At 48.7% G+C, this 140,442-nt stretch overlaps 5 protein-coding genes across 17 annotated transcripts in view; all 5 read right to left on the bottom strand.

Annotated features, from left to right (window-relative positions):
• Positions 1-40,253, bottom strand: part of PLEKHM2 (pleckstrin homology and RUN domain containing M2) — a 48,359-nt gene extending 8,106 nt beyond the window's left edge. The window contains exons 1-13 of one of the 8 annotated variants that reach the window (XM_014597942.3): positions 40,106-40,253; positions 17,129-17,235; positions 16,514-16,623; positions 14,986-15,085; positions 13,653-13,740; positions 11,336-11,522; positions 8,782-8,919; positions 8,327-8,386; positions 3,987-4,221; positions 2,093-2,866; positions 1,446-1,515; positions 794-884; positions 337-431 (exon numbers count right to left, since the gene is read on the bottom strand). In XM_014597942.3, the coding sequence (XP_014453428.1) occupies positions 337-431; positions 794-884; positions 1,446-1,515; positions 2,093-2,866; positions 3,987-4,221; positions 8,327-8,386; positions 8,782-8,919; positions 11,336-11,522; positions 13,653-13,740; positions 14,986-15,085; positions 16,514-16,623; positions 17,129-17,235; positions 40,106-40,165 (2,115 nt within the window). In that variant the 5' untranslated portion in view covers positions 40,166-40,253. The remainder of the gene's footprint in view (positions 1-336; positions 432-793; positions 885-1,445; positions 1,516-2,092; positions 2,867-3,986; positions 4,222-8,326; positions 8,387-8,781; positions 8,920-11,335; positions 11,523-13,652; positions 13,741-14,985; positions 15,086-16,513; positions 16,624-17,128; positions 17,236-40,105) is intronic. The other 7 variants (XM_019500017.2, XM_019500018.2, XM_059716869.1 and 4 more) reach the window with 7 other exon arrangements.
• A 6,397-nt stretch (positions 40,254-46,650) lies between these two features.
• Positions 46,651-82,375, bottom strand: DDI2 (DNA damage inducible 1 homolog 2). 3 transcript variants are annotated; one of them, XM_014597963.3, is made up of 9 exons: positions 82,178-82,375; positions 73,215-73,344; positions 71,725-71,955; positions 67,080-67,206; positions 65,156-65,283; positions 64,363-64,491; positions 62,741-62,844; positions 61,979-62,168; positions 46,651-55,052 (listed from the first exon to the last, which is right to left on the bottom strand). In XM_014597963.3, the coding sequence occupies exons 1-9, from the start codon at positions 82,313-82,315 to the stop codon at positions 53,116-53,118; spliced, it is 3,114 nt and encodes a 1,037-aa protein (XP_014453449.2). In that variant the 5' UTR covers positions 82,316-82,375; the 3' UTR covers positions 46,651-53,115. The 3 variants fall into 3 exon arrangements, with proteins under 3 accessions (XP_014453449.2, XP_019355549.1, XP_006261749.1); XM_019500004.2 differs by lacking the exon at positions 46,651-55,052 and adding an exon at positions 57,106-57,167 and having other exon boundaries at positions 82,178-82,368; XM_006261687.3 differs by lacking the exon at positions 46,651-55,052 and adding an exon at positions 59,167-59,375 and having other exon boundaries at positions 82,178-82,369.
• A 3,015-nt stretch (positions 82,376-85,390) lies between these two features.
• DDOST (dolichyl-diphosphooligosaccharide--protein glycosyltransferase non-catalytic subunit) lies at positions 85,391-94,144 on the bottom strand. The gene is made up of 11 exons (XM_006261700.4): positions 93,964-94,144; positions 93,735-93,845; positions 92,586-92,672; positions 92,003-92,106; positions 90,882-90,976; positions 90,248-90,341; positions 88,555-88,703; positions 87,705-87,852; positions 86,672-86,792; positions 86,137-86,243; positions 85,391-85,924 (listed from the first exon to the last, which is right to left on the bottom strand). The coding sequence occupies exons 1-11, from the start codon at positions 94,127-94,129 to the stop codon at positions 85,775-85,777; spliced, it is 1,332 nt and encodes a 443-aa protein (XP_006261762.2). The 5' UTR covers positions 94,130-94,144; the 3' UTR covers positions 85,391-85,774.
• A 672-nt stretch (positions 94,145-94,816) lies between these two features.
• Positions 94,817-119,486, bottom strand: KIF17 (kinesin family member 17). Of its 3 annotated transcripts, none has more exons than XM_014597946.3 (14): positions 119,262-119,484; positions 118,103-118,249; positions 116,105-116,206; positions 109,882-110,071; positions 106,284-106,736; positions 105,728-105,834; positions 103,337-103,484; positions 102,352-102,440; positions 101,797-101,921; positions 99,932-100,163; positions 98,939-99,197; positions 97,866-97,933; positions 96,275-96,395; positions 94,817-95,882 (listed from the first exon to the last, which is right to left on the bottom strand). In XM_014597946.3, exons 2-14 carry the CDS (start codon positions 118,178-118,180, stop codon positions 95,686-95,688), a joined length of 2,169 nt encoding a protein of 722 aa, XP_014453432.2. In that variant the 5' UTR covers positions 118,181-118,249; positions 119,262-119,484; the 3' UTR covers positions 94,817-95,685. The 3 variants fall into 3 exon arrangements, with proteins under 3 accessions (XP_014453432.2, XP_014453431.2, XP_059572197.1); XM_014597945.3 differs by having other exon boundaries at positions 97,866-97,936; positions 119,262-119,483; XM_059716214.1 differs by lacking the exon at positions 96,275-96,395 and having other exon boundaries at positions 95,750-95,882; positions 97,866-97,936; positions 119,262-119,486.
• Positions 119,487-120,428: 942 nt separating this feature from the next.
• SH2D5 (SH2 domain containing 5) lies at positions 120,429-140,000 on the bottom strand. Of its 2 annotated transcripts, XM_059716288.1 has the most exons (11): positions 139,316-139,532; positions 133,272-133,565; positions 133,076-133,194; positions 131,077-131,157; positions 130,545-130,619; positions 129,568-129,714; positions 128,297-128,545; positions 127,120-127,294; positions 125,963-126,068; positions 124,864-125,023; positions 120,429-124,210 (listed from the first exon to the last, which is right to left on the bottom strand). In XM_059716288.1, the coding sequence occupies exons 3-11, from the start codon at positions 133,157-133,159 to the stop codon at positions 123,989-123,991; spliced, it is 1,299 nt and encodes a 432-aa protein (XP_059572271.1). In that variant the 5' UTR covers positions 133,160-133,194; positions 133,272-133,565; positions 139,316-139,532; the 3' UTR covers positions 120,429-123,988. The 2 variants fall into 2 exon arrangements, with proteins under 2 accessions (XP_059572271.1, XP_019355510.1); XM_019499965.2 differs by lacking the exon at positions 139,316-139,532 and adding an exon at positions 139,692-140,000 and having other exon boundaries at positions 133,076-133,565.
• Positions 140,001-140,442: the final 442 nt, after the last annotated feature.

Here is a 140,442-nt window from a genome sequence, read left to right as displayed (position 1 = left end):
CCTGATGCGACACCAGCTAAAAGCCAAAGGGGAAATAAAGTTATGGGGGAGAGGGCGCGACCTCTGCACCCCCAGTCGAGATCCCCCACCCCGAGACCACAAACCTTGCAGTCATGCAGGACTGGCTCCATGACTCCACTCCCAGGGATCGCTGCCCCCAAGCAGCGCTCCTGATACTTGTGCGATGCTCCCAAATCCCTGAAGCCAGAAGGGGGCTGCAAAATGAATCTAACCCAGCCAGGCAAAAACTACAGGCCTCTTCCTGGTCGTTCCCTGTGCTGGGTCCTGGGCCCAGGGATGTCTGCGTCAGCTGCTGTGGACTTAGCCTAAACTCACCGAGACGTAGTCAAGCTCATTGTAGGAAACGGCCTCTTCCACCAGGTAAGGCTTTTCCGCTGCTCCTGGCACAGGACACAGGGGAGTGTGAGGAACTGGGAGAAGGGAGATTTCCAAAACTCAGCACACAGACTTGCCCTGGTCTGCCCCGCGGCTTTTGGCCTGTAGGCCAAGCCTTCTCTCTTGCAGTACTAGCCATCCTGGGATTCTTGTGAGCAGGAGAGCTGAACTTCTAGTACCACAGAAAGGAAGACCTGTACTTTTCTTGCTCCCTCAACAGCTGTGAAATGACCCTGGCATGAGCCCCTGCACAGGGCCGTGCGCCTTGGAGGCCCCCCTAGCTCCCTCACTGCACATCCAGGCTTCTCAAGGGGAAACCCCTGCGGGACCAAAAGGCCTCACTGGTGTCTGTGGTGCTTCATGGGGAGGTAGCAGAGAGGCCGCTGGGCCGGGATACCTTTCCGGATCAGGTAAATGTAACAGTCCGTCAGCAGGACATAGACGAGCTGGAGATTCCCCTCCATGTGCCCCGTGCTCATTCGGATCATCTGTGCAAGGAGAGAGGAGAGATGCCTCACCAAACCGTGCTTCTGGTTTGCTGTTAACTCGGGCACCGGGTCTCTGGGATGCAGAGATGCAATCCTGCCTGCAGCAGCAGGGCCAGCAGGCAGCCTGGCTCGCGAGTGTAACCCAGGTTATAACCGCGTTCCTAGCAGGGCTGCGGCCTTGGAAATGACCAGCTCTGCGAGGTGGCTCTGGACAAGTTTAGGCTCCATCTCTGTGACAAGAAAGACGCGTACTTATCGCCTGGCTGATACCACCGCTGCCACACTTGCATAGTCGCTGGCGTTCATGGGATGGACTGAGGCATCCCTGCTACTGTCCAGTGCAGGGTAAACGAGCCTGTGTCTGGGACGGGTTACAGGGGTGGCCCTGCCCTGATCAGGAGGCTGCACTAAGTGGCCTTACCAGCCTCTCTCTCTCTGGTTTTATGGTTGGTTCACCACACCGCTGCCCTGTCTGCAGCTTTCCAGACAATGGTCCCATGGCCTGGGTCACTGCTGCAGGGGAAGAGACCGAATCGCTTGACTGGACAAAGCCAATCTTACCCTGAACAGCTGCTCCTCGTTTTCCCGAAAGACATGGATCATCAGCAGCAACAGATGGTTGTTATCCACCCTGCCGTGGGAAGGAGGCAGGGGTTAAACACGCACCAAGACCTCTTCTCCGTCCGAGAGTGGAAGGGCCAAGGAGCATGAGGGCCTCAGGTGCCACCTAGAGATGTAGCATATAGCTGGCATCGGGCCCCAGCACGCAAGGCTCATCTCTGTCTACACCTACTCCGTGGGGATCAGAACAGAGCGGGGAGGGCTGGGATCTGAGCACCACCTCCAAACCTGCAGGGCTACTGCTTAGCTGGCCATGTTCAAGGCCACGGCGGGAGCAAGGACCACAGGCACCATCTGTGTTACCCACTAGCAGCAGGAGCTCACTCGTGGGGGGGTGGAGAAGTGTTTGCAGCTATTCCCACCCTGCAGGGCTCCTCAGCACCATGCTCTGCCCCCCCGCCCACTAGCCAGGGCTCCCCACGGTGCCTGAAAGCTCCTTCAGGCCAGGCAGGGGAAGGAACTGCCTTACAGAGCTGCTCTCCTTGCCTGGATGGGGGGACTCTCCGCAGAGTGTCAGCGCCCCGCAGAGCATTCATCTGCGCTGCTGCAACATGCCGCAGCCCCCAGGCCCAGTGATGCCGTCCTACCTGAACTCCGACGGATGGGCCGTGTCTGAGGGGCTGCCCTGGCCCTCCTCCACCCCAGAGTCCTCAGCACTGCTCAGGGAGGGACTGGGCTGGTCTCTCTTGGGCTTGCTGGGTGCCTCGGCGCTGGCAGTTTCAGCCTCCCTGGCTTGGGGTTTAGCCACCCCCTCTTGGGAGTCCTCTACGGCCCCAGCCGCTTCTCCCTCTCCTCCTTTTTCCTCTTGTCCAGCAGCTTCAGGGCTACCAGGAACATGCGATGGTTGGCCATCCCCTGCAAGGTCATGGTTGCCACCACCTGGTGCAGGAGCGTTTGGACTCTCGACGGTAAAGCGGTAGAAGTCCATGGGGGTTGAAATCCCCTCGCTAAAGTCGCCAGAGGACGGCCCATCCGGGGTCTCCCCTGGCGTGCCGGTCCGAAAGGACTGATCGGGGGGCTCAACGCTGGCGGTCCAGCCGCTGGGGTCCAGCTGCCCGTGCAGTTTGTCGATCACCTTGCTCAGCGGCTGCCCCACGCTCTCCATGGAGGTGTCTTTCATCTCCGGGATCCGCAGGCCCAGCTGGCTGAGGGCCGAGTGCTCGCCGCTTTCTTCCGGCCTCTCCTGGCCCTTGACGGCCTCTGGACAGGGAGGGTTGCTGGCTTTCTGCAGCTCGGCAGCGTCACTCAGTCCGTTCACGCCGCTGTCCCCGCTGGACTCGGCAGAAGCAGAGGGGGAAGGATTCACCACTTCCTCCGATTTCACTTTCTTTTTCTTGCCCGTCTTCTTCTTTTTAGCTAATCTGCAAAGTAAGAAACCAGCATGGACGTTACCAGAATCTGGCCTTGCACACGGCGCCTGTGGGAGGGGGACCTACACTTGTGATAAAGCATCAGGCTCCGTTGTCTGTACGCTTACCCTTTTCTGCAGGGACAGCTCACTACTACTAAAATGATTATCCTGGGACAGAAACAGCTTACAGCAGTGAAACAGGTACAGGTTTCTTCATTGAATCAGACCGAAGAGCTGATCCCCAAGCACACCCACACACACATACAGAGCCTTTCAGCTAAAAACCACGTTGCCCTCCCTTGGCGTTCAGAAAAGCTGCACAATTTTGATAGCCTGCTGCATGTACAGATGGGCAAACCAAGGCACAGAAACTAAGTGCCCTGACTAGCGGCGCCCATTGGGAGTCAGCGGCAGAAGCAGAAAGGATCCAAGTATCACAGCTCGCTTCCCTGCTCTATTGGTTTGACAATCCCAGCTGACACCAGCTGGGTTTCAGTTTCTGGAGAGGCTGGATGCGGAGATGCAGTGATGCTTGCTGCCGTTAGAGAGAGCTGCAAGCTCCAGGATGCAGCTACATTGAGGCTCTAGTTAGGAGCATCCCATGGGCTCCTTCGCAGACTAGTTCTGCCACTAACATGGAGAGTGACGTTCCTGCCTACAATGCAGCAGTCCTCAACCTTTTCAGACTCAAGACCTCCCTTATCTCGTGACTCGTGCCTGCACACCGAGCAGGGCTAACAGTGCATCACGCCCCACGGCAGCCTTGACAAAAGCTTGGGTTGTTTCTCTCTCTCTCCGTGTTTCTAATCATTGGTTATACTGCGGCCATCTGTTCTAGGCTCGCTTGGTGGGTCACTGCAGGCGCCTCGTGCTGGTAGAGGACAGCCGGACCCCTAGCTAGGTGCATATCTGGGTCCACCTCTCTATTCTGTTATTCTACCGATCACAGGAGTTGTTGCATTCAGTGCTAAGTTACTTTAACCCTGTGCTACGTCACAGGTCCTTCAGAATACTTGTTTCATCCTGGTCCTCATGCTGCACCGTCAGTTTTGGATCAGTCAAAGCCTAGGTGTTCAAGTGACCCTTGCCCACAGTTCCCCAGAGGCGGATATGGGCAGCTCGGTACCCACCTGATGACTTCCAGCTCTGTGCAGCTCTCCGACTGGTCCGTGCCTTCTGTGGCTGCGTCCACCCTCTCCTGGGAGGCGGCATGCACTGGGGTGGTCTCGCTGGAGGACACCACTTCGGCCTTCTCCTCGTTGAAGGGGTTGTAGCGCTGCGTCGGGCTCTTCACGGAAACCTTGCTGCCGTTCGTGTCAGAGGCCACGGAGCGCGGGCAGCTGAGAGTATCCGTGAGGTCTCCGTCTGGCAGAGGGGAAAAGCAGAGTCCTAGTCAGAAGCTGCCACCAGAGCAGGAATCCTACACCGAGCATTTGGGCGTCAGTCAAGCAAGGCTGTGTGCACGTGCTGGGCTCTGAAAGGTCATGGCCAGCAGCACCACTCCAGCAGAAACTATCTAGGCTTGATGCTAAAACTGCTCGTTAGGCTGGTACCATCAGGAGCCTCCTACGGGCACTTGGTAAACGGGCAACCACGAGGCCCGACCTGCAGAGCCCAGTGCCACAGGGTGGGAACTAGCCTCAATTTGCCTTTCACACCAAATGGGAAAAAAGCCTGTGTGTTCCCACGGGAACTCACTAGCAACTGGCAGCCTTCAGACAGTTTCCAGAGAAGACAGCAACCGCCGGTGCAGTAGGGACGGACAGCACCGGTGCATCACGGGCTAAGGGGGGGATATCTACCAGATGCGTGGCCCATCGTGCTCCTCTGCCAGGCAGCAGATGCCAGCGGGAGGCTTCAAATGCCCACTAGCAGCTACAGCACATACGCTGGGATCGGAGGGCATTGGGGCCTGAGCAAGCTGCTCTGTGTGCTCTAGCCTTCATGGTGAACTCTTGCTCGGAGGACAGGTGGGGCAATTTGGGGAAGCTGCAGGAGAAAATCTGGGGCACAAGTTTAATGTGTAGGTGTGGGGAGGGGGAGCTGGAATCGGCAGCCCTTCAGGCCAAATGGCGGCTTAGACATCATCCTATCAGACAGATCTGACAGCGTGGGGACACCAAACTGACTCCTTTGGACCCAATTCCAAGCTCTTCCCGGGCAAAAGACCTGGGGACGGGCTGAATAGGAGTCAGAAGCACTGTGAAGGCACCACCTCCAGACCTCGCGGATGGAAGATCTGGCATTGCCACCCCTGTTCAAGGCACAACACCGATGGGGGTCCCAAGGCAGACGTGACAAAGCTTACTTGGTCAGAGAAATTACCCTGTAGTCATGTGATTTAAAGAGCCCTACAAAGCAGCTCTCAGTTAGCCTTTCCAATTTTCTGATGAGGAATCAGAAAAAGGAGATCAGGAAAGTATCTGAGCACAGATTCTCAGCTCTCCATGGAGGGACAGCTGAATATTAGCTTCTTTCTGACGCTGACTTCTCCCTAGGTGCTTGGCTTGCGTTAACTCTATCACTCCTGCCGCCATGAGCTCTCTGGCTTACAACGGGACGGGAGATAGGAGACTGCAGGGCACAAAATAATAAATGGGAAGCTACTTTGCTCCTGATGTTTGATATGCAATGCTGGCCAGAGTTGTGGGAGGAGAAACACATCACTTACCAGGCAGCCAGTGTCAAGGAACAGCACAGAGAGCAGAAAAGCCTTAGCACAACTGGCCGGGCTAGGGTTAGTGGGAACGGACAAAAAGAGGATTTGTGGGCTCATGCAGTTCTTGCTCAGGGTTATCTGGCAACAAAGTCAGTTCAAGGAAGATCACCATGCCGTTCAGACAGACTCTCTCAAACGCTGTTGACTGAAAAGGCCAAGTACGAAGCTCTCAGCTAATTTGCTTAGCACAATTAAGGGTTTCCCCAGTATAGGTTTGGCTTGGAGGTCTTGAACAGGAAAATGAAACTGTTTGCTAAAACCCAGCATTTATAAAGATGGGTTTTTTTGGAAATTTTCTTTTCAAACCAGTGTTTTGATTCAGGATTTGGAAATTTTATTTTCAAACCAGTGTTTTGATTCAGTGATTTGACTCCTGGCCCTACAACTGGCAGAGTAAGAGGTCTTCAGAGGGAACCCAACACTGACTAGAGACAAAAGCAAAGCTGACTGGCGGGGTCTTGATCTGCACTGGCCAGATGGAGTAAAATGGAAAAACTCAACGGGCTTTTAAAAGCAATTTTAGTTCCAGCCATGTAATTTATTACCTTCATTATTAATACGGATATTTGAACCTGTCCAACAGAAAGGATTGCATCCTGATGGGTCCATTTCAATGAGGAAAGGAAGAAGGATTCTTAACTGCTCGATTCTGGGGTACGTGGCAAAGAAACCCGTTCAGCAAGCTCAGGCAGGGGAGAGGGGATTTTTCGATGCAAGACTTGCCTTGGTAGAGGTCGGATCAGCTCTATACAATACTGATTAAGTGGATAGCAGCCCCGATCCTGCAATCTGCCCCTGGGGGGAAGTCCCCGGTGAGGATCTGGCGCAGGGTTACAAATGGAAACTACAAACACCAGTCTCAGACTGCTACAGCATGTTTCGTGTCCCCCCCCAGCCCACAAGGCAGCAAGCACGTACTCTTAAATAGTCCGCTGTTGCTTTCTTTCAAAGGCAATCCATATTTTCTGCACTTGAGTATATATGCAAGTTTAAGAAGCATATCATAATGGAACAATCCTCCAGAACTGAATGCAACCTCCAATTTAATACGGCAGCCACTCAATCGGGCTTGCCTTATGGCACCCTGCATGTCGACTGTTCCAGGGGGCAGTAATGATTGGTCATATATACAGCAGTACATCCACTAATTAACCCACCAGAGCAAGCCAACACCAAGGCCGGCCACCACCCATGCTGTTCAACATCAGAGCTACACCAAACTTAACCGCTTCCCTCCAGGACAGCTAGACAACCCAACCCAAAATTACAGACTGAGGAGCATAGGCATCTTGTCTTAGCAGAAGCTAAGCAGTGTATAGCAGTGAAAGAGGACTGGCCTTTGGGGAGAAGCCCCCCTCCATCCCTTAGTAGCAAGCACTGCAGGGAACAGTGGCTGGAAGCTATAGGCAGGTTATGTCTTTCCTGTTTTTCCCCAGAATAGTGCAGGCTGTTAGGCCCCCGGCTGCAGAGAGCTCCGACACCCCAGAATGAGGCCAGATCCCATGTTAATCACTTGGTTTTCATTCATGGCTACTCAGCCCATGCTCTGAAAACCAGAGAGTTTCTCTCTTGTGCTTCAGGAAATAGAGAAAAACATTTCAGAGGGGAGAGAAAGTTAGCAACTGAAAGGCATCCTAATGGAATTCCAGCAGGTCTTTCCCCAGACGCTGCCTGAACGTGTCGGTCTGATAACCCTGTGCAATGGAGGGAAGCTGTCCAGCTGTAAGCTACAAATGAGAGGAGCACACAGTACATCCATGCTTCCTCCAGGGCTAATGCAGGGAGATTTCCTAATCCAGCTGCATGGGAAGACTACATGCAGACATCTGCTGGTGTATTTATGTGAATGGCAATGATGCATCGCATTTGGAAAAGGACAGCGCGCTGCTGAAACGCAGACATGCCCTTCACACGGAGGCACAGCATAGCTGACAGCCACACTTAACAAGGTTAAATAAGTGGTGCTGTCGCAAAACAGAATGAGGTCTTCAGCTGAATGTGCTGGCTTCAAGAAATACTTTCAGGCTAGAAGCAGGCATGGGTCAAAGCCCAACGGGGGGGATTAAAACATTCTCCCTAGAAGTAAAGAAAGCTCCTTATTAAGAGCAGAATTAAATCAGCAACTGGTTCCCAGTTTGCTGGTAATGTCTGGATGCAGACTGATCCCTGCCAACTGACACATGCTCTTTACTTCACGGAGGCACCCTACGGCCTCTGCTGCACTGAAAAGCCCTTACGTACTGAAATTAGTGATCAGCCACCCCAGGTGGTTACAGAGTGCCAGTGTCACCAAGCGATTTAACACGTGCTTTTCTAGGCCTGGCATAAAGGTATACAGACCTTACAATATCCTGAGGGGCCTCCCTACTGAACAAATCAAATTTCCCTCGAGAGAGACTTCAGCTACACACATCCTTTGCTCAGTGTCTTTTAAGCCGCCGGCCCAACACAGATGCAAAGATGTAACGTGCGGAGTCAGGAGAAGGAGCCGAAACAGTACGTAATAAGGTTACGTGAAAACCTCTGCGGGGGCTCGGGGACCCTCATATACTCCTGTGCAGCGCACGTGGCACACACCTCCACCTCCAACGCCAGGGGAAGGGCCGGCCACAGAGCCCGTTTCTCCTGCCACAGAATTCCATCAAGATTAGAGCATTGGTTCGTGTTAAGAAATCAATCACAGAGCATGCAGCAAGCTTGGGATGGAAACAATGCAGAAAAGAAACGGTTTAAGAGATGATTCTGTCCCACCTTCCCAGACTTTGCTGGGCATGGACGGCACTGCTGGAAAGACATCTCCAAAATCATAATCTATAAAATGAGGGACAAAACTGAGGATTAGAAATACAAGTAGTAGGGGTGGAGGGAGAACATGGGGCGCATGTGAAGGGTGAGGGGTGGGACACAAAACAACCTTAGATTAGACATCTGAAAAGGATGAGAAACTGGTTAGGGAACGTGGTTGTCGCAGGAAATCTGCCTCACTGCTTGTTGTTATTGGTATCGTGCTAGGTCCCAGGGGCCTGGTCTGAGCTTGGGGGCCATTACGGGAGGCACTGTCAAAGTGAAGTGGGCAGGGATGGATACGGCCTAGCCGGTCGTGCCTCAGGCCGAGAGCCAGGAAGTCCTAAGTTCTCATGACTTGGCAGGGCTCATTGCACAAATCCCTTCACCTCTCTGTGCCTCAGTTTCCCACAGATACTCACCTCCCCGAGGTATTGTGATGTTTGATTCATTAGTGTTTGCAAAGCCAAGGGTCTGATTAAGGGGGGCAACTTGTCCTCTGCTCAAGCTCCACCTAAAATCCCAAACTCCACCTACATGCCCAGAGTAGTTGGAAGTTCCTGTCAAAATGATCAGCAGTAAAACAGTTAATCATGTTAACATCTACTTGTCATCATTCTGCTTCAAAGCAAACGGCCCACTGGCTAAACGGAGGATGCTCACACTTCTCTCCAAACCAAATGCTGGACACCTGCTAAAAATGGCCACGGGTTCTGGCATATTTCATCTACGGACTTCACAAACTTCAGTTTACTGAGCCCCTTGGGTGTGTTAAGCCATGTTAGTCTGAAGCCAGGCTGAAGGTACGGCCGGTGGCACCGCAGAGCCTACCTGGTTCAGAGAGGCTGAACTGTCCTCCCACAGCATCCGATGACACAGATTGTTGCCTACGAAAGCTCCTGCTTCTCTCAACCAGTCGGTCTCTAAGGTGCCACCTGCCCTACCTCCTGCCTGAGCCCATCTGGGGGCGGGGGGTGAGAGGAGGAACACAACATTTCTGAGTCAGTGTTGGCTCCTTTCACAGATGGGGAAACTGAGACACAGATGAGGAGCTGGCAGCCAGAATCACACGGGGAGCTGGTGACGGAGCTGTAACCACCTCACGGAGGGACCCCTGTTCCTGGCTATAAACCACGCTCCCAGCTTCCTATGAGTTTCAACTCGCATCTGCGTCTCCTGGGCTCCGGTCCTCACCAGCATTTGATTAACACATTAACTACTGTAACTGCACTGTAGCAATATCCACACTCCAGACTTTGCACAGAAGATGAGTGCTGGAGCCCGGGCACCTTCTGCTGCTGGCCAGAGCAGGGTTACGTCTGATGTGACATGGTGCAAGCCAATAGTTTGGGCCAAATCTCCTATATAATGCCCGAGAAAAGAGCTGGGGTTCAATGCAAAATGGACTGATAGTGCTAGGGCACCCCCCGACTATTACTGAGGGAGCTTGCTGCGCTGCCTCCCTTTGCTATGTGACGATGCTCAGAGGCTGGCACCTCTGGGAAGTGAGAAGGGCTGCTAGGAAGCTGAGGAAAGAGCTAGATAAAACTGCTGTAAACTTTGCCACTGGGTTCAACAAAGAATGACCCAAATGGGCCATTCCTTCTCTCTTAAACTCTCCATGTTTCTATCTTGCAAAAAAGACAACAGGGATGGCAGACAATCTTGGTAAATCCTGCTGAGAAGACCACCCCCATTCGAGTCTGACAGATCCTGGACACCACGTATAGATCTTGCCTATACAAGGAATTATTTTTGAAAAGCTCTGTGCACTGACGCTCTTATTCTGGAAAAACAGTGCCTTGTTTCTGCTTAGCTTAATCCATTTTAACCAGGAACAAAGCGTTCTTAACCTGAACCGAGAGTATCCACACATGGAGTTACCAGACGCAACTAATCCGGAGCAACTCCACGTGCACGCACACCCTTATTCCAACAGGGTTTGTGACACAATTACTAAGTTTACAGCTCAGTCAGGTCAAAAGGATCCTGGCTGGTCACATGGCTGCTTGGGGGTGCTGGCTCTAAGGGAAGGGCATGGCCTTTTCCCTCCCAGCTGGCTGCAGTAGGAATTACTTCCCAGCGCATCTCAGCTGATTAGCTTTTGGTAGTGGGGCCATCAAAGAAACACTGAGGAAAGGGCCAGTGTTCAGTGTGATAGTCCCTTCTCTGTCCTCAAGCTCACAAAACCCCTTTAACTCACTATGTAATAGTTCATAATGACACACCTGAGCCTCTCTAGATCTACAGGCCTACACGCTACATTGAACTAGGGTGGGGGAGGGCAATGCTCAGATGTGGACCCAGCTTTTGCTCCACAGCTACCTGCAAAGATAGCTGCAGTTATCCAACATCCATTACTCAAGGGCAATTAATATTGAGGAGACACATGTCCATCCCCTGGTTTGGACCGGAGCCTCGACTCCAGCTGTCCCACTGAATACACTCAGTTTGAGGTCCTGGAAGAATGCAGCGTCCCTTCCTGTAGCACAGGGGGAATTTTACAGCCCGAGGATGGGAAGATGCCCTGACGCAAAGAGACCGCCAGCGACGCGTGGCGCAGAAAGCTCTTTTCTTCCAGCCGCAGCTCGCTCTCCTGGGAGAGTCTGGCAGCTTGGATCAAGATGCTGCACTGAACCACTGGGATATGTGGTCTCCACTGACCACACCTCTGGAAGCAAGGCCGACATGGCTCAGAGTGCAACCTGTGAGGCACTCCTTGGACAAGGGTAGGCCCTATAATCTGCCCCGGCACCCAGCTCCCACACTTCTCTCTCATCCAGTTAGTGGGCTCTTAGCAAATGGGAAAGTGCATTGTTCAAACGTGCAAGCTGCTTCCAACACTTTACTGGGGGGAAAAGAGACTGTCCTCGAACCCGAGCTGCTCCTCACTATTCTGCAGCACTCAGGCTCTTAGGCAGAGATGCTGCGCATCCACTCCCAGCCCCTCTTCCTCTGCTCTCCAAGGCCACTTACCCTCACTCGATGGAGCAATGGCACTGTCATCCCATTCCAGATTGGTCGAGGTGACCGAATTGAAGGAGTTGAGGGAGAGGCTGTCTGAGCCGTGGACGGAGCTGGGCAGGCGATCCTCAAAGTCCAGCAAGTACTGAGGCTTGTAGTAATCTGGCATATAGGGTGCTAGGTCCAAGTAAGGAGCATCCTGGGAGTAAGAATATAACACAGTACATCAGGGTCTGATTAGGAACAGGCCTTTACTCCGACAAACCAGGTAGTGAGGGCAGTATAAAGCACACAGTGCAGAAAGACACTGGCAGTGCAGAAATGACAGGTTACAAATGTCTGGTAAAGGCAGGGGCAATCAGAGATGACGAGTGTTTCAATAGCCTGTCACTGGCTTATTCCTCTTTGAAAGAGGAGCTCATTGGTAGCCAGCAGCAGACAATGTCAGCGTGCTTCCACTGCACAGGTGCAGTGAAACTGCATTTCACTCTTGACCTATGGTATCCTTTGCTCCTCTGCTCAGCTCTTCTGGGACCCCCCAGTCCTGACCTGAGGGCCCCCATTCTTCCCTGGTTGTTCCCACAGCTCTACCAGTGCTTCTCAGATGCCTGAGCAAGACCCACCCTGGAACCGGTCGTGTCGCGCAGCTCAGGGCTGGGAACAGCCTTTCACTGGCATCTAAATTGGTGCCACTGCTTGGAAAAGTTCTCTCTTAACTGAGCAGGAAGCTGCTGAGGTTAATGTACCTTTGTATGCATTATTCATCCTGTAGGTTGTTATCAAATATTTTGTTTTTATAACTACAGAAACACAGAGGCAGCCCTGGGAAACGTGAGCTAACAGAATTGGACCCCATCGCATTTGTTTCTCTTTACCAACACACACAAATGCAGAAATGCATATGCAGGCATCTCAGTTCACTGGCACTGGGGAACCCAATCTCTTTTCTCGTGGCGGGCAGATGCTGAGAGAACAGGAACCAACTTGCTGATAAAGCAGTAGTCAGTTTGCTCTGACCAGATGATCGGAGGACACCATCACAGGAGACTGAACCTGCAGCAAGAAGTCAGCCTGCGCCACAGAGCGGCTGATGGAAACAGGCTCGCTGGAGAAAGCGAGCAGAGTCCATGACTCAAAGAGCATTGCAACTGGAGTCTGCTGAAGCTTCAGTGCAGCTCCAGGTCTGAGTATTGTAACAGGTGCCTGAATAACTCTGGTGTTCAAAGCGCTTAAGCAATCCCATCAGCAGACAGTCCTGCATTGCAGCCAGCTCTTCTTTCTCACATCACGCTGCCCCCCTTCTCAGTGCTAGCGTCTTCCACATCCCCAGCTCCCTTACGGATGCAAAGGCAGCGCGGTGACTACCTTATAGCCTGATGTTGCTTAGGGAACCAAAAAGGAAGCCCCCGTCATTTCTCCTGCTCGCTCCGGCAGTGCTGCTCATGACAGGCCCAGTCTTCTCTAGCTCCATCATCTCCCTCCACTACTGCAATAGGAGACCGTGCTTATTTGAGAACCTGCTTGCTGGGGTCCCAGAGTCCCTCAGCCTCACTTCCTTCACCAGTCTCTTGTTGCCAGAAAGTGCCTACAGCAACTCACGCCCACTTACATCTCTCCTCTCAGTTCCTCACCCAAATACTCGTGCTCCCTCCCACTCCTCTCACCCTCTTTCTTTTCCTATTAGCTGTTTTTTGCCTCTGACCTTGTGATCTCCACACACCTACAGCAGCAGCTCTATCAGTAACCAAACATCCCTTTTCAAAGCCCTTCTTCCAGGAATCATTCCCACTTCTTTGACCTCGCCAGCGAACCATACTTCCCTTTCCTGGGCAATGGACTGCATCTCATCTCTGTCTAGGTGTGAGCTCTTTAGGGCACAGAGGATGACCTATCCTGTCGTTTTAAAGCTCAGGGTATATTGGTGAGCTTAGGGAAGTGATTTGCAGATTACCAGAGGTTAGAAAGTCACATTTTCTGTTGATTTGGAGAAACGCTAACTTGTGAAACTAGAAGATGGCTCTGACCAAGAATTCCTCCTAAGCTGTAAGGATGTAGCCAAGAAGAGGAATTGATTAAATACTCAACTGGCCCTAAATATGCTTCCAGGAACAAAGGTACTTTGTTCCCAAAAACCTTATGCATCATCTCTTCCAATTACAGTCAGTCTAATAAAAAGATGTCACAAAAAGAAGCCCCTCGTTTCTCATACGTTTCCTAGACCATCACAGCTACATTGCAACACCCATCGATATGTGGTATATGGGGCTTTCCTGCTCTATACGCATTCTGTCCATCAGCAAAGCCAGGGAGACAAGACCCGAATCCTCACCAGATCCAAGTCAAAGCGGATGAATTCCAGCCCAGATACCAGCGTAAGGAACAAGGTCAGGTGATCATGACTGCAGACCAAGGCATTCCTGCGACACAGATAAAACACAAGAACGGTCAGCTTTGGCACCGAGAAGAAAGCCCCGAGTGCCCTTGCTGAGCACATGACCTTACCAGTCCAAATACATTCTCCACCCATCTGTTCTTCCAATCCCCACAATAACAATAAGGCCCTGAGCTACAGTACAAACAAGCCCCAGACAGCCCAAGTGGGATCCCGTTGTCTTTAGCGTATCGACCTTTCTCCTCCACCAGCAGCCTCAGGGCTCAAGGCTCCTCGGGGCTGTGCATCTGCGACAGCTGCACATTTCTCTTTGTAGTCTCAAGGGCCAGGAGAACTAGTCGGCTGCACGTTAGCTAAGGTCAGATTTCTGGGCATGCCCCAGGTATCTGCCCTCTGGATGAGACACGTGTCGCCAGCTTTTTGGATAACACAAAGACTTAAAAAAAAATAAAAATCTACCAAGTCTGGGAGCTCTCTTCTTTAAATGCATAGCTTATACATCTACCAGATTCCTTTCTTTCAAAGCATCGGACAAGTGAGCGGCCCAGTAGAGCCCCATCCCCACACATGATCACAGCAAAATAAAAATAATAAAAATGAGAGCCTCCAATGAATGCAGAGTTGGCATCACACAAGACAGAGAAGCAGAGTACAGGTAACGCACAAAACACTGCAACAGTCAGGTAGCGCCTGTACATTTATAAAGGTTTATGGGGTCATGAACACTGGAGTTGTTAAAGGTAAAATATCCAAGGGGCCTGGGAGCCTCAGTCTCATGGTCAGTCACTGGGGTTTAAGGTCCCCAGCCCCTTACACGCTCTTAAATATTTTACCCAAAGTCAGTAAAGGAGGTTTGAGGATGAGCCTTCATTACTTCCCGTATACTCCATGTTCTCTGTGGTTTCCAGAAGAAACTGGAACAAGCCACGTGTCTATACGACACCTTCCCTGCAAAAGGCTTAAACATCCATGCATAAGGGACTGCCAGCACGCAGGAGAAACTTTGCAAGCTAGTCCCAGCTGTTGGCTCCAGGCGGGGCTTGGACACGGTTCGACACAGCAGTCCCTCTGGCTGCACAACTGAGCTTTATGGCTGAGATGCTCCCAGGAAATCACTCTGCACTTCCCCTGACCCTGGGGGCAGGCGTGGACCCTAACTCACTGCAGGTCTGGCTAAGCAAATATGGAAACTTGTCTTCTACGAGGGCAAATGTAAACAGTGGCAGAGCTCAAGGGACACGTGCAGGGCTGAGAGGACAGTGACACTCACTTGACATAGTATTTGTGGAGCAAGCTCAGATTCTCCTGAAACAGCCTCAAGTAGCTCTCCAAGGAGTTCTCGTTGAGGGCCAGGTACAGCCAGGCTCGACCTGAAATGAATTCCAGAGGTTATCCTGCACATCTGGAAGAAACGGGCTGAGGAATATTATTTACACCTCAGAAACATTTGCATTCACATTCCACACACTGCAGTGGACCAGCTCATTAGCAGGAAGGTTCGTGGAAGCACAGAAGTCTGAAAACTTATTAGCAGGAGATTCATTTTTGATTCAGATTGCAAGTGTTTGCAGTGGAAAAGAGAGGAAGAGTTGCACGCAACCAGTCAACGCGCAGAAACAACAGCCTGTGATCTATGTGCACTCAAAAGCTAGCCAGCTGACATTTCAACCAGCGAGTGTTTGTAAGGAATAACTCTGGCAGGATTGAGAGACTGTGAATCACTCCCTAAATCATTTCAAACAATCAGTAAGATACTAGAAAATCAGGAGGTGCTCACAAGGTGTGAGCAGAGAGATGTGTGAATGATGAGGTATGTGCTCAGCTCCCCTCTCACCAGGCTAAGAGGACGCAGGGTGGAAGAGGTTAGGGATAAGCAGGCAGGCAACGTGGCAGAACGTGGCTTTGACAGTCCCGCTCACTTTTAACAGGGAAAGAACATCTGCTACACACGGTTCACAGCAAATTAAAAAGAGTGTCAGCATTGCTGGCAGTTATATGACAACTGTGTGGGACAGCGCAGAAAAGGACCGCGCAGGTACTCCCCTCCAGGTCCATCCTGGCAAAACTACCTCCTACTGCACTGCCTGCTTTTTCATTTTCACGGATGCACAAGTAGCACAGCCAAAATTTTGATTCCAAAGATCCTGGCTTTGACACCTGTGCGGAAACCCCAACTCGGTGCGATCAGGAGACGTAGATAAAACATGTTATTGCCGTGCCCAGCCCAGTTTCTCAGGGTTGTTGCTGTCAAACTCCCGCACTCGAGTTGATTCTGCTCTTTGAGCCCAGGGCCTTATGGATTTCAATCTGCAGGTCTGACATCTGAAGACGGCACGCAGGACCATTGGGGATGATCCTGCTTGGAGCAGGGGGTTGGACTAGATGACCACCTGAGGTCCCTTCCCATCCTCGTTTTCTATGATGCTATAATTCTAGGACTCCTGCTAACATCTGAGCGCTAGGCTTGCAGATTTATGATCAGGATTGTCTCCTTTCAGGTCACCTATTCACACCTCTGGAACCAAACAGCCTGTGGGATCTGGGTCATCACGTAAGGACTCTTGCTTCCTCCTCTGCACAAGGCAAGCTACGGCAGGGGCAGTACTTCAGAATCCAAATCAGAACTAGCACGTGTAGCTGCTGCTTCCCAGACTTCCTCCTGCGCGCACCACGTCTAAACCTAGCGCAGGACCTCATACACCGAGCACAGAGCTGACTTCCATCTCGCACCAGCTTCCCCAGAACAGGGGCTCACCTCCCACAGAGCTGCCCCAAAAGATGCAGAGTTAAATACTCACTGCGCCCTAGGTTGGTGGCCACATGCTGAAGTACCTCTATCTGCTTGATGGCTTCCCTACGGGTGAAGTGAACAACCAGCACCCAGTAGCCTGAAGAGAGATCTTGCAGCCTGAGGAAACAAACCCAGAGGATAGTTAAGGAAGACCTCACTGATTTCAGACTCTGAAGCAAATTAGTCATTGCCTGGACTGGGCGGTGGAAGAGTTTCTACGTGGCTCTTACTGGAAACCACCCATCCCTCAGTGTCATTACAAAAGCACTACCCAGATCGTCTCTGCAGAAGCTGAGATAATACAGGTTTAGGGGGCCTTCCCAGTTTTTAAAGGCTTTTTGAAAACACAAGCACTTGATTCAGAATAGAAAGCAGGGGAGAGAAGGAAAGAAAAGCAGAGAAGTGCAAAAGGAAGAAAAAACAAGGAAGAGGTTGAACGGGAGGAAATCAATAGTTAAGGATCTAATATCAGTGCCCTGACATGGTTTTGCCAGGTAGGATTATGTGGGACACGGGGTTTGGAAACAGGTGATCAAACCATGCTTTCTGGGATCCTGGCCCAGCCCATCACCCCCAGCTCTGCAACTGTAAGTCCCAGGCAGCTGGCATGTGCTGTGCTCACCCATAAAGCAGAGCATGGTCCAGGTGCTCGCAGAGCCGTTGCAGGACTTTGTCGTGGTTCCTAATTGCTGGGGTCTCATCCTCGCAGGCTGCAAAGTAACTCTGCAGCTGAAAGTACAAAGCACAGAAACAATCCAGTTAGTAGAGGAAGCAACCCCTCAAGTTTGATCCAACAGTAGTCCAGCGTGCAGGTCCATCTTGCACCTTCCTGCAGTGACTCGCCCTGACCTAAGGAAACAGGGTCCTCAATTCAGTGCCACGTGAAGAACTGGGGTAAAACTACACTTCCAGGGGCGCTGCAGGCCCTTGCACTCTATCATCCCACGAGTCCTTCCTTACAGGTCTACCAGGTTGGGCTTTTGGGTTTCAGCACTGTCCCTTGACTTTTGCCGTCAGCTTGCTGCACACGCTGGATAAACAGGCCTGTACCCACACGTGCTTGGCTGCTGGTTACCCACGACACACTGATGACATCCTTGGGTCAGAGCTGCGCTATTACAGGGAAGGAGTTTTGACAGCTGTTATATTTTCTTTCTTACTGTTGCACATTTCCAGGGATTAAATCAAATGGCCAATTATGTCCTAATACTTATGCCTATGCTTTGGACACTAACCCTTCATTTCATAGCTATCAGCAGCTTCTGGAAATGCAAGGCAATTTTGATCCTTGTTTGACTCAAAGTGCTGAACAGCCAGCATTTGTAATGGCTCTGTGTTAGAAACAGCAGCGATTCATCCTGGATACAAGGCTGCTGAGCTGACACATCCCAGATGGGTGCTTGAGTGTATGTGGGCATTGTGTCTCTTTTGGTCTTTGCTGAAATTTTCCCCTGTTTTTTCCAACTAGGCACTGTTTCGGTGAGCAAGGAAACCAGGTTGCCATGGATGTGGGGAGAGCTGTGCGTGGCACAATCCATTTGCACTGTGGCGGTAATAGTTCCCATTGCTGTGCATGTGCAACAAAAGGCATTAAACCCCCGTTCCAATGCAACACAAGACACGCAATACGACTTCTGCCCAAATACGTCTCAAAACACGGCGCAGAGTCCAAATCTTCTTTTCTGTACGCAACTGCCTGGGCTTTGATGTTAGGAAATGCTGGGGATCTGGAGAACAGAGTCCAATTCCTGGCTCTAACACAACTTACCAGAAGATCCCTGGGAAATTACTGCCCCTGTGCCCCATCTAGTCTCTTTCTATGACCAGGTTACGAAACGCCTGGACACAGGAGGAGGGGTGGATGTCGTATACTTAGACTTCAGGAAGGCCTTCGATACGGTATCCCACCTCATACTGGTGAACAAGCTAAGAGGCTGTGACGTGGATGACTACACCGTCCGGTGGGTGGCGAATTGGCTGGAGGGTCGCACCCAGAGAGTCGTGGTGGATGGGTCGGTCTCAACCTGGAAGGGTGTGGGCAGTGGGGTCCCGCAGGGCTCGGTCCTTGGACCGATACTCTTTAATGTCTTCATCAGTGACTTGGACGAGGGAGTGAAATGTACTCTGTCCAAGTTTGCAGATGACACAAAGCTGTGGGGAGATGTGGACACACAGGAGGGCAGGGAACAGCTGCAGGCAGACCTGGACAGGTTGGACAAGTGGGCAGAAAACAACAGAATGCAGTTCAACAAGGAGAAATGCAAAGTGCTGCACCTAGGGAGGAAAAATGTCCAGCACACCTACAGCCTAGGGAATGACCTGCTGGGTGGCACAGAGGTGGAAAGGGATCTCGGAGTCCTAGTGGACTCCAAGATGAACGTGAGCCGGCAGTGTGACGAAGCCATCAGAAAAGCCAATGGCACTTTATCGTGCATCAGCAGATGCATGACGAATAGGTCCAGGGAGGTGATACTTCCCCTCTATCGGGCGCTGGTCAGACCGCAGTTGGAGTACTGCGTGCAATTCTGGGCGCCGCACTTCAAGAGGGATGCGGATAACCTGGAGAGGGTCCAGAGAAGGGCCACTCGTATGGTCAAGGGCTTGCGGGCCAAGCCCTATGAGGAGAGACTAGAGAAACTGGACCTTTTCAGCCTCTGCAAGAGAAGGTTGAGAGGCGACCTTGTGGCTGCCTATAAGTTCATCACGGGGGCACAGAAGGGAATTGGTGAGGATTTATTCACCAAGGCGACCCCGGGGGTTACAAGAAATAATGGCCACAAGCTAGCAGAGAGCAGATTTAGACTGGACATTAGGAAGAACTTCTTCACAGTTCGAGTGGCCAAGGTCTGGAACGGGCTCCCAAGGGAGGTGGTGCTCTCCCCTACCCTGGGGGTCTTCAAGAGGAGGTTAGACGAGTATCTAGCTGGGGTCATCTAGACCCAGCACTCTTTCCTGCCTATGCAGGGGGTCGGACTCGATGATCTACTGAGGTCCCTTCCAACCCTAACATCTATGAATCTATGAATCTGTAAAATGGGGATACTTAGGTAATGCACAATGGGACTGAAGTCTATAGCATCCCAGTCCTATGACAGCACGCAGCATTAGCATTATTACCTAGCTGTGATGGGCATGTATTGAGGTAACAAAGGTAACTGGTCCTAATCAGAGGCACCAAACAGTCTTGTGTCTTTTGTGGGACCAAAGAGATGGAGTTTGTTCCCAGCTCTGCTGTGCAACCTTGCTTAAGTCACTTGCCTGCGTTCCCAGGCTGTAAAGCTTGTGATGCTATCAGCACTCCTAAACCTTTATTAGTCTAAGTTAGCTCTGCGCCGAGGAGCTTCAAAAGGCAGGCAGCTTCTCCAGGCAGCTGCCACCTTCCTCTGCCTTTCTCGCACAAAGCCCCCGTTCTGGAGGAGCTGCCGTGGAAGGAGATCAGTTCTGATGCCAGATGTGATGGCCTTGTGTCAACATCTGGACCCACTTCGGTCTGCACATGCGAATCCTCCACTGGATCGTCTATGCACTTTTAATGGAGCAGAGCTGGTTCTTGCAGCTGTAAGCACCTTGCAAGAGAATACCTTTGAGCTTCAGCCTCTCGTGTCAAGAGGCATCTCCATAACACACCTCCTCAGCTCCCCATGCACAGCAGCGCGCACATGGAAGGTCGCCCGGGGGGGGGTCTCCAAGTGTAGCACTGGGCTCAGCACAAGCCCTTCCAAATGTCTAGCTCAGGCGGGTTGCTTTAGGCCCATCTCTACCACCGTTTTTGCAAGCACCGTGTACCAGCATCTCTAATGCTCGTGAAGGCAGCAGGGGACACACTTTGGCTTTCAGCAAGCATCAGAGAAAAGCATTCATAAATCAGGGCTTAATGAGTCACACCTAGGCATGAGCTCACATTGCTGCAGCAACCTGCTTTCGGGAGCACCCCGAAGGCAGCAGCCTGGCGGGGAGGGAATCCTCCACAGAAGCATGCACTCATTTCAGAGACGCGCTGGCAATTCAGACCCTGCTGCGGAAACAGCCTGGCACCTCCTTCGAGACGTTTGCTGCTGGGCACCCTTGCCCCAGTGGTCGACGATATGTTGGGTTCCCATTAGAGACAGGCTTGCGGGGAAGAGGGTATAAACTGCAACATGCTGACATGGTTCGCAGCTCACTAAACCAGTTCTAAATTATGAAAACCACAGCTCAGCATGCCATTCCTGCCTCTGCCACTGACTCACTGCATGGCCTTGGGCAACTCACCTCCCCACCCTGTTTCAATTTCCCAATCTATAAAATGGAAACGAGCCCACCCGCAGCACAGGCTCCATTTGCATTTATAAGACGATGCTCAGAGACTGAAAGGAACTAGCTGAAGATGAAGTGGCATCACTACTGGCCATAAATCAAATCCAATTTAGCTATGCTTGCATAACTACTAGCTAAATGACTAGTGGATCCAATAGGGCAATGTTAACATCTAGAGCCTAAACCACTAGAGTTAAGATCATGACTAGTTTTTAGTTCCTCTTAACAAGCCTAGATGGTGCAACACACATTATATCCATTGCGCTCAGAAGCGCTGGCGTTATGAGGCCCTCAAAGAAAGGTAAGACCAGGGAGAAGCAGCTCTTCTTTTCTGCTGTGGGCAGATGTTAGACATTTTGATATCTGCTCTCGCAGGTACAAGCTCAGGCACGTCTCACCCCATGGGGACTCGCCGATTAGATCTCAGACAGCGCTATATGGAATTGGGTTCGTAAAGAAACCACCATTTCCATCAAATCAGACAGAACAGCCTGAAAACGCATCATTAGTGTTTCTCACCCCGCTCGTGTCCAGCCCGAAGCAGTAAGAAAGGCAGGGTCGGGCAGCACTTCGCTGGGACGGGAGCACAGACGGGCAGATGCTACGGGAAGCAGTGCTCTGCCCCAGCCACAGCAGCCCAGCAGTAGCTCCCCGACCTCGCTCCTCAGAGGGGACCTGAGAGGCCTTCTCATTCACTTCTCACAATTCAATTATTTTCCTACCTTTGCCAAAATACTGAGCAGAAACACTAGAAACCCCCTCTGATAGAAATCCTAATGCCTTTGCACACTGACTTGTCAGTTTGGCACAAGCTCTTACACAAGTTCTCCACTCATTCTCCACCAAGCCTTGCTGTAATCCTAGTCGGAGGCTCCACAATGCCTATGCTGGGTAGCAAGGGAACATACGATTTACACAACAATGGCCCGGTAATTAAATGACGCAGTAGGTCTTTGCGAGCCTCCATTAGCAATAATGCACCTGTAAAACCGCCCCGCAAGGAACGCCAAGCTTAGTGGCACCCCGGCCATCTCTCACTCATTTCACCAGCCTTGGTCTGAAGTGCTGCCAGAGAAGAAGACGACTTAAAGTTCAAAGTCCGACCAGATCACCTTGACTCGAAAACCTCAGCAAACACCCTGGCTAGGAAACTGGTTATTGGGATTAAGAGGCGTAACACTAGCCAGACTTGGGACCTGGGAAATTCCAGTGCAATCGCCTGCAAATGCTGTTTCTCCTACCGGAGCAGCCCTCTCGGAGACCCGGGTCCAGTGTCCTCAGGCTGCCCCGATGCCTGGCTCGGACTAATCGAAAGGGATCTCTTCTGCAAGGAGCTGCCTGCCGGACAAGCAGAAACCACTGGTTTTTCCCTGCAGATCACTGCTCCGACTTCAGACCCGCACTTGGAAAAGGTTCCCAGGTCAGAAAGCATCCGTACCGATCCACTCCAGTGTTCGAAACACTCACAGCTTTTGAGCTAACGATGGACATGGAAATGCCCATTATTCCGATGACCGCCTTCCTTCCACGTGGACGCAGATTTGGGGACAGATTTTGGGAGAGGCCTCAGTGCAGCCTGCTTGGTTCTCTACAAGCATCGACGCCCGCCTTTCAGACACGTAAGCAGCCTAGCTCAAACCGAGCGAAAAACGGAGGAGCTGATTTTGAAATGCCGGCCCTGACACCCTGAATCCGCAATGCAGGAATACCCTGAATTCAGAGCTTTCCAATGGCAAAAAGCATTCGTTGCTAGGCCCGATACTGCACAAGATAGCAGGCTACAAATCCATATTGCATCCTACCATCCAATTTTTTTTAGCTCTAGCCCAGGACTGAGTCTAGTGACACGCAGCTTCCCACGCAGGGCCGGATTCTGCTTCCAGTCCCACGGCTGTAAATGAGGGCTGCTCCGATCAAGCCAATGCATCTCCCGTAGACTCACAGAGCAGGACCTGGTTTTGGTGCTTTAAGGATGCTTGCGTTTGCGTGCAAGCCAGAGGCAGGAACAAACGCCAGGCTCTCCAGGCCTGATCCAGGACTCAGCTTGTAACCAAGACAAAGCCAAGGAAGAGAGAGTCCTGCCCAGGCAGGGAGTAGCTGCTCTGTTGCAAGCACATCCCACCCAGGGAGCCCAGCCCCTACACAGCAGAGAGGGACCGGTCCAGTCTAGGAGAGGGAGTGAGTCCCTGCCTGTGTCTGCACCACTGCCCCATCTAGATGGCCAGCTCCCAGGGGAAGCACACACGCCTTGCCTTCTCTGTGCCCTACACTGAGCTCTCAGAAATAAATGCAAATGCCCTTTCCCAGTCCCACCTGCATGTTTCCCAGGTGATTTGCAGGCTTTGTGATACACCCAGGTGGATCAGATGCTTTCTAATGCAGCTGTTCTCCTTTCATCTGCAACGAGCTCTCCGCGGGACCGGCTCCACAGGCACTACGGCTATTACTTATGTATAAGCCTTCTCCACTAAAACATGGATCAAAGCTTTCTGATTACATTAAAAAACAGTAAATCAGAAAGTTCTGGCTTCCTTGGAAATGTAGATGGTAAATAAGATCGATCGGGGAAGCTGTGGTTTGGAAACGAAGCCATTGGACCCCCTGGAACTAATACCCTTTATTCTTCCATCTCCTTCTCCCTTTCACACGCAGATCATACATACCCAGACTTTTGATGGAAGAAAGAGTCCTGGAAGATGATGCTATTAATAGCCTGGAGGAATGGGAAGGATCGCATAATTGTAATAATTCTCAAATAACTAAACACCTTTATCTACAGCCAGCGTTTGAAACACATTCCCACAGTGAGGAAGCTGATGAGCCAAGAATAAAATCATATGTAAAGTAATGTGGCATCTGGAAGATGCCTGATAAGTCCTACTAGTTAATACATGACAGCTCCTGGCTTTGAGGGCAGTGGAGGGAGCAGAGTATTACAGTCGGTGTCCATAGATTTAGGGCGGTAATTCTCACCAGGGTGCCAGGAGATCCTTTTAAGGGTGCCACAGGTATGCAAACACCTACATGGGATGCACAATGTAAAAAAATGTTCATATCAAAACCATTCTGCCCTGCTGCGGTCTCTGAGCTCTTTGCAGCAGAAGACTTGCTTTAGTATTTTTCCAGACTCACAAAAAAGTGAAACTTAAGAGTTGGCATTTTCTAAGGGAGGGCGCGAGTCTAAGGAGGCCGAGAGCCACTGGTTTAGAAATTAGATGCTGGCCTCCTGAACAAGTCCCACGTGTCATGGACCCAGGCCAGTCAGCTTTTAAGCTATCTGCAATCTCATCGTTATATTCTGGCTATCCCAAATACATCACAACTCCGCTGTCTTTTTTGTCTTAATGATGCTGTCCTGGGGGATCTGCCTGCCCGTGGCAGCCTTTGGAGTCAGCACAAGTTGTTTTTGTCTCACTGTTTATAAACCGGAAACACAAAATTGAAATTTGTTCCTGCAACCAAATGAGCTTCGTTTCGCTGTGCAGGTTATAATATAACGGCAGTGACACGTAAAGCTTACAGCGCACGTGACCCTCTCCACGGGCTGTTTGGATTTCAAGAATACTCCACCTCCTCCCCAGATTTAACCCCCATTTAGATACGGGTGAATTAGGACAAAGAGGATTATAATGCACATGTCTGGGGCTCATCCACATACCATGCATGGGGAGCTGGAGCCGAAGCAAAGGACTCTTGCTAGGCCCCTTCCAGGTGTTTCTAAAAGGGAGAGCATTAACACGTAGCCCTCCAGGACTGACTTGGGTTTTCTTTTTGGCCCTGCCACTGACTCAAGGAAGAGGAAGGCCCAGATGTTGAGCATCGCTGGAAAGAACTGGCTGCCTTTCACATAGCTGGCTGAAAGATCCTGCGGCAGAGTCATAACATCAGCGGGCTGGTTATCTGGAGAGGATTATGTTCATCTCGGCCTGTCTGTCCTCACCCACCCCTTACCTCCCCCGCCCTGCTTCAGCTCTCTGCAGGCAGACACCCGCCCGGCTGGCTCCCAGCTCCTGCCCGTCTCCCTCCCTGTCAGTCTGTGGGATTCCCAGTCTCAACCAGTAGACAGCTGAACTATTTCAGTATTTCCTCTTTTCTTCCCCTCCTTCCCCAAACTGTTCCTGTTTTTGTCCCTGTTCTTGCTTTCCGCAGCTGAAATCAGATCACTCTGGTCAGCAGCCTCCACCACCGCTCCGGCTGCTGCCTCGGATGTGCTGGCTCTTTACGCAGCACCATCGCTGCATCGGTGCAGCTGCTTTCGAGCCGTGATGGCCAACTATGGATTTCTCAAAGGAGCTTCTGTACCATTAGCCGCTAAGGGAATCGGCTCCAGCCCGTGCACCACAAGTTTTACTCCATTCTTTTTAACACTGGTTTACAAAGCCTCATGCCAAGTGCATCCCGCAGAGCTGTAAGGAGCCCACGGTGCTGGGATGTCGAGCATTTCAATAGGGAGCAAGGTGCCAGGGCACACTCCATCGCCTTTTAAAAAGTGCTGGTGCTTTATCTAGAAACAGGAAAAACAGTAAAACTGCACATTAATTCTTAGGAAAGTCAGTTAGATATCCCTAAAGTGTACCAACTTGCTCTGTCTACCTAGGGGAACTTTTATAATCTTTTCCCCTATGCCTGAAGAAGGGGGCTTGCGTCCAAAAGCTTGCAACTGAAGACTTTTTTTTGCAGAAATCTAGCCGGTCTAATAAAAGCTATCACCTCTGATTCCTCCCAGCTTCCTCCGGTGCACAGCCTCGCTCTGCTACCTCCCAGGCACACCTGCACCCAAGCTGCATGCATGCATGCATGCAACGAGTCTCTGCATTGTCACGTCAGGAGCTGGGTGACACACTCGTCTGACTTGCTTTTGCTGGAGGGCTCTCGGTCCCGTGACAGCACCCAGCCCTGTGAACACGCGTGCATACGCAGCGGTTCTTCGGGAGGCTGACTCAGGGACTCTGAATCATGCCAGCCTAATTACAACCTGCTGGGCTCTTGGCAATAGGGATGCAACTCAACCTCCAGGCACAAAGGTCCAGTGCAGACATGTCCAGCAGGAGAGCACTTGTGGTGAGCCTCGTGAGACAAGGAACGCAGCGGTCACTACAGCCACGCATCCAGAGAACTAGGCCCACGAATGTCAGGAGGACCGATGCATCAAGGATTGGGTGGCATTGCCAGGGTGCTCGGAAGAACGTGTTGACCCAGCGCTAACAATCAGTGAATCCTGGATCTTGTATGATGCCCCCTCTTTCACACATCCTGAGGACAAGCCCTGCATTTCCAGATCCATTTTCAACTACCAGCTCAGGGCAGAGTTCAATTCAGGATTCAGAGCCTTTGTTGCAGACATGGTCACCGGATTATTACTTATCTGGAGCTGTAGTTGCACAAGGCATTTCAGAGAGGTGGTTAAATTATTTGCTGCAAACAATTTACCATCTAAGCTAAGAAAGGCAGGGAGTGACAACACAGGGTGGGGCTCAGGAAGGATAAGACAACGATAAGCAGTCACTGATGTGGATAATAATCCACCCGCCTGCTGGAGGGATACTGCTACCCTAGAGGGATGATTGCGAAGCAGACCCAAGCACCAAGAAACAGACCCCAGCGCTGGCCGTATCACCAAATAAGTGCTGCTGCCATGCACCCAGGTGGTGACCGCACACGTTATAACACCCCTCGTCCTCGGGGGCGTCCACACGAGATGCTGGCTGCGCAGAAACCCAACAACGCTGTGCAGTAGCGAGATGGTCAACAACTGTGCTAATAACTTACTGACTTTTTAAAGTTAAAATAGGTGAAGAGAGGATTGCAAATGAAGAAATAGAGTTCAATTCCTTGAAATCATTTTAAAAGGCAGGGCTAAAGACGACCATCCTGGAATCCAGATCAGTGGCAGGAAAAGGCTTAAGGCAGAACGGCATGAGCCAGTTGTTGCAAGCCAACGCACAATATACCTCTGTGCCCGCAGTGTTTAGTCTCCAGGAGCACGAAGACACAATCAGGATGGGTCAGGCTCGTGTATCTGCATGAGCTACCATCCTTCTGGATGGTCCTGCACGTACTGGCAGAACAAGGGCAACTCCAAGCTAAAAAGCCCCAATCCTGTGAATGACCAAGTACTCTCGCCTTGTGCTAATGCCAGTGAGAGCTAAGCTGCACCGACATGCACGTGCATACACATGGTGAGGGCTACATGTTCCTGCTAGTACTAAATGGTAAATCGTTTAATATGCATTCCTTAATCCTGGGGAAGACTTGTTCCAATGGTCTAATGCAGATCAGTGAAGGTGAAATAAGGATCCCAGGCTGCCCTCTTGTCCATGCCACGATTCAACTGCAAAGCCTATCACAACTGGCTTCCAGGGGTAAAATGTGCATGTTCAACCCAACCAGGGATTGACATGAACTACTAAGGAATAGCCAGGATGAGCCTGGAGCAGAAGATTACCATTATGACCAGCCCTCTTGGCTCTGTAATGACACCAGCCCAGCCATCATCAGTGGGTCTCGGGCAGGGGCCCTCCTACGTGCACCCGAGTGTACGAAAAAAAAAGGACAAATCCAGCATATCTGGACCATCTGCACGCTGCAACATTACACCCACGCACATGCCAACACTAACAGTGCCACACCTATAGCCTGTGCACCTATTCCTATCGAATGTTAACAGCATGCCTGGTGCTGTACAGGATACTCAGTGCTGCCGCACTGCCCTCAGCATCTTTGTGCATTTTGTGTGTACCGCAGATTTACCTCCTTTGCACTTTATAAGCCTATTTAGAGGGAGAGTTTGACTAGAAAGTCTCTTTCCGCTCAGTTGTCGCTTGGTTAGAAGAACTTCTTTGGGGTGTGGTGATGACACACAGTACTAACAGCTGCAAAGTAATTCGTGTGCCCCTGGCTGTGGGCTGAACCACTCACTTCAAACACAGACCCGACCAGCTAGACAAGCTGTGAGCGTATAACGCTTTGAGAGAGTATTTTCTTTAAAGCATTATTCTGCATCCCTTTCTAGTTAGGCAGCTCTTTCCTCCCCACACACTCTTGCCAGTCCAGTTCAGCATCCTCCGGGTCCCAGCACACGGCAGACGCTCGAACGCGCTGGGTTTTCATGACATGACCCGACCTAGAAGCCAGTGCATGGCGTTGCTCCATTTGGAATGAGGTCTCAAGTCGTCTTTCAGCCAAAGCTATTTATAGACCTTCCAATGGACAAAATAAATGGTGTCCACATCTAAAAGGCATCCGTGGGATTACCAAACTGGTATTTCTCGAGTTTGTAACAAACTGCATACCGAGTTTGCAAACCAACCCTGACGCTCAGTCAGTGCAACACTGCACAACAAAAACAAGAGTGAACCCTAACTCCGACCCCGAGAAAACCCCTCAAAATCCCAGAGAATTCATGGATGCAAATTGAAACAATCGCGAACAAAGTGCAGAAGAGCCTTGTGTCTGCAAAGGGGCTTGCTTGAATGACCAAGCATTCAGAATAGATGGGAAATTTGCACTTTTATCACCTGTGCATTAGGGACAAAATCCACCATCACGCTGGAGGCAGTGGAAATCACTATGACTAACGTTGTTTGTGGACAGCTTACAGCTTAGTTGCCGTGCATTTACTTGTGCATTTCTTTTGTAATAATCCATGCAGACCCAACACCCATGCCTGGAACAGCACAGAAAGTGACCTTCCTTATGCAACCTTATATAGGCTTCGGGGATGTATAGGTGAAAATTTCATCAGCTCTAGAAAGAGCCACATCCCTGAGCTCAGGCCTTGATGGGTGCAAAGCTTTTTAGCCCACTTTACAGCTCTACTACTGCAAAGCAAAGGTTGAGTACAATTGGAAAGGCCCCTTCCCCTCTCTTCCCACTCCTCTGAGATAACCCTGAGATTCCTTGGAGATAAAGCAAGGAGCTTCTGCTCACCCCATGCTGAGAACTGGTCTTGATCCTGATGTCTTGAGAGAGATTACTCCTTGAGTACTATGGGGGCTTTTCAAAAGTCGGTGGCAAAACCAAATACCTCTGGCCAATTGTGCATCAAGGGATGAAAAACCCCTGTCCCGTAAGCGCTGTACATGTGCAGCCGAAGTGCTGAAGCATGACATGTGATTGCTGTCGTTGTCTTAATGCAGACCTGCACGTCTTAGGAATGTATTGGAATAATACAAACACACCTAGAAAGGAAAGGATGAACAAGAGGATTCATAGGGTCCGAGTCTGAGGTTGGAAGGGAGCATTGCGACCATCTAGCCCAGCGGTTCCCAACCTTTTTAAGCTGAGGACCGACAAAGCGTGGACTGGAAGTGGCTGCAAACTGGCAGTGACCGGCATACTGCGGGCAGGCGGCCGACTCTTTTTTTATACTCAGTATAAAAAAGGGTTGGCTGTCGGTCCACAGCATGGACCGGTCTGCAGTTTGCCGGTCCACGGTCACGTCCGGCCCGGCAGCCAACCTTTCCCGGCCCAGGGGTTGGGAACCCCTGATCTACCCTTCCCCCAAACCTGGAAATGTTTCCCAAACAGAAACCTGTTTCGGAAACAGAACCGGTCCTGTTTTAAAGACTGCAGGCAAGGTGAGCCGGTTCCCAAAATCAGTTTTTATTTCAAAGTTGAATCTAACTGCAAATTAGATCTTGTTGTGCCTTTTCCAGCAAGACTGAAAAGTCCTCCAGTGGCTTCTCTCTACGTGGGTACCTGAAACACAGCAACCAGTCACCTTTCCACTGTTTCTGGGATACGTTCAGTATGTCGTGTGCCTGGATTACTTCGGTGGACCTCCCGGGACCTTTCTCTATGTCCACCCCCTTCTTCCACCACCCAAGACCACAACACAGTAGTCTAGCAGTGGCCTTGCCCGTGCCGAGAACGCTGCCATGCTGCTCCCTGATGTGCCCCTGGCAAGACAAGCACTTGGATTAAGAAAGCAAACAGATATAGGGCAACTCCATGTCAACGCCCAGATCAGCTCTTGTACCTAATCACGATGTTCCTGCAGGGATTTGATTAGAAGTAAGGAAACACACGTATAAAGCCCGCTCCTGTGCCTGCAGTCCTTTGTTGAGCAATGTTTCTGTTCCACTTTACAGGATTGCAAAACAGCAGCTCCATAGCCGTGCAGCAAATGGAAGTGCAAGCTGGTACGTAACTTGAATTGCACCAGGCTTTTCTCAGTCTCCATTTTCACCCTGGCAACCCCGTGCAGAGCTGCTCCTAACCCAGCATTTGCAATACAGCGTGAAGGGCAGCAAACGAGTATTCTCCTTTGAAGTCACACCCATCGTCTCCCAACCCCTCCGAACTTCACTCCCACACATTTGCATTTTCACAGGCCTGCATTTTGCATATTGGTTTCTAGCCTACCCAGGAGAGCACACAAACACCACCAGACTCTCCCTGAGCCTGAAGAAGGGCGTTTGAGCCCAAAAGCTTGCAAAGAACAATTTTTCCAACTATTTAGTTGGTCTAATAAAAAAAATATCACATCGACCCAAAGAACCTTGCGTGCCTTTGAAGTCAATGCATTAACGCTTAGCTGGATTTGTTACTGGGGAACTAGGTTGGTGGCATATGTGAGGCATTTAGAGGATGAAAAATATTCCCCACCCTCCACCCCCCGCCCGCTCTTTCGCCCAGCAGCGTGCGGCTGGTGCGCCGAGTCTGCGCAGAGCTGACGCTCAGAGACCGCTGCGTGCTGCCCGGTGGGCTGCACTAGTGTGAAGCATTTGCAGCACGAGCTAAACCGTATATTTTAAAGCTTGTGGCTCTCAGTGAACAGCTTGCAAAGCTTCATTTACTAGCGTGAGCAAAATGACAATTAAAGAGCTGGCTCCGAAGCTTGGGGCATAACGCACAGCAAGTGATGCTGGAGCTGCACAGGGAGATGAAGCGTAAGGCTCGGGGCTCTTCTCTAGCTCTAGGAGAAGAGCTGCTATCCAAGCACTGTGCCCAGCTCCGAGGAAGGAACAGGGAACAGCAGATGAGAGCGATGGGTGCAAGCCGGGCCTGCTTGTCTTAGTCCTCCTGGGGAAAGTCCAGGCGCAGCATGCCCTGAATGAAACCTGCAGGTCAAAGAGGAGCCCCGCATCGTGCTGCTCTGAGACATCTCAGCCTATCCACCTCCTCAAAGGAGGCCTCCATTTTAGCAGAATAAAAGGTATCATCTCCGAACCAAGAGTTCCAGATTTTTGCAATTCCATTTTAACATGAATTTTCAAGGGTGTGAATGTGAGTTTTCAAGGGCAGCAACGTCGCTCTGTTCATCTCAGAGCAGAGACCAGAAGGCGTCTCTAAACTCATCCGGTAGCAATGCCAAGTTATTAACTCCTCCAGGTTTCTTTTATTGGATCACATTTCCCAGGGAAGATTGAACAGATTAGGAGATGGAGAACCTCATGCAACTCCTGCAGATCAATGCAATTAGCCAATCAATACTCCTATCTTCCAGGTCCCACGCAAATTGGCTACTCCTGGCAACACAAACAGGAAAGAAAAACACATGAAGCTTCAAGTGCTGCAACTCCTGCATAGCAAGAGGGTTAGGAACACGGTCAGGGGCTGCAGGCCACCATTTTTACGGCAAGCATCTCAAGAAGCAGCAGTCCCAACACTAAACTTCCCGTGCCCAAAACAGAGGCAATCAGCACAACTTGCCTTAAAATCAAATGTGCTGTCCAGATCATTTATGCAGATCTAGCAGCTTCTCTGATGGCCCATGACATACCTTACCACCACTTAGCAGGCTGCCACTGATGTCAAAAGAGCCTCGAGAGGGACAACACACAGCCATGATACAGCACGCCAAAATGGGAGCTTTGCCTAGATGGACCTGAAACACTGGAGCGTAGATGCTGCGTAGCTGGGAACGGCGTGGATGGAGACTCCCTTGTTTTTACACATTCAAGCTGCAGAGTGGACTCCCAGGTTTACAACATCTCAGTTTCCCTGGGTGTAGCCTTCCTCCCTCTCCTTAGTCACTGTCCCAATGAGCTCAATCCTAGTTTCATAGTAGCTAGGGTCAGGAGGGACCTGATCAGATCATCTAGCCTGACCCCCTGCCACAGGCAGGAATGAATGCTGGGTTCACAAGACCCCAGGCAGGTGATCGTCCAACCTCCTCTTGAATTTGCCCAAGGGAGGGGTGAGGACCACTTCCCTGGGAAGCTGGTTCCAGATTTTGGCCACCCTAACTGTAAAATATTGCCTTCTGATTTCCAACCTAAACCTATTCTCCATCAGCTTATGACCATTGTTCCTCGTCACCCCAGGTGGTGCTGGGGAAAAAAGGGCTCTGCCTATTTGCTGTTGATCCCCCCTGATGAGCTTGTAGGCAGCCACCAGGTCCCCCTTCAGCCTCCTCTTGCTGAGGCTGAACAGGTTCAGGTCCCTCAGTCTCTCCTCGTAGGGCCTGTCCTGCTGCCCTCTCACCAAGAGGGTGGCCCTCCTCTGACCCCTCTCCAGGCTGGCCACATCCCTCCTGAAGTGCAGTGCCCAGTACTGGACGCAGTACTCCAACTGCGGCCTGACCAATGTCGCATAGAGGGGGAGTATCACCTCTCTGGACCTTTGGATGCACGACAAGGTCTGGCTGGCCTTGCTGGCTGCGGTCTGGCATTGGCGGCTCATGTTCACCTTGGAGTCAATAATGACTCCAAGATCCCTTTCCGCCTCTGTGCTTTCAAAAGAGGAACTCCCCAGCCTGTCTGTGTGCTGTGGAGTCCTTCTCCCAAGGTGCACCACTCTGCATTTGTCTGCGTTGAACCCCATCCTATTCTCGTCTGCCCACTTCTGTAGTCTGTCTAAATCTAGTTGCAGCCTCTCTCTCCCTTCAAGTGTGTCCGCCTCGCCCCACATCTTAGTGTCATCAGCAAACTTGGACAGCGTGCTTTCCACCCCCTCGTCCAAGTTGCTGATGAAGATGTTAAACAGCGTGGGTCCAAGGACCGAGCCCTGGGGAACCCCACTGCTCACATCTCGCCAGGTTGAGTACAACCCGCCCACCACCACTCTCTGGGTGCGCCCCGTCAGCCAATTTTTTACCCATCCAATTGTGCAGGCATCAATGCCACAGTCGCCCAATTTATTGATGAGGACGGGGTGAGAGACAGTGTCAAAGGCCTTCCCCACTAAATAATCTCCCACTAAAGCTGTTTTCTTCTAAGATGTTGCGTGCACGTGAATTTCCAACGCCCAAATAATTTGTATTTTCGTTTAGGTTTGCTATTTGTGACAGCTAAATGACACTGCCGCCTGCAACTGCACTTACCAAACACTTACTGTGGCCAGGCATGAGCTAGTGCCGGTGACACCTGTTTGCAATTACAAGGCAGCAGCCTTTTCACGTGCCACTGCACACACATGTTATAAAAGAAAAGGTGAAACCTCCTCGTCTTGGCCAGCCAGGTCCAAGCAGCCTGCAAGCGGCACTATTTATCTCACGTGGAAGATCGAGACTCAGGGCCGACATATGACTGCTATGGAGAAGGATCCCAATGTTACAGAAAGAGGCACGAAAGGTCACAAGTCTTTCAGCACAAGAGAGGCACAGATTCAACGGGAAAGAAAAACAACCGGGGCTGGAAAACACACGGGGACAAGCAAACAAGCCGGTTCGCAGGGGCTACAACTGCCGTCTGCTAAAATGTTGGATTAGAAACATCTGGTGTCCATCACAATGGCTAAGATACGATGCTTTTGCAATCGTGGCTGTACTGACACGACCGTCTTTACGTGCAGCAGCAGCCTGTACCTTTTCCTTCGGTCCCAGTGCTGCTCCTGGTCCTGACGTCAAATGAATATGAAGACGAGGTAGATTTGCACCTTATCGGCTAAATCAGAGATGGACAGAATAAGCTTTCATAAGCGTTGGGCTTACTTCAGACACCACGAAGGGAAATGAATACGACACAGCCGAGGAATGCCAGGCACTTCGAGTTCAAAGGCTGCTTCTTATCCCAGGCAGTGGCCCTCCATCCTCCTGACACATTTGAAGCCTGCTGTGTCAGCTGCCTCCTGCTTAAAAGCCTTGGGAGGTGAGAGGGAGAGAGGCTCAAGGGATGCTGGCTGCCGCTCGTGGGACAAGATCCATCAGGCTGTCGTTACACTCCTGCTCGACAAGCCATCCTCTCTGCGGGGAAGGCTGTGTCGGGGGTTGGCGAAACAAGAGGTACCGTTTTGTACCGCCCGTGCAGGGGGTCGGACTCGATGATCTACTGAGGTCCCTTCCGACCCTAACATCTATGAATCTATGAATTTTCAAAGCACCCTTGCTGCTCCGTCCAGCAGCAGATGCTCACGTGAGCGCTAGGAATTTCTTTAGCCCTCAGCGCGAGATGACTTCATTGTAGCTTCTGGGAAAATTCAATCCACTTATGATTGTGAACAGTAAAGCCCGAGTACAAGTTCATCTCTGCATTAGGACGTGGCATTTGGTATCAAGAGAGAAACCTTGAAATGGCTCGTGTAAGGAATAAACCGCCATGCCTTAAGGAAGGCTGCCTTAGCAGTCTGTGTTGCACATTATTAGCAGCTCATCCTCTCAATTAAGTCATGAACCAAATTTGGGAGGCCTATGAATGCATTTGGAGGACAAATAGCAAAGAAGCTCTCAGACTGTGGGGTACCCCTGAAGGCTTTGCAGAAGGGGTGTAAATACCTGAACTCTCCTTGGGTATTTGTGACCGATTTGTAAGTCAGTACATGTGTCATCCTATCATTACAATCGTTTTTCACAAGGGATTTTGTGAAAAGGCTCAAGACCCCCTAGACTACACCTGTACAAATAGAACAGCCTCCCCATCATTTATAACAGATGTTATAGGAGGAAAAACGTGTTAGTCCTTTCCCCCTCCCCACCCTGTCTGTGCCTGGTTCCCTGCGATCGAAGACCCAAGGAAGAACGTCTCGCACTTGAAAGCTGGTCTAACTCTATCCTGATTACACGATCGAGTCCAATAACAGAGATCGCCCTAAGAAATCTTTGCCGCTTGAACGGTTCCATGCACAAAGTTTATAGCATAACTATTATTTTATATAAAGTTGTATGCAGTTTATAACATTAATATGCAGACACCTGGAAGTGCCCTTAAGGAAGGAGATGGAGACACTGATCCTTAGTTGCGTTCCAGTCTTTTTGTTCTGTTCACGGGATTGCTCTCCAAGGCGGTGCTTCTGTAGCTGTGATGGTCACTCCAGCGTAGAGGATCTCCTGGTCCCCACATTTTGCTGCGCACTCCTCGGCTGTAGCTGAGGATCGGGACCAGAGAGACGGCAGGACGCTAGCAGGCACAACCTGACATGCCAGTGAATGTACCGCAAGCGTCTCAAAGGGGAGCGGACAACGTCATGTATTCTGAAGCTACATTTACAAAAGGCAGGTGCCATGAAAAAAAGCCTTTAAAAGACTACAATGATTTTTTCCGTGAGTCAAGAGGCTTCAAGTGAAACCTTACGGATGTGGCGAAGAAATACAACCCACGCTCAACTGTCTTTCTTAACAGACCATCTCAGGGAAACGCTCAACAGCCTGGCTACCGAGGCTGGAGCGCTGTAACCGCATGCATGGAAAGGATCAGAGCTGTTGCTTTGCAGAAGTTTGCTGGACTGATCTACTTCAGCTCCAAACGTGTATTCATTCAAAAAGCTACAACAGGCCTTGGCTTAAAACCCCTTTTTAATTGTCCGCTTTGGGGTCACAGATCATGTGCTGGGCTGCTGCTGCGGCCGTTCTGGACTAATAAAAGTCAGTGTACCCGCTACCAGAAGTTGCACTGCATCTGCTAAAGGGCAAACGTATAGGAAGCACAGAGGAAGCCCCACGTGTTAAACTGCGCGTGACCCACCGTGCTATTCTGCGGCAGATCCCGGATGACCATGAGTCCTGGAAGGGACACAGAAGTTGCCCATCTCCTTAGACGTGAGGTCAGTGAAAGTCTTCCTGCAACTAAGTGAATTTGTGTGGGTGAGAAGGACCCCGGACAGCAAAAAACACCAGCAAAGGAGGGAGACGCTGCATCGCGCTCACGCCACGCTGCCCACTGGGGCAATGACCCGCTCTCAAGCTACTGCGGAGAAACGGGCTTTCCCTTTTGCTGCAGGTGGCCTCACTCGTGCTAGACCGCAAAGAGGAAACCCATTCTGAACTGCTGTCGCCTGGCTTCCCCCGAGACCTGAAGAACAACTCATCTGAGCAGCTGCGGGTAGCGGGCAGACTGCTTGTCCCAAAAGCAGGGAGAAGTTTATGGCAGGGCCAAGAGAAGGAGAGCCCGCTTCCAATGGAGGAGAGGAGCACGCACACAGAGCCCAGGAAAGCTCAACAACTTCCTCCCTGCTTTCCTCCTGGAAAAACAATGAGTCTGTAGCTATGAGAAAGGGCAAAGTCGCTTCGGGCTGGTCCTTCCTTCCCAAGGCCTGGACAGGAGAGGGAACAGGGCCTGGGGCTGCCCTCCTGCAGCTGCCCCACAACCTGCGGGCAAAGTCCCTCCAGGGCTGAACGATGAGCACAAGGAGGTGTGCCGGGTACCAGGGACAGATGTGCAGGTGCAAGATGATGAGAGTTTGGGGCGAATGGGGATGCATTAGATACGACATTCACAGGTGTGGGGCTAAGGGACACAGAACTGATCTTAGGCAGGATATAGATGGATGGGGAGGTGGGGGCACAGAATAAATCACTGGTATTTTGGGAGATGGGGGAGAAACTGGAAGCTCCCATGCACTCAAGAAGCCCGGCCTAATTGATCTCATTAGGTCCATTAGTGAGAGCTCCTGTGGCAGGGGGCCAAAATCCCGCCATCTACCATATACGTGCCAGGAGTCAGCGGTACTGCAGTTCTCACATACACACCGAGGTGAGGAAGAGGAGTTTGAAAATCAGAAGAAAAACCAGAATTCATTATTTTGGGATGGGCCAAACTTGTGATTTTCTTTTATAGTCAGCCACAATGGGCATGCCTTTGGGAATCCCTATTCTGGCTCCTAGATCAAGCCAGGCAGGTTACAAATGCCTGTGCTGCAATGGAGATTTCCGTTTCGTGCCATCCTGGCCACTGTCATCGTGAGACACAGCACTTTGCATTTCATTCACTGGTTTGAAAGTATCTAAGGTCAACAGTGTTTGTATGCAGCTGCTAAGAGAAGGATGATTGGTGGCATGTATGCAAATGTATGTATTTATCCCGTGCCTATTGCTGCACGGCACGTGCCAAGGCACCGGTCACCATAAAGCACCCAGCTAACAAGTGTACACATGACTACCCCGACCGTCGGACCAGCAACTTCCACAGCGAAGCCAGAAACCAGATGTTGCTTCTTCAAGTGCATCTACAGCAGGACCAGGACATCCACATGAGGAAGCGCGCAACATCTCTAACCGCACGTATCTGCTCTGCGTACGAACGTCTTCAGACCCCCGTGCCGATAGCCTCAGGCCTCTAACAGACCCTCATCGTTTTAGAATAAGTCACCTACAAATTGTCACACTGAGCATCATTCCTGTCTCGAGCATCCCCACAAGTAGGAACTGGGGGTTCAGCTTTGCATTGAGATGCTCGAGATGGGCAGGTGATAAAGCAGAGGGAGTGAAGGAGAACTGATGAGTCCCATCACTAAACCATCCAAGCAATTCCTGCAGATGCGTCCGTCTCCGAACATACCTCCAACAGGCAAGACAAAGCCGACAAGCTTCAGACACAAATCAACGCCTCACTCCCAATCCCTCTGAATATTTGCTTTCCGCTCTCAACAGCAGCGCGAGATCGGTGCAGAGCACACCAACAAGAAAGGCCATGTGCACAGAGCTCCTGTTCCAGCGGCAGTAAGCAGGGTCCTATCCTGAGCCTCCCCAGCTAGTCTGCAAGTCAAGGAAAACTGAGGGCACGAGGCACCTGGGTGCTGACAGCGTACCTCTCTCCAGCCCCAAATTTCTGCCTATGCCTCCCTGTGCCTGGAGCCCACTGCTGAGCCACTGCAGTCCGCAGCACACCTCTTCTGTGGATGTGGATGACGATGCAGGACCGAGTGCCTGAGCACATCCACTCTTGCCATGCCTGGCTATACAACACCAGTCTTGTTTATGCCAGAACACAATCTGCCTCGTCTACATAGCTACAACGCACGCCTGGCAGATTACTGCTCCTATGCCAGGATTTTCAGCACCCTCCTTGCCATCCCCCAGTCAGTCTTCTCTCCCTTCTCGTACATGATCTATGGCTTTTTGAACTACTTCTTTCCAATTAGATTTACTCCCTTGTTTTCCACCTACTGCCTGATGCTTTGCACATGATTCTTAATTACTCCTTGGGCCAGGCGGGTGGGGGAGGGAAAGAAAGAAATCTCCTCTGCTCTTTCCCAGCCCTTGAAAAAAATCTATGTGCCGACCTGCCACTAGTAAAGGGGAAGCTTTCTCTGGCAAGGGAGGGAGCTGCAAATACCAACTCTTGCAGAATGTATTCGATATTTCATTCTGGGGGAAAGCAAAAAGTCCTGCAGACCCAAGAGCTCGATCCTGCTGAACAGCCACCCATGAAACTCAGAAGTGAAATCCATTGAGATCAATGACATTTCCCCCGAGCAGCATCGAATTCAGGCCCTGTTTTTCTTAGCCCTTCAGACAGCATGGAGGCAGCCTGCAGCACAGAGCGCTGCTCAGATCCATTCTCCAGTGTGCAACAAAGCACAACCGACAACATTTGGTCAACTTGCACTTTTGCTAGTCAAAACCACGCAGGGAAACAGGGAAGCTCGTGGCTTTTTGGAAGACAAGCAATAGAGTCACGGCAGCTGTTGCTCCTAGACTCCACCAGCGGTTTCCCTCCCCCCTGCGCATCGCTCGTGTCCACTTCTGGATGCTCCTTTTCATCCCAGCTATTTTCTGTGAGTCCAATTTAGGAGAAACATGAAGATGAGGTCTCTTGGGTCTTACAATCAAAGGTCAAATAAAATCCTCTCGGATATGAAAAATACTTCCAAGCAGTCTGATGCAATTCAGAATGATCTGCAGTCGTCATCCACGACCGTCCAAGAAAAAGCACGGGTCGACAGAGGTTGGGACGGGGGTGATTTTTTAGCGCTGTGCCTCGGCCTTGCCAGGCTGCGCTTCCAGCAAACGGGGAATGAACGACCGGCTCGGATCTGCGACACGAGCACGGCCTCGCTCGAGTACCGCTAGTCCAGGAACCAAGCTGGGCTGGAGACTGCAAAGCCGAGCCAGACCCCCCAAGGAATTCAGGAAGCTCTGTAAAAATAGCTCCCTGGTAAATGGAGGGCAGCGCGGCCCTGATGGGAGCACAGCTCCAGCCCAGGGGCTACAGACAGGGCTGGGCCACAGCCCAAAATAGGACTCGTGCTGCTGGAGCAGGGGAAGGAGGGGATGTTTTAACCTGAGCCCGCCAACGCTGCATTTTCGCGAGGGGTTGATCCGGCTAGAAACGTCTGCCGTTGCCACTACGAGTGGCTGCGCTCCTAGCCTAGCGCGGCGAGGCTCCTGCCCTGGCCTGTGGGATTAGACGGACAGAGTAAACCGCGTGGCATTTTCAAACCACCTTTACGCACGCACAGGACCGAGCGAGCGGCGGAGACTACCTGTATGGGGAACACGCTGCAGGCAGCACCGCGGTGGGCTCGGCAGCGGACCCTTAAAAGTTACGCTAACGTGTCCGTCTTCCACGGCCGTGCAAAGCAGCACCTCCCCGGTGCAAACGCGCCGAGCGTGGACACCCCGCGAGGCCGGGGCCACGCAGCATTGCGACGGCGCTGGCTACCCAAACACCCGCCGACGTCCGGTCTCCGCTCCTCCTGGGCGGCCACAGGACCGAGACGCGCGGATAGCGGCTGTGCGCGGGGGCCATCCTCCTACACCGGACCCGACTGCGCATCCGTTACGTCCATTTAGCACCGGGAATCGCCCAGGTCGCTCTGGCGCGGCTCGGCTTCACGCGGACGGCGGGTCCGGCGCGCGGCGGCGAGTACGTGCCCTGCCCCGCGCTCCTCCAGCCGCACCTGCGCGGCCCCACGTCGAACACGGGCGCAGCAGCAGCAATCCCGCATGCGGCGCCTTCGTGCCTTCGCCCTCCCGGGTGTGTCCTGGACACCCCCGCGCACACGACGACGTCCCCTGCCCTGCACTGCACCGGGGGGACACGCCAGCACGGCCGTGTGCCCCCCACCCCCAAATTGTGCAGGGTTTCATCCCAACTCCTCCCCCCCCCCCAAGGTTGGAGGCTTCACCCCAGTATTTGCAGGGTTTGCTCCCCACCGCTCTCCCTTGCAGCCCCAGGGCCGCGCCGCGCCGCGCCGCGCCCACCTTCTTGACGGAGAGGGAGATGTTGTGCAGGATGCGGTCCTTCACCTCGCCCGGCTCCATGCCCGGCCCGGCCCGGCCCGGCCCGGCCCCGCGCGCTGGCGGCGGCGGAGACGCTCGAGCGGCCTCGTGATGGGAACTGCGCGGCCAGGAACTGAGGTCAGCGGGGAGGAGACGCCCCGCCCCGCCCCGCCCCCCCCCCGCCGGGGCCCGCCCCCCCCGCCGGCAGCCCCCGGGCCCGGGGCGGCGGGGCAACAGCCCCGTGCGACTCGCGCAAGGCTGGCAGAGGTCCAAAAATAGCGTGCAACGCAACGGCAGCGGTGCAAAAATGGTGTGCGACTCAGCTGCAGATGTGCAGTCCTGGTGTGCAACTCAGCTGCGGAGTGGAAAAACCAGTGCGCGACTCCAGCAAGGATTGCACATGTGTGCAGGTGGTGTGCAACTCAACTGTGCAGATGTGTAAATGGTGTGCGACTCGAGCAAGGCTTGCAATGTACCAAAGTAGTGTGCAAGGCTTAGAGATGTGCAAAAAAATGGTGTGCAACTCAACTGCAGATGTGCGCAAGTTGTGTGCGACTCAAGTAGGGCTTGCAGATGTGCAGAAATGGCGTGCAACTCAACTGCAGATGTGCATAGTTGTGTGCAACTCAAGCAGGGCTTGCAGATGTGCAGAAATAGTGTGCAACTCAACTGCAGATGTGCATAAGATGTATGTGACTCAAGTAGGGCTTGCAGATGTGCAGAAATAGTGTGCAACTCAACTGCAGATGTGCAGAAATGGTGTGCAACTCAACTGCAGATGTGCATAAGATGTATGTGGCTCAAGTAGGGCTTGCAGATGTGCAGAAATGGTGTGCAACTCAACTGCAGATGTGCATAGTTGTGTGCAACTCAAGCAGGGCTTGCAGATGTGTAGAAATGGTGTGCAACTCAACTGCAGATGTGCAGAAATGGTGTGCAACTCAACTGCAGATGTGCATAGTTGTGTGCAACTCAAGCAGGGCTTGCAGATAGGCAGAAATGGTGTGCAACTCAACTGCAGATGTGCATAGTTGTGTGCAACTCAAGCAGGGCTTGCAGATGTGTAGAAATGGTGTGCAACTCAACTGCAGATGTGCAGAAATGGTGTGCAACTCAACTGCAGATGTGCATAGTTGTGTGCAACTCAAGCAGGGCTTGCAGATGTGTAGAAATGGTGTGCAACTCAACTGCAGATGTGCAGAAATGGTGTGCAACTCAACTGCAGATGTGCATAGTTGTGTGCAACTCAAGCAGGGCTTGCAGATAGGCAGAAATGGTGTGCAACTCAACTGCAGATGTGCATAGTTGTGTGCAACTCAAGCAGGGCGTGCACATGTGCAGAAATAGTGTGCAACTCAACTGCAGATGTGCAGAAACGGTGTGCCACCCGAGCAAGGCTTGCAGATGGTGCGACTGCTCAGGCAAGGCTTGCACCTTTGGTGTAGGCCCCCCTGCGCCGTTGGGATGAAGTTACACGAGCGTTGCTCTCCCTCCGCTTCCTGAGAAGAGGACGCCAGGCCCAGCAAGCGAGACGCGGCCTTCGGAGAGAAATCCCGAGAAACACAGCAGAGGAAAACCCCGACGTTGCCCGTTCGGCTGGTTATAATCCCTCCACCTCATGAATCCCATCCACGCAAGGAGGGTGAGCCGGGCCCTCGTCCCCGCCGTCCCTCGTGGGGGGCCCTGACCTCCCACGACTCGGCTGCTTTTCTTGCACGAGGATTTCTTGGCGGCGGGGCCTGGTTTCCTGTCTTCAGTGACCTGAGGAAATGTCGTATCGCCCAAGCTCGCCCACCGTCATTCCAGCAACAGACTAACCCAGCTCACCCCTCTTTGCTGAAGGGACTTGTAGATGCGGGGCAGGGACGCTGAATTATGCACATGCCAAAAGCGCCTTGCTGCAATGAGGGGCCATGCCTAGGCCTGCGGTGCTCCCCCTCCCTCAATGAAGCCCAATTCATAGTATTATTAACAGGGTAATCTTCACAAAGTAAACAGTGCGGGTGAAGCGTGCCAGATGAAGAGCCCTAAAGACCGCGCCGTCGCTGGCAGATGGAGAAAACGAGATGCAACGGCTACCACCAGAAGTTTGATGCAGTCAGCTTAGAAAGGTGCATGTTTTTAACAGTGAGGGCAATTAACTCCTGGGATCATTTACAGAGGCACCAGTGGGATTCCTGTAGTCTAAATCCAGACTGCCATATACCATCCTGAGCCTCCAACAGAAGCTATAGGCTCGCTGCAGTTATTACTGGGGATGGTGTTTGGCCTCCTAACCAGAGGTCCTACTAACCTCATCTAGCTTTAACCATCTGTTCTGCTCCATTCACCTGGTACCAGAAGTATCTGTCGTTAACCTGGCAGGGGAAAGACCGTGCATCTGTGTCCGTGAAGGCAGCTCTCCTATAGCACAGTAAGGAGAACTCCTCTTCTGGCATGGTTCAGGACCCGCGGAAAGGGGAGACTCCTCCCCACTAGGGCTGTGCGAGGATTCGGACCGTGCTTCGGATCCGGAGACTTCGGTGTCTGAAACAGCACGTCCAGATCGAAGCGCTGGCTTCGTTAGGCTTTCCAAACCGCCTCGGAGATCCGGCTATAGGGTATAATGGGGAATCAATGAAATATCAATAACTTCGTTGTTTTTTTGTCTGATTTGGATGAAGCTTGCAGGAACGGTAGCCTCTGCCGAGAGCACGAAGCCTGCCAAGTTTCAAGGAGATTGGTGCAGGACTTGGGGAGGAGCTGCACCTCAAGATGCTGACAGGCACGACTCGTGACATGGATGACCCTGCGTGTGTTCAGGCATGCGGGCTGAAAACTGCCGGGGTGGTGGCCCCTGCTGAGGCCACGAAGCCTGCCACGTTTCAAGGAGATAAGTGCAGGGGTTTGGGGGGAACTGCCCCTCAAGGTGCGGACAAGCAAAACTGGTGCCATGGGTGACCCTGTGTGTTCAGGCGCAGCGGGGTGACAGCTGCAGGGATGGTGGCCCCTGCTGCGACAGAGATCGCTGCAGGGGGGCTCTGCGGCCCTGCACCCTGAGCTGCTGACAGGCAAAACTCGTGACACGGGTGCTTGTGCAGCCGTGTCTGTCTTGGGGCTGTTGATTGTCTGTATTGATAATTTCCTCCCCTTAGCCTGTGGTTTTCTAGATGTTAGTTGTTGCTTGTTAACACCTACAAAACCACACACTAAGGAGAGGAAATAATCAATACAGACAATCAATGGCCCCAAGAGGGACACAGTTGCGCAAGCACCCATGGCATGAGTTTTGTCCATCAGCAGCTAGGGGTGCAGGGCCCAGAGCCCCCCTGCACCCATCTCCTCCACAGCTGGCTGGTGCTGTGGGCACAGGAGGGGCCACCATCCCTGTAGCTGTCACCCCGCTGTGCCTTAGCACACGCAGTGTCACCCATGGCATGAGTTTTGCCTGTCAGCAGCTTGAGGGGCAGTTCCCCCCAAACCCCGTACTTATCTCCTTGTAACTTGGCAGGCTTCGTGGCCTCACCAGGAGCCACCGCCCTGGCAAGTTTGACCCAGCTGTGGTGTGACACATACACATGACATGAGTTTTGCTTTCAAGAATTTGGGGTGCAGCTCCCCCTGAACCCCTGCACTGATCTTCTTGAAACTTGGCATGCTTCATGCTTTCAGCAGTGGCTGCCATCCCTGCAGGTTTCATCCAAATCAAGACAAAAAAACAACAACGCTATAGCTATTTAATTGATTCCCCATTATACCCTACGGCCGGATCTCCGAAGCGGCTCCAAAGCTTTGCAGCCGCTTCGGCCAGATCAAAGCGGGAACCCGGTCCGGAGATCCACATTGGATCACGGCCATCCAAAGCGGCCAGGTCCAAAGTCGGATCGAATAACTGCCTACTCGCACAAGCCTACTCCCTACCTTGCTCCTGCAGCCGAATGGCTGAGGGCATCTGAACCCCCGGGGCATCCCAACCCCAAGCCTCCGGGCTTGCGGCTGCATGTAGGATGCTCACCGAAGGATTTGGAAACATCTGCAGCCCCAGGTGGGGTGGAGGATGCTTTCCGGTAGTAGGGCCACTTATGGTTCTGGACTGCCTTGTGGATTTGGGATTTGATTTGGCTGTTTTGGCTTGGAACACAGATGAATTTAAGAAAAAAATAAAATAAAATCGACTACCAGAACAGCATAAGCCAAACTCCCTTCCTGGCCAACATGCACCAGTCTACACCTGCAGCTACCTGGAAGCGTGAGACAAAGAGGAGCATCGCTTCTGTCCATGAGAAAAATAGAGGACATCAAGGTGTTGGGTTTCATATCAATAGAGGAAAGAGTCCTCTATAATGGCCACCCCAGGCATGAGACATTCATATTGCCCATGAAGAACTGGCCTGTGTACGTACCAAGCACTTCTCTGTCACTCAGGATAGGTGTGCAAGGTGTCAGACACCCTTGATCTAACCCTCACCCTAACAACTCGAAGGAGAATCGAGATCACTCAGGATCTTGTGGGATCATCTGGGTAGATTTGAACTGGTGCTCTGAAGGCAAAAAGGCACCGGATCTCATTCCCCATCTCTAGCAAGTCCTTCTCTCCGCCTGTGAAGATGGCTTTCAAGTTTGAACAAGATGTCTGCTTACATGCAGTAAAAGATATTGGGCGAGGGGGCTATTTGGGAACCGCTGGCCCAATGCTGCTCTTTCAGAGAAGAATACAACTGGCTTGGAACGGTTGCAGACCAAACTATAAAACAAAAAGTAGGTCATAATTTGGGCAGGGCAGAAAAATGCATTACAATTAGACCTACAAACTAGAGCCCAGAGCGGCCGCAAAAGCTTCCTGAGGACCTGGGAGGCTCTGCAAGTCTGGTGGGCCGAGGAGGAGGTGCGTGGGGGCTCGGGCAGCGGGAGGAAGGGGAACTGGTGCACTGCCTGCATGTTTGGGGCACCTAAGGATGGATTTCCCACCTCTAGCTGTCGCACACATTGGAGCAGGGCAAGGTGGCATTAAAACACAGAAGATAAACTGCTATTTAAAAAGCATCTCCTCATTATTCTTGTTTGGACAACTGCATGCCTTTTGGGGTTCCAGTTTATGGTAGCCGGGCTCCAGGTCTGGCACGACTGACCACGGCACTTAGATTACCAGGGGGGCCGATGACTGATTCCACTCTGCATTTTCAGTAGCACAAATGCTGTTTCCGTTTATGCTGTTTTCCTTAACCAGTAAATATTTTCTTGGCAGGGTAACTCGGTGGGCTGGCTGACGCTCTGGCACAGATCATTGAGCAAGCGTGCCAGCTTCTTGAGGCAAACCCTATTTGCGTAATGCAATTACCAGACTGTCCCAGCCAGTTTCACAAGTCTGCTGAGGCCGTGGGAGAACCGGCTGGGGGGGAAATGCATTGGGAAAGAAGCTGGTGAATGCTGGGAATAAAAGATCCAGGCTGGAGCCAAGGAATAAGCCCCTTCATTTCATCTCCCTTTCCAACAGCAGCAGCGGTATTGTTATACTGCGGTAGCATTCAAGGGCCCAGGCCATATCGGCACCCCCCACACACTGGAGCAAGGGCTCTTTTACTAAGACAGGCATCAGGTGGGAGAGAAAACAGGCACAGGCGTGGGAGATGAGTTCCCTGAAGTCACGCACCCGACAAGTCAGGAGCAGAGACGAGATTAAAACCTTGGTACCGTGGATCAACCCTTCGCCACTGGACCAGGTAGCTTCTCCACTGAGTCATTCAGATACGACAGGGGCGGCAGTTCGGATATTGCAGTGGTGGCCTATGGGGAGGGCAAACCCGACCCCAACATTTTGCAGCAAATATCCGAGTTGCTTATAGGGCATCAAAATTAAGCCTCTAAGGGGCCCCAAATGACTCTTGCCCAGGGCCCCAACAACCCTACGGCCACCGCTGGATATTGAATGCTCAGATCCCCTTTACAGGAACGTAACACACCAGTCAGGGAGCGGGTTTTTTTAAGTGATATGTTTTATGCTTAAAATTGTACGTGAAGGAAAGAGAGGATAACCATCATGAGCCACACGTTAAGTGCATCTTCTTGTATTCTTTACATGAAGAAGTGGTTATTTCTCCCGTACTTCAAATGAAAACAACCTTTTAAAGGTGAGCTTGTGAATGCATCTACATGTTTTTAAAAAGATTTTAGACAAGATTAAAATTCCCAAGATGTACCGTCTTCCCACCTGATTGCATAGGGGGATGCATTCACAGAGTCTGTGCAACAAGCTGAAGCCAATCTGCACGTAACACTTTGCACACGTGGTTTGACATTATGCCACATCCAAGTAGGAAGAATATTTACACTATTTCCAGCTCTTCATAAACCATTTTTCTAACCCTCTAAATTTATATTAATCACACTACTGTTCGAAACGAATATTTTTTACAAGGAAATCACTTGTGCTTTGGTAGGAAGCAGGGGTAAAAACTTAAAGCAGGGAGGCTGACAGTGGATATGATAAATCTCAGAACAAAAAACCCCCAACAATTTATTGGTGCATTGAACAAACTGCCCAGACGACGTTATGATAAAATTTGTTTATTTTTTTAAATATCAAATTTTTTTACACATCAATTTTCTTGAGAAACAGTCCCCCGATATTTAAAAAAAAATCAAAATAATGAATCAAGTGTGTATTACTTAGGGCAGAACCACATCCCCTTACCTGATCAAACCACCCCTCCTCCCACACAGTCACCCTGCTGCGAGAACAGCCGCGTGTTCAGCCCAGAAGAATAAATGACACAAATGCAACCAGCTTTAGGGTTCCTGAGTATTGAGTCCCTCAAGTTCCTTAATTGAGTCTGGAAAACTCTTAAGCTAAAAAAGCATCAGTCAAATAAAAACCCAGCTGCTAGACATCTGGGTTACAGGCTAAGCTAGATGTACAAAAAAACTGCAGGGGAAAAAAAAGCATTTCTAATGTTTTAAAAGGGAATGACATACACAAAAGAAATCACATTTCCCATGCTAGACTGGAGCGATCAGGGGAAATCCTAACCATTTCTTTTTCTTTGAATTTCCAGTAGAGCTACAAATGCAATTTGGCAAGGAGTCCAAGTCTGGTAAACGAACCTCTCCGGTTCTGTCGCCTGTTCTACTCGGGAATGGTAGGGAGTTGAAAAAAGAAAATTAAAATTAAAAAAATTCAAGTTCTGCATTCAATGAGCAAGGTTAAATATCCCCTATTCTGAGCTACGATTAAAACCACTGAGAAAGACTAAGACGGAAAGCAAAATAAATATGTCTACGAGATGCCAAAGAACAGCCCGGGATCCTGTAAGTCCTCGACCCGCAGACGGCTCAGCAAAGGCAGCAGCAGCTGCAGGACCCGCAAGCGATCCGCCAGCCTCTCTCAACCGTACCCAACGGCAGGTACCCGCGCCACGGGTCACTGCCACATCTTTTGGGGCTGATGAAAAGGTAGGCAAGTATCGAACTGGTCGACTTTTCATCGGCAGAAGTGCTTCTTGGAAGCATCTGCTAATGAATGGCAAAGTCCTCCCTTTATGAATATGCTGACAGTTTTTTCCGCAAGCCAAGCAGGTTGTTGGCGTCTCGGCTTTACAATCTTAGTAAATCCTGCTCCAACCTAGAGGGAAGTGACCGAAGGATCCCTGCCTCGCAGGCTGATGTTTTGTCTTAAAACTGTTCTTTCTGTAACCAAGGAGCGCTCTGGATCAAAAGCATCGACTGCCCATGAGATGGATGGCTTCAGCTCTACCCGGTAAGGCAAAGGCCTATTCTCCTCACCCAGCCTTTCCCTGGTCGCATCCTTTTCACCATCCTCTTGTGCAGAAGTCAGCTTTAGGTGTTACTATTTTGCCCCTAGAGTGATCTAGAGCCCTTCAATGTCATAACACTATGCATCCAGCATTAAATAAGGGGTGAGACAATTACTTCAATGCCATTCTTGTATTCTTGCCACCCCCCCTTTTATTTTAAAGAACATATTGCAGAAGGTAAGAGGAAAGCAGACTAGCAGAAGGGCTGCAGAAATACCAGGGAACAATGACCATGGACATGGGGGGTTTCCGAAGGCACTGGAATTTGTATTAAGCAGCTTTCAATTGTTGCTTTGTTCCATAGAAAAATGAAAATTCATTTGGGCCAATAAATAGCAGAAATGATACGTGCCCCGTACGCAGACACCTGGAATTAGGGCCACAGGGCTGGAAGGGGTCTCCTGGGTGAGTCTAGTCCCAGAGAGACTGTCACAGCGTCCTGACTAGTTTGCCAAGGAGTAAGCAAGTATAAGGTTGGAAGAGTAGCAAAAGCCCTGCTTTAGCACGAGGCTCATTTATCACTTAGATATTTTACGCAATTACTGAGGAACCAAGCAGGCACTCTGGGCTAAATATCTGTGCATGGTGCCAAGGCCTAGCTGTATCCCCAGCTCAGCTCAGGATAGGAGAGCCCAGACAGCTCCTGAAGAGTTTTCCTCCGACTGGAGCAGGAGGGGCTCTGGGGGTTAAAATTGAGACGACTGGCAGATTTACAGGGTTATGGCAAAATATGTCAGAAACTCCAGACTGGGAACGGACGGGGGGATGCTGGTTGAGGGACGCACCCCTGCTCTCATCGGGATGGCATCCTGAGAACCAAGTCAGACCCAGCTGTGGTCCTGCAATGGGGTTTCAGATCGGGAGTGACCACATCCATCTCCCTTTTCACCTGAATTGAGGCAATGATCTGAATTCAGCCTTCCTCGGAGAACGCTCTTGAGCCAGCAAACCGGAGGGGAGAAGCCAGGGACTGAGAGGTGAAAGGGAAAAAAACAATGGAGTGCAAAGACTGAAGGACAGCCAGGCAGAGACCAGCATATCCGTACCACAGTCCCTCTCTCTGCAGGAGTTGGGCGCTAAGAGGGAAAGGAATAGGGAGAATCAGAAAAAGGCAAATGCCCTGGAGCCTAAGCCCAGTAGAGAGCTTCTTGTCCCCCAGCCCACTGCTTCTGTAAGGTACCAAGCAGTAGGCAGCAAACCCTACCTTCGAAATAATAATCTTCCCTTCCACAGCATTTTACATCCAAAAACTCTATGGGGCTTTACAATCTTTGGCAGTGTTAACATCTCTAAATGGGAGAAATATCCCCCCGCCCTTCATGTATGGTATAAGAAGATCTGGTTAAGTAACTTGCCAAAGGCTACTATGGGACTTCCTGGTATCCTGGAAAGACAGACAGCACTCGGGGCCACACGCCCCTTATTTGCAGGGTAAGGATAAACTGTTCCCTCTTTCACCAAGGTGTTGCGAGATTTAACTCAATCATCGCACAATCTCAAGACCCTTTGAGGTAAGGCACTATACAAACGGAATTAATGTGGAAAGAGTCTTTGCTTTCGTGGCCCATTCAATGGCTGGTGCCCCTGCCAAGGCTACCAACGAGTGCTGAATTACAATTTGAAAACGTTCAGTTTTCTTGGTGCGAATTAAAAAGCAAACAAGTCACAACGAAGTGTGCCCAGACTCTTCTGGCTGGTATCCAGTCCAAAAAAAGTACTTCTACCTTTCCCACTGGCTTTTCTCCACACCCATCCTCATTACCTTCCAACAGATGAACTTATATACGAGCATAAGCTTCTGATTTTACAACTGTACCGCCATCACTATATGTCCTGTTCAAGGTATGCAGCATTAACTATATATGATACTTCCATCTTCAGAAAGAGATCAAATAGCATTTTGTTTAGGCAGGTTGGATGATAACCCTCTCAATTTGGAGAGGAAGGCAGCTGTATGGTAAATTGAGCGTGAGCTCTTCTTTTAAGGGACAGGAAGTCTGCAGGGTTTGTGTGTATGGGGGTTTTTTTTTTTGGGGGGGGGGAACAAAATCTCTTTAAAGACGACAAATATATGCAATCTCTCCTCTCACTATTATCCAACGTCTGACTCCACACAATACATTGTACAGAGCTAGGGTACAGGGAAAGCACCTCCTACACAATAAAACAGAGCGTACAACAGTTCTTAGCACCCAAGGAAAACCGTATACACTCCACTAGATGAGCAACATGCCTTTAAAACACTAGAAATCTCCAAAACATTAATTTTACCATCGTTATCAAATCTTGTTTCTAAAGACCCTGAATCATTCCGTTTTAATTCAGTAGCATTGCTCACTCAAAGCAGGGTTTCATGTAACAGAGATTAAATCACCAGGCTTGGACTGATCTTAGTTAATATTGGTAGGGTTATTTTACAGTTTGAAGCTCAACCGTTTCTAGCCATCCGTCTTTTTCTAGCAGTTTAGAGGAAGCTACAGAGGAAATTCTAGCAGTCTTACTTAGCATCTATTCTCAAAAAAAGCTTTCGCAGAAAGACAGATTAAAAAAAAAACCATTAAAAAAAAATCCCTTAACCTACAGTATTTGACAAGGCATAAAACTGAGTATTGAAGCAAATTGGCTGATGCTCTAAAGCTTCTATAGCATAACGTCGGCATGTGCAATCTCTAAGTAAACGTGGCCACTTAAAAGATTAAGTCAGAACCTTTAACCGTTTTGGTGCAAAGCAGGCGCACTTCATCTAGCTATTAGCAGTTGCTTCTACAAAAATAAAATGCAAATAGGGAAAGGGCCATTATAACACTGAATGACGCACATCTGACATAGGAAGGAGCTGGCAGTAAATCAATCTGCGTGCTAAAGCGCAAAGTCAGCTTCTAGATATGCACAAGAGGGCAGACCTTCAAGAGGTGTCTTCAGCGGAGCTGACAGCCTCCTCAAGGAGCTCCCCACTCAAAAACCAGGGGGCTGTATGAACATACACAGGAGGAGAGCCCAGCTCTCGAGTTTGAGGACACCGCGTTGGAAGAACTTTGCCCTTACTTGCTGCTTTCAGCTTAGTGAATCGGATGCAAATAGCGATGGATGTAGCAGTGCATCTCGTCTCCTTAGAGCACGCGTTAGGACAGATCTGCAATAATGGCCTGAGACGCTACAGGAGGTACTGCAGTCTCTGGCATGCTTGCCGTATGTAGAATACCAAAGTATTTTATCGGGGACTTACTGTCATGATCTGCATGGGAAACATTGTGAAGCACCTGCATTTCTTCAAGATCTCAACTCAAACCGAGTCTAAAATAAACTGATTTTGCCTAGGTGACATACTCACAATTCAGTGAAAGATCTATTGGCTGTTCACAGGATTCCTCAAAGCTTTTCATTTGTTCCAAAGGCTTTCTTGACTACCTAGGTACCTAAAGAGATCTGTCAAACCTTTCATCACTGACATCAGAAATTCACAGAAGCCTATGCAGTCCGACAGAATACATGTGTTTTTGTAAATCAGCTCCCATCAAAGCCCCAAATACATATATGCAGTTATTCTAAGCAAGAACAAACATGGACAGGCCTGAGACCCCCAAACCCTCCCTCCCCCCAGTACAAAATGTGTCGAGAAGATGGATGTCCAGCCACTGTGGATTTATGACTTCAGCTTGTTTTGCTTGAAGCAGGAAGTTAAAGATTACATTTTACATGAAGCTACCACTTCACGGAGATCTGCAAATGGGACTAAATCAAAGTTTCTACTTACAATTTGGTAACACGTTTTAATCATGCTTTTCCCTTTTCCCCCTCCCTAATAATACGATAAGGCTCTGTAGAGAAGCAGAAAGAGCAGCTCAGCCCAAGAAAGCATTTTATCCCCCAATAAAGGGCCTCCCCAGCACAGCCTCAGTGGGTCCTACACAGACAGAGATCTTGGTGAGGGCTTCCCAAAAGGCAACAACGGTTGTAATACAGAAGCCAGATCAGCGCTCTAGGTTCGAGTTCACCTTAATGACAGCTTGACTTGGGGAGCCCTCACCTATCAAGTGGTACTAAACTAGTACACTGCAAGCCACTAAGAAGGGTTTTTTTGCAGTTAGCGTTTCTACAGTCGAGGGGCCAATCCCTCTCAAGCGCGGAGATAAACTAGTGCAAAGCGGATTTCTTCATTCCTTTAATCACATGTTCCTACTCAGTGCATAGAGACTTCATCCACTGAACAGTTACAGTAAATTCCTTTGTAGGTACTAGGGTGAAACTAGGTGTAGGGTAGAGACAAGTCACAGCAACAGATGCAATCTGTTTTGCTAAGCAATTTCATTATTAGGGTTCTGCTTAAGAAGGCTAGACTTTTTCTTTTGCATGGGGGAAAAATGGGGTGGGTGGGCACACCTCTAAAAGGTAAAATAATCCCTTTCCACTTCTTCCATGAGGATAACTTCAGGTCAGTTGCTTTGTCTCATTTTTGGTAGCACCAAACTCAGTATTTTCCCTGTAAACTTTAACACACTGGCCCAATAGCGTCAAATATTTTGGCAATCCAGGCTTCAGATTTCAACGCACAGAAAAAAGTGCAAGTTTACACGCCCCCCCCGCACAAAGGTTTTTGGATCCTGAGCCCCGTGGACATCAATACACCTCTAGTAGCTGCAACAGTTGTTCGTCAGCATCACAGATGAATATCAGGTTATAAAGCACAGTAGAGTGATAACCGGTACAAATCCAAAAGGCTTCACTGTGACAAGCTTTGTTTCAGTCTGCACCATACTGAATAGCTAGCTTGTGTGCATCTCTTTCAGTAACATCACATGCTATGCTTCGGCTGTAGATGCACGCGCATGCATATTCAATTCATTTCCCGATCTGCTTTTTGCTGAACAGGGTGATGGTTTTCTCAATGGCTTCTGCTTTTTATTTCATAATATTGAAGATCATTCTAAAATTGTACATTTAAATAAAACCAATACATTTTATTCCAGTATGCATCATCTTAAGGAGACTTAAAAGCTACCGTGTCCACACAATGCCAAGACTTTTTTTTTGTTCGTTTTAAAAGGCCCAAATTTAACAAGAGAAACAGAAAAGCTAAATGACTTTGGCTGCAAATAAATGGTGTTTGTTTAAAAATCTGGCTCAACATTTTGCTTGCAGGTTACTCTACCATTCGGGTACATTCTCTAGAAGAACAGACCAGTCAGGCCACCCTTTCCATGGCTATGTAGGAACTCGGATATTCTTGGCTAGCAGACTGAGAAGAGCAAGGTCTGCATTTCCACCAGCTCGTTCCAAAGCCTCGAGAGCTTCCTGCAGGGTAAAGCCAGCGCAGAGAATCTGATTGATGTCAGCGGCAGGAAAAAGGGACGGCGGAGGAACTATGGAGCTCAGTTCTGGATAGCTGACGGGTGGGCGCGGCGGCGGCTCTATCATTTGATGGGGTGGCCTCAGATCTTCAGTACTTGTGGAGCTGTCGGTTACTCCAGGCGTCCCTGGGAAGAGGTTCGGAGGGACACCTTCATCCACCGTGAGCTCCGGTGGAAACGATTTATTCTTCTCCAAAGTCTGATCGGTTGCATGTTGGTCCTTTAACGACCGTTCAGGTCCAATTTCTGCCTGCTCCATGTGGACTTGATTCGATGTCGCAACTGAGCTCAGAATGACAGAATCGCTTGTACTTGGTGACATCTGTATCTCTAGAGCATCTCTCTCAACAGCTGTCTGGCTGGGATTAAAAAACTGGACGCTCATGTTTTCAGTTTCCTCAGGACAAGGTGGCTCCTCAGCTGGCCCTTCAGAGTTCATCTGTTCAAACCTCTCCCGATGAAAGGAGCTGTTTAGGTCCTGTCCATCTGGACCCATGTTTCCATGTTCGTCTTTAGAAAGCTCCTCACATTGTACCTGCTCTTCGGGGACCTTTGCCAGCTGACAGACATCCTCTTCCGGTGCAAGAAGTTTTGAATCTCCTTTACAATTTATAATCAAGAGTTCATGAAGCTCCTTTAAGGCTGATGCTAAAGACAAAGATGGCTCTTCTGCGGATGCTGCTGTATCGGTGTGTAGCTGACAAATGCCAGAGGAGGAAGAGCTCTTCTCAGCCACCGACTTGGATAACTCATTACACGTTCCAGTCATTTCAACGTTGCTTTCAGGCGACAGTAACTCACTAGTGGAAAATGGATTACTCAAAGGTTCAGACAAAGACGATTCCTGCTTTGACGATTCCATCTCCATCAAAGGACAGTCGATATTCAGACCAGACGCACTAATATTCTTAGTTTGAGCACTGTGTTCCCTTGACAAGCCATGCGCTTCAATTGTAGACTGCTCAACTACATCTATTTCCATGAAGGTTTCTGTTAGCGTACAGCTACAGGATGCTGACATTTGGGCATTTTCTTTCTCACGTGAAAGCCCTACCTTCTCCAGTCCATGTCCTCTTTTCTCAGCAAGAGAGTTAGCAAGGGATTCTGGCTGATTGTTTGTAAGGCCCTGCTCCCCCACAGCAGGTAACTCAAGGCCACCAATGTTACAAGGATACTCTGGGTCAGTTGGTTCACTCTGCTTCTCCAGATGTCGTTCATTTACTGGTTCGTATCTCTGCACATGTACAGGAAGCTCATTCATTTGGTTCAATTCCAGTTGTTCTGAAGGCAGAGGTAACTCTGGCACTGTCTGCTGTGCACACATACTGGCGTCAGGCATGTCTTCCCTTGTCACCTCTAGAGGAGAGTCCAGATCGTGGCCGCGTGCGTTAGTATTTTCCTTTAGACTATCAGCAGCAACCATTTTTTCAAGTGTATTCTGTGACGAGATATTAGGACCATGACAAGCTGCTTCTCCTGTCTGCTGGTCATTGTCTGCTGAAGAAGCATGGTCAGCAAGACTCTGCAACCGATGGGAATGGTCTTTTTCTGGGGTAATCTGGCATTCAGCTGAAGACTCCAAAGACTTCACAGCTCCAGGATCAATTTTCTCTGCTAGGCTAGATTTGTGTGAGCCAACTGAAGCAGGGGCGGAGACAGAGCGGTCAAGTAATTGATTTGTGGGATTACAGATCTTGGACCTTAGTCCTGAAGAATGGACTGGATTTTTCAATCCATCAGAAGTTGGTAACGATGGCATTTCCAGTGAGGTAGTTTCTTTATCACTATTCTCTATACACGGAAAGAAGAAGAAAGAGAGCGTATGAGAGCCAGTACATTTTCACGTGCATATACCTCTGGAATACAAGCATCTCGGTTCTGTATGCCATTTCAACGTGATAATAACTGTTCACCTGAACTGTCGCTCTCGTGAATATATTGTTAGCCAGTGCGAACCAATTAGATGTTACAGCCCTTCCAAAGCTCTCTGTAAATTAAATAATAACTGCAAATTCAGTAACTAAATTCCAGTTACAGGTGCTATACTACTGGTATATGTGGCAGATAAAAAAAGCTAGCTCGACATCCAGACCCCGGAGCAGTTGCAATATTCACAATTAGAAAAGACATTTAAACTTGTAAAGCAAGCAAATATAATCTTAAGTCTGAGAAAAGCATGAAACATCGTAATCCTTTTTTTAGTCGCTTTTAAGAACAGAAGCAAGCTTAAAACAATTAAAGATACCCTCCCGCCTTCAAGTCCTCCTCCTGGAAAAAAGGTAAACAGATCCACTTCAAAGGGATAATTATCCAGAGTATTTTGGAGGCTTAGCTTGCATGTTAACTCAATGGTAAATGAAAGCGTAAGTGCAGCTTTGAAAGGTTTATAACTTTTTTTTTTTTTTTTTTATTACAATAACGCTCCCTCCATTTCTACTCTTATGTCTTCAGAAACATAATCCACGAAGACCCTGCTTTGGTCTTGCCTGGGTATCACCATAGATCCAAAATACTACTGAAGAAAAAGACTAGAGAGCTATGTATAGCCTCGGCTTATTATATTTGTTGTTATTTCTCAGACAAAATAATGGTAAAAAGCAAGCTGCTTAGAATTCAGTAACCACTCTCCATCAGAGGAGAACAATTTTGAAGTAGGTTAAATTATGGTCCTAAATTACACGGCCCTCTTTAAATACCATTTCTTTTTGTTCATCCCACATTTTTCCTGTCCAATTCAATGATGATATCTGTGGTTATGGAGTGAGGTGGGCAGCTGTTAATTGGCCTCTGAGCCAAGTCAAATGAGCTTTAGCACATTTATTTCATGGTGATATCTATATTAATAACTTGCTTATTTTTGCTTTGATTACAGAATCCAAAAGGACCTCCGAGAAGCCCTTGTTGCACCAATACAAAAAGGCCATGTACCATTAAAGCAAACAGATATTAACTTCTGAATCAGGTGGTTAAAATACAGTGCACTGAATATTAATATTCTTTTGATAGAGTACAAGATTCAAGATGTAACAGAATAGCATGACCACGATTTAGCTGTGTCCAAGACAATTCAAATTAGTGAGACAGCTTTGTATTAATAGACTGCTAGGGCAAGATTTTATATACCACTCACCCTTTCATAAAACACGGTGTCCTTAAAATTGGTCTCTGCTTGTTAGTTAACTCTGCACATGCAGCCGTTACAGGCTAAGTCACGCTCCTCTGATTGGGCTAAATCCACTAGGGAGACCTTAGTATAACTATTTCCTTAATTCTTTATTTTTATCTTCTTGTCAGAAGGGGCCCAATCAAATCAGTGACAATGGGAGATGTATACATGACTCGCTATTACCATCTTGTTTTAAAAACCCAGATGTAATGCATTTGCAACAGCACAGTAGTGTTTCAATTCAACAGATTCACATTCAAGTCAGGCAAACAGCAGTGGAGGGTCTCATTTTAATCCTGGTTTGTGCACTTCCCTAGAGCACTCTGCAGTTCAAGGTGCTGGCAACCTCTGCTCAAAAGAGTAGGGGTTCCACCCATCAGAGCTGCTGGGAGTAAGAAATGAAGTGTACTTGGAGAGTGGGGTAGGGAAGCTCACACAATTGAGTCTCTCCTTTTTGTGAGCAAATCGTTCAAATATTTAAGTGAGGAAAATGCACAGTACAGATAGGTTGCATCTACATCACATGCAGCAGGATGTTCTTCCACATGGGAAAGCGAAGGAGCGGACACCTTTATATTATGTAGGGCTTTCCCTAGCACTGCTTAAGGTGAGGAAATCCCTGCTGCTGGCAGCGTGAAGATTGCAGAAAAAGCTCAGAAACGGATGGCTATAAATACCTGGTCTGTGGCCCACTCCAGCTGCAGTAAACACACACTACATGCATCAAGGCTTCTGACGCTCTGTTTGGATTAGGAAACAAACACACCAAACTTGCATTAGCATTCAAAGCACACAACATGCATGGTTATAAGTCCTGCAACTCCTCTCCGCTTCCCCCAACCTTCCACCAAGACAGGGCTCTGAACAGTGGGTGCTCCTTGGATTCACTTCCTTCCAGAAGAAACTCTGCTGGCCGTTCCGATAAACGGTCCATACATTTAGATGTTTTGCGGTCATAATAAAAAGGAACTGCTCTTCACCTGAGTTAAGGCTTGACCTGCGCTATCTACATTTGTTCCGTTCAGTGCGTAGCTGAAACTATACATGTGTTTAGCAGTATGCTAGCTCACTGGGCATACTGTTGGAGATGAACAGAAGCAATTTTTCCAGAAAGCTGAAGCTAAAATTAAGGATGGTGTGTCAGTTCCTGGATTCTCTACCCCTCGGTAAGTCAAGTTTGCTCGTTGCCCTTATGCAGATGGTGGTATCAGCTTCGCAATGTTAGGGAGGGTTAAAGGTTCCAAGTCATTTAAAATCCAAAAATAAAATGCACTAGAGAAACCCTGAAAAAAAAGGGGCTGCGAACAAGAGTGCAAGTGCCGAGAGCGTGACGCGACTCCAGGCAACCTTCACACAGGAAAGGAACTGCAGATCTCTGATCACACAACCGTTTCTGTTCATCAGGAGAGATGTTTTAACAAACGAAGGCTGCGTTCATTTGGCTTTGCTGATATCCAAATTGCTAGCGTGGCTTCTGCACGCCAGTAGGTGCCCTGGCACAAGACGCCCCTAGACTCTACTCTCTCCAACCTTCCTATTTCCAACCAGCTGCGCTAATTTGTTGTTTCTCTCTGTGCACAGTTCTCAAAACTCAGTGGCCTTTAAAAGCCTGCCAGAGCAACTGAGGTAACACACTGAATCATTTTGCTTCATTTAAATTCTTCCTTTTTTTGTTGTTGTTGTATATGACTGGGTAAAGCTGACTAACCACGTTCCTGTGACTTGCAACTGAGACTTGCCTGCAAGTTTACTGTAATAGGAAGTCTTTTCTTTTTATTTATTTGTCTTCTCAAGTACCTGTCTCCATTGTTTGCCATTTAGACCAAGCGATGCGCTGCAGGCCAGAGCACTGAGTTTCTAAAGGATGCTCCTCTGGATAAAAATAAGAACAGATGCCTTGGGCCATCCTGCTCATCTGTAAAGACTCCTGACATCCAGACTTTTGTAGGGAGAGCAATAAGGCTAGTGGAACAAAATGTGATTAACACAAGAGGGATTCCTGTCTTTCCAACTGCTATGCTATGCTCATACACCTGGCTGCAGAGCACAGCTCTTAGAAGGGGAAAAGGAAAGTCCCCCGATGCAGTGGAAATGTACTTTGTTCACATGGAATCAGTACTAAGGGTCTGATCGGTCAAATGCATCAGAGCACTGTGGCCATTTAGACAGCAAAAGTAGCCGATGTCCTGCCAAACGCACTTGCTTATGATCCATCAAGGAACTATATCACAAGAGACATGGCACAAGGATTTGTTGTATTGATTTATTTGACAGCACTAGACAACTAACAATGGGAATGTGCTAGCCTTAGTATAAAGTGCACCCCATTTGTCCCTAGGCTGGACAAAATAAGTGCAGCATCTGTTGCGGCACTGCCGATATACAAAGGCTTTCTGGATGCAAGGAAAGCGGTCCATAGAGTAAACTATTTCTCTATGCTTACTGTTGAATCCAACTGTAGCTTTACTGTCAGTCTACTAAGATCTTGGATCACCGGGAGTTCAAATGACCCGAGGTGACAAGCCACTGCATGTGGTCAGAAGAGAAAAAAAATCCTCACAGAGAAGTAGCGGAGAGGACGGGAGGATCCGGGACAAACTGATATTGCTGTACATATAGGACAGCAGCAGGATGACACCCTGACCCTATCTGCCTTTTTACAGGCAGTTAGATGCTAATCTGCCAGCTCAACTGCAAACCTTTCCAAAAGGGTTGAATAAGGCTCAGGACTAATTCAAGTGCATTTAAATTGGAACTTTAATTATCTAATGATGTACACAGAGATGTCTAGCGTAGCATGAACAAAAAGGCAATGAAAATTCAAACAAACAGCTACAAAAGGGCACAGGTAGTTCTGCGGAGAGCTGAGTCACCTGTGGCTGAACTAAATTCTCTCTCTCTTCTTCCAGGTTCTATGACTTGGTTTTCTTGGTACCATCTAGATGCAGCTAATATTTTGGAAGGGAGGAAGATGGTGCAAAAGTTAATATTCTGACAACTCAGTATATGGCTAACAATTGCCTGTAAGCTTGAGCTTTATGACATGTCTAAGACTCAATTAAAAAAAATCCTCAAAACAAGACCTACCGTTCTTAGTTATGTAACGCAGTTAGTTAGTTAGCTGTGTACTCATACCTGTGTTAGAGAATTTACAAAAGCAGTGTGTAAACCGGAGTTAGCTAGCTCTGTTCTAAACCCCTTAAGTCACCCAACTTTGTTTAGGACTGAACTTTTATACTTGGTATCAACACAAAAGTGGAGACTGGCACATTTGATAATTAACTATTTGGCCTTTTTGAATTGTATTAAAGAATTCTAAAGCATTTTGGTGCTAACAATTTTCACAGATTTTTAGCATGCAACTCCAGCGGTTTAATTTTAAAAGCACAAGCTTTTCAGGTTGAAGTCCTTCAGTTCAAGGTTCAGATAAAATGAAACCCAGGTTCAGAGCATCTTTAGTTTTTGCAAAGAAACCACCTGTTCAGTAAAACCTTGAAAACTGAACTTGCTTTCACCTGCCTCTAAAAATGCTAGTGAAAAATAAATTAAGTTTATAAACTTTATAATAATTATAACTTTTTTTTTTTTTGCAAGTAATATCAGTGAAAGACTCTGCCAGAGATTGCTAGTAGCAAAGTTGGATGCCAGGAAATAGTCTGTGTCCATATCTACTTTTCTGTAAATTTAAAAATCAATAAAATTCAAATTCATATTTGACTTAAACAGTCAAGGAAGCTATAACCATTCCTGTTGATTCCCTGAAGCTAACAATTCATAATACAGGCTTTACTGTAGAGAATGCCTTCACCCACTTAAATATCCTATGCAGATGGTCCCTACAGATGGAAGGAAAGTGATCCAAGGGTCAAATCATTATAGCTCTATGGTGCCCCTTAATACAAGTAACCCAGTGATTTCTTACTCTTTGGAATATAACACAAAAGTTACAGGACGAAGAAGCTTGATTAATGGAGAAATGCAGTGCAATAAGAGCAATTCTGGCAACCGCAATTTAGCCCCAAACAAGAACAAATCTCTAGAAAGTTAGATGGTATTTTAAAATATAGTAAGGAACATAACCACCAAATTTAGCAAGATTCAGTAAAGCTTAAAAATGGTCTTGCTGCATCTTTCTCATGGGTAAAGGGATAACTAGAATTTTTCCCTGCTTTTTAATTTGTTTTTACCTTAAATGTAACTGGAAGAAAAAGACTCATTGTCCTTGATTTGATTTTGTTAAAGGATATTTTGGAGGTCTAATGGATGAGTATTATAAACGGTTAAGTTAACTGAAAGGGTGAGGCTGCCGAGTCCTTGGGATGCGGACAGACATAACACTTATACTGGTAATAAGTGATATCGGTATAATGTTATAACATAATTATTATGTGCGCACACTCTTATCAGGTATAAGTGTAGTAAACTCTTTTAACCTGTTTAACTGATTGTTAGTCAGATCAATTTAGCTCACTTCTTTTGTTACACAAGACAAAATAATTGCATCATAATAGCTGATGTGCATGCCAGAGTGGCAACTTCCTCCCCTTTTAAAGCAGTTGAAAATTACATTTGTCCACAGCCTTTTAGATTTCTTTTATTCATAAGGTGTCTCAGGACAGTTAAGGAAGAGGAGGTAAGAAAACAAAAGTGAAGCTTTAATCAGTCTGGCTTGCAGCTATGCCTCCTTCTCCAAGTGTGACTATTTTACCAATTCTCCAGTCTAGACAGGGCCTGATTTTGCACTTGTAAGGCTTCTCTATAAGTTGCATAGCAGCCAAAAGTTAGACAAGCCAATTATTTTCCCCTTTATGGTCCCTATTAATGCTGATGTATTATATTAGAAGACAGAAAATGCAGCTGCTCATTTAAATGAGTAGATGAGATTTTCACAGTTGCTAGTAGGGAAATTCAATTCCTCTAAAAATATGTCTACTTCCTTTGTGACAGCGGCACCATTCAGTGAAGAAAAACTGAAGCAATACCAGGTATGTCTAAAAACAGTTTGATAAATGGTGCACTTCTGTGGCTGCAGAGGAAATCTATCAAGTGAAGGCTATGTAACTACTCACTGTAGTTTTCCTAGAGTGTTTTGTAGACTGTGGCTGGATTCCACATTCCCTCTCACCAATTAAAACGGCTAAAATTTCACTTGAAATTTCACTTAATGGAAATTAAATGTCCTTTATCATATGTTAAAATCCTGACTAAGGTTAATGAACTCTGGAGGCAGTTGTTCACTTCTCAAGACCAAGAGGGCAATTTTGGGAGGAAAGGGAAGAGCTATTAATCAGTCACAAGGAAAGCTTGTGAGTACAGCACAGCACAGCACAGCACCCCATAGGCATGCAATCTTCATGAAGACAGATTTTACTTGGATATCCCAAAGAAGACAGTGCAAGAAAGGATCAAGTCCCCACGGTTTAATATTGATGTTACATTCAGTGTACTAAGTCAGTAAAAATGAGGAGCCGTTTGGTGACAGAAGAGAGCGCTCCTCCCATGCTGCTGATAGCACTATGTAGATAGTTTCTGATTTGGCTCCCTATGGTACCTGCTTCCTCTACGGACTTCTGTAGCGCTTCTGCCAGTTCTTGGTCTGCAATCTCCTCTGGCCGCATGTCCTCTCTCCCTGCCCCATACGCCAATCTAGCGCACTCCGGGAGCTCTCCCTCGGGAAGGAAAGGCGTCTGCGAGCCAGTGGTGCCAATCACTAGGACGTTCTTCTTGAGATCAATGGAACACTGCGAAAGAATCGAGACACCGAACGCCTGCGTCAGAGTCAGTCGGCATAACAGCAACCAGCTAAACGGCACGTTTCCTAACACAGAGCGACAACTCGAGCTTCCATTAGCTAGCTGAAGAGCAGGCTGCTAGGAAGTGACCACCCTACATATGCTCAGAAATATTTGAGCAGCCCATGCCTTCAACATACCTAGACACTTCTTTCAGTTGCTCTTATTTGTTGCTTCTTCTACTGTTCAGCCTTTTTAAACTTAAGCAAAGAAACTGTTCCAGCTGTTAGGGAAGGCCCTACAAGCGACTGCATTTTAAAAACGGCTCAGTTACAAAGCTCTGAAGGCACCAGATTTCAAAGTAAAGAACTTTAGGTTGTGAAAAGGCGCAAAGGACTTACAAACTATACAAGGTACGTTTGCTTCTCCTGCCACCATACAAAAACCATCTGTTGCTATCTTTCTCCAGAATATCCTAATCCTCCAAAATGCCTAAGGATGGCAACGATCTGGCACACAGTGCTTTTCATCACGAAAGATTCAGGGGCCATTCCAAAATAAGTACCAATGGCTTCAGTTACCTGGTGTCTCTTAAGCATATCCAGTCCTAAAAGCATATCCATCGGCTGCTCTTCAAGGATCGAGAAAGAACACGGGAGGAAATCCCCTTCAATCTGAACCTGAGCTGAAATGCAGACAGAAAATAAAACAAACGTTATATCTTGACTGCTCTCCTGTCTCAGGAAGGGCCCAAGACCTGCAGCACAAGGATTCTCCTGTATGCGATTTGCTCCCCCGCGCAAAGATACAAAATCAGAGAACAGACCGAAGAGGGAGCTCAGGTCATCCAGTCCAACCCCCTGTGCTCACGGCAAGATCATCCCTGGCTAAACCAGCCAAGCGTTTGTCTAACCTCCTCCTGCACACTCCAAATATGGAGATTCTCCAGCCTCCCCAGGTAATCTATTTCAGTGCTTAACTACATTATAGCTAGGAAGTTATTTCTAATATTCAAGCTAAACTGTTGCAATTTAAGACCATTATTTCATGTCCTGTCCCCTGTGGCAATAGAGAACAGAGAATCACCATTCTTTTTATTACCCCCTTCAGGTATTTGAAAGACTTCTCTAATTCCATTTGTCTTTTCTCTAGACTAAAATAATCCCTGTTCTTCGAACCAGCTCTCAAGTCTCCTAGACTGTTAATCATTGTTGTTGTTTTCCATGGGATTCTTTCTAATTTGTCTACATTTCCATTTATCTATTGAGGAGCAAAGAGAGCAGTCCAGGGGACACACCTCACTAGTTTAGATTGAAAGAATCACTCCTCTTGATTTGCAGATGACACTCATGTTAATACAACCCAACAGGCTATTTGGTCTTGTTTTGTAACGAGTAAAGTGTTGACTCATTCAGCTTGTGATCCCATATAACTGCCAGGTCCTTTTCTGCGGTAGTGAGGCCTGATGACCAGCTGTCCCCTTACTTATACTTGTGCATGTGATTGTTACAACCCAAATGCAGGACTCTGCACTTGCTCTTACTGAATTTCTTTCAATATCTGATCTTTTCTCCAGTTTTCAAGGTTACTCTGAATCCAAATCCTTTCTAATATTTTCCCTCTTATTTTCAGAGTTGACCAGATCTTGCAGTCTAAGACACACTGCACTTCTAGCCTCTCAAGCTACAGCTGAAGACCCTGCATGCACTGCAGCAGAGTGCAAGTCTGTGAATTAAAATAGTGAAATAAAGGTCAAACAAGGGCAGCTGTTCCCTCATTTTTAGAAAAACCTGTGCAAGAATAGAGAGGCCTTAAAGTGCTCTCCTCCTTAGGGAATGCAAAACATTCAGCTGCCCTGGAATTTTCCCCTGAACAATTCACATTGCCTGCTAACCCCACCCTGATCCCAAAGTGCAAAGAATAAAGTTATTTTACATTAATAACCTTCATTCCCGATTCATCGTTTCTCAGAATTTCCTGGGAACTCTAGACCGACCAGAATTAAGGTGTTCAGAACAATTTATAAAAATGACGTCAGATACGAAGGCTATAGCACCTACAAGTTGGTGATGAATTCTGACCCCTCCTCACGGCAGTCCCTGAAGTCCAAAGGCAGAGCCAAGCAGAGCGACAGACACAATAATGAAGGGACCACTACAGTTCAAGCTGTGTAGAGAAATAGACCCGTTAAGCCATTACTTACCGAGGTGCACCCTGCCAATGATTTTCTGTGTGCCAACACCCTTTGCAATTCCTGCCCACCGCCGGTCTACTAGCCTCATTATGTTACACCTTTCAGCACAAGCTTGGCTCATAATGGTCATCTGGGCACCTACCAGAGACAAGAGGAATAAGCGATGTTAAAACAACAAAGGGTCAGTGGAAAGTCTTAATCATTTCCAGTGCAGAGAGTTTAATCTAACGCTCAGGGGGGCCAGGGGCTGCAACAGGAAATCACGTGGCATAAAGGCTGTTTGTTTTGTTTTTTACAATACCACCGCTTTCTATTGACTGTATATAAATGCACAATCCACGGCTGAAGGTCTTTATTGTTATGGAGTCACGATAATCCTGAATGCTTACATTTTGAGAACAATGGATGAAAAGAGCTGTGCTACAGAGGAAAGCAAATCGCAAATTCATAGGTAGGGAAACTGAGGCCCATAGGTGGAGTGTACTGTCCAAAGCTGTAGGAGGAGAGCAGCAAAATTATGATCAGAAGCTAGAAATTCTCACTCCCAAGTTATTTGTTTCACCCACTAGATCGCACTAACTCCCAAATCATCCCCGATGCATTTTCAATTCAGGGGAATAATACCAAAAGAGCCAATTCCAATTTTAACGGGATTCTTTTAAATCCTGTAACATCTGTATGAGGAGGGAATGATATAAATGGCCTTACTGTGGGAGATCATAATCTCCCTTAAAAAACCCAAAGGGGTGGGGGGGGGTGGGGAGGAGATGATAGAGAAAGATTTACAATGGGGAATAGTCACCTGAGTCAACAAAGGCTTTCACTGGATGTCCATTGACTTTGCAGTTGATATAGAGCATCACCACTTGGCCAAAGCTCTCTGGGGCCTCTTCCATGGCTATCGTCATATTCTCTTCAATATTTTGTTGCCTGAATTTAATGAAAACCAGACATGGAAATCATGGCTTCCATGAGCCGAATGGGCATCTTTATTAGCTTCCTTTCTCCAAAGGTTTACTAACAGACTTGTTAACTTGTCCCTGTCCTCTAGGAGAAACCAACTTTTGAACAGCTTGTGAAAGGACTACTTCGTCAGTTAAACAGAGCTTAATGAGCAGAAGGACCACTAGAAACAATCTTGCCTAATGCCAATCTATCAGGTTGCTACCAAGCAGGAAGGAAAGACTGATCTTTGTAGTGCCTTCAATTAACACAGGTAACAGGAAATAGTACAGAGAAAGTTGGTAGCTGCATTTAGTACCTGGGAGACCTGCAACTACCTGCTTCCCGTTCACAACTAAAACTTGGCTCTACACAATTAACAAAAAGAACTAGAGGGCAAGAAACAACGTATTTATTAATCATGCCACAGCAAAGCACTAAGGGCATGAGGTGAAGGTCTGGCCAGTAGCTACACACAACGCTGGGGGACCACACAATAGCAGCGTATCAAAACCCTTCCCACAACAGTGCAGAACATTCTTGCCTTTTGCAAGCATCAGGATGGGAAAAGGTTAAATAAAAGTGTGGCGCATGCAGCAACACAGCCACACGTCCTCTCTATGCACTTAAAGCTACAAAAGGAATGCAGAGCTAAGCTAAATCCAAATGCAGCTCAGTCCCTACAGAAGCCTTGAGCATGATGGGAATCTGCAGCTATCTTGTTTGAAATAGCCCCTCTATGAATATAAAAAGATTGCCTGTAAAAGTAGTTTCCCTTTTGTGTTGGTATAGGGGAGAAGAGGGGCAATATTCCAAGCTTTTCTCCTGCCCTTCCTCTGCTTTGAGATGAGCTTTCCTCTGCCACGGGAAGGCTGCTTGCAATTCCCTTTGGAGGCAATCACTGATGTACCATGCACCTATTAAATGGTATCACCGGGAAAAAAAATAAGCAATGCTGCTTGGAAACCGAGGGCCGACTCCTGAAAAAAACAGCATGCTGCCCAGCTGCCAGGCTCCCGTGGCTTCAATTACTCATGAGACAGTTCAAAGCAAACTAAATCAGCCTCTTTCAATAGACAGGGCTGAGACAGTCAAGAACAAGAAGTATATATGTAAGTGGCAGAGATTTAGTGTCAGTTTGATCGCTGCCACCACACTTGTGTTTTCCTGCTTTCCCCACCTCCGTTTCAACGGTGGTACAAAGCATGGGTGTAAGAGAGGGGTCGCAAGGTTTGCCTTTTTTAAAGAACCGCTTTTCTGATGGTGACCATGCTTTAATTTTCTAGCCAACCACAGATGCAACGTATAGAGAGAAACAGGGTGAACGCCCCCCTGCCAGGAAGCCAGATCAGTAGCAGCATGTGACACTGCCACACAGGAGACTCAGGAGGAGTCCGGGGTTAAGTTCACAAGTCCCAGAGCTCAGTTTTGAGGAGAACCAATATAGTCTATGCAGTTAAATCCCAGGTCTCCATGGAAATGGGTAAGCAGAAGTCCTCTCTACTAGCTAGGTCATGGAGACACACTTCACAATAGAAAGAGCACACTGAAAAGATACAGATGACAATTGGGGAGGGAGGGAATTGCAATTCCCACAGAGGAAATGACCCATATTGATATGGTTAGGGCAGATTAACCCAACACCACCAAAAGAATTGAGAGAGTCAATAGAGGAAGAAAAAGATTCATTCACTTTCCCTTTTGGTTCCAACTAGACCCCCAACTGCTTGTTCACTTGGAACAGAGTCTCATAAACAGATCTCCCTTGGGCTTAGGTTTGCTACCTTATATCTTCTTCTATCTTGGCCTGAGCCTCTAGATCAAAAGGGTCAGCTGAAAACAGACGGATCCTTTCCTGCTCCCGCCGGGCTCGATCCTGCTGCTGCTCCACAAGCACCTTGGTAAACTTCTCTGCAGTAACAAAAACAGACGTACCGAGAATGGTTAGACGTGCAAATATCCTTTCCTGGAAATCGCTCTTAGAAAAAAAACTCCATGGTTAAACTTCTGATGTAGAAGTGCCTTTTTAAAGAGTTAGGCAGCAGACAAGTGCAAAGCCAACAGTGCCTTCAGCATCAGGCTCTATTTCAGGGTTACCTGTAAGACCACTGAGGATGGACCGAATCTGTAGGATCGCCCATTTGGTCACTCACGTATCCCCCAAGCAGGGATTCAACAGGACTGATGTACTTCGCGCTGGGCCTGATGCTCAACAGACTATGCAGATACACGACTGAAACTTGTCGTGAACTGAAGTTACCCTGTGCATACCTTTCCTTTGCCAGCAAATAAGTTTTCAAATGTGAAGGCATCATGACAGGTAAAACAAAGGGCTGCAATGAACACATCTTTTCATTGCCTGACTGTAGCACAAGCTGCTTAGGGAGCTCTTAGAAGAACAGCTGCAAAAGCAGCAAGCCATACCTAAAGCAGATATTACGCATCCAGCATTTGTATTCAAAGCTCGCAGCCTGAACTATGCATCAGTTCTCAGAAAAATCCTCAGCCAAAATTTGTTTTCCAATTAGGAAAAACTGCACATGAACACTAAGTGCAACAGCAACCCATTACTTATTGATCCCAAAGCACTTTTTAAAAGGGGGCATCACTGCACTTATTTTATATGCATGGGGAAACGGAGCGGCAAAATTACACAGCCCACCCAGAGTCTCAGTACCTCACTGGTACAGCCAGGAACACAACCCAGAGCCCTTAACTCTCAGTATGGTGCTCTGGCCTCTTGATCAGGTTGCCAACAGCACTGGATGTTCCACCAAAAAGATATCAACGGAAAACTGGCCGGAGATTAAGTGTGCGTAAGAGCAAAGTCAAAACTCTAAGACTCAGGCCAGGCTTCAAGCATCAACCCTGTTTTAAAACCAAATAATGGAGGCCAAGATGTAAAAATCAGAGTCCCTAACATTAAATGCTGGAACCTGCATTTAAAAGCTGCTGCTAGGTTGGTTAGATCATATGTTTAGTGACATAATATTCAGGCACCCAGCCTTAATTGTTATTCCTTACATTTCTAATAGGTCTTGGAAATCAGTGCAGTTCTGAATGTACGGTACCAGGGCTTTCATGTCAGTAAATGGAGTTCCTGGCCCTGAAGACAGTGATATACTCAGCAAGAACCCAGACATGTTTTGATCTCCCTAACCTGGCCTCGTGAGCTATATAGCTGATGCCTTCTGATGCACTATAACGTACTCAGCACCATCACGTGGCAAGCTCCAATGCACATATTTTGGGCCCTGTAATGAAAGCAGTTCTGGATCTGTGCCCAAATATTGTTGGGTAACAACACAACATGATAAATTCTGACAGCGTGACCAGTAAACCCACACTTTCTGATCACAGTGCGGTGACTTTGAACTAAACGTACAGCAGGAGGGGGTTCACCAGATGTACCAGGTGAGGAAGGGCAGATGAGCTACTTCAGGGCCCTTGGTATGAATGCTGTATACACTTAGGTTCAGTCCTCTATTCCTTGTGCCAGCATCACCCGGCTCCAACAAAGGTTCACGCAGAACCTAGACTATAACCTCTCAAGACCCCCGTGTACTGGGAACTGAAGTATACGAGCAGTGAGGCCCCAGGCAAGCTACTCTGTGGGCAACAGACAAGAGCAGGTTTTGAGAGCCCTCTAAACCCCCGCTCCAGTCTGATGTCCTGCTGCTCCAGCCCGGAGTGGCTCTGGCCTGGCACAGAGATGAGGGTCTTATTTTCTTTGCACCCAGAGCCTGACCCAGCATAAACCCAAGGAGCCAGGTTCACACTAATGATTTGCCCACTTCAGGACATGGTGTCTTCCACCTGACCCCTCAACCCTGTTTGATTTGACCTCTGGTACTTAGCACTTCTTCAGTGCTGACCCCTTGAGCAGAAACTAAAACAGGCCAAGTCCTTGCATACAGATTCATAACCATAAGAAGGGCTCCTCATTGCAGAGCCCCAGAAACACGTAGGCACATTAAAACATTTTCTTTAAGGTATGGTGCTTAAGGCTCCTGCACAAGCCGTCCCCAGCAGCTGCCAATGCAGACTGAGCAGCGCTCTGGGTGCTTGAACTGCTGTGCCAGTCTCTCTCCGACCCAACGTTGCCCTCACAAGTCTTGTGCAAGATGCACCAGGCACTTAAAATCCTGGGCCCATCCTCCTGAGCTGCTGCCAGCAACACACCGAGTACACACTGCCTAGGCTCCAGCTGCTTGAAGGCGCATTCAATCGCCGTCCTGCAGCCGCTTAGATAAACCAGTCTTTTATGCTATTAAGGTACACAGCAGGCGGCTTCCAAAGCCACAGGCAACAGTGGGTAGGCAGGGCTCTGGAGCATCAGCACGTGGATGCTCACACTGTTTCTCTCTGCTCTGTAGGCATTTCCAGCAAAGCTCCCTATCCTCATCAGGGAAAACAAGCAAGAATTGATGAATCTTCTTGTATCATGCACTTTTCCAGCTACCCAGCATTAGTGTTGGTGAATCTCCCATAGCTGGCAAGCAGGGGAAATCAGGGGGAAAAAATGCTTCTTGTTTTGTTTGGGTTTTTTTGAGGCTGCCCAGTTCTTTCTCCAAGGTTTTGTAGCAGAAGCAAGGAATGGGAATGTGCCTTCTCTACCTCTCCCTCCAATGCAGCTGCTAAACGACACACCCCGCCTTCTATATCAGTGGTTCTCAGCCTCACTGGACATGAGGCACCCTCCATAATTTCTGCCAATTGAGTGGCACCACATTTCAAAAGCTAATTTATATGTTACAGCACTCACCTCCTTGCAGAGGGACTGGGCACTGGGGGTAGGGGATCAGTAGGCAGGGACAAGCCTGAGCCTGTGCTTACCTGCTTATCTCCTCGCACCTCAAAGCACCCTTCAAATTATCTGGAGGCACCCTTGGGTACCACAGCACCCTGGTTAAGAATCGTTCTTCTATAGGGGACGGTACCTTTTACAGTGAAGCATGCCTCACATGACAGCGACAGATCTGTCCATGCTTGCAGATGGCTACTGCCACAGACAAGCCTCGTGTGGCTCATCTCCCTATTCACCTTTGGGACTACCTCTGCACACTGTTCCAGCACGGTGGCCTTCCTCACCTCGGAGTTCTCCAGCCACTGCTGGGCAATCCATATCTGCAGCACAGTCTTCTCCCACAAGCTCATACCTGTTTCCTGAATCTAAAACTGGCGGTCCACAGATCAGAGGATGGCCACAGAGCAACCCACCCTTGTGAGATAACAGTGGAGGGGGTCATTAACCACAGCGTGGTGCGGCAGGACAGTCTACACTTCAGCCTGCGGGTGCTACTCCTGCTGCAGCAGCCTGACAGCTAAGGACTTGCACTGAATTAGACACTCAGCAGCAAGAAGGCACATGCATTACCACAGTCTGAGATCGCCGAGATGGACACAGGCCAAGACAGGCTGCATCCGCACCACTGCCCTTCTAGTTTCAAAATGGCTTTGTATCCCTTCAGGAAGAGGTCACCAAGTGAACCTCAGATGCTTTTCCCTTTTGCAACTGAGCCACTGCAGCTGTTTGAAGCCCTTTAGGGCGCCCTTCTCCTAGTGCCCCACTGTGCACCGTGGCAGGCATCCCCACTGCACTGCCCCACAGACTGCTCTGGCAAGTCACATCCCTGTCCAGGATCTCATTTGTAGCAACTGAACACAGCCTGGGGCTTGTGCCAGACTGCTGCACTGCGGTGTGTTGCAGGTTGATGCCGTGAATTTCACCTCCTGCCGCCTCCCCAGTCACATGCCCATTACCCCGCAGCCCAAGCACGCCGCTACCTCAGGAAAGGCCCAAAGGCATTTTCAGGGTTTCAAAAAGTTACATATAAAAATTGAGCAGTTTAAAGGCAGTGCTGCTAAAGAACAATGAGAATAAACACCATTGACTGGTTCCCCAGGTGACACGGGACTGTCAGATTAGGTGACTACCCTTTTCTTTGCTATATTTTTGATGTCCATGCCAGTAGTGATCAAATATTGTTACTATAGCAATGGATGGATTTAAAATGACTTGCTTTCTGGCCAAGTCTTAGCTGGCTGAGGGCCATGGCACAATCTACCACCACAGTTTGCACTAATTGGTATGTTTCTGGGAGTCTCAGTGAAGAGGCCATGGACTGAATGAGTCACAGGAACCGACCTCATCCCCAGACGCAATCCTTCTGACTAACGGGAAAAATACATCAGCAGGGTCAAAGAGGAAAAACTTGCAGGGCTGTTGTTAGTGCTTTTTCTGTTGTTTGAAGAGAGTAATTCTGCCTTCAGGGATGCCACTTCTCACCAGCACTGCAAACATTAAAGCTGCTACTGCCACTGTGAGCCACCCAGCTGAGTAAATGCCCCTGGCTGCCAGCGAATAGAATCCAGCACAGGCAGGAGTTGCAAAGCCGCAGCCTCAACCTTCCCCCAGCTCCAGCTTACCCAGGTCTCCACTGAGCAGGGCCTCTGCCAGAGGTGGATTGCGCTCTTTCAGCAGGGACAGCTCGTGAGGATTGGCAAGCAACATGTCACGCAATAGTGCTGGATTGTCCAAGCCCTGAGGGAAGGAAGGTGCTTCAGGTGGTGACGAGCGCAGATGCTGTGCTGGTTGCTGAGGCTGCTGAGTTGACATTCCAGGTACTGCAATGCTGCTGAAGTCTATCCTGGGCAGACCTTAGGGAAAAACCGGTTAACAACGCTGTGACCACTTCGCGTTTTCGACTCAGCAGCTCAAACCTATGGAGTGGCTGCACTGAACACGTGCACGTTTGAACAGGTCCTTTAAACTGCAATTCCTGCCTGAAGACTCCACCATGTCACCATCACATTTGGGTTAGTGGGTTAGGAATACGAGCACATATTTCTATAAACTGAGCCATTCTTTTATCTGGCCCATTTTCTTGATCACACTTAGCCCTTTGGACTTAATTTTTCCATAAGATATATACCCCACTCTGCTTTACAGAGGGCTTGTAAGGCTGAACTCAGCCTCTGCAAGACGCTTTGAATTTCTCAAATAAAAGACATCAGTCTCCCAGCTAAGGTGCCAAATTCTTTAGAGTCTCAGGACCCTCCCAGGTATGACCAACAGGTATATTCTTTTATAAAAGGACAAAAATCATGATGGGGATCCCTAGTCTTAGTAACTGGGAAGGACAGGGCATGGGGTGGGGAAGGGAAGGGCTGGAATAGTGCTATGGGGTTTGAGGAATCTCTGGACTATCCACTGCATCATATCCCTGGGTCCATTAAGTTCCTCTGCGTATTTGTCACAATGTACATTCAGAACATGAATCGTAACAGCCTTTTCTGTGTGTCCGAGCAGCATAAACCGCACATTATCGCACCATTATGCAGAATGGGAGGACTGCAGGAAGCCTTATGAAAATGGAGAGGCGTTCAAAGCAGCTGCTTTTCTGGACATATTCTTTTGGTCGCTCCCTTCCCCCAACAAAACCCCAGCAAAATAAGTTAGTCCTTCCCTTGGATTAGAACACTGTAAAGCAGCAAATAAGTTCAGCAATCAAAGAAAAAAAACCCACCCTAAAACCAGAACTATTTTGCCTGATAAAGAACAGATGGAAGTTAGGATGCGTGGTGAACGTTCATCAAGCACCGAGACAGTGAAATGAAGTGCACTGAGCACAAAAGCCCTGTCATTGTACATTAGTACACTAAATATGAAACTTGGAGCACTCATTTTCTGCCCAAAGCATATTTTTACCGCCCACTTACTAATTCCTGGAAGGACAGCTTTACATTTAACATTAACAGACTCTCTTTTTGGTATTAATGCAACAACAAAGTTAAAATATGTCAGTAGATAAAACACCCAAATGATTAAGAGTAACCATTTACAGGTGCCAATTTAGTGGACCTGTGGATACAGCGACAAGAACCATTAGTCTGAGTTAGTCTGACGAGTTTCTCACCTGGAAAATTGCCAGGAGGCCGTGGCTCTACATTTTCCTTCTGTCGTAAAATCACCACATCCCCATCTTTCAAGCCATACGAGGCCAATGATCTGTGGTTGTCAGTTAGAGGCCTTTCTGCATAGACAATCTATACATGGGAAAAAACAATGGAATAAGGAAAACTTATATACAATAGAAGGCAGATAAAGCAAAATCCTAAACAGTGGCTTTGTTTAGGGAAATTAATTTTGCTCCACTCTAAATTTCAAGATGGATCCAGAAGAATTACTGGTAGGAGTGCGATTCCTATCAACGATACAGGCAGTTGTACAGCTAGTGCTCTACGTACCAGACAGGGATCCCAACAGTAAGTGCTTACAGCACCACAGAGAATTATGTTTCCAGAAAACCCCCATGGTTTCACAGCATGCAGCATTTCTGAGAAGGGCTGATCAAGGGATACGAGCTGAAAATGTACACGAGAAGCCTTGGACAACGCCCAGCGTTCTGCTCGCTCTCCACACAGCCATGGTCTGCCTGCCTCCCAAACTGTGATCTCCCTGCCATCGATCAAGCATTTACCTTTACACATTTCCAGGTCTGTGTTTAACACTGGACGGAACAGGAAAAGAAACAGAAAAGAGCTTCACTGGTATTTTGCTTGCACCCTTCGACATGCAGCCATGATTTTCCAGAATAACTAGTTTAAAAAAAATTGCCATTGACTGAGATCAGTGTTCAGCAGTTTCTGGTTTACTTCATCAACAGAACAGCAATCCGTGGCCTAGGACCACTGGGATTTGAGCTCCTAAGGAACTGCTCAATTAAAACATATGATTTGCCCGAGTTCTACTTTGAACACAATCCTAAAAGGCCAGCAGTTCTTACTGGAGGTGGTTCCTTCAAAATCCCAGAAAGTCCATTTCATTTCAGAACACGAAGCCTCTATCTAGCCCATGCTAACACTGAAATAGCAGCGAGAGGAACTAAAAAGGTTGATGGATTAAGCACCACCATTTGGGTTTTAGTGCAATCCCAGCTGAAGTCAAAAATGAAGACAGCTTGGAGGTCTACACCTCGTCCTACTGGGCACGTGTTCAAATTTCACAATTACCACGCGGTTTAGCAAGACTGAGTTTCTGCTCCTGAGAAGCCCAGGACCGGATCGACAGGTTTGCTGCAGGTGAAGACCAGCCAGCCGTGCGCTGGCAGAGTTGTACCGGAGAGTTTGTCCAGGAACTGCCTACCTGCAGCTAACCAGCGCTATCACAAGCAACACAGATCTGCTGCAAAATACAATTTGCAGACACTTCCCAAGCCATTATGTCTGCAAACGTTTCCTGAGACGCCAGAACCCCACTACCTCTCTCTAGTGATGGAGAGTACCATCATCAGCTCCCGAGCTCTGTCAAAACAAGCAAAGATGACGAGATCACAAAATAAGCTTTGTTCATTTATCTGACACGTAGGGTTTAGCTTCGGTAATTAGCAGTCTTTCACAGCATCCCACCAACTGTTCAGTCACATATTTTATAAATGTAGCAAACAACTACACACTAATGTGAACGAAGGTAACTCGCCAGTACGTAGAATTTAAAATACATCTCTGCATTTTCAGACTACCATTGCCATGGGTCTCTGGACTATTTTGGGGAGCAGTGGTTCCAACAGCCACTCCACCTTCTCTTCCCCGCGGGCTCAGAGACTGTGAGAGGGGCAGCGACTTCAACCACCCTTCAATCCCTTCCACTAACTTGAGAACTGCTAACCCAAGCGCACCAGCCCAATCCAGCACGTGGGACCATTGGCATGGGGCTTCCCGCAGGTCCAAAAGTTTAGCGGCAGAGCCGTGGCGACATTAACTGCAGCCAGGCACCAAGAGCTGCAGCAATTAACACCGCCATCACCCCCCCACTGCCAAATTTCCAGGCACATGGGGGGCTTCACAGGCCAGATGACTTGGCTTCGCGGGCCAAATTCAACCTGCATGCTGTGCTTTGAGCACGCACCACGGTCACAGGCAATCCCAAGATTAAAGCAAAGGTTCTCAGTCCAGTTGCCTTTTTTGCTGCTCAAGTGGGAGGTCTTCTCTAATGCAATGAATTAGATTTATTTAGTCAATCTCCTCCTTTCCGTTGGGATACTGCCCCTCAACAGAGCACCCCTAATCCAGGGTCCTTCTTCAGAAATCCAGCTGGAGACCTGAGAAACCTGCGGAGACTCCCCTCCACCCTGAAACGGGAGATCCAGCATTCTTAGAAAGTCGGACCTACGAATATCAAAAGCAACAGAGCTCAGATTTTACCCCTTGTCTTTCCCCCGCAGATGAGGCACCGGAGTGACCGCTTGTTAAAACAGGGCAGTTCTTAACAGAGCTGGCCAGACTAACACCCAGTCTGACCCAAATGGAGTAAGCTGGGTGACCAAACAACTTAAAGCAGGTCTTGATACAGGGCTACAGAGAAATAGCTGCAGGCAGAGCCTGACCCTAAGCAACTGGCTGTTACGCCACAAGGATCCGCTTCAGTTTCTCCAACATGAAGCATCATGCCCATGAACACAGAGTACCTATACCTTCACCCCTTTGGCAGGCACTGATTTAAGAGGTAAGAGTGCCTGGAAGAGTCCTCAGAGACCACAGTGTTGATGCCAGATACAAAACTGTAGTAGGAACAGTGTTCAGCAGAAATCCAGCACCAGATCTGGCTGATCTAGGGATCTGGGGGCCAGCACAAAGGGCTCCAAATCTGATCAAACACATCGAGATTTTTAAAATTAAAATGCTTATTTACATGTGGCTAACTCTTTACCTTCAACCCTTTTTATAATCTTAAATACAAAAACAACTGTTAGTTCATTTCTTTGATGACATGTTCTACTGGCAGAATTTCAAATTCTACAGACTTTTTTTCCTGCTACAAAGCTGACACTGAAAATCTTTATCTATGCAGAAAGAGACAAGTTCAAGGGCCTAGACTCTCAAGACACAAAACTGATAAGCACAGCCAAGCCCATGTTGTACTTGCAACACCTGACACGATGAACAACCCCAACCCAAGATAAATGAAATTCTCATCGTTAACACTGACCCTATTTTGTCGTAAAATAAAACACTCTATCCCAGAGACCTCAGGGACACTTACTTTGAGAGGCGTCATGATGACAGACCACTGGGTCTGGGGACCTCAATACCTCTTATGATGGGCACAGAACCAGTTGGGTAAGCGGCTCGCAAGAATCAACATCACCAAGTCCTCGGCATCACTTTGTTTTACTTTGGTGGATATGGGAGCTCTCCAGTAATGGGGTACCAGACCTCTAGCACTGGATTTAGTCAGCATAATAAAGCCAGAGACCTTAGTGACCTCTACACCAGGTGCACAACTACAATGGTGAGCAGGTCTCCAACATCAAAGTTAGATTTATAGACCAGCCTCATGTTTGAGCCTGAAGAGCTTTCCCTATTAACGGGCACAGGGCACACTGCTTGCCTTTGTATGTCTGGAGGATGCCCACGCTACACAAGGAGCTGCCTCTTTTTCATTCCTCACAAGAACAACTGACTGACAGACTTTCTGCTATAAATAAAAAGCCCCAAAATACAGGAAAAAAACACAGCAGCAAGAAGGGAAGTGAGGAGGACACAGCATGCGACGTGAGTTCACTGCATGCTCGGCAGCAACATGAAACTGGTGGTGGGGAACACTCCCGCTTTTAATCTCCCCTCCAGGGATGTGAGGAGAAGGAAGTGGCCCCTGCGGGCAATGCACACACACAGTACAGTCACCCCGATGACACGAAGAATAATCAAAGACGGCTCAAAGAAGAGTATGGAAGCTCTTTGTTCACTATTAACTCTCGTAAGAGCCACAGGAGAGGCCACCAAGTGTACAAATCTGCGGACGTTAAGATGAACTACTGCTAACGTATTCCAGCTCGTACTGCAGACCTGCACCATATCCAAAGCAATCAAAAGAGCTGCTATTAAGATGATACAAGACAGACACAAGATTAGAAACTAATGGGAGACTTCTGTCCTACTAAATACACGATTGGCAGCATCAATCTGTATCATATTCCATGGGCTGCCTGTGTCCACTTCTACTTGGCGAGCTATACTTATCCAGAACACATCGGTACGTTCCCCATCTGCAAAGCAGAAACGTAACAACAGGCTCTTACTTATACCGCTATGCCTCGTTTGTGGGGGGAGATTCCCAAATGCAGCATCTCATATAACTAAATGCATCACACCCAGTTTGAATTCAGCAATGCTGCTGACAGGGGAAAAAACCCAATCTCTGAATAAACCTGCCCTGCACGCATACAGCTTAAATGACAGACGCTTTGTGCGGACATTCAGGGACACGCAACATAACTCATTTTTAAAGAGATCTAACTTGACTTCTTGCTTTGATGGGATCGTGAAACTTTCTGCCTTAATAGCTCAAAGGGCAAATTAAGCACGTAGCAGCTGCTCTGCTCTCCTCCTTTGCAGTCAAAATAACAAAAGCGTGACAAAATAAAATTAGCTTCTCTAGCTTGTAACGTATTAAAAATGCAAATTCTGTAAGGCAGCTAAACTGTAAATGGAAAACTCCCCCGAAGGCAGTCAGCGACCACAGTCCATCCTCCAGCAGTATGAAAAGCTCTGGTTTGGCCAAGAACGTCCTGGAGCAGACTTCTCGATGCACGTGGGAATCCTGGAGCCACTTTTTGGCTGGTTACGTGAAAACAATGACAAATATCTTCCTTTAAAACAGAACAAACAGAGTTATTAACTCCACCCAACAAAGCTGAAACATCTGTTAGCGACCCGTTGCCATCACTGGTGTCTCACACTAGGAGCACTCCAGCTCGCTGGATACCAGCGTTTCACTGCAATCTAACTATTTTCTAACCTACAAGAGGATTCATTAGATCAGTAGTTCACAGTCCTCTTCCCTATGGTACTGATGAGACTGTGCTGGGTCCACAGCCTGATTTTCACTCAATTACATGGACTTGTGCAGCATCTCTGGCAAGCTAAAGATGGATTTGGAGCAACTCAGGCTCCACGACAGATTAAATCTGCACAAAAACTGACGGGCACCGGGTGGTCCTATCACTGCTTTGGCCTAGTAAAACTGCTGCACGCGTATCTAGGATTGGAAGCCACTGCGATGTGCGACACTCAGGCAACACATAAATTGATCAAAATCCACAATAAGACGAGACTTCCTCTCTACTTCCCACCAGGATACCAATCAGCTTCTGGCTCCAAGCAACTGCAATCTAGCATATGGATTAGCCACACTTTAGAAATACAGAGAAATACAGGATCAGCACTGCGAGAACTAGAAGTTGGTGCAATTACGGTACAGCATGATGAGCAGATCACGGCCCTAAAACCCCAAGGGATGCACATATGATTATCCCTTTAGGACTGGCACTTAAAACTGTTGAGGAGCTTCAGTTCTCCTTAACCAAGATGTAATCACAAAGCCCAGCAGAAGGGGAGGTCAGTAAATGCAAAGGTGGGGGGAAAAAAGAAGCGGATACATTTTTTGTGAAGCCAGAAGCAGCTAGAAAACTCCCATCAGCTCAGTTTGTTCAGATTTCCCTCACCCCCTTTCAAATTCCAGCCAGGGTGATGCATCTCTTTTACATGCAAAGAAAACAGATCCGTCAAGGATCCGCTAGTGACTAGGAGATAGATGTGCTACAAAGGGGCTTTAGAATTAATTGCAGAACCAAAAAAGCCGAGATACAGATTAGCAATAAGAACAGTGTCTCATGACGGCCTCCCCCACAACCTCAGTTCATTCCCTGCTGCGTGATGGCTTCTACAAATTGTACCTTCCTTGGGCAGGTGATTTTACCTTTAAAGCAATGTGCATCTAAAGACTGGAAAAACTGACGATCGTCACCAGGATTTGATGAGAACAGGTCACAGAGCGATACAGATCTTTGTACAGTACAATACAAGCAAATACAGCCCTGCCCTCTAAATTCAGGCTAGGGATCTCCCAGGAAAAACAACAAACTTTGCAACTTTTATGTAAGATTCTTCATATGAAAGAATGCCCATAGGGGAAAAACAAAAAGCTAAAATGAAAATGATATACAGATCAGCACACAGCAAGGACAGCACGGTGAGGATGGGAGAAGGCAGGAACAGGTCAGACGCAAGCGAGAGCAGAAGCAAAGGTCCCGCCGTCAGGCTTTGGAGCTAGCCGCGGGGTATCTGCAGTCGATATCAATGAAAAGCTATATAATCAAACCATTTTATCTACAGCAAGGCAGCCGCTCAGAGAAAAACTGTCCCACACGCAAGCAAGCGAGTGCACGACCACCTATCATCTTAAAATAGATTTGGAGTTGTCATGTTACTGTGATGTCAGTGCCTGGAGGGCCATCTCTGAAAAACAAGAGGTGTTTACACTTCACGCTGTACTTCACGGACCCAAGCCTCCGATTGCACACACGCGTACATTCTCACACGCAGAAGCGTTACAGGGGTCGCCGGCAATAGGAAGGAGAGAGAAACGTGTTATTCAATAACAATACTTGTTACTGACTATCAAATAACAAACAGGGTATTGAATATCAATACTCACACTCAGCATAAATCAGGGTAGTTGGTAGTAGCATCAGAGACTTGAAAACCATCAAGCAAACAGGCTTCCTTGCTCCCTATTAAAAGAAGCGTCCAATGTTTCCACTAAAGGGGATTCCACTTAAATTTAAAAATCAAAGTTACTTTGGAGCGCTAGTAAGGCCAGTGACTTGATTTTGTGGCTGTTTGAAATATCTTGTGATTAGCATAAAGCAATACTTTGCATTTATGTGGCACTTGACACACTCACACAGCATGCTGGGGAAAGCCAAAGACCTGGAACTGTTAACCGCTGCGTAACCAATCCCAACTCATCCGAAGTCAGCAGTGGCTAGAAGTCATCACGAAGGCTGTTTTGTGGGTAGTGGAGTCACTTGGCCTATTTCTTCATCATTTATTTTCAGACGCTAATTATAATTAATATGCAATAGTATCCAGAAGTATCTGTCAAAACTGGGGTCCAGTTGTTCTGTACATCATGTATACAAAGATATTCTCTTCTCCTGAAGGCAGGGCAGGGTGGCAGGATGACTAACTGGTTCAGAGAGACAAACTTTCTTGATCTTTTGTGGTTTCTGCACATCGTGAGGAGTTGAAATAATTTTACCTAAGCGCTACCAAATAAAACCTTGGCTTACACAGGAAGCAAGCTGAAACCGGCAGCTTAGACACAAAATTAAGACACACAAAGGATCAGACTGAACAACATCAATGAGAAACTTTAATTCTACCAGAAGTAGGGCATTTTCTTTTTCTAAGAGTAAGTATCTCTGGGAAGTCGAGTTTACACAAGAAGCTTTAATAAGGGCAAACCTTTCATTCAAATCTACCTGCTCTCATCCCTACACACATCTCATCCTTGCACACATACACGTGCACAGGTCTGACAACTTGGAAAACAAAAGGATGTGCTACACGGTGAACTCCCCCCCAAAATGGATTGAACTAAAACCCACGACAAAACAGCTCAAGTCACAACCATCTGGGGGCTGCTTGGCAGCCCACATGAACTGAACCGACAGCTCCTAGTGCCCCTCGCACAACACCCCGCTCAACACAACTCAGCAGGCATCAGCCTGAACTTCACTTCTCATCCTGCCGTAAGCAGGACGCCGCAGGGCAGAGCAGCGGGACGCTACGAGGAACGAGCTTATTCTGACGTTATCTGCACTCAGCCTGCTTTACAAGCCGCTGTCACTTGCCAGGGCTATTCCTTTAGCACCACTCACCAACACTCACACTCGCCTATCATTTAACTGCCAATTTTAAGCTGTCCAAACACAGCTTTTAATTCATTGTTTGGAACGCGATCATCACGCCAACGCAACGAGCGCAGAACTCCCGGCACGGACAGACACATCCAGCCGCTCATCTGGGTTTCTGAGAAAGGAGAGAGGGAGGTGAAATGAAGACAGAGATAACGCTGCCTGCCGCAGCAGTCTGCCTTCAGATAAGAAGCGGACAAACAGCTTCTGGAGATCAAACCCTCCAGTGTGTAACCCTAGCCCAGTTCACCAGCATCTGCTCCTGACAGATCCCATACAGATCTCCCTCTCTCTCTCACACACACACTTTGGCAAAACTTGTACTTCTGTCAGTAAAAACTTGCTGAATTTGAACTTCATTGCAATTTTAGTCTGTGTAAGTCGCAGAGATTCGACAGATTTCTGACACCCACGAAGAAATTGATAAAAACCCTGCTCTGGCGCCCGGCCTCACCTGGCATTTCAAGTCGAAGCACCTAGAAGCGACTGAAACGGACCTACTAAGTGTTAGAAGAAACCGAGGACAACTCCCATCTTAAAACGCCTCCCCGTTCGCTTAGCAGAATACCGCGCGTGCCCATTTTTCAGAGGGGCTCGCGGCGCGGCAAAACGCAGCACCGGTTCCCTACGTGGCTGTGGACAGTCCGGCTCTCCCGGCCCAAACGATCCCGTAAGTCTTGTTATTCTGAAAAGGCCAAAGTCCAGGTTGACCGTGCGCGTGGGAAACCCCCGTCGCAACGTAACAGACGGGGCTACGATCCCAGACCCCCGCGCACGTTTCCACCGCTCGTGCAAGACAGTCGCGGTCCTCACCGACAGCGCACGGGGCACGACCGCCACGGGGACGGCAACTACAGGAACGCCCTTCCCCGGAGCTGCGCCCCATCAGAGCCCGTCGACGGGGCGGGGAAGGGAGTCGTCATCATCACCCCGTGGGGATCAGACGCACCTAAGGGTGCGAGGCGCGCGTCCCGAGCAAATGCAATCTCCGGGAGTTTTTGTGTGTGGCTGTGGGGTCACCCCCTGCCCCTCTGGTAGCGGGGGGCGTCTACCTGCACCCCCCCCTCCCCGCGGGGCACGGCCTGGAGGGGCGCCCCCCGCCCAACCGCCCGACCGACCTGGCTCTCGGCCGCGGGGATGCCGGACTCGAGCTCGCAGAGCGCGCGGAAGTTCTGCAGCTCGAAGTCGGCGTCCACCTGCAGGGAGAAGGTGAGCTCGCTGCGGTCCCGGCGCAAGCAGAACACGGTGAGCAGCATGGCGGCCCGACTGCCGCCTCCGCCCGCCCGACGGCCGCCACGCGCCGCCGGCCGCCACGCGCCGCCCGCTGTCGTAAACGCGCCGCCCGCTGTCGCAAAAGCCGGCCTGCGCCACAGCGCCCCCTGCTGGCCCGGACTGCTTTGCACAGCTCTGAGTGCCCACCACCACCACCACTGCCACCCCAGGGCCGCAGGTTGCCCGCCCCACTCGCAGCCCCCCAGCACCATGCTTCTTCCCCCCGTGGCACGTCCCCCCAGTGCCGTCCCGTCCACTGGAAAAAAATAGGGGGTGTTTTATTAGACATCGCAGGCTTGCAACAAACCCACTTTGTCTCTGACCCGACACCTGTTGCGAGCCTCCCAGTTAAACCGCCTTTCCCCAGGATGGTCGCGGTGGTCTTCTCGAGGCCGTCTGCTCCGCTCCTAGACGCCGCGCACGCTGGAATCGTTTCAAGGCCCCGGGGGGAATTTTACAAAGCTGAGATGCCCGAATTTGCGGGCAGGGGTGGAGATTGGAGCCGGGTGGGTCTGAGGACACAGCAGATTTACCCAAACAACCTGGTCTGCCTGTCTTTTAGACCAACTTAAATAGTTGGGAAAGTTTTTTCTTAGCAAGTTTTCGGGTTTAAAAACCCGTGGTTAGGCTGAGGAAGCCTCTGCAGTCAGTGTGCACGCCGTTCCTGGAGGGAACGAATAGTAAAGAGGTGAAAGGCTGCCTTTCTTGCATGCAGAGCAGCCTCTGGTCCCCGTGCTATTCGTTCCACTCAGGAAGAGCGCGCACACCAACTGCGGGCGCTTCCTCAGCCTGACCAAGGGTTTTTAAATCCGAAAGCTTGCTAAGAAATGTTTCTTCCAACTATTTAAGTTGGCCTCATGAAAGATATCAGATTCCCCCAAAGAACCTTGTCTGAATTCATCTTCACCATTCGAAACAACTCAAAATGCTGTTGCCAATGTAATGTTTTGTAAATTAACGTTTCACTATAATGCTCAGGGGTATCCCCTGCAGCCACGCCTCAAAAAAGATCCTCTGCCAAGCACGTCAAAATCCCCCGACACTAACCCTGGCAGCCCTGACTCGGAGTGCTGAACAAAGCAGAAAGCAAAAAGTGAAAGTGAAAACAGTTCATTACTTTTATAATTTTGTGTTAATTCAAAGTTCAACGTGTTAAACAAAGCATTTACATGTCTGAGTTAAGTGATTTTATAGTAGTACTGGGGGATTTCAGTGATTTTATAGTACAAGTGGGGACCCCTGGGAACAAATTATATTTATTTACATTCATTCCTATGGGAAAATCCGTTTCACTTAACACTGTTTTGCTTAGCGCTTGGTTTTTCCGGATCCAATGAAGAGTGCTAAGCGGGGGTTGCCTGTATAACAAAAAGATGTATGGATACTCTGTTTGGAGGTTGTTCATTCCTGCCCAGCTTGAAACTGCCCGAGGGGGATTCTCTCAAAGGAAGCAAGGTCACACCAAGCGATACTCAAAGTACATATGCAACAGAACTAACCCTTCTCTACATCAAAATCTATAGAGCACCACAGCGAAACCTCAGTCCGTGAGTGGATGGAGTATGGTACCTCTGCTCCCCCACATGTACCGTGAGTTGGGATAAACTGACATTTAAATTGTTTTACGGAACAATCTCCTATTCGGCTGTGATGAAGGTCTTTATCTGTAGGTGAAACTGCATTGATAACACAAAACGGCTGTGCATACAGAGCGACCAAGTAGAAAACATTACTCTTCCAAATAATGGGTAGCTTTCCGTTTCAGAGCTTTCTTCTTTTCTACACCAGAAGAACTTATAGGGGAGTTGTGAGCAGGAGTGGGAGGAATGAGGTGAAAAAAAACTGACCTTCAACTTTACTGGAAAAGAAAACCTTGCAAGGGATTGCAAAGGAAGTGGTGTTGGGATGTTAAGATGAATTGTTAATTTGGCTTATTTTGTGATAAAGTGTGTGATTTCTGATAATCAGCCTGGAGGATCAATGTAACACATGTAAATTTGACAGGCGTCATCTGTCTGCATGCTGAGTTATGAGAGAGAGATTTATTTGTCTATTACCCAGAGCTAAATGTCATGGCATTTGGCATTACGGCAGTGTAAGCTCTGGAGATTGGTCTTATTCAGATAGGATTTTCAATAATGTATCATTCAAGGAAGGGGAGTGAAGAGCTACCTGGAATGCTAGATTCCATTCTTGCACAAAGGTATGCATGTACTGTGGTAGCTGGAAGCTAAATGAGCGTGACTAGTGGGTGAGGAACACGGATGATTTCTCATGGGGAGGGAGAAATGCATCCAGTCACAAAAGCAGGAGTGCTAAAAGTGAATACTGTACTGCTGCCCTTAGGAGAATTAGATGCTGGTTACGAGACCCATGAGTTAGGGGAGGAGGAATTTAATTTTCCCTACTTGATTACATTGGGCTACTGCTCCAGAAAAGTGTTACAGCCTTCCACTCCACTACATTTAACTCTAGTTCTTTTTGCAAATCTGAATGCTGGAAGTAACTGAAGATTGCTCATACCTTGTCCTATGGATCCTCCTAGATGGATGTATGCTGCAGTGCACATCAAGGGCTGACATTTCTACACCAGAACATCGGAAGGAAAAAAAGCGCTTTTTATTGGGGGGGGTGCTGTTTCACTTTTGCCGGACAACTTCTCCCTGAATGCAGATATTCTGCAAATTCCTTATGTTGTTTGAAGTTTCAACCAGACCAGCAAGTCTTAAAACAGGAAGCTCACTCCTCTGGACGTAGGCATCTACTACAGAGAGACATCCCTACAGTTTTTCATAAAGATCTCTCTTTGTAGACTGAGGAGTAAGGACCCAAGTGGCTAATACACTAATTTAGCATCCTGAAGGGCCTACACTGAATTACTGAGACTTCTCACTTCAAACCCTTATTTATGAAGGCTTTTGATGCCAGGAGCACTGTCTCCATCATAAGCATTATAGCCTGTTCTGCAGTTAAATTAACAAACCCAGCCACATGCAGTTTAAAAGTACCTTGTGTTCTTTTAGAAAACCACTTATGAGAAAGCCAGACAATTCAGAAAGTGAGGGGAGCAAGTCTTTATTTTTGGGGGGGAGGGGGGAAAAAAAATCTTCAGTCAAAAGCCATTCCAATAGGGGGAAGGAAAAAACCCCAAAATAAAATCAAGCCAAGAAATAGTTCCTTACAAATTGTCATGAAATGCCAATATTCAAACTATCACTGTATTTCAATACATATTGATCATTTACAGCTCAGTGGAGTCCCCTCAAACATAAAATTTTACTCCCTCTTTCTTGCTAGCCCCTAGTCTTAAAAAATCCCCATGCTCATCTGGCCCTTACCAGTTGAGGAGTCTCATCCCCAAACAACATTTACAGCGTCCTGCATGCCACCTGGCTCCATCTGGAGGCAGTGACTTGGGCAAAGGTTCTTCCCCTGCTGGGAGATCAGTCAGATTTCTCCTTCTCTTTCATGTGCAAGAAGACGATGCTGAACAAGAAGAGGCCTACCATCATGGAAAAGGCACTGGCATAATACGGGTATGCGGAGGGGATAAAACGCTCGTACTGCGTGTGCTGCAGGGGACGCACAGACACCTGGGAGCAGAAGACAGACAAAAAAGGACATCCTTCAGTTTAGATGCAGGACCTCATGCTAGCATGTAATCATTTAGAAACCTCTTGGCATGATTCCCCCACTCAGCGTACTGTAGACCCTTTTCAGCCAGATTCCAATAATTATAATTGGAATTATAATTTCCAGCCCCCTCAACACACATCCAAAGAAGAGATTTTTTTACTGTATTTACCTGAGTAGAGGAGTATAAATGGGTATATCCCAGCCTATTATAATCTACTTTAAACTGAAAAACTCCATAGACATCTGGCAGTTTGAACTGTACACTGTACTTGCCACCTTGGAAAAAGAAAAAAACATCATGTAAATAACTCAGTAAATAGACCAAAAGTAAAGTAAAAAATAAAAAAAATTCTCATTTGGGAATTCTTTTCTCAGCTCCCTTCCACCTCACGGCCCTGCACCTCCCTCTCCACAAACCCATTTTGCCGCGTTAGTCCTCTGGAATCTAGTTGCTCCTGCTAATGGAACAGCTCTGCAGCAAAGCAATGCAAAGCAAACCCTTCCTTCATGTAGTCAGACATGCTGTCTGTGGCTATTCCATACATTATCTCAAAATAGCCTTTGTTCCAACTAATCGTACTATTAGTGAGATTCGTTTCCATGGCAAGAGGAGAGAGAGGACATGCCCAGTTTTGTCACTATCAATAGGTTTTAAATCCCTAAGGCTGGAAATGTTTGCTCATCCAAGGCAACCTCAGGCTCACCATTTCTCTTCAGAAAAGTCCTGACAAATGGGTCAATGCGAACAAATTCCAGCTGAATATCGTCTCCGTCAAAGGGAACCCACTTGCCATCAGAGAGCTTCTCAATCACAATGCTGTACTCCTGAAACACACAGGCCAATGCTGCATTAATAAAGACCTACAGGACAAAGTTTCTGAACAGAAGAGGTATGTACTGCATTTCACTTACAGGGATATCTGAAAGCCATTTCACTTTGGAGCTAATGTGCTTGTAATGTTGCACTCTGTCTTACCGTGCAGGAACTTCACTGCACCAACAAGCCTTTGGTAGGTATACTCAGTGTGGAGCAGACTTCCCTTTAAACATGCCACATTTAAAGCTTGGCAAGTGTGCCATGGTTAAAAGCTTTTCCCCCCTCCTACCACAAGTTTTATAGCTGCAATTTCTACACAGAGCAGGATGGCATTTTTAACTTCCTGGCGTGTACTATTCATTTTTACTTTGAAAACTGATGCCAATCTCCATTATTTAACGACACTGCGTGAAGTCAAAATTCCAGAACATGCTCTGACTGCCTCAAGTACTTGTAGAGAAGTGCTGTGAAAGAAAACAAGTGGGATCATCTGTTCAACAGGCTTGGGTAATACTTAAAACAAGTCAAGGGCTTCTCCACAGCTGGCTGCTGATGCCATTTAATATTTCATGATGTTCTCATATGAGCCAAGATGGACCACCTCTGACATGTACTGCTAAATAGGGTCCAAAGGTGCGGCAGATGCTATCCTCAAATTTAGAGAGATTACACCAAGAGCTTTCAATACCTAGTTATCTAGAACCAATTAAAATTGAAGGGAGAAAGCCCCCAAATGATTCTATTTCTCTCCCCTCCCAGAGCATTCCTCATAGCAATTTTTACGCTGTAGTTTTTGCAGCTCTGGGTCTCAGTCCTAGTGGGGGGGAAAAAAAGCCTGCTTCCACATTTCTCTTAGCCTAAAGAATAAAAGTTCATCCGCTCTATACAAGTCCAGTACATCTCTCTGCAGACAGTCTTACCACAAGGTCAGTGACAGTGTAGGCATTAGGTGGTGCAATCTCTCCCACACGATGGTGAGACACTTCTCCAACCCGCAGCACACCCTCTTCCTTGAATACCCAGCGGGACAAGGCAACTGCCAACTCATAGTTACCAGTCTGGGAGTACCTATGTATATAGCAAGAGGTTGAGAATGAGGCATGATGACAGCCACTGCACAGAGTACCATTCACACAGGCAAGTTATTACTGGAGCTGAAAGCAACAAAGCTGGCCTGGCTTTATATAGAAGAGAATGTTTTTCCAAGCAGATTTCTTCTAGAAGGGCAAAGGACCATATCAGATAGGCCCTTATCTTAAATGACTACTTTACTTCACAAATTCTTCTATACACCCTAATGGTCTACTTACTACTGAATAATCACTTAATCCAGTGATATGTTTTAATGCCTCTTAACTGAGAAGATTCCCAGCCTAATTGCTGATGGGATTACTGATGTTCAGAGTATAATATTGCACAGCATTTTAAGACAACCATATCTACAACATTATGAATCTTTTTTTTTTCCCCAGCATCTCTGAACTGAGCTGTTGCATCTTCCCTTCTTAATATAAGGTAAGGACAACATCATATTGTTTAGACAGCTCAACAATTTACTCCAAGGCTGAAAGAAAATGGGTTATCATAAAGCCTATATAGCAAAGGGAGTAATGTAGCACTTAAGGGAGTTAAGTGCACAATGTTAGTGTATCTTATATTCTTGTTAGAGACAATTGGTTCCAATCTCCCAGTTTCTCTGATCAAACAGCTATTAGAACCACTCAGAGAGAACAGCTCCAAGTGCCCATGGAAGATATTAAGTTAGTATACCTCTTAGAGCCAGGCATAGCTTTCTGCACAGCAGAGTTAAAGAAAGCATCACTGAAAAAATCCAAGGATCCACTGAAGACAACACGGGCATTGTTCCTGGCCTGGAGACCAGCAATCAAAAGGGTGTTCTTCCCGACAGCATGAGGATACTAAAATGGAAAAGACAGGATAAGAATAGATTTAAATAATTCATTTTGCTTTGATCAAGCTAAATGCTTATTTGCATTATAGTAGCACGTAAGGTTCTGATTTCAGTTGAGGCATCTGAAGCAGCAGGCGCTGCAGGCATAACAAGAGCCCTTTCTTATAATGTAAAGAGGAAACACAAGGCATTAGGGGAACCAGATATAGAAAGGCAAAGCAATAACAAAAATTTGTATTAAAGCAAACTAGCCAAAAGCTCACCTTTGCACACTGCTTTAAGCTGCTTTTTAAGCAAACAATGTAGTTGCCAGACACATTCACCATAGGGGTTAAACAGTTAATAGTCAGGTCAGTTAAACAGTTACCAGTCAAATCAAACACCACTGCAATGTCTTTAGTAGAAATACTATGGTGTGGCTGCAGCTAAACACAATCCAAATTAGGCTTTCAAGGATTAGAAAATATTTCTTAAAGGGAGCAGTTTTCAACCTTTTAAGATTCAAGGCACCCCTCAGAAAATGTCAAGTCTTAGTTTTCACTCACTTTGAGCGCAGAAAAATAATAGAATAAGTTTACTTAGAAAGACCACAACTGATCAGAATGTTTTATTGTGATGGGTTCCTATTTGCAATCTGGATTTCTCTCGTGAATCGTGTCTGCACACCTAATGGTACTAATACTGTGCAGCACCCTTGAAAAAAAAAATCTCACGGCACTCTCGTTGCAATATCACTGTCTTAAAGAAAAGCATCTGCCTGTTCAAATAACTATTACGAAATGTCATAGTAAGCAAGCAGAAATCAAACTAGTTTCCTGTCAGTTCAGTCCTACTCATGTCAACCCTCAAGTATCCTTTTTCCTCTGACTTGTTGTGTCAGTAAGTTGAGACGCTGTCAACTACTCAGGTTAATTGAAGCATGAGACTTCACCACATGCTGAGACACTAGAGCATCCAGAATATATTACCTATTGCTTTTTTTTTTTTTTTTTTAACCCTTTGTCTACTACAGCTTCAAAACTAAATAGAAGAACGTTGGTGAGGATGGGTTAGTCCAGTCTCCATAGCCAGTTGATCCTTACTAGGAATACCTCATTTCACACTGGTCAAACGAACTGCAATGTGGCAACAAGGTTGGAGTATCATCAGCCTGCTCTGCGCTGACCCAGCAGCCTAGAAGCAACGTGTTCCAAATCCCTGGTCTGCCAAAGCAGCAATGGATTGGGAGCCTTTGCTTCCGCCTCACTATTTTTATCTCAGTTCCCTTGAAAGACGACTATTTTTTGGAATCTATTTTGCTGCGATCAATATTAAGACTTGTGAGCTAATCCAGCTTTTTCTATTTGGATCCAGTTTATAACAAAACCGCAGATAAAAGATTCCAAGAGAGTATGAGAATGCAATACGGAGCAGTACCATGAGATTACAGATGTTGAATTCCCCTGTACCTCAGTGCATGTGTTGCATCTCTTGATCAATTTTAAACTGCTGAAACAAGAGGAATGAATATAACCAGATAAAAGAAACAGGACAAAAGGTAATTGAACATACCTGGTTGATGGGCTTGTCAGGGAAGAAGGAGTACGAGGTAGAAGAGCCAGTTAGGATATCCAGTACCAGAGGGTTATCAGGATCAGCCACCATGCTGTGGGGAGTGAAACGGGGAAAGTAACAGGAAGATACTTCAACTCAAAACACCTCTTCCAAGAAGGCAGTACACGCTCCTCAAGTTCTGATTAAACCCCATGAACACACAATTCAGAGCTTGAGAATAATGATATTGATTCAGTTCCTGATACAGCTAGTGGTAAAACTTCCACTAATTTCAGATTAAATCCTCAGTAAGCCAAACTGACTTGTTTGTTTTCTTTTAAAACTAATGTAAGTGCTGAGTTGTTTCACACACACCCCACCCCCATCAAGTTTTGACCTGACAGCATTCAAGAATCACCTTTTACAGTCTACGATTAGAGGGTTTCTGTTTTAAATTCAAACAGAATCTTTACAAACAAACAGGACTATGTGGAAATGAAAAAATTTGTATTTTGTTCACAGTTAGGGAAACTGGAGTAAACAGTAGAAAGCAACACAAAATAAGAGCTCTGTTTCAATGATCACATGCTAATACAAGTTAAAAATTAGTTTATAGAGTATGATAATAGCAAAAGCCTTATAGTTCACTTACCCAACTCCTCGGAAAAGAATGGGGTTTAATGGACTCTTCCCCACTATTGTAGGAGCCTTCAGAAGATTTTCAGAGTCTGCAACAATGAGCGTGTGCTTTAGGGAAGAGACAGAAGAGACTTTCATTAAAGCTTTTACATGCTTCTACAGAACACTAGGAACTGTTAAGCCCACTTCTGCTAGCTGATAGGCCACTTCATTACAGCTTGCTCTGTCCTGCTGCAGGCACTTTGTGGCTAGTAACTGCACAACACAGCACCTCATGACACTTTGCTGCTTTCTTTCTGGTGCTTAGAAGCAGCATTAATTGACTTGACAGTCATCTTCCCCTTTTGGTCAGAAACAATTTGTGACACTGGGCAAGAGAATGAAGATGGTAAGAATGGTCAGCACGGACTGAGCAGTATCGTAATTTAAACAGCTGATTAATCTTATTCTGCATGCTTACCTTTTATAGTTAATTTCCTTTAAAAAAAAAAAAAAAAAAGCTGATTCTCAGAGGCTGGTAGCCATTAAATATTAGCTTACAACTACAGCCCATAAGCTAAGTTTGGTATGTTCTACTAGTCAGGCAGGTAAGTTACATGTAACTCAACAGTCACCCAGTTCTCAGTTTTACATTTTATTACATGCTAAAATGCTGAATGATGTCTCCTGTTTATTAGAGGGCTAAATTTTATTTGTGTGTGTCAAACTGCTTTAGGATGGAAGCTGCAATTCACAGCAAATGCAGAAGTTAGCATTTCAGTAGTTAAATGAACAGTTAATATCAAAACAGGTTTTACACTTAAAAAGGATTTATTCAACAGAGAAAGTATTGCACATCTGATGAAAAGAACTCTTACTCACAAAAGTTTATACATCCAATTCAGTTGGAAGGGTAGAGATGCACCCTATAGCCTGTATAATGCAATAATACTCAAAGCAGGTATGTAAGATAGTCTTGGGAGAGAGCATGGACAAGGGGTGAAGGCAAGAGGAAGACAGGAAAGATTCTTCTTTACAGCTAACCAAAAACCTCCTTTTCCCTCCAACAAAAAGCAAACATTTCCCAGTAACTTGTGCAGTTACAACACGTTTCCAAAGGAGTGGACACACCCAAAGAATTTGGCAAAGACTTACCTGGCCTGGGTCTGAGACATCGTAGTTGTGATGGTCAATCACGGCTGTCCGCTCCTCATCAAACTCTATTCCACACTCACTGCCCAGTTCTCGCAGAGGGTCACCTAAAAGAACAAAGACGGGTTGCTATTTCTACACTATGTACAAAAAGGCTCAAAAGAAAACTAAAGACAATTAAAATAGAAGTAGCAGACGCTGGTGCTGCAAACTGAACATTTTACAGCTACTGGAGGCACTCACTACACACCTCTGCACTCAACTTTCATTTGAAAAATACAATTAAAGCTTTTTTAATAAAAAACTTTGATCACTACCAACTTGTTCCAAAGTCTTTGGGTAAATCATCTGGCCTCCCATGCCACAGTTTTCCCATCTGCCTAACAGGAACAGAAGCGCTTTGTAGTTCTTTGTTACGAGAGGGCTGCAGCCAGAGGGCTAAGAGTTCTCATGTCAAGGAAAACTTGAACCACCGCCCTGCGTCCAGAAAGCTGACGTTTTCATTTCTAGAGCACTTCCGTTACGCAGCTGCAGAAAGCAAAGCCATAGTTCATACGAATTCATTTAACGTGTCATTCTTACTGACCAATGTCCGAGCTGGCAGCCACAAGGACGCTTCCGCCTCCATCGATGAAAGCTGTGATGGTCTCCACATTGATATTTCCTCCAAAATCTTAAGAGACAAATGGCAGTCACTTGCGAGTCCAGCAGATAACAGCATGATACTTTATCATTGTTTGGACCAGGGAAGGAGAAAGAGGTACAAGGGTGCTGAGGGAGGCTGATAAGGAAGTTGTGCCAGAGCGGTAGGGAAGACAGTGGACTTGGCTTCAGCCCGAAGGCAGGGAACTAGCTATTCAACATCGGCTGCAGAGAAATAACCAAGGATCTCATTAAAAGCACTCGGGGCATATTTCAAGCTTTCTTCTGCCCACCTCATCCCAAAATACCACTCTGTGTTTTAATCCATTTGCATAGAAATTGTAAGTTTTCAAGAGTATAGCGAGGAACCAGCAAGACCGCACTCGTGAGCTGTCAGCAAACGCAAACCTATCTTTTTCTCTGCGCTGGGAAACCACAAGTAAAAAACTCATTCGTTCTATTCTCCAAAAACCTCCAAGTTAATTTTTAAATTTCAGTTTAGCGGCAATAACCCAGACATACTAGTAAGGCATATCAGTTAGAGAAGCCCGCACCTCTGCAAGGTAAAAGGCAGTGAAAACGCTCTTCCCTTGACTAAGGAAGGGCAGCTAAAGAGAAAGACGAGCGTTTAAGGAACAATGGGAAAAAACTCTGGGGTTCAGAACAGAACAAACGAGTATATACAAGTCAGCTGTAATGATTTAAAAGGGATCCCACGTATCATTAAAGTGACTTCCTCCCGCACAGCCCTGTGAATTACCTCCTCTACAGAAAGGGAGCATCCCATGCTGACCGCACGACCCAGACGAGGAGCCTTGTGGGATCAAACACCCCTGTGCCAGGAGCGCACGAGCGCAGCGACCAGCCTGAGCCCAGCACGTGGGGGCGAAGGCCAGCGCGAGGGGTCGGCGCCGTGACGGACAGGCCACGTAATGCGGCTCCACTGCTGGCCCCCCCCCCCGTGTTTGTGTTTAGGCGCTAGACAGGTCTCTCTCCAGCCGCGAAACGGGCGCAGTCAGAGCCCGGCCCCAGCAGCACGCGGGAGACGGGCAACCCGCGGAACAGCAGGGGCGGCACCGAGAGCTCCCCTCACCTTCTATGGAGGGCGAGAAGACGATGAGGTTATCGTACAGGAACTCGCCGTACTTGATGAGGGACAGGCCGGGGTCGTCCGCTGTCCTGAACGTCAGGTCGAAGCCTCGGTCTGCGCCCGCAAGAGACAGAGATGAGGTGGGGGAGCAGAGGTGCCCCGCGGTGCCCATGGCCTCTGCCCCCGCAACCCCACCAGCCCCTCAAGCCCCGCCCCCCGGTCCCGGCCCTACCCGCCAGGCTGCGGAAGAAGAGGGAGTGCGTGTCGCGCAGGTTGCTGTTCTCCAGCAGCACCAGGGTGCGGGGCCCCCCGCCCGCGCCCGCGCTCGCCAGGCCCAGCCCGGCCGCCGCCACCAGCAGCAGCCGCCACAACGGGAAGGCGCCCGCCACTGCCTCCATCTTTCTGTCAGGCACCCGGCGTCACCCGGAAGCGATCCGCTCCAGCCGGCCAATCAGCGCCCGTTTCCCGCAGGTGGGGCGGGGACAACCGCGTCCCCGCCTACGCGACCCGGAAGTGACTAGGAACTGCCAGCCTTAGAGGGGGCCGGGGAGCAGTGCTGAAGTCCCACCCCCCTGGGAGCGGGGTCCAATCATAGGCAGACAAGTCCACACAGCGGCAGAGTGGGATAGGGAGGGCGCATGCGCGGCGCGACACATGCAGCGTCTGTCTTCCACCTTCACCTTCTCCCCGCGGGCTTCTTCTCTCCCTCCAGGAGCTCGGGCTTAAAGGAAATGCACCAAATAATGGCAACACTTGGAGGAAAATCCTGAAGTTTGGCACAACTTCATTAAACGGGGCTGTAGGTTGGGCCCCTTTCCTTTCCCACCCCTCCTAGAGTCTCTTTCCCTCTGCCACTGCTCCTCCTCACCCTGCAGCCCTGACCCGAGCAGTGCAAGTGCATCTCGTGGTCTGAATGGCCTCTTGAAGCATTCAGCGAGCAGGCAGACGGGAAAGATCTGCTGTTGACCAGCTGAATAAGAGGCCAAATGGATGGGCAAAGACTACCCAGTGTTCTGCAGCTGCAGGGACAGTGAACAACCTGCCATGTCTAGGAGAAATAAAAGAATACCGATTGTCAGGCTGAATTTCCCATTAAAAGGCAGTTTATTGGCATCAGTGAATATGCCCTACGCAAAAAGAGAAAGTACCGGTTACAATACAAATACTCAACGTACAGTGTAGCTTACAAAAAAAATCATCAACAGCTTGGACACACGGACATGAAACAATCTTTTCCACTGACTGACTTAACTGAAATGAGTGATCTGCTCTACAAGTCAGTGAATAAATGTGCAAATTATTTATCTAGGTACTTGTGAGTCCGTGTCTCGTAAGAAATAACAGCTTCAGACTTCATCCGAGATAGCAGACGTGGCAGGAATGGTTGGGCGTCAGAAGCTCCGACTGACACGAAGAGGAGAAAGACTGGAGGATTGTGTACGAGGCATGAAGCCAAGTTGTGGATGTGATGTTAAAAAAGAAAGGAAATGCTGAGATACTGTCTGGGGAACTTGCATTGGGAAACTGAGAAATTGATTTTTAAGGCTTTTTTGAGGAATCTCCTCATGCCAGAGAGGGTTTTAATCTGACGACAGAGGTCTGATGTCCCTCCATGTGTTTGGAGGGATGGAGACCTGCAAGGGGAATGGCAGGAGAATGTACAGTGCTAGCCACACAGACATGGTAAGGAACAGAAAAGGATAGCAGAGAAATGGGCCAGCCCCAGTGTGAACAGGGAGTTGTTAGTACAGACTTTAAGACACCTGGAAGCAGCATATCATTGTCTTCACCATCCCTAAAGAAGAAGAAAAGTCAGCGTTTGTTCCAGAAGCCACCATGATCTGAAGATTGCTGCTACCAGAGGAACCAAGGCAGTCTGCTGCTCGGCTGAAGGATGCTGCCTATGAAGGCCGCCACAATCTGAAGAGTCTATAGCCACTAAAGGCCACCGCAGTCAAAAGGGGTCATTGCTGAAGCTGTTTTTACCCTTCTTGCGCTTGGTTTTGGCAGATGATGTAGTGAAGTCAAGCGACTCGAGACGGAAAGGACGTGGCTGGGGCATCTCTACCATCTGTGTAGGAGAGACTGGTGCCAGGCTGGAGGTACTGTTGTTCAGGGGAGCACCCAGCACTGGGGTGGCGTTATGGTGTGCTGTGAATAAAAGGAACAAGTTACACGCTAATACAGTTATTTGTTCAGATTTAGCAATGCTTTCCCAAGTTTCTTGCTGCATTAAAATCTCAGGCACTGAGTTTTATTAGAGACAGTTTGAGGAAATTAAATAGCAAGAATTCTAGTTTTAGGTACATGATCCTGCAGTTGATTTCACTGATGAGCCACTCCAGTACGCAGTGTATCTAGTCAAGCTGCTGGCCCTGGACAGAGAAACAGTTCTCTGGCGCGTGAGCTTTGTTTGAGGACTTGCCCTGCTCAGTTTCCCATGGTACAACACATATGCATTGGTTATTTATACATTATGTTTTGTTTTGTTCTTCCTGTTTCTTCCCTGTACAAATAACAAAGGGGAGGGCTGTGATACTCACTAAGACTCTTTATAGGATCTGCATTGAGGATCTGGCTGGCTCGCTTAGATCGGAAATAGTTACTGGCAATATTCTCACTGTCACTCTTGCTCAGCATCATCTTGTAACGGTCTTCTTCCTCCTGGAATCACAAAGCTCTGTCAGCACTGCACCCCCTTAACTCTAGTCCTTAACCCATGGATGGGCAAGATGCGGCCCGCCAGGCCATTCTATCCAGCCCACAGGCCCCTAAAAAATTTAGAAAATTCATATTTATCTGCCCCTGGCTGCCTGTTATGTGGCCCTCAACGGCTTGCCAAAACTCAGTAAGTGGCCCTCCGCCTGAAATAATTGCCCGCCTCTGCCTTAACCCCTCCTGCTCCAACTGAAAAGCTGGGGCCTGGTGTTAGAAATACTGCAGAGTAATAGAACAAATGTGCTCCCATCTAGTTCTTGGGCAAACATTACAAAACAGTCTGGACAGGCCTGGGACAGATGCTGCAATATTGCCCAACACCTGCGAACAAGACTCCCAGTGTAACAACACAGGTGAAGTTCTACCATGGTGGAGAGTGCGAGGCAATAGTGTAACTAGGGTGGCGCAAAAGTGGCAGTGGCCCCACGTGCCAACTTGGGGAGGGGCAGAAAGAAACAGCTGTCACCACAGCCGTGCAGTTGTGTCGGTGGCATGGCAGCAGCTGGAAGTTGCTGCTGCCTCCACGTGTTGCAGCTGCCCCAGGCACCTGGTTGCCTTGTTACATTTTGGGTGCGAGGCCTGCTGTGCGCTACGCAGAATGCCTTTGTGGCACCTCTCTCAGCAGGTGCCCACAGATATTTGGCTAGAAGATAAGCCAGCCATCCGAATCAACTGTTCCAAAGCCCTACCAAAGGAAGGGGTAGCAACTCCTATATGTAATGGGCTATAAAAGCAAATAAAGAGCCTGAATGCTTCTCCTTTCCCATGCCCCCTCCCTCCTGGACTGTCCCAATTACTCAGGTTTTGCAGGAAGGAGATTGGGAGAGAATCAGCAACTGATCCACGATAAAAGTTCCTGATGGAGGTTTGGAAATCAGCTTTAAACCACACACACTACACAACTGTAGTCTTAGACTTACGTCCTGACAGAAATGGTCAGACAGACAGATAGGGAGTGGTTTTGTCATCAAAAGGGAACTAATGATTCCAGCATACCAGGATTTGAACACAGCTCTCCAGAGACAGCAGCAAGTGCAGGGTCCCACCAGCACTGTAACTGAAGTGCTCATAGTACCGTTCTAGGGTTCTGTCCCTGCATTCTGGCATGTGTGCTTTTCCACCCTTTAGACGCTGAATCTTCTGGACTCCCCCAAGTTCCATTACTTGTTGCCTACAGAGCTACACTCCATTTAGCACCTATTAGCCTGTAACACCAAGTCACAGTTTCACTATTTGCTCTGCTTTCCACACACCTGCAATCCTCTGCTACCTTTATTCTAATGCCCAATCATGGCTGGGCATGAGTCCTCTGGAGCCATTTAAGGCTCTGCCTACAAAAAAAGAACAGCTACATAGCAACAATAACCTCGTCTCAGAGAGGATCTGAAGAATCCCAGAAGGGGAAGGACAGCTTACCATCAGCAGCTCTCTGCTCTCAGCCGAGGAGCTCTTCCTGGCTGGTTTAGTCTGCGGCAGTGATGAAACTGCTATGAGAAAACACAGGCATTAAAGGGCAAAGCTCTCTGATTCGGATGCTGTTTCTTGTGACTGTTCTTCTTGCTTCCCATCCCTGCTTACTACAGTCCCCATATTGCTGTTTACTTGGGAGACTGCAGAACAGTGGTTCTCTACCTTTTTTGGACTTGTGGCACTGCTCACTGAACTCGAGGCTCCCCTCCATAACTGTTGTGAATGGAATGGCACCCAATTTCAAAAACTAATGTATATATTACAGTGCTTATTTCCTTGCAGAGGGGCTGGGGAGTGAGGGTGGGGGACTGGCCAAGCAGGGACAAGCCTGTGCCTGCACTTACCTGCTTATCTCCTCACACCTCTTGGCACCCTGCAAAGGAAATGGTGGCATTCCAGGGTGCTGCGACCCTCTGGTTGAGAAGCACTGCTGTAGAAGGACAGCTTTCATCCAATGACTGATTTGTGTCATCGCACTGGCACCTGCATAAAATGGATTCTACAGCTCTCTCAAGTGAACATTTCCATCTTCTAGGGAAATGAGGTTATTATCCAGGCTCCCACAGAAAGACTGTGGTCTACTCTGTCCATGTAATCCAAAGCAAGGTTTCAGAGGTGCCTGTTATCCTTATGTGACCTATGGTCTATTGCAGTGATTCTCAGTCAGGGTTGCATGAGTCTTTGAAGCATGCCACCAGGAGAGACGGAATAAGGGAGATAAGCGCAGGCTCTGGGGAGGAGGTAAGTGCAGGCTCTTCCCTTCTGGCTGCACCTCCTCCCCCGACTCACTACAACTCAAGCTTATCCTTGCCCGCTGCTCCCCTCCTTCCCAGCCTCTCTTCAAGCAAGTAAGCACTACAATAAATTCGTTTTTGACATAGGGTGCCACTCAATTCACAGAAGTCATGGAGGGGTGCTTTGAGGTTAGAAAAGTTGGGAACCAATGGCCTATTGGCTTGTGCTGGTGAGCTGTGGAGAAGCTGCATAAGATGGGAGTACAATGAAGATGTCTTTCTTACCTGCAGGGAGGCTGGTTTTTTGAATGAAGGGCTCTGGAATTTTCCAGCAGCCGCTATCCTCATCCCAGACACACTCGCGTTTGATCTTATCTAGATTGCTGTAGTTACAGTCACGCCGTATGAGGGGCTGCACCTGATCTAGGAGCTGCTGCAACAGCATGTAATCCCGCTCCAGCCGCCGGATGGTCGCGAGATAGTCAATCTTCTCCAGCTCAAACTCTGACTGCAAGTCTTTGATTTCAGTCTCGGCAGCCCGCAGCTGCATCATGGAAATAAAAGCATCCTCATTAGTAAGCTAAGGAAATACAGTCTAGATGAATCTTATCTACTTTCCTTTCAAAGAACTTTGCAATGGTGAATGGAAATCATTTTCTCCCATTACTAGATGGGGAATTTGCAATACAGAGAGGAAAAAAAAAACTGTTCATGGTCACACACTGAGTCAACAACAGAGCCAAGAGAGAAACTCAGACCTCCTGATTCCCTGTCTATTGTTCTGCCCACAGGACACGGCTGCCTCAAAGTACATCACATAGAAAGCTGTCATAGGCTGTTTCGTTTCCAGCGTCTATTCTGTATTACATCCAGATGGAAAAAAAGAAAAACACAGTAGCAGTTTTGGTCTCTCTCCATGCTCCAAGCTAAAAATCTTATTAATTTTTTTTAGAAATGTTGAGGTTTTGTGATGTGTCAGGGTAAATTCACATTTAAGCTGTCATTTCTCCATGGGCTACGGTAATCACTCAGTATCCACACCTAACTCATAATCTTGTCTCTTACCATGGATTGGGCAGACAGACTAACGTGGCTTTAGTAACCACAGGAATGCGATAGTTATTCTTCAGATATGCTGCCTAGATACTCATTACTGTAACAAAAGGATGGAATGAGAGGAAAGGAGGAGATGCTGAACAACAGAAAAGAGCACCACGGAGAAGAACCTTGCTAGACGCTTCCTAGCCCTGTACAGCAGAGTTGCTTCCAAGTGGTTACCTTTTTCTGCATCTTCTCCAACAGTTTGCTCTTGGCTTGCACTTCTTCCTGGATGGAGTCATAGACATTAAGTAGAACCCAGTCAGTGCTGTCCTCATCAGAGTTCTGTAGAGCTGCAACCAGCTGCCTCTTCCGCTCATCTGCGTACTTTTTCCGACGTTTGTGCTTTTCCTTCAGGTCCTTATTTTTGGCCTGTTCTCCTCCCACCACCTGTTGTTCCAGCATCTGTAGCCTGAAAGAGTTGGGTACGTGTCTTAGTTCTGCAGTGTAAAGGAACATCTGCATATTTGCAAGCAATTCACTTCCTTGGTAATTGCCTAGAGGCATTTATAAGGATACAACAAGCAGATAGTGATTTCTATTGTAGGACATGACGAGATCTGCTGACCCACATAATGAAGGAACATCTCAGTTTTAATATTTACTTTCTGGTGGTAAATGTTGACGTTTGCCAAAGCATAAGGTCAATGAACGTATCCTTGCATGCATTCTGAATGGCCTCATCACTCAGACTGGAAATGCACCACATGTACAGCCGTGAATTTCTTAAGCAAAAGAGATTGTTTTAAATTAAATTTCTGATTCTCATGTCTTTAAAATCCTCCACTTAGCCCTGAAACAGATATAACAGGTGCTGAAATTAAGCTACAGACCATCTCCAAGAAAACACTCCTAATTTATGTTAAGAGGGAAGGGACTGGCTAAGGCAACAAAATAAGTCCTTTATGGGGACAGCAAAATTTGGTCACATGCTGACCTTGGGTCATTGTAAGAAGATAAATTGCTTCTACATGATGCATGGTCATCAATGAGCTACAGAAGGTTTTCTGCACAGGAGGAAGAAATGGTTCCCTAATAATTCTTGAATGGGTCATTTAAAAGACATTGTTACCCTTAGGGAGTCTAATGTCTTACTACAACACCTTGTCTATGTCAAGGATTCCAGATTTAGCTGCCGACCCTCCTAAGTAACTGCACCGGTGCAGGGCCAGATTAACCCTTTAGTGGGCCCTAGGCAAACACACTTGTGGACCCCCAGCTGAAGATGAAATGTGTATATTACTTTTTTCACTCAATAATTATAATATGTAAAATATACACAACTGGGCCCCTTCTTCACTTAGGGCCCAAGGCACGTGCCTAGTTTGCCTGTGTGTTAATCCAGCCCTGACTGGTGCAAAGCTCTAGCATAATAAACATAGTAAATGGTGATGAGCCACAATTTCCAGTGATAAGAGTTAGAACCCAATGTTAAGGTACACCTTTGCACTGTTCCCTTTGCCTGCCCTGTGATTTGCACTGGTGCATCTCTATCATCGGTTAGCTAACACTGCCTGAAATTGGGGCAAATCCTCAGGGCAGATGAAGCCTACACTGATAATATCCTCTTATTCTCTCTTTCAGAAGAGTATACAAACTCATACCCAGACAGCTCAGTCTCCTCCAGAAAGAATTGTCTCTCTCTGCTCCATTTTAAACTCAGCGACTTTAATGCACAATTGAATTCTGCTTCCAAAGCCACCGTATGCTATGAAACCTTTCCAGGGCTTTGAAAATCCCAGCCCTGAGGAACCAAGCTACTCTGCCTGATCTGCTGAAAACGTTGATATTTAGCAACATAATCACAAGAGTGAATTTCCTTTCCTTCTGTGTTAAAAGAAAAAATGTTGGCAATGGGAGTGCTGAGATCTGACACAGTAATGTGTGTGGGGGGGAACATGTCTTTGTTTTATGCAGCACTGAACACCTTTGGAGCTCGGTGACATTAATAGAGCACAAAGCACGGTTGTTTCTATTCTGTTTGGTAACTGCAATGCATAGAAGAAATGCTGCGGAGCCAGAAGCACAGCTGCACAATTATGGACCTGGCAAGCACTTGCTGCTGATCTACAGCCACAGGAAGCTTCTCAGTAGGGACAACCACTTCTGGTCCCACGTCGTCTCTGGTCACTGTCCCAACGTGCTCTATGACTAGAGTCTCTGCTGCGTCCTAAAGGCAAAGGGAAACCAAAGGCAGCTGTTCTAGAAACATCCAGTGTGTGAACTGAGAGAGATGTAGTAAATTATCCAACTCTACAGCTGCTTATAGATATACAGAGTAAGGAACACACTCTCACACTGCGGTGTAAGCCACCAAAAATGACACACAATCCTCAGGGGGATTAGTATGCAGTGGGGTAGTTTTGCCACTGGAAAAGCTAAATTCCACCCTGGAATTTCCAACTGGGATTCTTCTTCATTTCCCATAATGCTACTGTGTATTGTTACACTGCTTTCATATCCCACTGCAGAGGCTGCTGCACTGTGCAGCTAGATAAATACATGTTGTATAATACAAACTGATGAATTCAGCAGAGAGATAGGAGGGGCAGCTAGGTCTCTTCCATCTGTCTCATAGAGAGCGTTCGCTTGAAGGGTACCTTGGCTGACAGCTGTTCTCCTTCTCTTATGGGGACAACAGAGCCTGGAGGCAAAGGTGCTTGGTCAGGAAGGGCTTCAACTTTCAGGACTGGAGAAGAGAAAAATCAATGCAACTGTTAACTGTGAGCTCTGCAGAACTAGAATATCATGCAACCCAAATCTGCACCGTCCATGCCTTTGTAAACAAAAGAAGTGGTTTTAACCACCATGCTATTCAGGGAAAGCCCTGGGAGACCCACAGAATACCATATGAAGCACAGTAGTTTTCGTGATGGATGAAAAATCCTGGAACCTCCAAGTTTCACATGAGAATAATCAGCCTCTGTCACAGGTAAGGGTGAACAAAGGACAAGCAGCAAAGCCGTTTGCTGACTTTTGCCACTGCTCCACTCAGCTGGAACACATCAGCAGTCCTGTGCAGCTGTTTAACGCAGTTACATACAACCCCTGGCTGGTTCACACTCTCTCATCTTTGCAAGGGCTACAGAACCTTACTCTGTGAGCTATGCATATTCTACTGTACTGTTGTTTATAACCTCTTTAGAGCAGAGATTGGCTTTATGTTTTGTGTTTGTCCAGCACAACCATCCCCAAGGCACTAATACAAAGTTATATTCATACTGGTGATAATTCAAGTCTGACAGTGAGTCATGGGTATGTTGCAGGAGTGCTCAAACTCTGCTTAGCAGAGTGACCGTGCTAGCAGTTTACTAGGCAAGGGCCACACTTTATTCACATATAATGAAGAAGACTTCAGCACTCTCCTTGAATAATGTGTGTGAATGAACTGTGCCCAGCCAAACGAAGGGAGCACTGCACGCTGGGACCTGCCCTCTCCGTAAGTTGAACTTTTATGTCAAATTAGTGAGACTGTGACCCACAATTAAAATTCCTATTATCTGCATTTGGTTTCCAACAGCCTACGTGCTCCTCCCTCTGGGGTGTGTGCCTGCCCTTCTGTGCCTAGCCCTGCCTTCTTCACACCTGATTCCTTCCTGAGATTCTCCTCCAGAGTGGACAGCTTGAGGTCATAGGAATTGCGCATAGTAGTGATATCTTCCTCAAGTCGGACCCGGGACTCCTGCTCAGCTTCAAAGTCTGCCTTCAGTTGGGCTAGTCTTTCCTCATATTCCTGAAAGGCACGAGACCATTGTGAACAGCATGGCGTGACACCCTGACACCCTGCTCCTGATCACTGCGCCCATTCTTGGCTCCCCCGTTTTACTGCTGACAATATTTTCCATTCTCCATTTTAAATGCATGTACTGATGGGTTGATGGTCCTACAGACTGGAACTCTCCATGTCACAGAAGAGAAAGAGCCTAGGTAACATTGTGCTCTGGAGGGACCTCCTTTAGGTGTGAGAGCAAAAGTGGAGCTCACTCTCTAGCCCCCTCATTCTCTGGCCTCTCATATCCTCCTCTCTCACCACTGGCTCCATCCCCCTTCCTGCTTACCCTATGATGTTCCCACCATTTCTGTCCACTCCTTTTCCCATCTCTACACCCATCTCCCTGTCCACTTGACAGGACAAATCTTGGTCCCTCATCTGCATCCTCTTCCTCACCTGTAGTCACTTCTGCTCTAGCCCAGGGACTCCTTCCACTCTTTCCATCCTTTTTATGCCACCATTCCTAACTTCGTGCCTATCCCCTTCTCTGCCCTCCCCTTCTTCTGCTGTTTCTGGACCACTTACTTCATCCATCACAGCCATACATGACTTCATATTGCTTTCCCTCCAGCTACTATCCCTCACAGAGGCCTGGATCTGACAATGACTCTGCCACTGTCCTCTTCTCTGGACACCCTTCCTTCTCTCATACACATCTCACTCTCAGTCAGACCATAGCGGGGATGAGAAGCTTCTCTTCCATTTCTGCCACCATCAGCCTCTCATCCCCTTGCCACTCTGTCACCACTTTTTAATATCAATGTATCTGACCATTCTCCTCTCCCTTCTATGCTGCTGTTGCCCTCCTTAAAATTCTCCCTTGCCTTGAAGCCTTGAAAAAATCAACATTTTGGCCATTGGTATAACAAGACCACTGCCATCATGCTGACCAACAGTGTCGTCTTCTTTCCTTGTACTCCTCCATGGCTCTGTATCCATCTGCTGTCTCGTTTTATATTTAAGACTGTAAACTCTCTAGGGACAGGTTAACTTTTTCTTCTGTGTTTGTACAGCACCTAGCACAACTAGATGTTGGTTCATGACACAGACTCCCGGGCACTGTGATAATACAAATAATAGATAAGAACAGGTCTGTCAACAACAAACCCAGTTAGTGCTAATTCTGCAGGTGGTTTATGTAATACAGACAACTGCATGTTAAAAAAATGGATGGTATCCCAACCTGCATTGTCAGCCATCAGGAAATCTACTGATTGCATTAGAAACTTCTGACAGTCACTAAAACAGAGTAACCCATCTTATAAATTCGTGTACCAGTTATTTCCCTCTCTGGCACTAATCCAGACCACATGAGATCTTTCAGTATACAATCTGCTCCTTCTTGTGGGTTCAAACAGTGGCCTTTGTCAACCTGACAGATAAACCATATGAAGAAGCTCCAAAATGGCAACTGAATGGGGGTTTTACAGACCAGGTAAATACTGAGCCAAAGAAAATCTGGAATTTAGACTTCTGTGCATCTGAAATTCCAACATGATGTTTTTGGGGAGGGAAAGAGTAAGGAGGGAAGCAGCTTTGTGTCAGATGTGCCACATCTCAAATGTTATTGAGATCATAACACATTAAGGTACTTCCAAATCTGTTCAAGTTAGAACAGGGGTGGGCAATTATTTCAGGCAGAGGGCCACTTACTGGGTTTTGGCAAGCCATCGAGGGCCACATGACAGGCAGCCAGGGACAGATAAATATTACTTTTCTAAATTTTTTAGGGGCCCAGCAGGCCAGATAGAATGGCCTGGCGGGCCACATGCGGCCCACGAGCCGCATTTTGCCCACCTCTGAGTTAGGTCCACCAGTAGAGATGAGAGGTTCTCTATTGCTAACGATCATTTGAACAATCAACAACATTGAACAAAGCAGACAGCAAATTCAAACCTTAGAATCTGACCCAATACTTGGACAGATTGGATTCTCTGGCCCCTTTGTAGACTGGGAATCAAGCAGTGGAAGAGCAAGGAGTATTCAAAACTAAGGAACTCCTACAATGTCCACTGAACCTTATTGGAAAGCCTCTTCCATCCCCATCTCCAAAGCAAGATGGAACAAGAAATGAGGCTACAGGTTATGAGCAGAGCTGTCCTGAGAAGGTTGTACAGCACCACTCTGCATTTTGTCTGTACTGAGTACTACAGAAGTGGATGAACCTCAGCAGAAGACCTGGGAGTCACCCCTCCTTGACTTACTTTTCGGATCAGCTGCTTCTCCGCCTCAACATCTGTCTGGGGTTCAGGGAAGGGAGCTGGTTTCACTTCCAGCTGAGCAGTCCCGATGGGGAAAAGAGATGACACACCTGTATGTCAATGAAGGAGATGAGGCCACTTAATGCAAGAGTCAGTGGGGGTGCAGGGGTAAGGGGAGGGGAGAGGGGTAGGGAATGAGGCATCTAACAAAACCTCAGACCCAGGAGTAGGGGAAAATCAGTGGGAAGGAGGTACAGACATTACTTGGTCTCCTTGGTCTCCATTATACCAGAGCCTGCCTCTATCCAGGAGTAGGAAGAATAAATCCCTGCCGTAAAGACTTCCTAACATGGGCAGTTTCCCTACTCAGGAAAAAGACTGTTCCCACCCTAATTACCCCAAAAGATGATTCTGCCTGGCTGGGCTTAAAGCAAAGTTGCCCCAGAATCAGTAGGAGGGTGGGCTGAGGCAAAATCCCAACATGCACTCCGTATGTTAAAGTAGCATTTTTTTCTGGCCAATGACAATGCACCTCTGGAGCAGCTCAAGGACATCCTACCTGACAAGTTATTAGGGTTCATCTGTTGAGCCAAAATGGCCCTCAGCTTCTTAATTTCTTCCTGATACTCCCTCATCAGAGCATCTTTGGGATCCTCATTGATACGGGGCTTGTTCTTGATGTTCTTTGCTCGATTGGCATAGCGTAAAGTGCTGAGGGTCTCGTCATAGTTGTTATCAGCAGGAGACACGCAGGCCACCATGAGTGTCTTGGTGTTTCCCCCAAGGGAGTCCTGCAGTAACCGGGTCAGCTTTGAGTCTCGATAGGGGATGTGTTTGCACCTGCTGTCTACCAGGGCTGAGATGACATTGCCCAGGGCTGAAAGAGAGAGGTTAATTTTGGTGGCCTCTTTGAGTCGCTCCCCTGTGGCTCCAGTTTTGGATTGCCTCTCGCTTCCAGCTAGATCCACCAGGTTGAGCTTTGCAGCCCTGAGGTGATCTTGTCCTCTCTCATCTGCAAGAAAATAATTTGAGATTAGGTTCTTTTTAACAGGAAGCATCTTAACCAATCCAAGAGCAGACCTCTTACTCTTTGGCATCGTGTTTCAATTCAAACCATAGCCTTTGTCTGTGCATAGGCTCAAACTCAGCAAAGTTACATGGGCTTAACTTTAACCACAATATGAAGTCCAATTGAAGTTACATCCTTAAATGCTTTGCTAAATCTGAGCCTGAGCTCCCAGAGGACACAGCAGAACTTCTTATGTCTTGTGAGGTTCTGATATGGGAGGACCTGAGAACTCCCACCTCCCACAGACTTCAGTGGAACATGAGTGGGCATAGGAGACACCTGGCACCCACAGGTCAGACCCTTACCTTGTACTTTCTTTCATACAAACTGAATCATCTAAAATGTTTTGCAGAGTTAAATAATGATGGTCAAACAGAGGGAGAGAAGTGAGGGGGTAGAGGCAAAGGAGAACTGAAATGAGAATCAGAGTCAGTGGGGTAGGGACACTCTCAGGAGATTACTGTGCGGGTTTCAATCCAAACCAGACCCCAAAGCCCCTAAGCACGCCTGGAAGAATACCCCTTCCTCGGGTTCATTTGACTCCCATTCTTTCAGCATCCCTTCCAAATCACCCAACTCTCTGGAGTACCAGGGCTTATGGACAGCAGCATATTGAGCTGAACTTGAGTCTTCTAAACCCTAAATTAGCACACCAGGTTCTGGACCATGCTTCCTCTCAACTGCTACTCCCAGACATCATAGCACAGATAAAATTAGCCACAGGCCTTCAGAAGAGCACACAGTTCATAAGAGGTGTATCAAAGATTCAACTGAACTAGCAGCACTTTTCCAGTTACCCACCAACTTTTGGAAAACCTAAGCTTTAATTAAAAAATAAAGTTTCCAGCCACGTGAAGAAAACTTCCTAAACGTGAATGCATGGATCACTAAGAAGTTAACAGACTATTCAGATCAATGAACCCCAGTCATTACAACAGAAAACACTGCTGACTGTTTCATTTCAGATCTTTCTGGTAGCTTAGAGATTGTGGGAAAACTTGGAAGTAACAGACGGAGTTTAATAGAACCCACCCTGCTTTATTGTCCCTTTTGAGAGCTGGGACAAATGGACACTGAGAAGAATTTTCCCACAGTTAGATAAATACTGATTGGCAATTAAAAAGTTGTTTTGGCTCCTGCCAGTAATTGTACCCAAGGAGATTGTTTGTCCCAATCAGTACATTTAGTAGTTTAGTTTCCATAGTGTAACAAGGTCCCCAGACTGTTGCTAAAATGCCTGCAGCAAGCTACAAAGTTGGGCTGCTATTAGCTAGTTCTCTTTTATTGCATCAACCATTTCTGGCAGCACAGGCATGAGCCAAACCTAAAACTTTTTCCAACTTATCAGCTCCCAAACACAATTTTAAAAGAAAAACAGCTGCTCTTCTGAATGCTCAGAGACAGCTAATGATCAGGGGCTTGTGTATGCTGAATTACACGATCTGCCACACTTCTCTTGCACAACTCAAACCTTAATTTGAAGGTTTCTAGACCTTATGGTTGTGAAGGGAACCTAAAAATATACTAACTCTTCATACACGTATTCTTTTGAAGACTGCAGACAATTTGAATTTTCTTACTCTCCACAGTGGGGTATCAAGTGTGCAGCCTAAACATTTTAAGTATTTCATTTAAAATTTCACAATTTTAAATATCAGGTTTGTTAATTATTTCAACCCAGGATCATTTTAGCAAAGATGTCCAACTAATGAGGTGCCACAATCCTAAATTTATTCTCTCTACCTCAGCCATCCCTTTACACAGCTGCCAAAAATGTATGCTTCCTTCTATCATCCATCAAACTGTTCTGGATTGCCAGTAAAATTTTTTGAGGTGAATAAAAAAAAATTAAAAGTGAGGACAGCATAAAACGTGCTGAACTGAATTTCAAAATAACTCAGAGAGTCCACAGTGCTGCTTTTATTAGTTGTCACATTGAAACCAATTAAAATTTCCATTTTCAGATATAAAGGAAATGGATGCAGTAGTCTTAGCTGGGACCAAGGACTGAATGGAGCGTAGGGGACTGAATTCCTTTCTCAAACCCAGAGATAAGGGTTGAGGCAAAATGGCAAGGTGACAGACAGGGGCAGCTTACTTTGTTGCTGTCCGCGCTTTATCTGCTAATGAAATTTCAATCGCAAGAAGCAAACTGGAAATAAGATGCATTTTTTTAAATAGAGAAGGTAATTAGTCTGCATCTCAAGTGTTTAAACCAAAATCAAATGTTTGTCTACAACAAGGCTATCCAACTTCAGAGTGGCTGGGGGCCCTTGGCCCATGGGTTACCCCTGCACTGGGTATAGCGCCCCTGAGCTGAATGTCACATGGGTCTCCTGAGCTCCAGGCTTCCTGGACCCTAAAGCCACACCACCTACCCCCAGGGGCAGAGGCAGGAAGCAGAAGCTAGAGAAAGGAGGGGGAGACACTGGTGGCAGCAGCTTGAAGAGCAATGGAGCATGGTGCCCAAACAAGAGCTTGGAGGCCGCAAATTAATCCCTTGCAGGCCATACGCAGCCCACAGACTGCCAGCCAAACACCCCTGGTCTAAAAGACATTTCCTAATTCAACTGCACATTATAAGCTAAATGCAGGAATCACTGGTTGAAATTTTTAGGTTTATATTATGAAAATAGTCAGACCAGAGAGATGAGAGATGTGGTTCCTTCAGTCCTTATAATCTAGTGAATCTAGATTCTAATTATAATATTCTAATAACATAATCTAATGAACTCCAAGTGTAAGTACATGTAGACTTCAGGCTCCAGGGCTGACAATCCACCCAGCACCTTTCACTAGCAACAATTAAAGATTTTAGAAGATAAAGAAACAGAAGGAGGGGGAAATATGCGCCAAACCAGTATAGAGGATACGCACTGTCCTCCCTTGCCTCCCAGGGAGATGCAAAACATGCACGACTTCTCAGTTATTTAATACTATAGAGAATGCTGGTACCGAGGCACAGTTCTCATGTCCAGACTTAAAATCACTTAGAACCGAGTTTCTCTTTGGGGTTCGTTGGCCAGATTGCACAGGCTGGTTCAGTGCTCCACTTGCCCAGGCCAGCCTCAGGGAATCTAGCACCTACCTACAGTGTAAATTTCCATGTTGATGGTAAAGACGGAATGGGAGCGGGAAGAATCCTTGTTCATCAGCGTATAGCCCACTGATCGGTTCCTCCAGCCTATCTCCATGATACGCTCGCACTGGGTCACGTTGTGTACTGTGTGTAGAGAGAGTCCCTTCACGTATACTCCTTTCTCTGGGTGCTCCTTCAGCTGTGGGCAGAACAACACAACACAGGTTACACAGGGCCACAATGGAAACGTGGAGCCCGAGGGCGGCACGTGCTTTGCATATAAAAGAAGGAAAAGGCATTTACGCGCATAATTGCACTACACAAAAATCCTACTGCTGGCTGCTAAACACCAGAGTGAGGCATATCCTCAGAAGTGTTTTGAACCTGCTGAGCACCACACCTTCCAGGAATTTCAGAGAGCCAGGAGCACTCAGTAGGTGATCATCAGCACTGGCATACCCCATCAAATTGCTGTAACACCAGCAGGCAGGTGTACTTGGCTTTAACCAAACACATTAACAATTTCTGAAGTATGAATAAATCTCCCTCCCAAAAACTCTTCATGATTCTATAACTGACCAGAATTCAAGTCCAGTTTGCTGACTGGTTCAGGCATCTTCAGGGCCACATGGTACCCTGCTTCACTGCCCTATATCTGCCTGAGATTTTTAATGTTAAAACATATCATTATTTCATATTAAATATTACAATATTTATTATTAAAAACAGCGGTAGTGGTTTTTTATATGCTGCAGAAAATCTCTGTTGTATCTCTGGTTATAGGCAGTTCATTACATCAAGGCAAAGTTTCAAGAGTAAAAAAATAGTGTTACTAAGTGCTTTAGTGATTCCCCTATGCATTGCACGGATGTTCATATGGCCTTAATTAAATTGCTGAAGTCCTTCCTATCAGGTACAGGACATCTGTCAAACCTGGACTACCCTCTCTCAGGGTTAGCCATGCCCCTGGTGGCTCCAAAAACTTACTTTGGAGTCTGGGAGGGGATGCCCCTAAGTATGTTATGTTTTCAGTAATTAATAGCCCTGCTTGGAGCAGCTTAATAAAAGCTGTTAATAAAATACATGGTTTTCTTGTGGGCTCTAGAATGACCTATCAGATTTATATAAAAATACAGGGGAAAAATATCAAAAGGCTGCCCCCAAGGTTCACAAAAACAACACTGGATTCCACTGGGACTTTATATGGGTTTTAAATTATTACCAGCCAACTATAACCAATGTAATTTGAGTTCACAACTAAGGCTCTGTCTGCACTGCCCTACAACTAAGTTAGAGGGACCATGCACAATATGGTTGTTCAGACCTAGTATCAAACATATGGCAGATGTTAGGTGTGCTGCTTAGGGAACTCCTGGAAACACTGAAACGTTACTGAGATAAATGCACTGTCAGAAACTACAAAGAAGAGAACAAATGTGCTATGAGACAGATCTCCTGAGATCCCTTCCAACCCTAATTTTCTATGATTCTATCATTTTCTATGATTCTTTGAACTAGGTTACAAGAGATTTAAAGTTATAATACAGAGGGGACCTTAGGCAGTTTCTGTAACCAACCAACCTAAAATCATGATTTGCCTTGGATTAACTCAGTTACAGGATCAAACGTAGGTTCAATCTATAAGATTGTTTTTATATGCATTATGCTAGAAGCAGATGATTGCAAGGACTGAAGCTGCCAATGCTGCAGAGACTAAGTCCATGATGAAAGCGCCAGATCCTGGCAAGGCAAGTCCTCTTCAAACTCATTTCTGACTGTCGCAGAACACTGAGGTGCCCTGCTCCTAGAGGGCAGAAACTGCCAGAGGAAAAGCTCTGGCAGTGCATGAAGAGCCCTAGCAGGGAATAGGAGCTCACCTGTGGGTTGCCAGGGCAACTGGAGGGAGCAAATGACCCACACCTGCCAGCAGTCAGCTGCCTGTAGGAGGCAGAGCCTGGCTCTTATAAAGCCCAGGACTGAGGCCAGGCTGGTAGTTCCTTGCCAGCAGCCAGAGGGGTAGGAGTTCCTGGAGTAGGGCTGTAAGAAGTAGCGAGACCCACAGGTACTGCCTAAGCCAGATAACAGAAGGCAGCTCTAAGATGTCGGAGCATTGTGGTTACAGCCAGGCGGCTTATAGTTCTGTAGTAGCCTAGGGGCTTGTGTTCTTGTTTTATTATTACACGGGTGGTTTGGGTGAGGCTACAAGGAGTTGGAGGAGGCCTCATCGGGGACTCACAGCAGAGCATGAGAACCCTGGTGCCAGTGAGGGTGCAGTATCCTCATAGGGACCCACAGTGGTGTGGGGGCCCCAGCGCCAGTGAGGGTGCAGTATCCTCATTGGGGCCTCACAGTGGAGTGTGAGGACCCCAGCGCCCAGGAGGGTGCAGCTTACGGGGTGCTTAGACCCCAGCCCCAGAGAGGGGCAGCCTTTTTAAGCAAGCCCCGGTGCGGGCGCAGAGAGAGCCCCGGTGTGGGGCAACTATCGAGAAGGCCCCGAGAGAGGGCGACGGTGCAGCAAAGGCCCAGCGTGGGCAAGGAGAGCCCCAGGACGGGGCGTCAGCGGATGTAGAGGCACAAACCAACGTCTATCCCATCTGCGTGGGCTTGGGGCGTGGAATCGGGGGTGGTTGGAGCCACGCGTAGCCCATAAGGCTAGGGTGCCCCGAAGCACACACTTGTGCTGGACAAGATCCACGAGGGGTCCAGGAGTCTACGTGTCCAAGAGGGCATAAGGCAGCCTCCCAACTTAACTTAAGATCAAAGACGTGGCGGGTGAGAATAGAGGGTGCCCTTGGGCCGACTTGACACGGAGAGGGGGCCTCAAGGAGATCACGGCCCTTCTGCAGGACCCCGCCATGACACTGACCATGTGAAAGGACGGCATGACCTTGCTGCAAGGGAGGTATGATGTAGCCCACAAGGGTGGGGGACTGCAAAAAGCACTGAGCTCTACCTGGGGTGGGTTGTTTTCCTAACAGAGCTCAGTAAGGTTCATTCTCTGCAGGGCTGCATTGCACAGCAAGTGACCGTGAATCTCTGGGATGAGGTGCAGGACTGGCCAGGAGTCGCTGAGGTTAGCAAGAAACAAGTACATGTAATAATGCAAACAGGATTCAGGAGAAGGGCTGTTTGACTCCAGGGGGCAGCAGGAAGCAGCAGGTCAGCCTGAGATTTGTGTCTCCGCAGGACATTGAATTCCTCCATAAAAGCAGCAACAGCCAGCGGCTGTCACCAGCGTGACTGTGTTACTATGGGAACAGTTCTGCCCATGTACTGCCCTCCTAGTGCCAACTGCAGTTGTCATGGAAACCAATGTCACTGATGTGGAACAAAGAACAAAAATTTGCAGGAAGCCATTTCGAAAATAGTGAATCCCTGTTCTTGCAACATGCACACCGACCCACACGCACACAATGCACAGGGTGAAGCAAAGGCAAGACCAACAGGGACCCTGCCTTGACAAGGCCAGAGACCTTGGGGGACAGGGACCCACCAAATGCTTGCCACCATGTTGGCATTTCTGTGCAGCAGATGGTGCTAGTGCCTTGGTTTTCCACATACTGGCTAACCTGCTGGCAAGTAAATGAGGACAGAAGATATGCAGCTCCCTAAAAGAATATATGAGAAAAAAAGAGCAGAGCAGAGATGTACAAAGCTACCATAAGGCAAATTCTGTTACTATAAAGCAATCAACTTCTTGATTATGATTTTAATAGAATTTACCTTACTACACCTTTGAAACTATCCGTCTGTCCCAAGCGTCCGATAGGGAGATGTATCTGTCATGTCCTGGGATTTTTTTGCCATTTTTGTCTCAACAGATAATGGTCACGTCTACACAAGATGCTTAATGCCCACTGGACTAATTCTACTACGCATTAGCGCAGCTGGCAAAAACTTTGCCGATAGGCTAATGTGCAGTTGATTAGTCGAATGGGCATTAAGTGTCCCTAAAACAAGTTAATCTGCGCTAATGTGCGGTAGCACCGATTACGGTGCATTAAGTTAGCACCTCTTATTACAGGTACCAAATGCGCTGTAATTATGGTGCATTAATGAACATGTAAACGCATCCAATATAATCGCCCATGGGGACTTCAGACTGGATTAAAACTTTTGGGATTAAAAGGGACAAAATCCCTTTTGCTTCAAGCCAAAAACCAACTGCTAATTGAGGAAGGCTAAGAAGAAACTTCCCCAAAGGGCAGTCATTGCTCATTAGTGGGTTTCCTACCACTTCTCAGAAAGGAACTGTCACGCTGGACCAAATCAGTGGGCCACAAAGAATGTGCTCCTAACTTGTAGTAGCCTAACATTTGTCTGCAAATTCCTATCTCTGCCTTCCCTCTCCTTCCTCAGGAATCAGTTCACCCTTGCCTTCAGGCTCTGTGCGCTCCTTCTCCCACTTATGACCCTGTTCTCATTATATCTTTCCTTTCCACTTCCTATGATCTTCTGTATCACTTTTCTGGATCCCTTCCTCCCATACTTCCACGTTCAGCTTTCTGCCTCTCCTCATGCCACTCGGTAGTGTTAAGACAGGTTCCCATCTCTAGGAAACAAGACGCGATGTGTGGGCCCAGTCCTGCACTCTTTACCCATACAGGCTGAGAGATCCCAAAATAATAATTGTAAATGGATCTGGGGAAGGTGGGAGTCATCATCTCACCAGGACTTTCTAATGAGGCTCCTCAGGAATCTTCTGTTCTTGGCCCAATACTATTCATTATCTTTAGGAATGACACTGCTGCTACGTAAGAAAACAGTACTATTGCCATGAGTGCGGGAACAGTTGGTTCAGTAAATAACAGTTGTAAGAACGAGCCAGTTCAAAAGGGCAGTCTGAACTGCAGATTAAGCTACAGCAAGACATGATTTGATACAACTAAATTTAAGGCCACACGCTTAGGAACCAACATTCAAGTCTCATTGGTACAATGGGTACTCCTGGAAAGCAGGACATAGCTTTGGGGTCATGCTGAATAATCAATTTAACATGAATTCGCAGCATTCAGCCACAACACTGCATTAATGAGAACACTGGAAGAATACATCAGGGAATAGTAAGCAAAAGCAGAGAGGTATTTAACCATTGTCTGCACTGCAATAAGATTGTTATTTCCTGTTTCACTGCCCACACTTCAAAAGCTGTTGACAAACTGTAAAAGGTTCAGAAAAGAACTACAAGAATGATTCGAGGAGTGGGAAGCCTGCCTCAAAGCACCATGCAAAAGAGAGACAACCCATTTAGAACATCAAAGAGAAAATTAAAAGGTGACTGATCATCAGGGTCTGCAAGTACCTATAAGGGGAGAAAAATTCTGATAGCAGATATCTATTTAACTTAGCACATGATGGCATAATGAAATTGAAGACTGAGAAGCTGAGGCTAGATGCATTCAGAGCAGAAATAAGGCACCTAATTTGCATTTCTGAAGATCTGTTGTTTGTACAAGAACTAAAGAACTAAAATTAAAATAACCTTAGTGATGACCACACATCTCCAGTGATGGTGGCAATTGGGAGCTGGTACTCTGGTTTGGCCCAATCCAGCCACTGCCAACTAGGACTCCAACTCAAGCACACATTTTCAAAAGGAATGTGTGCGCACACGTACACATACACAAGAACATACGCTTCCAGGAGAGCAAGGCCAGGACCTCCCCTCACCAGGTGTGTGTGCGCGCGTGTGCATAATTTGCATACGTACTAGAGCATGAGAGAAATGTGCCACCATTGTGCTTTTGCAATGAATCTTATATTGCATTTTTAACTGATCACAAGAACCAATCCCAGCTATTCTCACGTTCATTCATGTCGATCCTAATGCATATCTCAAATAACAGAAGCAGGTTTTGTCTTGGGAGTGTATGGTCCAAAAGCCCACATCAAAAATTAGTATTTTTCAAGATAATCTGCAGAGAGCAGTGGAGTCTACTCTTTGGATAAGGGTTTAAATATAGTGGCTGTTAATTTCTTTCAGCCTGGAGTTGAAGCGTGTTCTACTTTTACACACAATAGTGAATTCAAACCTCAGTCTTAACCAATCAAGCACAATGTTTGAAGACTGTAGATAAAACTCACTAAATGTAATTACAACAGCTTTTGTCACATCCCAAATGCTTTTTATTTCAGCTTCCGCCCAAGTTTCTGATAAGTTGCCCACTTCTATTAGGAATTAGTGATAACAGCAGTCAGTAAATTAAAGCACATCCTCCTCCAGTCTCCCTACCTCCAGCTTTTGCTTGGTGTCAGCTCCTAGCAGATCTCTGATGTCTTCATTGTAGATCTCCAGGTAAGAGGCTCTTACCAAGAACTTGGTGTTTTCGGCACACTGTACAAAATAAAGAGATGGGATCTTAGGGTAAGAGTTTCAAAAATGTCTAAGGGAGATGACTACCTCACTCCTACTGACTTTCAGTGGAAGTTGGGTGCCTAACCTCCTTTAGCACCCACACCTATTTTCCAGAACAATTATTTAATGCAAAGGAATTCTCAGGGTATAGACTGCACTTGTACAGCATACAGAAATAGAAAATACAGGCCTAACACAGTGCGTTTGGCTATGTTGATAAATACCTAGGGAGAGAGAAATAAAACCTTCTATTCAACAGTCCGCACCAAGATGTTTTACTGTATCATTTGGGGTAAAACCCCCAGTATCTTCCCCTTCAAAGGTATAACCACACCTTGAATACTGTGTGCATTTCTGGTCCCCCTCACCTCCAAGGGGTGGAGCAGAACTAGAAAACTACAGAAAAGGGCAACAAGGATGATCAGGGGTATGGAGAGGCTGCCGTCTGAGGAGAGGTTAGAACTCTTCAGCTTAGAAGAAAATGCCTGTGTGAGAGGTATGAGAGATAACTATAAAATAATTAGCGGTGTGTGTGGAGAAAGAAAGTAGGGATTTATCATCTCTCACAATCCTAGAGCAAGGGAATGTACAATGAAATTATTAGCGAACCAATTTAAAACAAACAAAAAGGAAGTTCTTTGTCAGGGTGTTTAATAAAGTTCACGATGTAGAGGCTGATATTTTAACCAGGTGCAAAAGAAACAAATCCATGCAGGATGGGTCCAACAGTGGGAATGAAACATAAAAGTAGGGTTGCAAACTCCATATGAGAGTTCCCTAGGCTTCTGAACGCTGGAAGCTATAACAGAAGAGAGGCAATACGTAGTGCAGTCTGGAGAGGCTCTAGGCTCTTCCCCTTACCATCTTCCCTTTTCTGCTGTGAGATACAGGCTAGTGGGCCAGATGGCTTACGTGCTCTGACCCCGCATGGTATCTCTCATGTTCTTACGTTCTCAGCTACGGTTCAATAAAAGGTTCCCCGGCACTTTACAAACATTAATGAACGAAACCGCATACTCCCTTGGGAATTAAGCATCAATCAACCTCAGAACCCTTGGGAGTCAGGCATGGGTGGATCCAGGGTGCAGACAAGGCGATTGTGGTCACAGCCCCCACCCCGGGCTGTGTGGCACGTGCACAGCGAGCTCTGACTTGTAAGTAAGTGCAGCTTCTGCCAGACCTCAGCTGTGCTGCGAGCGCTTGCCAAAAATCAGTGCTAGCTCTAGAGAGACCCTGATTTTGCACAGCTCCAGACCCCGGGGAGTGAGTCTTTCCCCTCTCCTGCAGGCTCCTGAGCTGGGGAGAAGTGGGGACTATGGCCAGAGTGCACTTTGATCAGTTGGTGAGCACATAATACTCAAGGCACATGTGGAGCCCTGCCTAATTTTCCTGATGGGCAGAGCGAGAAACAGTGATTTTCCAAAAGTCACGTAGCGGTAGAACTAGAAACAATACCTAAATCCCAGATCTCAATGGCTCTGTCGGCCTGTCCTTATTCCCACTAAGACACATAATGGATGCTCAGCCAGTCAGAGTCATGTGCAGCGCGTAGGTACTCACCATGCAACGGTATTGCCAGTTAGCTGTCTACTAGCTTACTGATGTCTTGATGGTTAAGAAAGTGATTTTGTGGTTCAACCACTGGACAGGGTTGCAGGAGATACTGGCTTTATGCCAGACTTCCTGTGCAATCTGGGAGAAGTCATCCCCTCTTTCTGTGCTTTGTTTCCCCAACTGAAAAATGGGAAAGAATAACTTGGTGCTTGCAGGGCTGAGATACTATAATGATAAGCACCCCTGGAAAGTCTAGTAGGAAATAGCTAGATTAGCAGCTTGTCTTTAATATTGCAGTAGTCCTTTCATGTCATGACATACCTGTATACTCTCAAAAATGTGTTCAAACGCTCTGGGAATAATGCCTCTCTGCGCGGGGGGGTCCGCAACGCCCTGCATGGTAAATGACTTCCCGCTGCCAGTCTGGCCGTAGGCAAAAATGGTCCCATTGTAGCCTTCCGTGACACCCTGAGAAATGAAAGAAATCATCATTATAACAACCGTTATTTTCAAACGTTGCATATTAAGATTGTCTGCTAAGATTTAATCCCTCAAATTATTGTAGAAGGTTCGAAGCACCTTCGAAGAGACTGCCGAGCAAGCTGAGTTGCCAAAAGTTTGAATTCCTTGCGGAAAATCCCACCAGACCTTTAGTGCCCACACGCCAAGGATCTGGGTTGATTTCATCCAAAACCCCAAAAGATAAAAAGAATGTAAAAGCTGGAGCACAATAAAAAGACGGGGCAAAGGAAAGGCTCCATAAACCATCGGATAAATGAGGCGCGCGTCTTATAAAAGCTGCATTTCTGATCGAGTTAGGTGCAAACCTACTCGGCCTGCTCCCTAGCCCAAACTGTAGAAATAAGGTAATAAAACGCAATTAAAAACAGGCTATAAAAAAGCAGTGGTTTCTGCCAAACTGCAGGATACAAGGGAATGTAGACGGGGTTACACAAAAGGAGAAGGATTTTGCTGCCGACCAAAAAGATATGCCGAGGACCGAGGGGACAAACAGGGAAGTCTCTGTCGGTTTAAACCCTCAAATCAGGGATTCCTTTATTTTTAAAAAAGGGTATTTTATGTCTCGGATGCAGCAACCGAAGCCGAACATCTGGTGCCCCTGGCAGAGGGGGCCACGAACGGGTCGAAAACCTCCTCCTAACGCCTTCCAGTTTACACCGCCGTTTCCCTGGCACCGTCCAGAGCTGTCCCGCCGTGTCGGGGCGCTGGGACGGCACCGAGGCGCCCGGCTCGGAGCGGAGACGAAACCGGAGCGCTGCGTTTCGTTCGCAGGCGCGGTGGACAGGGGGCCGCGCCCGTTTCGGGGTCCTTTGCCTTCTGCATCTGAGCGAGGCGTGGGAGAGGAAGGGGGAAGCGCTCTTCCTGCCCCTTCCCCACTTCCCCAAAGCCGACTTGGGGAGCGGCGGTGGCACTGAGGCACTGAGGGAGGCAGTGAGGGGGGGTGCGGGCCGGGGCCCACCTCGACGAGCGGGCAGGCCACGTCGCTGTAGAGCTGCTCGGTGCCGTGCTCGGGGCCGTAGGCGCCGTCGAAGGCGAAGTGCTTGGGCGGCTCGTCGGCGGCGGCGGGCGGCTGCAGGAAGCAGTGCCCCCGCGCGCCGTCCACGCGCACCACGGCCCCGCAGCGCAGCGCCCGCTCCCGCTCGCTCAGCGGCCGGCACCGCACCACCACCGCCACCCGCACCGCCTCGCCCGCCGCCGCCGCCATCATGGCCCGCCCCCCGCCCGCGTCACCCGCCCCGCACCGCACCGCACCGCACCGCTGCTATGCAGTGCCGCGAGGGAGTGCAGTGCAGTGTACTGAGGGGGGGGGGGGTGCCATGCAGTGCTCGGAAGTAGTGCAATGAGGGGATGGATGACAAGGAGCCGGTGCTGTGAGGGGATGAAGTCGTGCGGGGGCACACTGCAGTGAGGGGGTGCAGTGCAGTGTAAGGAGGACACGAAGTGCGGGGGTATGATGTGCTGAAGGGGCAACGTACAGTGAGGGGGTGGATGACAATGTGGGGGTGCACTGCAGTGTAAGGAGGACACGCAGTGCTGGGGTACGATGCACTGAAGGGGCAACGTACAGTGAGGGGGTGGATGACAATGAGGGGGTGCACTGCAGTGTAAGGACGCGCAGTGCTGGGGTACGATGCGCTGAAAGGGGCAACGTACAGTGAGGGGGTGGATGACAATGAGGGGGTGCACTGCAGTGTAAGGATGAAGTGCAGTGTGGAGGTACGATGCGCTGAAAGGGCAACGTACAGTGGGGGTGGATGACAATGAGGGGGTGCAGTGCAGTGTAAGGAGGACGTGCAGTGCTGGGGTACGATGCGCTGAAAGGGCAGCGTACAGTGAGGGGGTGGATGACTGAGGGGGTGCAGTGTAGTGCAGTGAGGGGGTGCAGTGCAGCCCATGCACCACAAACTCCCCCCCTCACACCCCCCGACCCCTGCTGCTGCTGCCGGCGCGTCCAGGGGCAAAGGAGTGGAGCCATGAGGGACCCCCGAAGGGCACTGCCCCAGACCAGGCACCCGTCCTGCGGGGCGAGAGGCCTGGAGAGGCAGGAGGGACGCGGCTGGGGGAGGCAGCCTGCTCACACTCACACTCGCGCTCACACTCACATACGCAGCCAGCAAGGCAGAGGCACGGCGAGGGTGTCGTTTTATTAGTCGAGACGCGCAGCACGGCCCACGGGGGGCAAATACATCAGAGCCACGGCGAGCGGGGACACCGCGCGGGAGCGGAGCAGGACGGGGCGCGCGGGACAGCAGGACGGCCGAGGGAGCGGGCTGGTGGCCGACGACGGGCTGAAGGGGAGGCTCATCCCAACGCACGCTTGTTCTCAGTGACGTGAAGGAAGCAAGTGCCCGTCCCCGTTCTGTGCAGAGCCTGCTTTAAGCCGGTTCCCTCCAGACCCACTTTCTTCCGGGGTGTAATTTCCCCTTGGCCAATTGCCAGGGGAAAGATTTGACCCGCCGTAGACGCTGGCACCCATCCGAATGCACAAGCAATAACTTCTGCAGCTGCCGGCCTTGTCCCAGCTCTCTCCCCGCCCCGGCAGTGGTCTCAGTCCCCCACAGCTTACAAATTGTTCTGCAACAGCTGGTGCAACCATCAGAGACTTTTTTTCCTCTTTCTTTTTATAACTTTAAATGAAATAAGGTTGTGGAGGTAGTGGGGTCTCCTCAGTAATGGGCGTTCAATAACTGCACGGCCTGTCCTTATTACTAGACATCGAGGAAAACCAAGGAGCTGCTGAAGACCATTTAGAATATTAAAAAAAGCAACATTTTTCAAGGTCTCGGCCCGCACATCTGGGGTTGAACGTGGAACAAAACTGCAGAATGCAATCATCCCCTTTTAAAAGATGAGCACTTGAGATACAAAGAGACTTGCACAAGATTACCGAGAAATCTCCTAGCAGAGCAGGGAATTGCGTCTTCCCAAGTTATCTCATACCCTCTGAGCCCACCTACGCTGCAGTTTGTCACCTCTAATCAAGTCGTTCCTTCTGAAGAAACCTATTTAATTTGGACAACGTCCAGGAAGCAGTGATGATGATGATGAGACCTTTGTGTAAGGCCTGACCAAAAAAAAAAAAAAAAAAGAAAATCTTTTAAAGATTAAATAAAGAGACTGGACTACTGATTACCTATTGTAAGTTTAAAGCTAATCGACGTAAAAGGCAATTAGAAGAGGGTGTTACTTGCTAAAGGAATGCATGATGTAGGATACATTTTAGAGGGCCTGTAGGTGGAAAATGTTTTCTATTGAGGTGGTGGAGCCCAATAAAGTGAATCCATTCCATTGAATTCACTCAAATTGTGCCACATGAAAGAGAACTTGGTCTGATTGGCACTTGACCTTTTAAAGTAGCCAACAGATTTGTTATTAGGCCTGCATTCCCCCCACCACAAGAAGTTATTAAACCTTGATAAATAACAGAGGTGGAATCAGAGAGTCCTGGAGTTGTTTAGCTGCAGCTGCTCCTCCATTAGACCCCCATCGTGCAAAGCAGACTTGGGATGTGCGTGTGGAAGCGTTGCTGCTAGTCATCTCGCACACAGAATTCACATCAAGAAACTAAGGTTTTCTTTCAAGTCGTGTTCTGCTGCTCCTGCATCATCTCCTTATTTCTATTTCACTGCCCTTAAGAAAAGAAACAAACCAACCCAAAACATGTGCTTGTTGCACCAGCCTGCCAAAGGGGCTGGCAAATCCAGAGTTTTAAGGCATGGGTTGAAGGCATTAAGTTTTCCATCTATTGACGCCTCTGGGAAATCCTATGAAATATGAACTTTCATTTCTACCCAGGAAAAAATTTACAATCTTTTCTCCGATGCCTGATGAAGGGTGTTTGTGCCCGAAAGCTTGCAATGAAAGATTTTGTTTTTTGCAAAAATCTTGCGGGTCTAATAAAAGATATGACCTCTACCACAAGTCCTGATTGCCTTTTAACTCATCACAAGAGCTTGGGCAGCTCATCAGAACTCAGTCAACAAACCTCGACACAACTAGATAGAAGCCAGACACGTCCCATTCCTACGCGAGAGCCGATGCGCAGGATTACAGTACCTCTACCAGGAGTGGAAGCTGCAGGTACTTAGCACCTCTGAGGAATGAGGAATCAGGTCCTTAGCACTGGTTTAACATTTGAATGGTTCCAGTTCTACCAGCTCAGCAGAAGGCAAGAAAAGGGTCCGCACAGAAGGCAGTTCCCACATGAGTGAGTCTTCTGCTAGTTTGGAAGCGTGAAGGTGGGGAGGAGAAGCATTTAAACCAGAAAAGGAGCGGGGTGAAAGTGCCTTGTCATACAGCGTTCAGTTTGGGGAGACACCAAGGACATTGCAAATGGGATCAGAAACCATAAAACGATTTCAGGGAAGAATCCCAAGTATAAGCAACCTGTACAGCCACCATTGCTGTCAGCCTATCCTCCTGTCCAGGGGTGTTGGCCTGTCCTCTGCATAAGGTAGTTTTAAAAACAGCTTGGTTAGATCCTAGGTTTTAATAACTGTGATTTTATAGTGCCCACCCTGCTACAGTATCCTGTATAACGTCCAGCAAGTGTTTACTAGCCTGGGAGATGGGACACTCCTTACAGCTACTACAGTGCTCTGTCTGGCTCTGCCACAGGTGCTACATTTCTGCTAAGAGGAGAGTTTCAGGGGCCAATTGGCTCCAGGGTATTAGATAACACATCAGAAAGCAAGAGTAAAATCCCACCGGCATGCAGCTGCATTGACCATTTATGCCCATTTTTCATCCAATCCCAAGTGTTCTGGGGTTAGGGAGTAAAATATTTCAGTCTCATTGTACTAGAAATATCTTTTTTAGCCTCTGAAAAGTGCATGTGTAACCCTGCTGTTCAATGCAGCTTGTGTACTTGCCTGAGACTTATCCGCAGAGGGTGAGTGTTACAGCTCTCAGCTATAGGACCTGCTCCTTCCGATCGAGCTGTAGTAGATTCATACTTTTGGTCCTGAAGGTTCAAGTTCAGTCCTCAGCCTGCACCAAGTTACAAGCCACCACACTCGGACTTGTACAGATGGCAACCATTCCAATGTGAACAGCAACATCAAGAAGTACTGTGAAGGACCTTGAAGGGCAGCTGTGTTTTGGGAAGGGGCTATGTAAAAACAGATCCCTTCTATGCACTAGGTCTACTTTCTCTGCATTCAGCTACACTGTGGATGGGTGGATATGCCAAGGGCCCAGTCCTGCTGCTATTGAAGTCGGTGGCCATTCAATGGAAACAGGATCAGGCATGAAGCAAACTACCCAGGATCACACAACAGGCACTATTTGTTCCTGCCTCAGACTTTATATCATGTGGAAAGAGAGGTGTAAAATGCTACCAAAGAGGAGTTCTGTGCTCCTGTGCACTGGTGCTGATTGCTAACCCAACTAGCCTGAAACAGATCTCAATGTCAAAGTGAACACAGGTTAATATTCCTCAGAGATTACATACTAGGGCTATTACCTGGAGCAATGACTGCTAATATTAAAAGTGCAAACTTGAACACCCATCCCCTTCCTCTCCCCCACCCTCCACAACACAGAATGAGAGGTAAAGGTTAGCAGACGAGGGTGGCCAAAATAGGAAGCATAGGTGCACCTTGGACAGTGGGGCTGAGTTAGCACAATTCCACGCATCTGCCAGAAACGTCAGAGAGGGCCAAGTCTCAAAGCCCTGAGCAAACATTAGCCCAGCTCCTGTTGGACTATTGGAGATTTGCTGGGGCTGCAAACCCACTGGGTCGGTCGCGGACTCAACTCCTCCCTCCAGCCATTCTCCACAGCACAGTCTTGCTCTTCGTAGCAGTGGTTCACGCGGCCTGCAGTCAGACAGCAGAAAAACCCCCCTTGGATACCGGAGTAATGTTCCAACAGCGCCTCCATGCAGGGGAACTCGGCGTTCAAATGCTTCAAGAGTTGAGAGAGAGAGAGAGAGAGAGGATTTGAAAAAACCCAGCATAGGACTGACTTCCTGCTATAGCAAACAAAACAGACGAGACAACAGCACGCCTGGCTCCTGCATATAGGAATCCTTCTGAGAGCAAATCACCTCCACCATTCATAGAGAATGTGCAAGCCAGAGATTCCAATGCTCTGAGCTCAGCACCTTCAACCCCTGCAAAATCCTCTTTGAAAGGAGAGATGGCCGTTTCCATCACAGCAACAGGCACAACCTGCTGAAGCATAGCAACGTGGTGAAGTTGGCTGGCCGTGTCTACTGCTGAGAGGACTTAATTATATGAGATTCTTGATGCAAGCAGCCTCAGGGAAGGTGTTGTAATATTAAAGCTCTGCAAAAGGTGGTGTAATATTAAAGCCTCACAACATCTGCATGAGGTGTCACTCCCCATTTTCCAGGTGGAGAAACCAAGGGGCAAAGGCAATTTAACTTATCTCCACGCTACGTGTAAGTCAGGATGGAACCCACGGGCCACTAAAGCGGCCAAGTAGATAGCACCGGACTCTCCAAACAAACACTCGGCTCGCCTAAGGGCAGAAAGAGAAGAATCTTGACCAGCTCAGATGGCAATGGAGTCACTCAGCCCCCAAGACCCCCTTACCTCCACGCAGTACTTCCCCTGATGGTTTTTGAAGATGTTGTAAGGAATGACACCGCACTGTGTTCTCACTGACAGGCACCACTGATTGGCTGATCCTGGCTCTGCTCGAAGGAGGAAGGCTCCTAGAATATCCTTCCTCAGGAGCGTGATCCCACAGTCCCTGTGGGACAGGTGGGAAAAAGTAGGACAAGAGGCATTGCACGGGAGACTGGGAAGCAATCCTCCCCCCACCCAGAGATCAGTCCACTCATCCAGAATGGAGTCTGCTATTGGGGTATGACCAACTTGAGGAGCAAGCTCTGCAAAACACGCAGATGAGATGAGACTGTGTTGGACACTTCTTCCACTTCCAAGAAAGGGCCCACACGCAGGTCCCCTTCACCCAAGATGGGCCATGGAACTTCAGACTAATTTGGCCTTCAGGCTTTACAGGTAATTCGTACACAGGGGATATAGCGAGAAAGATTTAGTGACATGGAAGGTTTTAGCTTTTCCAAGATGCAGATGAAAATCAGAGACAGAAATGAGGCATGGGCTTTCCTCTCCAGCTGCTCTGACTAAGGCCATTAAGGATGGCCCTAAGCAGAGGTCTCTTTCTCTGTGTTGACAAGGATGGTCTCTTTCTATTTTGACAGGAGCGGATGAAAAAGATTATGGCAGACAGCACAGAGGCTGAAGCCACCACTGCTGCATGGAGGAAATAAGACTCGATACAAACTCTGCGCCAACATGTTTGGAGAGCATCACCTTTCAGTCACCAAATTGTTCTTCAGCTTTGTTGCCCCATAAAGGTACCACATTAACTAGATCTGCTGGGCCCCCCTTTAGCATCTGGCTTATGTAAGATGATAACACCATGTTACTGCTACCAGCTAGTGCCAACAGTTTTTTTGCTCAAGAGGTAGCAGTCACTGCTTTTCTTTTTTGCTGAATGGGCTATGTTCAGCCCTGGCTGAAGAGCCAAGAGGAGGTCATTCACAATAGAGGGGTTAATCCACAGAAAATGGGCTGACTTCCTCCCTAACAGAGAGGAGATAAGGGATGGAAAAGGCAGGTGAATGACAGAAGTGCCAGGAAACCTGCAGAGCCAAGTACTCACCTGGCAATCCCAGCAAAAGACCAGGTGTTCTCCATCAGGATGCTCTCATTTTCTGTCAGGTAAACCAAGTTACTCTTGCCACCCTTGTTATCCCAGCCTGTGTGAACTGCAGTGAGGAGAAGGAGATGCAGGTTGAACAAGCAGACATCAAAGAAGCAGAACCTCACTTTTCAACAAGTTATTTCCCTGATAGCACAGTTACAAATCTACCTAAATTTTTATGGTGTCCTCATCACTGCCTGTCCAAGGGACTCTATCCTGGCCTTAGAGAGGTTGGTATACAAAGAATCTCTCTTAACAGGTCTTCACAGCTGACTTGTATGAAGGAAAATGAGAACACAATATTATTTCCCCTTCCTGTAGCTGCATGATTTATCACAGGAGGTCTTCAGGTTTCTTGGGTCACAAAGGGTATGGCTAGACCTCACCTCCAGAGCAGGGATGTTCTTGAGTACATCCCATCCATCCACTCCTGCTCACACCCACCAAACCTGTTTGGTGTGGGGGGGCAACCCCAAAATGGCTTCTCTCTAGATCTCTATCTAGACAGACAGAGATGCTGTTTGTTCCAGGGGCATCCCTGGCAGGGGATGCTAGGGCAGATATCAGCCTCACCACTGCATTTCCAGGTTTGGTGCACATTCCCAAACAGGCCCTGCCCACTGTGTGTGTCCCTCCCAGGAGCACCAAGGATGCAGTGCTTTCTGTGCCTCCATTCCACCCTCCTCCAATTGACATGAACTGAGCTTTGCAAGGTGGTCTGGTAGCATCAGGTGGAAGCACAACATGCTGAGCACACGCTTTCAGATAGGTTACAAGATGGTTTGTTTGTGAATGAGCTGGCCTAGGAGCCCAAGGTTTGTCCTTGAGTAGTTAGTTGCAAGGACTAAAGATGACTTCTGCCTTCCTGAAGGTGCTGCAGTTGCTCAAGGCATAGCAGACAAGAAACCCCCATTACACACAAAGCAGCATCCACACAACCAGTAGGTCATGAACAGCCCCTCTAGTCACTCCTGGCTCTGTAGAAGCATACAGTGGCCACATGCATAGTATTTTCATTAAGAAGTCACAATGGACATAATTTAAGTCATTGTTTTTTTTAAAAATACAAGTCCTTCCCCACCCCAGGTGCCTCCCGCCCTGCCCCTGTAACTCACACATTTCCCGGGCAGACTGATGAAGCTGGACCTCATAGCTGCAGTCCCGATAAGCCCCCGAGCGGATGACCTTGCTGCGAATTGCCTTCTTGCGCACTAGGATCGGGGAGCAGTACGGATTCCATGGGCGAGAGCTCCCCACATCCTCCCTCTCCTCCAGTTCCAGTCTCCTCTCCTACAGGCACAAGCCAGAGCAGATCTGTATCCATCACCAGTGGGAGATATTTGCTCTTCCGTTTGGCAAACACTGCCCAGAACACACAGCACCCCACACAAAAGGACAAGACAAACCACATCCCAGCTCAGCCATGCTTAGCACACACTTCCTGGTAGACTCCAGTCCCATTATGTCCCTGAGTCTGCAGAGACTAGGAAGGCATCCAACTCTGCTGAGCAACTAGCTTTAAAGGAGCCACACTAGCTCCAGTGTCATTTTGTGTTCCTCTCCTCTGCATTGCAATGCCCTCTGGATGGCTCTCCCTTCTCCCTGATCATATGGAAATGGTCCAGTTAACTCATGGGCTAGAGATGCTGCTGGGCGTTCAGAGGACGGCCAGCTGTGAACAGATTTACAGGTGCTCCTCTGAGGTCAAAACCAGCACCGAGCTTCACAGTCTTGCTCACCTAATTTGTACGTTGCTGAAGGGAAGCACTTCGGGGTTTTTGTTTCATCTGGGACCCCTCTGTATCCCGCATGGCCTCCTCCCTCCAGCTTTACAAACACTTCTCACATTCCACCCATCCTCGTTCTATCCAAAGGGGACTGGACATGCTGGAAGCCTCTTGCAGAGGGCTGTCATGGGCCAAAGAAGGACCACGTTTCCCTCCCCAGGGCTGAGTGTGCTGCCTCAAGGAAAGAACCAGTCTTGCCAAGCAGTTCAGTAGGAAGCAATTTCCCTCTAGAACAATGATCCGAATGCAGCCACTTGGCAGGTTGGCAGGCCAGATCCAGCCTGCAGGCCATAGGTGGCTGCCCCCTGCTCTGGGACAACAGCTGGTTCGCTCATTTGTTGCAGCTCCAGCTGTTGCCCATAGATGACAGTACAGGACCTCTCCTATGGAAGAGTTCCCCATGGCCTTTGCTCCCCCACCCCTCAGCATGGTCAACGATGGGAGGAAAGACACCCAAAGTCTGGGAGGCAGATTGCAGCAACCCCCCAAGGAAGAGCCCACTTACCACGCTGCCCAAGGAGCCCGAGTCGGTGGGACAGGGGAGCCTGCGGAAGGACACCAGCGCGTTGACATTCTGGGAAACCTCCTCTGGATTGAGTGGCTCTCTCACCACTCCGGCCCCCAGGGGCACTCCTAGCAGCCTCCCTGGCTCCCCCAGGGCAGGGCTAGTAGGGGGCTTGGCCTGCTCCTCGGGGTGCATGAGGAGGTAGTAGAGCTGGAACGAGCGGCACAGAAGCAGGTGCAAGATCTGGACCTGGCAGGAAGAAAAACCATCCCCTGTGAGATCAAGGGCACTTCATCGCTGCTCAGCATGGCAATCCTCACCCTTCAGCCTGTCGCCCATGGCTGGGACCCACCACACAGGCTAGGCTGGTTTCCAGCTCAGATGATGACCCAGGACACACCAGAGGATCCTTCAACCTCTGGACACTGAGACAGGGCTGCATGTGCCTGGGAATGTTTCTGTGCTGATGGGTCACCACGCACTCTTCTCTCACTGATGAGCTCCTTTGGCAAAGATCCATGTCCCACAAGAGCTCACCAAGTGCAGGGAACCCTCTCTGCCCCACCCACAGATGTAGGTGTGCCCCACCTCACTGACATGCATCCCTGGGTCCCCCCTGTAGCCAACATGCAAGTTAAATTTCAAGGAGCAGAAATTGAGCTTATGGGGGAGGCAGGGGCAGGAGGAAGGCCTGCAGGGCTGGATGTGAACTAAGTCAGAGACAGTGCCCTTTCTCAGCAGAGCCAAGATACAGTGCTACATGGGCAGTCTGACCCCAAGATACCATGTAAGGAAACAATCAAGAGAGAAGAACCACCTCTAAGGTGTTAGGCTATTCAGCAAGAAGCCAAGGGTGCTGGCAAATGATGGACCAAGTGATGCCAGAGCAGACTGGCATTGACACATTGCTTAAAAGGGCAACAACAAGGAAGAGCATGCTGTGAACAACCTGCCCACCTTTCAGAGCTGCCCCCAGGATGAGGACAGCAGTGCTGGAGGGCACTGCTATGCCGAGGAGCAGTTATTGTCTCCTGTTTGTAGCCTGGGGTAGGTAACAATGGGGTGGATAGATGAAGCTGCTGCAGTTCTACATGCAAGAGTTAGAAGGCAGGGTACTGCTTGTCAACTGAGACACTGTTTTTAAGCGGAAAGTGCATCCCCGATAAGCTGAGGGCACATGGGGGCCTGAAGCCTGGGCAATACTGAAGCTGATGGCAGTCCAGACACACAGGGGAACCAGGTCCCATTAGATGCACACACAAGCTTGGTACCTCTCCAGGTTGGCTCCCCACAAAGAGGTGGCAGAAGAGCTTGCTGGCTGGGCTGCGTGGATTTCGTGACACAAAGGCAAACTGACAGTCTGTGGGCCTCCACGTGGAGTACAGGATCCGTCTCAGGGCATGAGCCATCAGCAGCGTCTGAAAGAAAAGGGATGGAGAACATGGGCTCTGCAGCTAACAGCAGGACAAGGGCCAGCCCCCCAGAAAACCCCTGCTTCCTCTGCCAGACTGCCCTGCTGCAGTCCTTTCCTGGCGTTGAGAAGCTGAGAAGTGAAGAATCCCACCGGAGATCCTGGTCTCTTCTGTCAACTGGGTCTGTGTCAACACAACCAACGCTGCTTGGGCTGTCAGCAAGGCCTGAACCTGGGACTTCCATGTCAAGACTAGTGTTTGCACTGCAGAAGTAAGTCCCCACCCCAGAAGCAGCTGCAGACTCAAGCTTTGAGACCATCTGCAACTAGTCCTAAGAGGACTGGCTCTGTTCTCCACAATGGGCTGCATTAAGCACTATGCTGAGAAACAGCACCACCCCACAACTGCTGCAGGAAACTTGTGCCCTTGTGCTAGGGAACTGCTCCCCAACCCCATTCTAGAGGGGTGATGCCATCCCCCCCGTTGCCTAGCAGGCTTGGTTTGAATCCAGAACCATTTGGACCTCATCTTTAGGCTTTACAGCAGCGATTCTTAGCCAGGGTGGCACCGCAAACACCTGTGCACAAATCACAAAATAAACCCAGAGATTGCAAATAGGGATCACCTGGGTCAAAAACCACTCTGGCCTGTTGTGGCCTCCCTGAGTTATTTGCAGCAGCAAAATTGCTCTGTTGTTTTTCTATAGTCAAAAAAATAGGTGAAAACTAAGAGCTGGCTTTTTCTGCAGGGTGCCTCAAGTCTGATGGGGTTGGGATCCCCTGCTCCACAGGTTTGTATCTCATGTGTGCACGGCACTGTGTGCTGATACACCTTACCTCCCCCTCAGCACTGTAGATCTTCAGGCCCTGCAGGCTGAACTTCACAACGACAGATCTCCGTCTAGGACAGTCCTGTATCCAGAGGGAAAGTGGGAGAATCCCATTCAGTCATCACTCTCCTGACTGTGCTGGGAAAGGCAGGTGTTTGTGGCTTCCAGCCTGTCCTGTCAGGATCTGCTGGCCAGGGCTGAGATCCCTACATTCACAAGCCAGGCAGAGTACTAGTAGAGGGGCAGGAAGGGGCTCCTCCTCAGCTGTGGGGCTCTGTGGGTCACCTCTGGGATGCAGCAAGCTGCTCCTGGTACCAGAGCAGCTTGAAGAGCTTCAAGCTGATGCATTCTCTTACAAATCACACAACCAGCTCATCTTTCCTGCTCCCAGATCTCTTGGGGTTGGAGACCTTTCCATGGTGTAAACCCAGCAGCAGCAGCTGTGGGCTCAGTGGGTGGGCATCTCCCAGTTACATGAGGACCCTTTTCCAGGAGTTTACTGAATAACCCGCCCCCCCCAGCGGTCAAAGTCCCCTGACCTTCAGAGACTGGAGTTGCTGCTCAATCATCCACACCTTCTGCTGGAGTTCCAGGTCCTCCACAGTGAATGAGCCCACATACTGGGGGAAAGAGGAAAGTCTCACCACAGGCAATGGGAGTTAATGCTTTTCAGTCTAATAAATGCCAAATAGAGCCCCATTTGGGGTGCGGGTGGGAGCCAGCCTGAGTAGGGCTGGGTTCTTCCCGCAGGTGAAACCAAGCTGGAACATGCTAGTGCCTCCTTTTCCAGACAGTGCCGCTCTTCTCATTCCCCTCCCGTTGTTAGCTGCCTCTGTATAACAGCTTTCCACCTCCCGCAGGTTTCTACTGCGCCAGGAGACATCGTACCAGGACCTGGCAGACCTCGCTTTACCAGCCACTTGCCGTGTAACCCGGAGTGAGGCAAGTCCCATCCTCCTCTTTTACTTTTCCCACCTAAAATGTCCCTGCCATCCAAAGGACACAGAAGCTGCCATCACTTTGCAGCTAGCAGTAACTACTTGAGAAGCCATTTCCCAGGTATTTGGGAGACTGTATGAACCAGCACAGGAAATCCAAGTGCCCCATACTCTTTCACACGCACATCTACATGGATCCGTTACTCCAGATTCAGGCACGTTCAGGCTCATGGGTTGGGGAAGAGAGGGCTGATTTCAAAATCTGAACATGGATCTGAATGTTATATATGGGCCCCAATGCTAATGCTGGCTGGAGATTGCGCATGTGCTAGAGCGGACAGCAGAAGTCACTTCAAATAGCTAGAGGCTCTTCACGCTCTTATGTGTCAAGTGGAGCTGCCTTGTGGCATAACTAGCCCTAAACACATGGTGTGATTTATCACTTCTATCAGCCAGGCTTACTCTTCGCCTGGATGCCGGGAGGGCAGAAGGAAACAGGTCCCTGGGCTGGTAAAGCAGGAGTCAGCATCCAGCAGTTGGAGTGGCTGCTGTACAGAAGAGGTTGCAGCATCCATTACAGACCATGTCAGTGCAGCCCTGCCCCCAGTAACCCTGAGCATCCCTCTGCTACTTCAGGATGAACTGGGACAGAGCTGAATAAGAGTCAGTTTCATTCAAAAGGCATTGCATTGCAGAAGTGGCTTTGGCAAAGGGAGGAAGACAAGGGCTGGGCTAACAGCTGATTTTTCCTTGGCTACCCACAGCGAGTTCTGCATTGCTATGGTTACTGCTGATTTCGCAGCCACTAATACCTTCACACAGGGGCCTTCTTCCAGGTACGAGAGGTCACTGCTCTGCTCTTCCTGGAGCAACCCCTGAACAGATAACTGTGGCGGGAGAAGGGCTGCCACTGGCGTCATTAAGGATGCCAGCTGCCTCGTAGCCTCTGGGAGAGGATGAGGGGGAAAGGGGGCAGGGGAAGGGAGGCAGTTGTGTCCAGCTACATGGCAGAAGGGAGACTGACCGAGACCTTGCCACATGCTCTCTCCAGCTTCTCAGCACCCACGGCAAATATGGGTAGACAGAGGAGTGCCCAAAAAACATAAAGGCATGTTGAACTTAGTGAAAATGACTGCCTGTGTTACCGTTGCTCAGAGGCAGTGAAGCAACACCCTGTTCTTAGGAGAAAACTGAGCCGGGGTGAGAAATAGTTTGCTCCAGGCCATGCAGTTTTTAATCCCATCTCCTGCCTTCCTGCTTTGGGGGAAAGGAAGGGGAAGGAATCCCTCCCTCCCTTGGGATTTGGAAAACTCGGGCTCAGTCCCCAGCTCTGCCTGCATGAGCATGGACAAATCATCGCATCCCTCTGGGCCTTGGTCCTCCCTCAGGAAGGCTGTGCTGACTCTCAGGGACACAGTATGGAAACGGGGGCCACGGATGTCCCTTAGAAAGACAGATACCCACCCCTTCACTGCTGTCACACCATCACGCCTTGCCTCTAGGCTGCCAGGCCTAAAACCAGAGCGCCTTTGGGTGTTGCTACAACCCCACTAAAGGTTGAACAGAGCAACAAGGGCCTAGGGTCCATCTGGGATCTCACCTCAGCAAATTTGGTGATGACCCTGGCTCTCTGTTGGTGCAGCGCCGATTCTGGTCCCCTCCCATTCCCTGTTTTCTTCTTCATGACGACTACAGCCTCTGCGGTCCTCGTCCGTGCGGCTAGGAAGGAGAAGAGGGCGAGCTCTGTGTTCTGCAGGACTGTTTTTAGCCTACGGGAAGAGCCGTACCCTTCTTACCACGCAGGAGAGCCGGTGGGAGCACAGAGCCCCGGGGCACGTTACCACAGGGTTAACAGCCCTCGTTCCGCATCAAGATTCCCTCATTTGGCTTCCAGTCCACCCACGATTGTGGAGCTCGGCGCAAACAGCCTCCCCCAGAGACAGAGCTTCATTTGGAACGGGAGGTGCGAACAGCAGCAGCCCTGGCTGCGCAGCCGGCCCCGTCTCTCTGTCGGAAGCGCTCTGCACTCACACGCTCCTACGTGCTGTTGTTATAAGCCGTCTTGGCTGAGCTCCATGCCAGATATTGTACTGCAAGTGGAAAGAACGAGAGAGAGAGAGAGAGACAGGGTTGTTAGTGCAACCTGCCTGTAGGCGGGGAAGGGAGCTGGCACTTTGCTTTGGAACGAATCCCCCATGCACGCGTCTGCTGGGAAGAACTGGAGCCTGCATGGGGCATTGCTGCCTGGAGGCAGCAGAGGGGATGACCCCCACCATTGCCTCATTTGCTGTGGGTCTTCAGCTGCCCCAGAGCAAGGAGCGCAAGACCCCTCCCGAGAGCCCAGAGCCACGGGCATGCACCTACGGATGGCGTCTAAGGAGGAGCAGCTTTAGCCCAGGACTTAGCGCTGTAGGAGGGGACACGGATGCGGAGAGCGCAGGCTGCCAACATGGGAAGTCCTTTGCCCCGCCTCCTTTTATGCAAATGAAGGGGAAGGCATGCCTAGTGAGCAGATGCTGGGGGACCCCAGGCTAGGAGGTAAGGGGAGGGTGGTGATGGGAAGGAAGGTGGGGGGCTACTCGGAGGTGGCTGTAGGCTTGAGGACTCAGCGGAGGAAGGGGCGTAGAGGCACCAAGGGCCGGGGGCGGTTGCAAATGCTGCGGGGTCCGGGGGTAGATGAGACTGGTGTCATGTAGGGTGCTGCGGTGGCCAAGGGTGGGAAGCATGGGGAGCAATGGGTGAGATGAGGGGCACAGACCAGCTGGAAGACCACTGTAAAACATCCTCCTGGCACTGTCTTGGTCCCACCTGGGCTGAACATGGATGTGCCGGCCTGGGAGCGGGGAAGGGGAAGTCTGGGGACATGGTGCCTGCACAAGCTGGGATCTGTTGCCAGCATCATTCAAGGGCCTCACAGTGCCCCTGGAGAGGCCCTGTGGCCTGGCCTGGGGATGGGGTGGGAGCTGGGCCCCTCCTTGCACCCACCAGCACCTTGGAGAGCAACCACACGCGTTCCCCTTCCCCCCAGCACCGCACTTGTGTTGGGGAAGGGGGGCACGGTGGCAGGAAAGACCAAAGACCCTGGCTTGACCCCTGGGCAGGGGCAGTCAGCACCACGTGAACCCCTGTGTTAACGGGTGTCGTGCTGCAGGGAGAGTGAATCGCCTCTCAGGGAGGAGTCGTTTTTTCTGACACCCCCCAGCTCCTGTTGGCTCAAACAGCCAGAGACTTCCCACAACTGACAAAATCAATGGTGCTTCAAAGAGGGCTCTACTGAAATATCATGGTTCCAGCAGCTGCCATGTGGCAAGCATCATCCTCCCCATTTCACAGATGGGCAAGCTGAGGCACTGTGAGGGGAAGCCACCTGCCCAAAGCTAAGGGTTGAAGGAGCTCCTGCTCCTCTGCCCTGTGCACAGGCCAGACTGGTGAATACAGAGACCCCTCCAACCCCCCCAAAAGCTTTGATGGCCACGATGCTACAACGCTGACCCCCCTCTGGCCGTTTAACACTACTTCACAGCCAAAGATACAGCAGGGGCAGGGGTTGTAAGGCTGGGAACAGGTTAAAGACCCTGGATCTAAACCAGCTGGGGAAAAACACCATTTAAGGATGCAGGTGCAGCAAAGGCCAATGCAATTATTTCTCCTTGAGCAGATCTGCAATCCCCAGGTGCCTATCCTCCCGCACCACCAGAAGGGGAAGCACGGAGGGGGGGAGGATTTTTGCATAACACACATAAACTCATTAACATCCAGCAAGCAATGAGCATCTGAAACAGCCCTCCGGATGAGACGCTGCTGCAGATCCAGGCACCAGGCTCTGCCAAGGATGCCATCTAGCCCAGTATGCAGCTGAGGCTGCCTGGAAGAGGTCTGAATGGCTCTAATCTTTGCCTCCCTCATCCTCCTAGCCAGGGCTATCAATGACCAATCAATCAAAGGTGTCACTTAAAAAAAGGAAGGCCTGTGGCCTAATGCAATGAGCACTGGCCCAGGAGAGACCTTCCTTCCCTTTGTCACTGCCGCAGCCCTGACCTTGGGCAACTCACTTCACCTCCCATGTGTCTCACTTCCCCTCCCACCCCGCAAAAATGGGGGAGGAGGGGAAATGACACTAATCTTTTTTTTTTTTTTTAAATCCCATGCTTCTGAAAAAACAGTAGTGTAGTGCTAGGTCTGATTATTACTAAAAATGTGAACCGAATAACTGCCGCAGTGTCGCTCAAGTCTGCTGCCAGCCTCAAACTCTAGTCCCAAGGGGCAGGAACTGCCCAGTTTGGATCAAAGAGGAATTAACCGTAGAGCCCAAGGGTACCGAGGCATTAATGCCAGAGCCATGACACTGCCAGGTTTGCTAGCTGCGGTCCGTTACCATCCCACCGGCAGGCAGAAGGCAAGGCAGGGGGGCACCGTGTGGGCTTGCTCGTTCAGAGGGGCATACGCTTTTGTAGGGGACAGGTGCTATGGACAGACTTGCAGAGAGCAGGGGCAGGTATGAAGAAATGGGGGTGCGGGGTGGAGACGTGAGACATTCGCATACAACCATCAGACCCTGCCTAAAGGAGAGGGGTTATTTCTGTCCCCCCCAAAGCCTCTTCTTGTGGCTTCAGATGTTGAGGAGCATGGGGACAGAACCTGCTTCTCAACCCAGCTGGCTTCTCCAGGGCAGGTGGATATTTTCAGTACGCAATGCCACAGCGTGCTGGAAAGTGCAGGTCTATGGGAAGAAAACAAAGCGAATTAAAATCCACACCAGAATCTTCCTCCATTGCAATTAAACTGGAGGGGAGCGCGCTAGGGACAGCATGCGACCAGGCAGCGCCCACCTGAGTCCATGCTCCTCCTCGCCTGAAGCTTCAACAAGTGCCAGTGCTGCCGCACGGAGAACTTCCTACCAGCCCCCAGAAAACTACTCCAGAAAGCCCAGTCACACCAAGAAGAGCAGCCCCACCGGTCCCAGGCTGACACGCTGGGGAGCCAGGTTTGTTCAAGACGGTTCGGTGTCTACGTGGCGAGGAGTCGCAGGGCCAGCAGGATAACAGCTCGGGCAGTGCCGTGCTACTGCACTGCAGCTCTGGAAGCAAGAAATCCTCTCTGCAAGATGACTCAGGGAGGAAAGGCAGAATTGGGAATTTCAGTATGCAGGCAGGACACTTCCAGCCTCCTCTCTGCAGGGTCCTAATGGTTGACAACCAACCTGTCTCGGCCTGAAGCTGCCAGGGGCTTCTGCCTCATTGCAAATACCCTGCTATTGTGCCCCGTGAGCAGGGCACTTTCCCCAAATATTCACTGAGCAAGTCCACATCCCAAAAGCACCCAGGACGAGCTCCGCGGCAGCTCTAGGGACAGGGCCCCACTCCAGCATCCTCCTTCCTGGAGTCAGTCGCAGATGGAGGCCTGAGCCGAGTTTCCTTGTCGCCCCATCCCTAGGGGAGCAAGCAGCCCGAGAGGTGTCTCAAGGACGAGCGGGAGATGCAGAGAAAGCCTCCCATCCCCAAGCTCCCCCTGGCCACCTCTCACCCAGCCAGATGAGCTCGGCTGGCTTTGCTCGGATTTACTCCCCGTTTGTCATCCTGTCAGGAATTTCAGGCAGACGCGCGCATCGCCGGGGATCATCTGTTTAGCAGCAATAACCCCAAGCCATCCATGAAATTGTTCTCTGGCAGGCCGCAGCAGGGGCCAAGCAGACCCCTGGGAAGCACGGGAAGGGATCCCAGCACAGACGGACGAGAGCTCATCCCAGCGACCTTCGCCTGCTAATGCCAGCACCGCTCTGGTGTCCCCCGTCACAACCAGCCTCTCCCCCGGATGGCAAAGCAGGGTCTAATATGGCCCATAGCAAGAGCCTCCACAGGCAAGGCCCAAGCCACCATAAAAACAGATTTGACTCTGCAGCTCACGGCTACTTTGAGCTGCCATTTTTCCCCGTTAGAGCCATTAAATGCTCCACTCTGGGAGAGCACAGACCCGTCGGGGCAGGGCAAGGGAAGGGGGCAGGAAAAATATAGCATTCAAAAGAGAGGATGGCTTAGGGGCGCCCATCTCCCTAGCCAGCCAGGAGCATTTCTGGGTAGAAACCATAATTAGGTCACAGCCAGGATGTTCCCCAAACCCATCTGTTATAAATAAGACCTGTCATTGCTTTTCCTCACTTGGGCTTTTCTTTTCCTTTCCTTCTAGACTGCCTTGCACTCTCCCCCTTACCCTCAGCATCGTCTCCCTCTTCACATTGTTTCTCCTACAACCAACTGTTCATCTCCCAAACGCTGTGACTTATTCCTGACATTCAGTTTTCTTCGGTATATTCTCTCCTTTGATTCAGCCCATGCTGGGTCACACCGCGCACGCCTAGCGCTACCATCACTTTTTCCCCTCTTCCCCTTGACAAGCAGTTGGTGCCAGGGGGTGGATGCAGGTCCGGTCCGTGCTGTGGATGTGGGCAATCAGACCAGGGCTCAGGGAAAGCCACCCCCCAGCTGAAGGGAAGCCCTGGAGCTGTAGCAAGGAGGGGGCAAGCACCGAGCCTCTCCTGACCAACCTACCTGGCAGGCTTCAAGACCATCTGGTTGGCATGACTCACTCCTAAAGTAATTATAGGGCAGCTTGGCCTCCATAGCCCAGCCTACCCATATCCTTTCTGCCAGTCAGTCCATCTGGATTAAGGCTTTCTGCTCGCTAGGTTCAAGCAGCAAACTCATCATCTCACTCCAGCCATCAGCCAGCATTGGCTGTTGTCTTCTCTGAACCAGATAGGTAACTTAGAAAAGGCAGGCACCACATGCCATTAACAACTCCTTGAGCCGGGAGCTGAAGGGTGCCCATGTTGAGTAATGTTTTAGCTATCAAGTAATCGATGGCAGGGACAAGGGCTAAGGCAGAGGACCCAAGTAAGCCCTCCTTTCTACAACAAAGGAACCGCTGCAACTTTCCTGGAAGTCTCCAGCAGTTTTCCAGACTCATCTCTCTCGTATCTACTAAAATCAATCAGAAGTGGGCTTGAGCAACGCTGATTGCAGCTTAGAAACCACCTCCCATGATAAGGAGCCAGCACCTCGCTACAGCCCTGACAGAGGCGCCTATCTGGGAAGTGAGAGGGGAGATTAGGTCCCACACCCATGTCAGGAACTGGGCTCCAACAATGGTTGCCTGGATCTCTCATCTCCAGGCCTCTTGGCAGCATTCCTCAGCAAGAGCTACACGCCAGATGCCACCAAGACAAAGCAGTCCTTTGGCCAGCTTGCAGCCTGTACAAGACTGCAGTGAGAAGCAGAGGAGAAAAATATGCCTTCCCTCCCCCCACGATACTGTGACTTTGCAAGATCCCCAAATTGGCTCAAGAGAAAACCACTGCAAGAACCACAAACTAAGTGCAAGACATTTAGCAAGTGATCTACAAAGTGCAGGGTGCTGGGGAATGACTGAAATACATTCCCTCTCCGGAAAGGGGCTGAGCATTTAAAGCCTACTGACAGATAGGGGTGAGGGGAAGGTTTTCTTAGCTTGAGACACTTGCCCCATAGTCGCCCCCCCCCAGTCACTGCATAGGCAGCAGCTGCGATCACCGGGTTGCAAATACCTCCTAAACAGGGGAGCTTTGCTCTATCAGTGCTGGCATTTGCAGTTACAGAGGAGAGGTGAGGAAAGCCTGCTTTTCCCCTGGATGCAGATCCTGGACACATGCATGCACACATGCACCATTTTCTCCTCCCCCCAGGTCTCAGCATCTGCTCCCTTCACCCAGCCCCACCTATTCCTGGGCCTCCAGCAAGGCGCCCAGACAGCTGCCTGGACCCGCTGCAGCGCAGGCAGCTGCCACCCCGCCTCAGCAGGCTCTTACCTTGGCCGCAGCTCCAGCCTCACCGGCGCTCCAAGGCCAGGGCAGCAGGGGCAGGCTCCAGCAGCAGGGAATCAAGCATGCAGATGCCCCCAGGGCACAGGGGAGAACCCCAGCGCCAAGGCCCCTCCGGTCTGTCCCCGCAGGGGCACCCAGCCTAGAGCTGCCCCTGCCAGGCTCTGCCCATCCTGGGGGATGCAGCGCGCTCCCCCATGTGCTGTCTGCAAGGAGCAAACAGCATCACCTGGACCAGCGCATCCCCCCGCCAGCCAATCCACGGCGGGGAAGGCGAAGCCACTCCCCTTCCCCAGAATCAAGTTGTCAATGAAATCCCCCCCCAAAAGTACCGCAACCCCGCAAGCCTTAAAGGGGCACGCACCTCAGAGTCCGCAGCTGTCGTCTCCCAGCCTCTTTGCAAAGGGGATTTTTTTTGGAAGGCGGGTTGTGGCACAGCCTGTCCTGGTGCCCCCAACCGGCACACTCGATCTGCTGGCAAAATGGATCCGTTCCAGGATCAGGGCCAGGCTCCCCACCCCGAGTGGTGCTGAGCTCTGCTGCGCTGCCAAGAGTCGCAAGGCAAAGCGCCAAGGCAGGGAGAGCAGCTGGGTAGGGCTCTGAATTGCCTGGGGCAGCCTCCGCTGCCTGGCTCCAGCAGCTGCTTTGCTTGTGGGTTTTGCTTTGGTCCTTACTGCTTTGCAGCAGCTCTGAGGCTGGCAATGGGGGGGGAGAACAGGGGCTCCTCCCTTTGACTCACAGTTATTGCACCAGGTGTCACTTGCTCTGGTTTGGCTGGAATCCAAACAGAGCAGGAGCCACCACATCCCTGCTTGCAGGGTGCGGGGGGCCAGAAATAGGCATTGTGCAAGGGAAGAGAGCTCATTTCCTGCCTCCCCTTGCCCATGACGGAGGGCTGAATCAGTGCCACTCACCCCCTGGCTCTCCTTTCCTGGGCGGGTTTCCTGCGGCCGCTTCCCGGGCACCCTGCAGAGAGAATCGGTCCAGGCCCGAGCTCCACGAGCTGAGCGGAGTTCCCAGCTTGGAGGATGCTCTTGCCTGTATGGCACCTGCCCAAGTTGCCTCTCTCGTTAACCATCTAGTCCACAGCTAGGGGCCCCAAGCAATGCTGGAGC

Source organism: Alligator mississippiensis, chromosome 13 (genome assembly GCF_030867095.1).
Source record: "Alligator mississippiensis isolate rAllMis1 chromosome 13, rAllMis1, whole genome shotgun sequence".
In the NCBI taxonomy this organism is placed as follows: domain Eukaryota; kingdom Metazoa; phylum Chordata; order Crocodylia; family Alligatoridae; genus Alligator; species Alligator mississippiensis.
This window is presented reverse-complemented; position numbering and strand designations above follow the sequence as displayed.

Bases quoted from the DNA above. Each gene is read 5' to 3' on its own strand.
- DDI2 (XM_014597963.3), bottom strand. From the start codon at position 82,315: ATGCTGCTCACCGTGTTCTGCTTGCGCCGGGACCGCAGCGAGCTCACC. The intron at 62,845-64,362 runs GTAAGTAATGGC...TCTGCATTTCAG, and splicing joins CATTGGCAGGGTGCACCTCG to CTCAGGTTCAGATTGAAGGG. The intron at 62,169-62,740 runs GTAACTGAAGCC...ATTCTTTCGCAG, and splicing joins ATATGCTTAAGAGACACCAG to TGTTCCATTGATCTCAAGAA.
- DDOST (XM_006261700.4), bottom strand. From the start codon at position 94,129: ATGGAGGCAGTGGCGGGCGCCTTCCCGTTGTGGCGGCTGCTGCTGGTG. The intron at 90,342-90,881 runs GTAAGTGAACTA...CACTCCCCACAG, and splicing joins ATTCTTTTCCGAGGAGTTGG to CATGGTGGCTGATCCTGATA. The intron at 86,244-86,671 runs GTGAGCCTGAGG...TCTTTTTCCAAG, and splicing joins GACTTTTCTGAAGAGAAATG to GTGGCAAGTACAGTGTACAG.
- KIF17 (XM_014597945.3), bottom strand. From the start codon at position 118,180: ATGCAGGGCGTTGCGGACCCCCCCGCGCAGAGAGGCATTATTCCCAGA. The intron at 101,922-102,351 runs GTACCCTTCAAG...CTTTGCCTTTAG, and splicing joins GAGAACAGCTGTCAGCCAAG to GACGCAGCAGAGACTCTAGT. The intron at 99,198-99,931 runs GTAACCACTTGG...TCCATGATGCAG, and splicing joins TGGAGAAGATGCAGAAAAAG to CTGCGGGCTGCCGAGACTGA.
- SH2D5 (XM_019499965.2), bottom strand. From the start codon at position 133,159: ATGAAGAAGAAAACAGGGAATGGGAGGGGACCAGAATCGGCGCTGCAC. The intron at 131,158-133,075 runs GTGAGATCCCAG...TCTTTCCCCCAG, and splicing joins TCATCACCAAATTTGCTGAG to TATGTGGGCTCATTCACTGT. The intron at 126,069-127,119 runs GTGAGTTACAGG...TCCTCACTGCAG, and splicing joins TCAGTCTGCCCGGGAAATGT to TTCACACAGGCTGGGATAAC.